Source organism: Syngnathus typhle, linkage group LG8 (genome assembly GCF_033458585.1).
Source record: "Syngnathus typhle isolate RoL2023-S1 ecotype Sweden linkage group LG8, RoL_Styp_1.0, whole genome shotgun sequence".
NCBI lineage: Eukaryota > Metazoa > Chordata > Actinopteri > Syngnathiformes > Syngnathidae > Syngnathus > Syngnathus typhle.
Window position 1 is genome coordinate 3,900,645 of NC_083745.1, and position 137,168 is coordinate 4,037,812.

Here is a 137,168-nt window from a genome sequence, read left to right on the forward strand (position 1 = left end):
TTTAAAAATATGGATCTAAAAATAGAATGCACATTTTCCTGTGAGCTGCTGTAATTCATCGTGTTTCACCCTGGCGTTTGACACTTGCCCCTACACACACACACACACACACACACACACACTCCCCGCCTTATCTTTTCTTTGGGCCTCTGCAAGACTGTTGAAGCAAAATTGTCGGGTGTCCAAATTTCTATTTATTTTTTTACTGAGTGTCGTTATCTGCACCCCTCCTCTTCTATTTGGATCGTTCCAAGTAATACATCAAACCGTTAACATTTCTTGTTTGGCAACTTTCCAACATTAACAAGCCAGTCCATCAATGGCTTATGCGCAGCGTTCATATTCCGAGCATCGCAAATATAGCCGAGACAGTCATCACGTAGTCCAAGTCTTACGCGTCTCCAGGTGACGAGTCAGAGCGGCGGAAAAAAAAACAAATAAGTAATCAATGAATTATGCATGTGTCAGTGCTCCTAATGAGGGTGGTAAATTATGAGGCAGTTTGCTTGACCCCTGAGTGTATCCATCACAGGGAGGGGGGGGTGATCGGAGGTGGGATAAGAAGGCCCCATCCTATTCAAGAAATGACCATCCATTAATGCTTGGGGACAAAAAGACGAGTTGTTCCTTGATGCGTTGTTACTGACCGTATCGACGTCCGTGAAGTGAGTCAATTTGCATGCGAGCGCGAGAAATGTCACCCCGCCGGTTTGAGTGGGACTCGGGTCACGTCGCAAACATAAAGGGAGTTGACCTCATTCGCTCCGGCTGCCCACGCGGGTGGCGCAGAGGTCGCGCCCGGAGCCGAGCGGGATCGTCTTACGGAAGGCCAGAGGGCAGACATGAAGTCATCGTTTTCCTGTAAAGATGCAAAGTGGGAGGGGCGAAGGGGGGAGTCGTGGGAATATCAAAAGCATTCATGAAAACGCTGCTGCATTTGTTGAGTCAATAAAAAGACATCAATGTTACTTGAATTTACTCTTCATATTCTCCAATGCGCACCGTTTGGAACCCCGTCCTATGTGGGGGACCCTTGTAAACCGAAGACCCCGTACGCAACGTGAAATGAGCCTTTCTTGCGTTTAATGCATCTCCGAGGAACAGTGGGCGAGGACTTTGGTCAATGACTCTAACAGACTTTTTTTGGAGGTGAAACCAGAGTAACTGGCCCCCACCCGGGATTGGACCTGTTGAGGCAACACTGGACCAGCGGTGGGAAGTAATAAAGTATAAATATGTCGTAAAGTCGATTTTTCAGTTATCCGTAATTTATGTGACCTTTATGTATTTTGACAATTACTTTTACTGTCTACATTTGTAATCATAATAGAGATGATTTTACACGCTGCTCCTTCGTTTATTCACAAATGAAGACAACATAAAAAAAAAGACTGTTTTGCCAAAAGCGTTTCGATTTTTTCTTGTCTTGTTTGTGCACAAGCTACAAAACGTCTGGGAGAATGCGATATGAGAAAAAATTAACTTCCTCTTGGCATGGCAAATCGACTCAATGTTCACAGACGCAAAAAAAAAAATGAAGCATACCAAGAACACTGTCCCTACTGTGAAACGTGGAGGAGGTTCTGCTAAGTTCAGTTAGGTCAAGTGACGCTAAAAAAAAAACCCTGAAAACTTCCCTTATTGTGACCTAGAACAAGGATTGTCAACCAATGGTCCGCGGCCCTCTAGCGGTCCGTGGCGGTATTGCAGGTGGTCCACGAAATTTTTGTAACGTTTTGAAAAATAAAACCGATTCATTATCTAAACTTGATTTACTTTCCAGCTAATTTTGTGAATCATTTCCAAATTATGTCCAATTTAGCTGAGATTCCCAAAATAGACATATTCTGCCAAAGTGGACCCTTGGACAGAACCAGTTGGAAAAACCCTGACCTAGAAAACACCTAAGCAAAATCTCATTTTTTCCCAACTTTGTTATTTTCCACCTCCATGTGTCCCGATACATATGATGCATCTTTTTTACTGTCCCCAGCTGGTCCCGCTGAGACCGCACCAGCTGGTTGCCTGTCTGGACCTGCCATCCCAGGAGAGGTGAGACTGAAATCTTTAGGGAGCCGTTGGGAACTTTCTCTTCCTTTCTCTTCAGATCTTAAGAGTTCGGGGAATTCGACACGAGCGGGTCTCGCGTCGTAACGTAATATCACATCGCCCGGCCTGCTGATTGATCGTCAGCGTGGCACCGGAGACGGATTGACGCCTAGCGCGGGAAATTGACTTAGCAAATGCAGTTTTGATACTTCCTTCCTGCATAGATGTGGCGGCCATTTTTTTTCCCCTCCGGATAATAATATTTTTTGGGTATTACATCGGCCCAAAGCATCTGTTGGTTTCGAAACCTGTTTTGACGAGATCAAGAAGTCTGAGGACAAGTGGGTGTGAACATCTGATATTGACATTCACCTCAGACAGCGTGGAAGAAAGCGGGCCGACTTTCTCCGCGCGATTCGCTTCGTAATATTTAACACCCCGACGACCCTGGCCGAGTCGTTGAAGTTTTAAACGATAAAAAAGCCGTCTGCCGAAATCATAAAACTATTCAAAACAACAACAAAAACATCGTCTGGCTCTGCGTGCGAAAACGAAGACAGATGAGTCTCGATAGTTGTTTTTCAAGAAAGAATCTGATGACGTATTTTTTGTTTGTTTTTTTTGGTTGGCCTTGTGTTGATGTTAAACCACATTGAGTCCCATGTTGGTCACTTTGTGAGGAGCCAAAATGGACATCAGATGTCCTTTTACTGATTGCGTACACACATCTGCGGCGCAGCTTTCTAGATAGGCGTCTCGTTAACTCATTCGCTTCCATTGACGACTTTAGACGTCAAACTTCTATTTTAATCCGTACAGTAGGTGCAAAAGTCAAATTGGATTTTTACCGCTTCATTTGGAGCAGCCTGTCTGCAGCCTTTGGGCTTCTACGAATGTTCTCGCCACCGCCGCCTCGCTCTCTCAAACATATGACGCACGCCACGCTGATCTTAACCTATATGTGAGAGTGAAAGTGCGTGCGTGTCTCCCTTCGACTGACATCCGTTGCAAAAACATGTCAAGTTCTGTCTGCACGTCACGCTAACACCACGTAAACACACCTGAGCACCCAGACAGGAAGCAGCCGGGCCACCGAGGGCATGTTTGCCTACACGGCAGACGTAAAGCGTACCATATGGAGGCCATACACAAAAATGTCAGTGCTTTCGTGGCAGGAAATGTGGGGTACACCGGCTAACTCCTCCGACGCCTTCCAAGAAGTGGAAGTTCAGCTTTTACAAGACACCATTCAGCTTGGGGGTGACTGTTATGAGAAGGGGAAAGTATGCAAAAGGTAAACAAAAGAGCCAAGGCCGCTGGAGTTAGCGGTCGACGACAAACGAGAACAATAAAGAACATTCCGGTTGATTCGATGCAGAATAATTGTGGAAAGAATTTGAATTTTGAGCCAACACGGGCTTAATGGGAAGCTCTCGATGATATGTGCACTTTGTGCTTGAAATTTGGACTTCATAATGGACTGGAAAAGAAATTCCAAATACATTATCTATAAATGGATGGGGGGAAAAAAATCCACCGATATAAAGTTAATTTCAATTAAACAAAATTAACACATTATTTGAAGTTGTAAATAGTTTTGAAATTAATTCTCGTGTTCATTAATCGTGATCTCAATATCAGTCAAACATTTTTTTTCCATTCTCAGCCTTTGAGCATGACTTGTGAGATGATAAATATATTTTTCGTGGGGGACATTTGAAATATTATGAATGTTTTCAAATGCGTTCTGGAAAACTTTCACTGCCACCCAACCAGTCGGCAAGAGAGAATCCAGCTTTTAATGCCGAGTCATCTAATGATTGCATCATGAGCTAACTGCATTGTTTGGGTTATCTGGCGCTCCAGCTGCTGCTGGCATAAAAATAAAAAGCCAGCCCTGAATTCCTTTGGCGCATACCTATCTCAGCAGGTGAGCACGCAATGAGCCGGCAGAGTGGAGTGGAAGGCCCGACTGTCAGCAGCCGGCTCTGATAACAGTGGCACAGCACGGGCCTCGGCTTCAAGCGCCACATAAAAAGGCGCCGCGGCTAAAGATAGACACGCGGCGAGAGGCACGGCCATAAATCGGCGAGACCAACCCCGGGGTTCCGACTAGAAAGCCCCGGCCCGCTGTCATGAAGCTGGCCCCTCTCATTATAAAAACGATTTGCTGCCAAACAATGACCGAACATTTTTGGGTTATCTTTACTAAAATTAGCAGCGCTCTGATCGCATTCCAGCCCGGGCTGGACGTTCAACAGGCCGCCACCTGTAGCATGTCAAAAAGCAACACCATAAACCCCCCCGCCCTCCTCCCTGTGAAACCAGTTCCCGTCACTCCTGCCCGAACGGGCTAGTAAAAGCCCCCTGGAAGAAGACTTTACTACTGGACAGATAAAACTAGAACACGTCACACGGGATAACACGTTCCGAGCTTAAGTACATCAGACAACAGAGGTCAGATAACATTGGCAGTTTTAAGGCTTACTGGTAATGGACAAAAATAAAAATAAAGATGTAAATCACATTGACAGGAAAATGTATGAAAAGTCCACACATCCCGATTTAAATTCTAATATAACTATTGATAGGTCCTATAACCTACACAGCATTATTGAAAGAGGGAAAGTGGAAATAAACTACTGATATAACGGAGTTGCACAAGTGTGCACACCCTCATAGCTGGGATTAATCAATCAATCAATTGTGTTTTAAAAGAGTGAGAAATGAAATGTCACAAGAGTTTCATATTAAACTGAATGGCGACATGATGGGCTGACAACTCCAGATGAGTGTTTTGTCACTTTGAAAAGACACAGGCTGCCATCTTTGATTGACGTCTGTCATAAGCGTGTGTGTTTTCTCTTGTGCCTCGCTTCAGCTGTCAAGTCTGAACCTGTCAGTATTGGGCCATCGGGGTCTATCCTGGCACTGACCTACATTTAGAAACCTAAAGTCTAATATTTGTTGAGTTAAGGTCCAATCGGGTTCAGCGGCTAAATTGCCATGTCAATCTAATCTGAATAGTCGGCCCAAGTAACTCAAACCACATTAGCAATGAAACATTTTTGTTACCCAAATCTCATATTGTATTTATCAAAAAAAAGAAGTGATTTTATTTTTTTTAATAATTAATCGGAATATTATTCTGCCAATTATGGGTCTAAAAATAATCCCCATCAGTAGGGCCTTAAAAAAAAGACCACACAACATTACTCAGCCTTACATTCACACCACCATTGTTGCTCTTATTTGTGTTTCTCGCCATTGAGTCTACCCCACTAAGAGTTTTTCCCTCTGATCGATTCATTCCTGTCCTTCAAGTGCCACTTCGGCTTTGATGGTTCATTCAAGAAAAGCGTCCTTCAGCCAAGGAGCTGCGGGACACGCAAATGCAATTTTCCACATTTGCATGACAAAGACGAGCCCGGCCGATATTGCGTATCATCATCATCGTCGGTTCCCTGTTTTGCATTCACGCCGCCGCTATATTATAACGGGATGCAGTTGCCTGGTAGCCGACGACGCGTTCTTGCCTTCTAATCCGCCGGAGGAGCTCGGCGGGAATAAGACTGTACTCCGGAGGGCAAGAGCTCACGAATGTAATAATCACAACCGTGTCTTTATGATGGAGCGTGAGAGACTTTAATATTACATCCACAATAAAGCCACCGTGCAGTTTATTGTTGCGCAATCCAGACTAGTTTACTAAATGTATACTGCTGTACTTTCTGGATATACCGGCCACACCGTACGTATGAAACTATCCAACTGGTGCATGAATCAGCCTCTGGGAGCACCTGAAGAGATTTGGAAGCAAAGTCCGCCAGGGCTGCTGGGAAACAGTCCAGAGAGCGTTGCGTGCCGGCGGCGTGATCGCTCTGCATTTAGCTTGTGGCGCACTAAATCAACCGTGCAAGCCTCCATTAGGAGAACACTCTGACCCTCTCCGACAACAAGCCATCACGTCGATTGTAAAATTAGATAGGAGGAATGAGTTTCTCTAGTTTGGAGTTGATGTTGTGTGTCCTTGGAGGAATATCATGTGATTCTCGGAGGTGTCGTTATGCACACTTGGTGGCCCACCTACACTCGCTATATAGATGAGCTCTGAAATGTCCCCTGGCCATTCCTTAACCATAAAGTCTTATTTACTGGAAGTAAAAAATGATACATGCACAGGCCAATAGCGTTGCGCACTTTCTTAACATACATCCTCACCTTATGAGTGTCACTCATCATGTTTTACTCAGCCGAGAAGAGGCCGCAGTGTTACAATGCCTATTGACAGGCGGTGAGTGAGTAGAGGTGCCAAATGGACCCAAACTGCATTCTAATTGCAAGTAGTCAGTCAGCGAGGCTGTATTGGAAAAGTGAGGAGAATGAAGTTGGTGTGCTCATTTCATGGCCTCTTGAGATACCCGGCCGGGAGTGAGTGTGGGTATATAGTGAGGGGATGACAAGATGTTTGGTTTTTTTTTTTTGCAATAATGGGGGTGCATGAGTGTCATCATTCTACCGCCGGCGTCTTTGGTAGAAGTTGACACTTTGATTGGATGCAAGGTCATCTCCAGACGCTTGGAATGGACATCACCCCATTACAACGCAATTACTTTTTATGTTGCAAAAATAATACATTTAAGAATTTGGTTGCACTACAATTGACAAATTCTTCGAAAATTAAACAAAATGCAATTACGGTTTGCCTATGTGAACAATTATGTGAGTGAGAAAGAATAAAAAAATGATATAAATCGTTGAAATTGAGTGGAAATCAGAAGTCATGGAAAAAAGAAATAATATACAATAATAAATGATCATATCTATTTAAAAATATATATAAAATGAAATTTTATTACATCATTTATGACTCATAAAACGTATATAACATGGAGTGTCAATGTAAGAATTATAATATGGAAAAAATAGTTGGAATTGATGATAAAGAGAAATATGTCATCCTTTTTTTTATTATTCTACACATATTACAGAGGTAAGTAATATATTGATGCTGTTTATTGTAGATCTCATTAGACAGAATAAAATGTATATTATATTCCCATCACTTGGAAAGTGATTTCTTTTTTACAACACATGCTCCGTTTAATAAAAGAGTGAGTGAGTGTGGAAAGAATTCAGCCAAAAAATCAAATAAAAATTATTTGATGACATTGGCACCACCTCAGATTTGGCCCAAGTGCCGACACATCTGTCGGGGCTGCTTTTCCACACTCGGCAGGTCATAACTCCTCACCCGTATGCTAACATCTGAAGTCAAATAAAATCTTTGATATGGTCCTGCCCGCTACAACAGCAATTCGCTGAGCGATGACAGAAAAAATCTGCTTTTTCTCTTTATCGCTTCTTATAAATCCAAGCAGATGGAAGAAGAGCGTTAATGTAAATGTGCAACTTGCATATGCGGGACTGCGTACGTTTGTATACAATATGGCTGTTTTATTGCCCAATCACCCACCCCGTCTTCTTTTCATGGGCTATCCATTAAAAGACAAGTCCATTGGCTGTACAACAACAATATTATCTCCACAGACTAAGTATGGTAGTAAAGCTCAGTGCCGTCGAGAATAGAAGTTGCTTGTGCAGCCATGAATCAAGACTGCTGTTTGTCTTGGCCCCGGCATCCTTGAGGAGTTGGGGTGGGGGCCGAGGAGCGAGGGCCACACTCTATTAGTGTTAACTCGTGGGTGTGAAAAAGAAAGTGTGTCATGTTCTTTGTAAACATACCTGACAGGGGCCGACAGACGGAGGAGACATGTCATGGAACATGGACGTAATTTGGGTTGGCACCTCAGAGGTTGTTGTAGTTGAGGTGCAGTACTTGACATAACCCACCAGACGGCGCTGTTGCAAGAAATAACTTTTAAATTATGGTTGAATGCGAAATATATTACGGATCTTATAACTCTATTTACTGGTGCGTTGTGCTTGAGTACACCTGCAGATCCACCTTTTTGCAGATTTGTTTATTTGTTTAAATAAAATAAGAAAACGATTGACTGATTTTGGTGTGAATCAAACTGGCATTGAGTTGTGTGTGTGTGTTGTGTACATTGATTGAAATTTAATCCCTAACCGTCTCATTTAATATGAGATATTTAAGCCTATCAAAGAAAGAATTTAATTGAGCGCTTTTCACCGTGCACATTACAATGAATGACACTGTTCTGAATGCCAAAGCGCCCCCCCCCCCCCCGCCCCCCTACAAAATTAAATCTGCCAAAGCTTCATAATAGAACCAGACAAGCTGGGAAATGAAAGCGGCCCTTAGCATTATGTGATGAAATAAGCTCCAAAAATCAAGGAAGAGGAGGAAAGAGGAAGAGTGCAGGACTAATGTGTGGGAGGTGCAGCACTCAAGGCTCTTTGGGGAGGGAGCTACAAATTCTCCAGCGGGGCAAAGGGAAAGAAGGAGGCCGCACTGCATAAATAACATCACAAAAAAGGAGAGAAAAAAAAAAAAAACGTCTTTCCATTCCTTTCAGCAGCCATCCGGGGAAAACGTCCATTTATCAAGAGCTGAGGTCATGAGCGGATTTCGTTTTGGTGGAATCAAACAGCCACTTTGTATACAAGCAAACACTCGAGAGGGCACTGTGGGAATAATCCACAGAAGATGATGACGGAGGAGATTTTACAACCTTTTGAACATTTCGTTTGATGAAAGGTTACTTTATAGTATAAAGTAACCTTGTATAAAGTTTATACATAAGGCCAACTGAGGTTCTCGTGTCAAATCCGAGTTTCCTGTGTGATTTGCATGTTCTCCCCCTGTGCTTGCTTGGCTTCTCTTCCACATTCCAAGAACATACGTACATGAGGCCGGTGAAGACTCATTTGTCCATTGGTGGGAATTGCAAATGCTTATTTTGTGCCTCGTGATTGGCTTGCAAATAGTCAAGGTTGCGGGATCTAATTCATAAAATACAGAAGAAAAATGTAATTTACCATTGTCTACAGTGGATGCAGTCAATCTGTATTTAGGTGGATTCCCCAGCCACTTCTTTAGGAACACGAGCACATCTGAACCAAAAAAAGGAAAACAAAATGAGTCAAATCACAAGAGTAGCTAAAAATGTCACCAAATTGCAAAAGTTGTTTGCTCCTGTTGCTAAGCCACAGTCTCTGGCCCACGCCCAGTATAAAGATGACAAACATGAAAAAACAAAAAAGATGGGGGGGGGGGGGGCTTCAGATGCAACCCCAGCGCAACATCTCGTGTTCAATTCAAATAACAATTCAGAAAACAAAAAATAAGTTTACCTGAACTGATGCAACTCAACGTGGCCACCTGCTGGCTATTTCCAGAACTGCAATGACGTCTTTCTTTCAGCTTCAAAGCCAGAAAGAGTCTATTGAGAATGCAACGATATATAGTAAAACCTTTTTATTCAAGGGCGTCCCCATGTAGATTTATCGTATCTTACAAATATATGGCATATGCACAAAACGGGACAAACAGCGTGTACAGATGAACACAAGGATCATTAAAAACAAAATGACAGGAAGAAAAAAAAAAAAAAAGCTGGATTGGCAAACCGAAGAGACTAATGTCTTCTCCGCCTTTCATCAAACATTATTACAGTCCAATTTGGACAATTACTTCAGCCTAATCACTAAATGACTGCACATGAGGAACATGTTGTGCTCTTGTGGAGAACAAAGTGATGATAGGACAACGTCTGTAAAAACACTGCCAGGCTTTTTGAACTATGTGCAAAGTCTCCAAAAAAAAGTCCCTTTGAAAAGCTCGATAGAAGAAGGAGCAAAAAAAAAAACATTTGTAGTTTAGCTGTAACGTATCACAAGGCGTTGAAACTTGAAATTAAATAATTAGGTTTTTAGCCTTTGACTGTCAAGGGATCATTAAATCAGGACGTTTTTCACATTTGCTGTTCCATTCACATTGCCATCTCGATGTCCCTTTCGCGCTGCCTCACACGTGGATTGTTTTGTCAGTATCGTTTCGAGGACCAGAGTAAAAAAAATTTCCAAATTTAAATGGGAAGAGCAGGAGAGGGGAACTTCTGATTTAAAAAGAGAATAAATAAAATACGCCACACACAAAAATATCCGTAATTTTTGCCGCGTAGCAGATGACCCAACAATGGAGATTTTTGTTTTGTTTTCTAACAGTTCCTCTGAGGTAGGTTCCCCAGCTCTACACTGTGTATGAAGCACATTCAGAAGCATTTCAGTCACCGCTGCTGTTCCACTCTGTAAACTACTTTAACCTTCTGCGAACATTCTCAAGTGATGCTTAAAAGGGGCACACGCAAACTGATATTTAGGGTAAATTTCAGCATGGCGAACGAACACTCATTCATTGATTGTACTCAAAACAGAGACTCTCCACACTTTGCTTTTCCATCTGACAAGAGCAGTAAAATACACTTTCCGTATTAAGCAGTAAGCATGTGCCCCTCGTTAGCGCTGGTGTTGTTTGCTTCGAGACTTAACTCAATAAATGAAATGAGACAGACATTATAAAAACAATAATAACAGTCATATTTTCTGTCATCAAAGCGTGAATGAAAATAAACACAAAGGCGGAACATAACAGGAATTTGGGGAAGCCCAATCTACGTAGCAGGAAGGCTGGCATTTGATATCTTTTGTTTTGTTGGTGTGGGGGGGGGGCGGGGTTACATTCATGGGAACGAAATGGGACCCCTTGCGACTCGAATGTAGCCCAAGGTAGGCAAGACACGCGGTACTTGAAGTTGTTACACAATCAAGCAAGTAAAGGCACTGTGTTATTTTGTTATAGATCCATAGGATATTTTGAAAAAAGTAAAAAAATTTAAGAAAACAAAAACAAGAATTTTTTTGGTGGATTTCTTTTCGAAAAATAAAATGCTTAGAAAAAATAGTTATTTGCACCTTTGACTCGTTTATATTACAAACACGGAAATTACTTTGGAAAAAAAAACAAACGCAGGTGACATTAATTTAAATATAGTCGCTGTCCAACAAAAAAATATACGCAAATTTCTTAATTTAAAACAAAATATTACTTTGTGATTTTTTTTTAAAAAAAATGAAAAGAAAAAGATGGACTTTTTTTAATTGGACAGCTATAATTGGGAATGAGAAAAAGCCTGAAGACATTTAATATGGTTTTGTGCAGAGTCCAAGAGGGGGCGAGCGACTCTTTAGATACGTTAATATTACAGAGATTATTTTTTTAAAAGGCTATCAATTCTAACGTGACACACAAAAAGAATGAAATATTGGAAGAAAGAAAAAGAAACGAGATACTACCTGCAGAGAACGACAACAGAAATAAAAATAAAGGAGGGGACAGGAGAACTAACAGAGGGATCACCTGCTTTTAGGGGGAGGAGGGGAAGGACTGCGCTACACAAAGCAGTACGTTCCTCCTTTCAAAAAAAACAAAACCAGCACTTTTGGAATTCACAGTCCTGCCTGTCGTGACGTCGCGGCGAGCGTCACTGGACGTCCAGCCGGGTGTACATGACGCCGCGGTTCCACTGCACGGTCCGTACCCACGGCGGCAGCTGGTAGGAGCGGGGGACGATGCCGCTGACGTTCTCCTCCAAGTACTGGAAGGGCCGGTACCACCACACCCGCGAGAAAAAGTTACTCTGCGACGTCTCTTTCAGCGACTGGCAACCACAAAACAGAGGACGGGTAAGATTTTTCTTCTTCTTTTTTCTCTTTTAAACATAAAAACGGTCAGGACAGAAATCCCGGCCCACCTGCTGGTTCGCCATGGTGTGGTACCACCAGAAGAGGCGTGTCGTGATAAAGTAGGCCACCACCACATCCACAGTGTAGTGGTCATGCGCCAGAAGAATGCAGAAGACTCCCACGGCGCTCAAGGTCCAGCAGAACCAGTGGTACCACCAGAACCGTCTGGGGGAATCTGCCCAACAAACATAGTGGTTAAAAAAAACTCCAGTTGTTATCTCCGCCACCAGAGGTCACTGTTGCATCAGTGAGGCAATCTCACTCAACCGGCCAGCGTGATAACTAAAATATCAGATGATAAAAACTTGCGCAAGTTGACTCCAAGCAAGTCTAAAGCAGCCAACGTGGTGAGCAACAGAAAGTAGTGTTACGCAATTATTATTTTTTTCTTTACATGAAGCTAACGTGGCACGTTAGCGGTTAGTCAAATATGTGCAGTCAGTTTCCTGTTTGACTCCATTTCATGACACATTTAGAGAAGTGTGACTTTCGGTCACGCACTTCATAACGAACATTTCTAGCTGGAGCATCTCCACTTACACTCCTTGATGAAGAGGTATGTTAGCGTTAGCATGACCGTGTGACCGCTGTACAGGTAATCTCCGCACATGGTGTGGGAGCCCGTGATGGAGAGGCCTCCGCCGGCAATCATCTTCATCACTCTCCTCATCTGTGCTTCCCAGTCTCCCATAAGCTGAAAGAGGCACAGTTAATCATCACAACCGATGTTTACGTTGATGATTTTGCAGACAGACTCACGGGCTTTGTTCCTCCCTTGAGGCAAATCAAGGATTGTTGTGTGTATCGTACCTTGGGCGAGCATTTGAAGTGCATCCCGGGGACAGGCAGAGTGGTGATGTACATGGTGATGCACCGATACAAATACAGTGTACCCACGATGAAAAAGAAGCGCCTGCCTATGATTGACCTGGGGAAACCAAAAAGTTATAAATATCATCTTTGCTCTGTTTAAGGATACGACAATTAACTGGTCGTTAGCTCGGTCCCCCCATCCCCAAAAGAGTCCAACTCCTACCTGTGCTTGAGGACAGCCCACTGGACGAGCCACAGCGCCACCAGCAGCATGCCGTTAATCTCGCAGATGGAGAAGGCCCATTCGACCCTGTTGAAGAGGTCGAAAAACTTGTCGGGCAGCGGCGGGGTGTGCTCTTTGGGCGGCACCCTCTCGTGGACCACCGAGATGACGATGGTGGTGGTGACGAAGCACACCACGGCGTAAACGAACGCCACGCCCGTCTTGCTCCACTCGGGCGGGAAGGACGTGCGCGAGGCCTCCATCGGCGGGATGGGGATGTGCACCATCTTCGCCGTCCGCAAGGCGCCGTTCCTCTGCGCTTCCGCCGTCCCGTTGGGCAGTCCGCCGGCGTGGCCGTTGGCGTGGCCGTTCCGGTGCGCTTCCATGTGGGTCTCGAAGCGCAGTGTCTCCAGGCGCTCCAGCAGACGCTGCCCGCCGTCCGACGACACCAGCAGGAGCGGCAGCGCGCGGAAGTCGGAATGCGTGAGCCGCAGGAGGGCGGCGCCGTCCGGCCGGCCGAGCGCGTCGATGTACTCCGGCATGCCTTCTTTGCTCAGCCAGTCTGCCACATCCTCGGCGGACCACGCCGCTACCTTGGTCATCTCGGCACGTGCTGGGACGGCAGGCGAAGGGACGGGAGAGGTTCGGCGCTCTTAAAGGGCAGTTTTAAGTCCACACCAGATCCGGTGCATGGTGTTTAAGGAGCATCGAATGTCGGGGGCACCCGGAGGGACCCCTCGTTGTCACGATCAACGGGAAGTCCTGGTTGCTTTTGCTGTCGCACCACCTGTCGAAGCAGATAAATGCTTTTATTTTGAATCTCTTCCTTTGATAACAAGACCACTTTTAATGTGCAACTTTGTTCACGAAAGGTGACTTGACCACAAATGGACAATCCTCGCAAAAAATAGCATACTTCAAAATTGTGTGTAACTCAGTGAACTCGACATAACCCGAGTTCTGCTATTTGACCTTTCTTTTTATTATTCATGTGTGACTGATCATAAAACTTCGGGGATTTTTTTTTTTTTTTTTTTTTTGCATCGCCACACAGTCATGTGGCTTGAACGATGAAGGAAAAAAACACATTCGAACAGCAAAGGCCATATTGTATTAAAAGTGGTAAACTGAGATTACCCACAGGCCTAAAAAAAATATTCATCTTTTCACTCCCATTGTAAATGATAAGATGATAAAATCTAACCTTGACATCTACCATTTGCATTATCATCGTATGGGGCGTTTTGTTTACAGAGCGCATTAACCGTGACAGACACGTGGTGGTTCGGCTAGAGGTCGAGGAGTTGGAGGTCGCTCAGACAGGAGGGAAATGAGAGGATGGGGAGGAGGAACCCATAAATCAAAGAGAAGGTCCACGCCCCTGGAAAGTCTCCGTTAGCTCATTTCACAGCCCAACAAAACCTCACTGGACAAGCAAAAGCTGGAAAGGGCCACCTGTCATCGCACTCATTCCGACCGAGATATGGAAAACAACTAAGGAGCGTGTGACTCGGACGTGTGGTTAACCCAAGGGAGGCGGGTCTAAAAAAAAAACTTCAGAATCATCCTGGCCGTGTGACAAGCCAGCTGCAACACTTTGCAGCGATAAACACAAAGAACACTTAGACCGATCCGAGATTAGCTGTCAATGACTCAGCGGTGTGCCGAGGACCTTTGGTCCGTGAATCGGCTTACGGCCGGAGAGCTGAGGAAATAAGCTCACCTCGACTGTACTGGAGACAGAAAATATACGATAATCCCAAAAGGAGGAGGGAGGGGTGGGGGTCACGAATTCTGGAACATGTTTGTGCGGACACATCAATCATCGGTGTGAAAGTAGAAGCCATTTTGTGTTGGTTGAAGAATCAAAAGGGAGAACACAAAGGTGAATAGTGTTTTTTTTTTTTTGTAATTTGTATTTTTTCGAGCCACATGACAGGTCATGGCGGTTTAAAACGCAACAGCAAAACCAAGGTGAACTTTGTTTGAGTCATATCGTAGCTCTCACGGAGCAGCACATTGTTATCGGCGACTGAAGATGATAAAAAGGAAAACGTGGCGCAAAAAGCAGATTTGACAAGGTTTACCTGCTCCTTATTTCATAATCCTACATTTCTTTAGAATGCATTTGCAGCCGTGATGTTTTTTTTTTGCCTGATTGACAGCAGCACAATAGTAGTTGAATTTGTCATCGTGACGATCTCAACAGTAGTTGTACTTTCACTTTTCCTTTAAGAGTTTAACTGAAAATCTCCTTTTCTGTTGCCAAAAGGTAAAAAAATATATATTCAAATTTCAAAGTATTGACTGATTTATTAGTCTAGATGAGGTGGTGTCAATTTTTCAAAAACAATGTCAAGAATGCAGCAAACACCAACTCGCCAGACATCTGCGAGTCAACCAAAAATGAAATCACCACTCCCTCGGCATGTGTTACATTTTTTTCTCCACAAAATTCAGTGGGGGCCGAGTTGAACGAGAGGCTGGCTGTGGGGGGGGGGGGGGGGGGGGGGGGGCACGTGACGCGACCAGAAACGATCCCACCCAGGGGGGACAATACGTCAAGCTGACACAAACATAAACACGCCTTCTGCAGCTCATCTTTATGAAGCTCCGAGTGGAAGCAAATGAGTCATTTTGCTTTGAAAAGATCTTGGCAGGGGAGAAGAGAATCGAGATTGCCTTTTGTGTCATGCAACTGAAATACGGCCGAGTATGAAGGCGCATTGAGCATCTTCGCTCCTCACAAATATTGTACCGAGGACACGCCGGCGAATTATGTATTTCCATGTTGGCGAGTCGAAATTGTTTTATGACGGAAGGCAACGTTTTTTTTTTTTTTTTTTTTTTAGGCGTAACGTTTTCATTTCCTGTGCGAGACCTGACCTGAAAACTGAACAAAACGTTCCAGTGCAGATCATGTCTGACATGACATTGTTTTGAAAACAACTTCTTCCATCTTCTCTGTTCTCGACTTGTCAACCCTTTCATTTTTGCTTCTATTTTTTCCCTAGCCCTTTCTTTCTGTGTCCTCCTCCTAGTTTGAGCCTGTGCCGCCAACTCCTGGAGCTCCTCCAACTCCCAATTTGGGGCTCAACAGTTGCTTCCTGGAATATGTCTGATTTGTTTTTCTTCCTGTCTTCAATGAAGAAACAAACAAAAGACTTGCATGTTGTGATCTGGTAGCCAGTCAAATAAAAACCCAAAACTGATTTTGACAGTGATGCTTTGGTGGCTAAAAGGTATCCAAATGTTAGCAGAACAAGATGTTTCTCAAATGTTCCTATATCAAATAAAAATCTTACAAATTACTTTTCTTTCCCTAAAAAAAAAAAAGAACTGAAATCTTTGTTTGGAGAAGTAATGACCGCAATCACTGTAAAAACCTCTTGTGAAAAAAAAAAAAAAAAAGTATTTACCCACATTTCTGGGAGTGTTTTGTTCGACATTGTCCAACGGGTGTGGAGCTTTGATTGGGGACATTCTTTTTCCTGCCAAAGAATGGTATCCCATTACAGGATATTTACCTTGTGGAATAAAAGCTAACTAAATACTCCCACCTGTATCCCTTTACACATGAAACACACACTCAACTAGCTCAATATCACACAAGTACACTTGGTCAAATAGAAATATATATATATGTGGAGATTTCACTTTGGATCTGTTAGGGAATTAAAAAACTAAATTAAAAAACAATCCAACGATAGGTGACAAAAGTCCAACCAAATTCCTGCTGTTTACCGAATAAACCACTGCGGAACTTTGTAACCCGATGTGCTAGCTCTGCAAATGATGCCTTAAATGAAAGATAAAGTGCTGTAGATTCAATCGGCACAAAGAAAAAAAGGGTGTGACAGAAATGTGAGTAGATACAGCAGATAATGTGATGTTCCTGACAACCCCACACCCACATGGTGTTAAAAAGGGGACAAGGTGCTCTCCAGCATGCTATATTTATCCACACAGGCCTTTTCTATTGATCCGTGTGGGCAAACGACTTCTCAAACCCAAGAAAATTGGCAATCATCGCCGCCTGATTAACGGTTACGGAAATCCCATTTGAAAACAACACGGCACATGTTGCCTCATGATGGACAGATCAATGTTCAGGTATGATTTTTGAGATGTTGGACGCAACACGTCAAGCATCATTTGTTAATAAAAGCAGCAAGCAAAGCACCACCTGCCACTCTGGAACAACTTCTGCGATTGGCTAGCAAGTAACCATATCGACCAGTGAGCCAGAAATTCTGGATTCATTGCAGATCATGCGCACGATGACTAGCGGCTAAAACCAGAAGGCCAATCAACCGTGACAAAGAAGCAAATACACGTCATCTTCTAGAGCTTAGCAACAACTTGAAGCGAAGTGGCCATAAAACTGGAACCATTGCTAACCGCTCATAAGAAAGGCTCCTGTGGTTTTAGAAGCTCCTAATTAGGATGTCAGGCCTGTTTGGCCTCGGGGAAGGGGAGCGACACAAGTTGCAGATTGTCTCGTTGCGCCCGGCACACTGTGGGACTTGTTGTCAACAGGAAGCCATTAAGCGTGCTTTTAGCCCATCTTTGTATTTCATCGCCAATGTCTGCGCGGTGGCTTTAAAGTGAGCAATTAGACTTATTATCAACGCTGATGAATTATTCATAGTGACGAAGGGGGGGGGGGGATAGAATGTTGATCGCATCTCGTACGATGAACCCTTTCATGACTGAAATCGAATCGCCATCGTGGAGTTGGACGATTTTGAGTTTATGCGGATGAATTATCACTTTCAAGCCATATGGAACATTTTCACAAACTTGCCGTTGGGTCGGCGATGCGTTACGTCGTTTTTCCGACATGGCAACACGAGATTCGCTTCCTTGGAGGAACCAGGCGTGTACTTTTGTCAAACTCTGTCTTTAAAAATAGCCCATGAAATGAAACTTAATGACATTTTATAGATGTGGCCAGCAAATGGCCCGATTGTGATTTTACAAAGTGCCGATGGTTTTGTGAGTGTGTGGAAAAAGTAGAAACTGGCATCGAGTTGTTTTTGGCCCAGTGCGTGACAGATCGGCACACTCAGTGATGTTACGCAATTGTAGGTGGGGAGGAAGAGGGAAAAGTAAAAACAGCATACCAATGTGATTTTCATCAACTCACATTTTGGAATGTGTTCAAATTTCAAAAGTAGGACGATGGCCAACAGTCACCGGAGACAAACTGATCCAATTTGAGATATGCTGGAATGCAGAGGTGGTAGAGGTGACAATATAGACTATAAACATACGACTTCAAGTCGCAACAGGATAGAAAGTCGTGTTGCTTGTTATTCTTTTCAACAAGTCCACTCAGCAGGCCATTTGTTATTCCTCTGCACACCCAAAAAAAATGCTGACCTTGTTGCAGCCTTTTTCCTCAAGTACACAAAATTAGGTTCAAGGCAGCTTTACTAACCTAGAATTCCAAAATGCAATTGGAGGCCACAGGAAACTGGGACGTCATGTGAGCGAGAGGAAAACTCCATGCGTTTCTAAATATGGCACAAATTACTAAGCCAGTTTGTGTTGTGGTTCTTTGGGGGGTGGGAAACAAAATGATCAATCTCTAAATAGTTCAATTTTGGGTGACTAGACTATTTTTGTTAACTGCCCGCGGTTTGGGTCTTCCGGTAACAACGTTCCAGAGGAGAGAATATTCTTTCGAGTCGAGGCTGGAATGTTTGCACAATTCTTTTCAATTGGGCAATCAAACAATCACTGCCTGAGGGGCAAAAAATTATAAAAATGTGTCATGGTTGAACTAGTCTCCTACGGGCATGCTTCCGGCATGAAAATTTGTGAACAGCAAAATTGTCAGCTTCTACTAATTGCAACATGCCTTTTACTCTCAAACAACTTTTTTTTTTTTTTTTTTAATCTGCATTTGCACACAATTTTTTTGTGAGCGTTTGTACAGTTGATGCCAACTTTGCCGCCGTTTGTTTTGCGTTTCAAGCCGTGAGTCAGATGATAAACAATAACACGCAAACGGAAGAGGAAACCTTAAGTACCAGAAAATTTTCTTCCATGCCAACGATTGTTGAGTGCTGATGACTGTTTGTCAAATGATGGAAATGAAGATTTGCCATTTCCCCACTGCTGAGTCATCATCAGACACCCCGACAGAAAAGTCATTGTTTCCACCAGAGTGGGGGGGGGGGGGAGGAAACGGTCGTGCCTTCCCTGCTTGCGGACAGCCGGGTAGTCATTGCTTTGGCGGTGACACATCCTGGCAACAATAAATCCCTTTGACTCAACATCTACATTGGCCCGCGGACTTAAACAACTGCAGGGCACTGTTGGTGTGCAGCCTGAGAAAAGTTACTTTGTGACCACATATGCAAACAAAAATACAGAAAAAAAGCACGATATTGTCAGCCAGGAACTGTCAGATGCTCAAGGCATTGTGAGCAAAGCTGCTACAAGTCTCATGCATGAAGCTCAGGATCTCTTTGTCGATGTTCTCGCTGATCATATGCACATATCGACTGAGACGCGAGTCCTGAAACTTTTACGACAAACATCAGGTGGATTACGATCTATTCAAGAGATACTTTTTCAAATCTATACAATATTTTTCAATGATTCTCTCACATGGTGTAAACTGATCGCTTCTCGCAACCTAGCCAGGTTTTTTTTTTTGTTCTATGTGTCAACATTTTTCAAAAAGACCTTTGAATTATTTGAGAAGTCAGCTAGAAAATCGGTGCATTTTCACTTCTTCTACAGAGTCACAACTTTTAATCAGAGCAAAATGACATATCGCTGGAAATGTCTTGTAGATCAATTCAATTTGGAATTTCTCCACACATGTTCGTCATCACGTTCGACTAATATCAAGTGGCCCCGTCGTGTTCCACCAAAACCAGACAAACGAGTCTCTGCCACTGTGTAAAACGGACTTGATGTTATTATAACAACTTGAAGTTAATATTTACCAAAAGGCGAGCCTCGGTGCGGATGTTTCGCTGTCCTCGTGAAACGTTAGCTGACACACCTGTGACATACTTTGGTGCTCACGGTAAGTTCATATAAACATACTAAAAAAGAATGTACGTTCATGTTTGGAGGCCGACGGTGAGGATGTGTTGTGGGGGCTTAAGAGCTAAGGAGGCTGGAAAAGCTAAAATAGACGAGTGGAGGGGGAGGCTTGGCTGGTTTAGCTAGCTCGCTGGGTTAGCCAACATCACACAAGACGCTCGGCTCGGAACCGTTAGCTGGTGCGATCCCGCTCCAGACTACGTTCGTAAAAGTGGAAAACACTACGCAGCGACGGTTTTCCACGCTCCAACAGCAAAAGGTGATAGGGCACATCGGTCACTCGAATTCGGCGTCATCGTCAGTGCACGGTGCTAAGTGACAATATAAATGTTAGGTTATAACACAAGGCCAGAGAGCAGCATAAATTAGTCGTAATTACATAGAGCAAACGTGTGTATGACATATTAACGACAGCGGGGCGGAATTTCTAAACTCATGCGGGGGACAGTTACACCGGAGCTACGGTGGGTCGTTGGTTGACTGCCGGACGAAATCATCACACATGGGTGAGGCGATTTCGCCCAAACTGCCTACGACGTTTGAAAACATCATTCGTAACAATCGTGACATTATTACCTTGCCTTTGATTCTTTGAAACGGTCCTTTTCAAAGTGGTGACGACAACTGGATGTCGTGTACTCGAGTCACCCTGTTAAATCCGACTGGCGTACTATTCCTGAGTAGGCGCTCATCAACAGTACTTAGAAGTAGGGAGTCCTTCGGTGTCGTCACGCCTGTTGCATTTGGGTGCTCTCGGAAAATGTGGTATTTTTTTTTTTAACTCATCCATCCGCCAAGGAATAACACTGTATTCCCTTGCTATTTCGAGGTGACAAAACACCCTCGACTTCTCAAATAGTAATTTCAGTATATCCTAGTGTTTGTTTCAATAAAATAAAAGAAATTGCAACGCGCTAACGCATTGGGTAAATGAGTCTTCAAATGTCGGATCCTATAAGACGTAAGTGAACACAGCAACTGTGCGAACCAAGCAGAGAATGCAGAGCGAGAGTTGGATCTGTTTTGAGGATTCTTGCAGCCATCTGTTGGCCAAAAATGTAGCTTACACTAGACTCTAAAAAAATGAAGCCATTTGGCTTGAAGAAAACAACAAAAATAGACATCGTTTATCAGAGGTTATTGATTTATGGAGATCCTTAATGTAATAGAGACCTGCGTCAATGACTATTCGAAACAATTCAAATTTACCTTCACTCCGTGTAATTGAAAAAAGAAATGCAAGTTTCGACTTTTCATGTGATTGTAGAATATAAAAAAAAAATGTAAAATATAAAATGCATCATTTGCAAAACTGATCATTTTACAGAGGAGAAAAAGCAGCATACGGGGTTTTTCTGAACAAAATGTAAATATTGGACGAGATCTCGCGAGATTAGGATTCCCCGTCCTTCCACAGCACCACGCTATTTATTCTATTTTCTTTTGGCTGCCTTTTGGAGCTTGCCATTCGCCTGATTTATGAGACTCACACCGGGGTGTATATAGCAGATGTCCTAAAGTGACCTGTCAACAATTTGGAACTTGCCAGGCCAATTTGTTTCGACCTGCAACATTTACAACATGGATGCGGCGGCACGAGTGCTCCACGCGTGGCTTACACAATATAGCTCGCGAGTCAAGATGGGCTCGCTATTTTAATTATTTGCGTTAACGCTGACTTAATGTTTAATTTAATAGATAAGTATTTACATTTTGTTCAACCATCCAGTAAGAGGAAAGAAGTGTATCTCCTGTTACATTTTCTTATAGGCTGCTCGTGCTCAACAACTACCCGATTCTTGCTGCACGGGGAATTGGAACCAGTCAGGTCAGTCCTATCTCGACTCAAACCTTGACAAAAAACACGTTTTACATTCTGAACTGCATATTTATGCCACCCAAAAATGTGTTGCGATATGGCACCCGCATCAACTTTAGACTAGTGCAGCGATTGTCGACGGCTGGTTCGCGGCCCTCTAGTGGTCCGCAGTGGTTTTGCAGTTGTTTGCCCATCCAAATGTAGTTTAGATTCCCAAAATAGATGCAGAATGGTGCAAAATGAAATATTATTCTGCCAAAGCAGTTGCTTCTTGATATTAATAGTGGACCCTTGGAAAACAACAGTTGTAAAACCCCTTGACTAGAAGTTACCATCCGGATTTGAAATGTAAACAAGGCCATGTGGTATTATATTTACTTCCAGTTGAATGGCATTGTTGTCCTTAAACTGATCTTGGTGACTAAGTTTTAAAACAATCTTGATGACTTGGAATACTATTTGTGTTCCAGATCCAATATTGGGCCCAGAAGCACGTAACACAACCAGTTAATGGAAATCCAGATCAAGTCTGTCACGTGGATGTGACAGCTATTGAGCAATCCAAAGTCCATGTCATAGCTTTGCACGAGTCTTCAACGCAACGTGTTATTTTTTATTATGTCTTTTAAACAAACTCTTGGACAGGACAGGACTCTTTTTGGACGAGGCCGAATCATGCAGATCAGCCTTTGGAGTATCCTCATTGTTTACTCGCTTGGTCTTCTTGGCTATTACAGCTGTTTGTTCAACAAATCCCGTCCAAGTATACCAAAGATTGCCAAATACTTTGGCACAAAAGGACGCTATGAAGAAGTGAACCCCTATCTTTTGGACGATATCCTGGCTGTCAACACATCCATCCTGCAGCCTCCCTTTCCAAAATGCCGTCCCGTTCATCTGACCGCTATTATAAGACACGGCACGAGAAACCCGACAAGCCCAATCTTCAAGGAAATGCAAAGGTTTTACAAGGCGGTCAAAAGTGCCGCGCCCGCCAAAGAGAGCTGGGCGTGTGATATCCAGACCCGATGGAAGATGTGGTATCCCGAGAACACGGACGGTCGGTTAACCCAGAAAGGCGTGGATGATCACAAACATCTGGCAGTCAGGCTGTCCAAGCTGTTCCCCACAGTGCTCTCGGAGGAGAACCTTCGCGGGGGATTTGTGAAGTTCATAAGCAGTTCTAAGCACAGGTGCATCAACAGCACTTTGGCCTTCATGGCCGGACTGACAGAGCTGTGGGATATTCCAGGTACTCAACTCTCATGAAGAACAAGTAATACATAAATGTTTTGTTTTTTTATCTTAAACTATACAAAAGTTATTTTACATCAATATTTAGCAGTCACATGGTCCACATGCTTGTGTTAGGTAAATAGGAGGAGCACGATTGAGATATCTCCCCTGCCGGTATGCTGCAATTGTAATCTCGTGGTCGCAGAATGCCGTACGTGACATTTTGTCGTGTTTTTACACCATTTTTTTTTTATGGAAATGTACAAATTAGGAAAGCTGTCAAGTCGCGTTATTCATTTTTCAATTACTTGTGTATGCGCTAGAAGGGTTTGTCATTTAAATATTTACTCCACTGTATTAGCATGGGTGCTGCTATATTTATGAGTCCACATGGCTTCCTGAGTTGTGCGTGAATTCAGGTTATATTATCGTAGATCTGTTGCATATGCATGGGCAAAAATGTAGTTCAAAGAAACAAGATCGTGAGACACAATATTTATAACCTTTGCTTTCTCTTTGGATATAACAGAAATCGATTATTCTAAGCAAGCATAAATAAGCTTAAGTAAATGTTGAGATGTAACGACAGAAGGAAAAGAAACTTGTCACATTTTCTACTGTGTAATAAAAGCTAAGCGGAACATTGCTTAGTAATAAATGACAAGTCCCAAAAAATCAAAACAGCCACGGTTAGCCTTTTGATTCGAACTATTGCGCAACTTTTTTTCTCCCCCTAAAGAAACGTTGCTCATGCTTACGGCTAACTGCTCGCTTCCCTGTAATCATCCCAGATCAGACGTTTGACTACGAGGTGAACGACGCACTCATGAAGTACTTCAATCTCTGCCCCAAGTTTCTGAACGAGGTTGTCAACAACCCTTTAGCCCTATCGGAGGTGGACGAGTTCAAAAAGGGGCCGGAGATGAGGAGGGTCCGGGAGAAGATAGCGAAGCAACTCAGAGTCCCCGCCAAGAACATCACAGCCGGTCAGTGGTTTGATTTCAGGTTAAAGATGTTGTGAGTTTTCATGGCGGGCTCATCTCATCTCTTCACAGACATGGCCGACGCCGCAATGAACCTTTGTGCTTATGAGTTGGCCATCAAGAGCATCAACTCTCCCTGGTGTCAGAGCTTGGATGAGGATGACGCAATGGTATGGCGCTATAATATTCCGTTGCTGCACCATATTGGAGATGGGATGACGGTGGACTCCTACTTTTGGAAGTTGAGCACCATTTTTCTGTAGGAACTAATGTAAATGAAGTAAGGTTTTACATTGCTAGCAGTGCAGTTAGCTAGCTAGATAAAATAGCTTTCAATTTTCAGCAGGGGCAAGGCGGACTGAGGGTCTCATCAGCTTGAGCTCCAGTGAAATTATTGGCCCACTCAAACGACAATTTCATCACAAAAGATGTTTTTGCGGTGAAGCTTAAGTTCAAGCTCGGGTAGCTTCGTAGACTTAACGTAAATGACTTGACATAATGTTTTGCCTCAACAGATTGTGGAGTATGCGAATGACTTGAGGCAATTCTGGAAGAGAGGCTACGGTCATGAAATTAACAGAAAGTCCAGCTGTATTCTTTTCCACGATGTCTTCAGTCGTCTGGACAAAGCAGTCAGCGAAATGAAGTAAGTCAAATCTCAGTCGACAGACACGGGTACCTTTCAAAGTGGTGCCTTGACTTGGAAATTTAAATGTACGATTCAAAACAATTTAGGTCCGGCCAGCAGGTGACCGAAGTCGTGACCATCCAAATAGGCCACGGGGAGACACTTCTTCCACTGTACACCCTCCTGGGCTTTTTCAAGAACGATGAACCCCTGCTGGCGTCAAACTACGACTCACAGCGCCAACGCTCTTTCCGGACTGGCCTCGTGCTACCGTACGCGGCTAACCTGGTGCTAGCGCTGTACGACTGCGGAGGAGGAGACTTTAGATTGCAGCCGCTAATCAATGAGCATCCGGCGAGGTTCCCTGGTTTGAGTGAGAATCAGCAGGCGTCCATGCCGCTCTATAAAGACGTCAAAGAACACTACAAGGAACTGATCCAAGGCTGCGACTTTGAGACGGAGTGTGAACTTTTTGGTAGACCGAATCGATATTTAATTAAGGAGGGCTTGTAGTTGCTACAAACGCCTAAAAAATACAAGCTTGCAACACGTGTAAATTAAACAAGACACGGACCAAAATGTTTCAATTTTAATGTATAAAGTGTCAACAGCTTTTTTTTTTTTTTTACTTAGTGTAGTTACAAAAGGATCAAATAAATGAATAAGAATGAACTGTAATAAGAATCACATACCTCAACCAATACAACTGTGCCTTGAGATTAATTTAATTTGTTACATAGAAAATATTCTGATGTACTGTAGTTTGTACTAATGCTGCAAACCAATTCATGGTGCTGTTCCTTTTGATGTGCCTGCCTTTGCCACTAGGAGGCAGTAAGTACTCTTCACCACGGTGATTACATTATGTCAAAGAACTCTTTATTTGAACCAAGGAATATACCACAAGCTTCATGTTCCTAAATTGAAAGCCACCCTTCTGTAAAATATGACACTTTGCTCGAATGAGGCGTATACATTTGTCTGAGGCGTCAATAATGAAATAGTTCACTCTTTAATTGCTTAAAACTGCTGGTATCTATATATTTCTGTCATGGCAAAATGAAAAGATCATCACGGTCACTTTCACTGTTTGGGATGTGTAAAGGAATTTCTGCAATGACAGTTCATGACGTCATCGTGTGAAAACTCAAGTGTCTTGAGGGGATGACAACACCGACTTGTCGACTCTCTCTCTTTTAAATGCTTGCTTTTATGGGGGTTTCGTGTCCTCCGTGACCTTAGCTAATGTTTTGCGACCACCGTGAACTTTAAGTAGAAACATTTTGTTATTTTAACGCACGAGAGTCCATCGTTAGCTAGTCGTGGATGCTAATAGTCGAGCTAGCTGGAGGGTAAATGTTATCGCCTGCGGCGGTCGACCACGTAAAATTGTTCTTTTTAAAATACTCTGTTGGGAGAGAGTCCAAATGAGTCCCGTAACGAAATGTTACACCCAGCTTCCGTTGTGAAACAGGCGTAAATTAAGTGGCGTGTACCCCGACTTTATTGTGGACGCCGTATTGCTATGATGTTGCCGGGTTTGAGGGGGTTCCGCCGGCCCAGTCGTGTCGTTTCACTCTGGCATTGGCTCACTAACTTGGGCTAAATTATGTGTGGAGGAGGGAGGAGAAAGGCAAGCTGGAGGCTGGGCCAGCCAGCGGAATGCTACGTGTCTTGGAGGCCCTTTTTAAAGCCCCCCCTCGTCGCCTTTGGTGACCGGAGACCCCCCTAAAAAAAAAGTTAACAACGACCGACTTGCAGCATCATTCCAGGCCCCGTGAGCCAAGCCCAGCGAGCCCGGTGTCCAGCAGCCCATCGGCGACGTCGCCCTCGTCTGAAATGTCCGGAGTGAAGAAGCTTCGTACGGTAAGAGCCAGAACGAATCACCCGCAAGTTGTCATGAATTCTCCGAAGATATTTGTCAAAACGATTTCCTTTTTAAGCGGGTATAACTTGTTCAAAGTTTGTATTCTGAGACATACACCGGCCGGACACTTCATTAGGTACACCACAAGCGAACGAAATCCAATGCAAAAGCTGTCTGCTTTTGGATCATATTGACTCCATTTATGATGTATCGATATAACAGCATTTTATTGGGGTCATAGTTGGTGATTTGTTGAGTTGGTGACAAAACACAACCCCTATAATAAGCATCTTATTCATTTAAAGTTCCAGTATCGACTCTCATCAGCTAGTGTACCTCATCTCAAACGTAGACTTTCTTAGATCTCGGTTCAGATTTTATCGAACACTGTCATCCTCTGTACGATCAGGTGTAATGTTGAGCACTCTGAATGGGCTCCTTGTTGTTGTTCTGATGAATTCATGTCAATATGCCCCATTCATAAGGTGGGGTGAGAAAGAGGCCACTGTTGGCCACGCTCGTGCATCAGATGCTGCTCATGACATTTTCGGAGAACACGGTGGGAGATATCACCAGCGGCGAATAAAAATGGAAAACAATATTTACATGGTTCAGTACAAGGAGAGTGACTGAAACAGAAGTCAATCTAGTTTGACAAGTCAAACATTTTGGAAAAATAACAAAAATCGAAAAGAATTATTAACCCTAACTATACAAGCCTTTTTTATTACATCAATATAGTCGATTCCCGTTTTTTTTTTAAATTCCTAAATTTTTTGATGATTTTTATTTGAGGGGAAAAGAAAATAACTGAAACTTGCTTTTCACTCAACTGTGGCATAATGCATTCTTGACAACGCGGGTAGATCAAGTGGTCGTCCGAGTTGCTGGCTAACACTAACCAGTCACTAACTTATGCTGACGCAGCAGAAAAGTCGTAAATACACTCATCATATTAACGACCCGTAACTAACATTCTGAGCTGTTTTTTTTCCCCCAAACATTGGCTGTGAGTACTCCTTGTCACAAAAAATGTGTTTATTTTGTGAGACACCGCAAGCAAGACTTCACTTGTGTGACTGGACACGAAAATGAAATCCGTGCACAGTAACACGGACATTCTGCCGAGTGCTTTCACAAAGAGCAGCACGGTCGAGGGTTTAATACAGTAGTGCGCGTTTACAGGATCTAGAGAGGTGGATACAAGAAGGCCACACGTGGACCCGATTGCTGCCACATCATCTCTGCTGGCCTTGGAGGCAGCACACTGGACACATTGTACAGTCAGTCGGTCCACCCTCCACCACCACCACCACCACCTCCTCCATTCCTTCCATGCCGCTCACTCTCACCACCTCCAAGTCACACCAAGTCAATACAGCCCCTTTCATAAAACATCCTGGTCCATGGAGGGACTCGGGACCTCGAGCCCGCTACTTTGACCCACTCTGTCATCTCAACTCGGGAGGAAGGAAAAAAAAGTGTGTTTTCAAAGCCGCTGGAAAAGGGTTAGAATATCAAAGTCAAAAGTCAAAGTCAGCTTTATTGTCAATCTCTCCACATGTCACAACACACAAAGAGAGTGGAAAAGTGAACCGGTTTAAATATGCAGGTTTTTTTTTTTCTTCTTCAAGTATAGGAGACGAACAAACTATTTGCAACATGTCGTGGGAATGACATGTTCGAGTCACAACGCTTCACTTAAAAAAACAAAAACAAAAAAAAAGAAATGATGCAACAGCCAAAGGCAACCTAATCCAGGGCCAAACATTAGGGAATGCCTGATGTTAAATCAAAAGGTCTATAAACAATTTTTTAAAAATGTCCCCGAAACATTCCAACTCCGCAAACGCTCAACATTTTTACAATTGTTGCCTCATGTTTCATTTCACAAATTTATAATGTGCTTTGGCGGCGTAAGAAAATAAAAAAGGCTCCCCACCCATGTTATGAAAGTCAAGCTACACGGACATCGTTTTATTTGACGAGATCTGCTCTCCGCTATTGTTTTTTAACGGTTTGTATGCACTGTGTACCCTGAACAAACCAAAGACACCTAAAGGGGACAATGCCAACCACGAATCGATGTAAATCCACCTGTTATGTCAACAGAATTATGACAATGTAAAGAGGATGGAGCAGGACGTCATAGTTTGCATAGGCATCGTAGGTGTCAATGTCATTTCAGGGCGTAACTGAGCGTTTCCAACCCAAGGTTAGATGTTATCAAATTACCCAGATACGTGAAATGCCTAAGTCAAACGACGCGATTCTATCTCAAACAAGATGGAAACAACTCTGGTGTGTTTTCACGTCTTCTCTTACAGGACCTCAACAGGTCCACCAATGTGATCTACCAGGCCCACCATGTCAGTCGCAGCAAGAGGGGACAGGTTGTAGGTTCCAGGGGAGGCTTCAGAGGGTGTACCATCTGGCTCACCGGTAAATCATATGTATATATTTTTTAAACAATACATGCTTGTTGGTGACAAATGATAGCTTGTTGTGTTTGAGTAGCACTTTCAATCATTTAGCAAAAGCATAATGGCCCATGAGGTATTGTCAGCTCTCGAGGGCGCTATCCATTTCCCAGTCCCTCAATAATCGTCAAATATGTCTGAATTTCCCTCATATCAATTTTTATTTGACCTACTTACATCAGCTGTGAGTTACAGTCAACGTTTAACTTGAATTTAATTTCCCTTGTGTGACGGAGAAGCAAGCGGGGAGGAAAAAGGGAAGCGGCAGTAAAACAGGCTAAAAATTCAGACGATGACCTGTCTACTAGTTGTGATTCAAGCAAATGGAAAAGTCTAGAAATAAGTCTTAAGTCTAGATTGAAATGTCTCTCCAGAGGCAGCCACTATAATTCCCATGAGTGGTGCATTGACAAGGGAACGCTCGAGAACCTTCTTTGCAGGTCTCCAAGGAGAATTTGACATGCTTTGCTCCTCCAACCAGGTTTGTCTGGAGCAGGAAAAACTACCATCAGTTTTGCCTTGGAAGAATTCCTGGTTTCCAATGCCATCCCTTGCTACTCGTTGGACGGCGACAACATTCGTCACGGGCTGAACAAGAATTTGGGCTTCACCGCCGTGGACCGCGAAGAAAACATCCGTCGCGTCGCCGAGGTGGCCCGACTGTTTGCGGATGCCGGGCTCGTTTGCATCACCAGTTTCATCTCCCCCTATACCAAGGTCAGAAAATGTGTGAAATCATCTTGAATAAAAGAAACGCCTCACCTCAAGTATTTATTTGCCCAGTCCGGTTAAAAAAAAAAAAACACCCGTAATTTTATTTAATGTTATTTTAAAAATGCATTTGTCCAAAAGAAGTTAGCCTGCTGCTTGGTAGATAAATGTTCCTACCAATTGGTGACATCAAATACCATTTCCCCAAATATTTTTTCTTGTGTTGTAATCGTGGCCTACTTGACTAAATAAACGCCACTCCTTAAGTACACCACCTTTCGATTTATTTTGCAAATGATCGTTTTTTCATTTTCCTAAGTAATCCACAGCGTAGTTATGTATTCCTCAGCTGCTCAAATTGAATTAGAATGTCTTTGAGCAAATCTCATAACAATAACCGCAATTCCTTTTTCAAAAAGTAAAAAGATATGAAGCACATTAGTTTCCAAACATTCTGCATGTTGCAAAAAAATGACAATAATAATTTATAATACAATAAATAATGATAACAAATAATACTTGTTTGCCGTTATTGTTTGTTCACTAATATTTTTTTATCTTTGAAAAAAATTCTGTTACCACAGGACCGTAATGAGGCCAGGAAAATCCACGCGAGCGCCGGGCTACCGTTTTTCGAGGTGTTTATCCACGCACCCTTGGAAGTGTGTGAGCGCAGAGATGTCAAAGGCCTCTACAAGAAGGCTCGAGCCGGCGAGATTAAAGGTTCAGTTTTGACATTTTTAATGTTTCAACCCTGTCCTCGAGAATTATTCAAGACAAATAATGGAGCGCCTCCAGTGTGACAACAGTTGTTTCCCTTTTTTTTTTTTTATTGGCAGGCTTCACAGGGATCGACTCGGAGTACGAGCGCCCTGAGGAGCCGGAGTTGTTGCTGAAAACTGAAGAGCTCTCAGTGAACGAGTGCCTCCAACAAGTGCTGGAGATGCTCCGCGAGCAGGTGAGTGTGACAACTTACTAGGAGACATCTTTTTTAACCCGCTTGACTCGTAATGGAACAGCAGGACTTTGACAAATATGCTCAAGGTTGAATTTGAGTCCTGTAAAATTGCGTGTGCAAATATCCTGCATCTGACCGTAATCCACGCATGACGTATGGCGCATTGCTAAATAAACCCGAGCGACAACATCAGCTGGTGTGCGTCACGATTTCCAAGAAGACGTTGCCACATATGTGATGTGGTTTTGTGGTGAACTCTGAAATGACACAGCAGGACCATAACTCATGCGCTCACATGTAAATGAATCAGTGTGAAGATTCTGAAAGTTAGCTTATGAAAAAGAAAAGTTGCCTTTCTATGTTGGTCGTTGTTATTTGAGAATTTTAACACATTACTTACTCAGCAATTTCATATCAACATCTAAATGTAGTTTGAATGCAGGCAAAAATATATATAAATCTGATATTGTTTATTGTAATACAGATGAATTGGTCGTTTGCAAGTTGGTGAACTTGTTAATGTGACGTTAAATGTTTAGTGCGACACCTGCTGGTCATGTGTGGAATTTTGTTTTACGCAGCCACAGCAACCAATTCTGCTCCAAGGAGAGCTCTCTAAATGTTTTTGTTTGTGTGTGTGTGTTTTGAAAAGAAGCCACAAAATGCCATTCAATATCTCACTAAGGTGCTCTAACACGTATTTTCGTGTAGAACATTGTGCCAAGTGAGATCATGGAAGAGGTCAACGAACTATTTGTTCCGGAGAACCGACTCAATCTCGCTGTGGCTGATGCAAGCACGCTACCAATCATAAGCATCACCAAGGTAACCTGTCTCTCAATTGCCCAACATTGGCCTTATTTAACACGCCGCACTGGACGCAATCCTGTCATTTGGTATAATTGATGATCTAATTTCTCATTTTTTATCTCTGATGACAGTTGGACTTGCAGTGGGTGCAGGTTTTGGCCGAGGGCTGGGCCAGTCCTCTGAAGGGCTTCATGAGAGAGCGAGAGTTCCTTCAGGTCTTGCACTTTGGCAGTCTCTTGGACGGTGAGCATCTTACACTGTCTTGTCCGCTCTACTCGCACCAATTCTCACCTTTGTCCGCTTCCGTATCAGGTGGTGCCATCAACATGTCCGTCCCCATCGTCCTGCCAGTCAACACCGACACCAAGCAGGAGCTGGACGGCTGCGCGGCAATCGCGCTGGAGTACGGCGGCTCCCGGGTGGCCATTTTGCGGAACCCGGAGTTCTACGAGCACCGCAAGGAGGAACGCTGCGCGCGGCAGTGGGGGACCACGTGTCCACAACATCCTTACATCAAGGTGACATAGTTGACATTTACTCAACATACATACACGGTAAGATGATCTTAACATCTCCAACTCGTGTGTAGATGGTTATGGAGGGCGGCGACTGGCTCGTCGGCGGCGACCTGGAGCTACTGGAGCCCATCAAATGGAACGACGGACTGGACCAATACCGCTTTACTCCGCGGCAGCTCAAGCAGAAGTTCAAAGATATGAAAGCAGGTCAAAACACATTTTATGTTGTCACACTTGATCATTTATTTGATATTCATATGAACTAACCCGTGTGGTGTTTATCTTCCCCCAGATGCGGTGTTTGCATTTCAGCTGCGCAACCCGGTGCACAACGGCCACGCTCTGCTGATGCAGGACACCAAGCGGCGTCTCCTGGAGCGCGGCTACAAAAACCCCGTCCTCCTGCTGCACCCGCTCGGCGGCTGGACCAAAGACGACGACGTGCCCCTGCCCTGGCGCATGAAGCAGCACGCCGCCGTCTTGGAGGAGGGCGTCCTGGACCCGGCCAGCACCGTCGTGGCCATCTTCCCCTCGCCCATGATGTACGCCGGACCCACAGAGGTAAACTGGTGATGGATGCCTTGATAGCTTTGACAGTACTATTACAAATGTAACGATTTGATTGCTATAGTTAGCGACTTTTCTGAGCGCTCTAGTGATTGTTTATCAAAAGAGAAACTTTGCATTGTGAGGCCATATTGCTCAGTGATGTGGCTGAATATCAACGTCTCCATCAGGTGCAGTGGCACTGCAGGGCCCGCATGATCGCAGGAGCCAACTTCTTCATCGTCGGTCGGGACCCCGCGGGCATGCCCCACCCGGTGACCCGGAAGGACCTTTATGAACCCACGCACGGCGGCAAGGTGCTCACCATGGCGCCGGGCCTCACCTCGGTGGAGATTATCCCCTTCAGGGTGGCTGCCTACAACAAGTCCAAGAAGGCCATGGACTTTTTCGACCCAGAGCGGTGAGCCAATAAATGTCGAATCCTCTGATTGGTTGGCCAGAGCAAAAACTTGCTACAGCTAACAACAACTAGCAAAGAACACTTATAGCGATCTAATACAATCAGCATTTCTGGTGAGTGGATTTTGTTAAAGTTTATTATGTAATTAGACTCATTTTGATTATGAACTGCTTCAGTTTTATTTATTTTTAATTGTACTGTCTGTATGGGCAACCCTGTGGCTATGTTGTCTATACTTTTATATCCCGTTAAATTTAGCTCATGTTTTTTTTTTTTCCTGTGGACCGAATTGTATGTGCGTCCTCAATTTCAGCCATTGTTTTTCTTAGGCGGGCAGCGGACACCCGACCCGTGTATGGATCGACTTTGCTTATGTCCCACGTGTTATTTTTGCAGATGTACCCCTACTTATAGCCGTCATATCTCCCCCTCCAATCTGGCCGTAACCTGACCTTGCCCTCCCTCTCACTCTGCGTGTTTCTCTTCCTGTTAGTCACGGCGACTTTGAGTTCATCTCCGGAACCAAGATGAGAAACCTTGCACGCAGCGGCGAGAACCCACCCGACGGCTTCATGGCCCCCAAGGCCTGGAAGGTGTTGGTGGACTACTACACCTCGCTGCAAAAGGACCAGTAAGCCAGCACTAAGCTGTCCTACTACTGCAAGACAATGACAAGGTTATTCTCAGATGGTGTGCTGAAGTTTTAGGACCAATTTAAGAAGTAAAGAGGTACTGTAACTCACATGGGCCGAATCAAAGTACTTTTTAAGTAAGTGGAGCACATTCCTTTTAAGCTTGTCCGATTTATCATTCCATTATGCAGTTGCACTCCCTTGCCAATTTTATTATGTTTGAGCCCGACTTTTAAGATAAAATATTTGGAACTGTCTTAGTACTCACAGAAGATTATTTAGTCTACCAAATAAAATGGCAAGTGACGCTATGATATATATTTTTTTTTTATCCATAAGTAACACAAGTATCTAATCTCTTTTTAACTTTGAAAACTGATATTTCCTATAGTATCTGAAGGATACATGGGGAAACTTAATCATTCCATATTTTAATATATTTTAAGACTCATTTTATTCAGTGAATGAAATGCCATCATTACCTAAAGTGCCTCAAGTTTATATTACACAAGCGCTAATGTCTCCTGTCTCAGTACAATAAAGCTTGCAAGTGCTTTTTCCACCCTCCTCTTATAACTTTTCACACATACATACAGCTAAGAGAAGCTCAAACATTCTCATGAAGAAATTGGCTAAAATGATGATTTTTACCACGGGATATGTCAGTAAACTAGCTGTTACGTCATTATCACTGACTGTAATTTACATTTCAATAGGTATGTTGATTCAAAATTGTTTACCAACAAGGTCTTATTGAGTAGGAGGAATGTCTTGCATTGCTGTAAAAGTGGGCATTCAAACGCTAGCATTAAGAGGTGGAAGGAGATGTGAATGTAAAATGCAGTAATAAATAAACCTATTTGTTAATATCAATCATTCTGTAGTCTATTGTGTTTTATAACATTTCAACGTGTGAGTTTGCTTTCAATATAAAAGAAAAAAGTAGAAACGCAATGGCGCCCTCTGTTGGCTCAAACGTATACAGGCACAATTCCAAGTTGTCGATGTTTCGCAGTTTACGATGCGATTTCGGAAATTAAGAAATGTACTTAGTTAAGAAAATGTTGTCATCGTGCAAATAACGTACTGTTATGGATATAAGGTGTGACTAGTGATGGACCATCCCTCATTGACCCATATATTGAATGTTGTTAGTCACCTAAATGTTGAACAGAGGGTGTGTTTCTACCGAAGTCAAATTCCTTGTTTGGCACGCTCAAACATGGCGAATAAAAAACTCTTGAATCTCTTGAATCTTGAATCTTGAATATTTAGTCGTCATTTTTATTCCATTTGAGGATTTTCTTCAGTTTAAAAAGTTTGGACATCTCTGTTCTACAACCGATGATGCTTCCTCAGCCACCCTAATAGGTTAAAGATACTTAGGAGGTGTTTGGATTCATTTGTTTGCCTAACGGTTAATTCAGCCAGTCATTAAGCTCCGTGCCGGGCTCAAAGCGGATTGAGCCTTCTGCTGAGAACAACCATCTTCTCCTGCAAGAAGCAGATTCCTAATTAGCCTTACATGGGATCAGATCATTTAATCTGTGATGTTCCAGGTAACCCAATTTTCAAATCTGCTGAGCTGCACTGCCTGGGTCTTAATAAAATCTCCCAACTACGGCGCGGCCGACATGTCGTGTTACAAAGGAACGACAAGGACAGCTGTTGAAGTAAATCTCTCAGAATGTGGCGCACACTTCCTGGGGGTGGAATTCTGGAGTGTAACCTAATTCAATCCACATTCACGTTGTTTGACATGAATGTTGATGATCACTGTGACTCTTAAATAAGACATAATGACAGTTATTTAAAAATAGAAAAATTCTGTGTGTATTGTGTTACTTTCTTTGTTTCAAATGCAGGCTGTGTCCAGATGTGATTGTGCATTGGACCACATAGTCATTATGGATTCTACATGCGTTTCTGATTGAACATGAAAAGCTTGAAGATGCGAAATTTGAACCCCTCGTGAAAGTCTTTGAAACTCGCAGAAATATAAATTCCGCACATCTGTATATTACAACTCTTTATGAGATATATATGTGAACGCAAACGATGCAGCAACATGGGGAAAACAATATAAAAATGCTCTAGAGGCGGTTTCAGGATCTTCAGTTTCATAGGCTGGATCTCTGGTTTACTGCAAAGCCAACATTCATCGAATACAGTATATTAATATTAAGATAATAACGTTCTAATAGCAAATATTTGATGCACTGATTTAATGTCAATCCTGGCTGATTATGGTTGAGAATTGAGGACGAAATGAAATATAGGTAGCTGAAACTGGATTCACAATACACATGAATGGGGGGGAAAGTGACGTCATTGTTCTAAAGTGGAAGTGACGTTGCAGCTCTGTCCTTTTGACGTCATAGACACGTTTCAAACTGCTCAAAGTGTAAATACGAATGAAAGACGTTGTTGGTATCAAAAATGATCAATCCAGATTGTAGCGTTTTTATGGTGAATCTGCTTGCCATAACTCCGCTGTGTCCACCCATGTCAGGTGATTGTTCATAATAAAATATAATTCAATCAGAAACAATTTACTGTCATTTAAAGTGAGAATGAAATATTGCCTCGTCATTAAAATAAATATTTTCCCTTATTTTAATGTATAAAGCGACTCAGTTGTGAGCAGGGGGGAAAAGCGCGAAAAAAAGTGACATTTTATGTGAGAAACTTCCCTAATTATAGTCACACGTGATCACTTTGACAGAAGGGAGCCGTCGTGTGCGTACCTCTCGTATCCTTCCGCCGCGATCATATAATAACAGACTGCATTCCTCCTTTCTTTTCAAATATTGTTCTATATCACAATTAAGACTATATCATTAATTGTAAAATGAACTCTGGTCAAATAATCTTGTAATAGTCCGAATGAATTAAACCGAGGGACTACACGGCGAAGGCGGCAGGATACGTGTACTAAAAGCCCAGCCTGCTCTACCTTCTTTTTTCCTCTGTGGAGGCCATGATGGGAGCCTGAGTTCAGCTGGAGCGAGTAAAAAAGAAAGATGATTCCCCGGGACGGAGCTGTCAACGCAATCTGTGCATATTGCTGATTTTTGTATAGTCTGTATACATCTGAGGTGGAGCCTGTCACTTTTTTCCCTTCCCCGCGATGTTCTCGACGAGCGCTCGGTGACAATGTTGAATCGCTAAGGAGGTCTTTTTTGGATCGTAGCGAGCTAGCCTAGCTCCAACCTCCCCCCCGTCCGAGTGACTGGATACGGACTCCCCCCTCCCCTCCCCTACCCCCCCTTTCCTCCCGGGGTTACCAGTGAGTTTTCTTCTGGCTTCGGACCGAACCCGGGGCTTATTTTGTGGACAGCTGCATGCATTTCACTGGGGAGTATTTGGAAGAGCGACCGCGGGATTGGAAAAGTCGGGCCTTCGCCGAGGAGAAGCCGAGCAAGGCCCGTCTTTATGTTCCAGAGGAAGCCTGTCTAATCCCAACGAGCTCGGCTGGCTAGCCCCGAGGAGGACCCCCCTCCCCTCCCCTATCGAGTGGACCCGCCGTGTACCACCGAACCACCAAAAAGTCTGCTTTCATCATTTCCCCATAATAGACTCCTGTCAGCCGCTGCAATGACTGCCATTATTAAAGAAATTGTCAGCCGGAACAAAAGGAGATACCAGGAGGACGGCTTCGACCTGGATTTAACATGTATCCTTTCCTGCACTGGGTTATTTGACTCATTCATAACGCCGCATTGATGATGATTATTCATCTTACAATGAGAAATGTGAGAGGGAGCTAGCGCGGGGCTAACGGGGGTAGGGGGGGGGCGGGGGGCTAGCTCGGGCTGTCATCAAGCGTGTTTGAAAGATGGTGGATCTGTCAAAGCGGCGTGCACTAATGTCACTGTCGTATCGCAGCAGAAATATTTCCTACTGGACACCGTGCGTGTAACAAAATGCAAGGTAACCGGCTGGTGCTACTTTTAGCATTTTGGAGGCTCCTGTAAAAAAAAACCACACATCTGGTTTATACTTGCATGTGATCTCTAATAGCCTTGATAAAATGGAGTGAATTTTTTTTTTTTTACCAATCGTCAAGTGATTTTCATCGATTTATGTTAAGGCCGTATGATGATAGCTTAATTGAAAATCATGAGGACCGTTTTTTTTCATTGCTTTTTTAGTCTGATTTTCAACCAATTCTGGGAACACTTTTTAAGGCAACATGAAACTTTAAAACTATTGCAAGATTCGAGACTCACACCAATATGGGCACCCAAGCAGCACATTTGTGTGTGTGTGGGGGGGGGGGGTCTGACTAGTCTAAAGGTATACTAGAGTTATGGTTATTTCTACATACATGTATAGAGAGGATCGTATTTTTGCATTCTTAGAAATTATATATATATATATTCCCCCCACAAGCAGTTACAGCTTTGGTTATTCTGGCCACTCCAGTGACCTTTGGTCCTTATATCTGTCATTCAAAGACCTCGGTGGTGGTGAAAATTCTATCATTGCCAGTGTTTTTGTAACATGACAGTTATTGTTTACATTTGATCAAAATCGCCAAAAAGCATCTGCGATCATTTTTGGTTGGCGATATCCACTAGATGTGTATTGTGGTTGCATAATTGCAAAAACTCATTAATCCTTCAATGTAACCTCAAAATTGTCTTGAAAGTATTTTTCAAACGTTGGCTTCTTTTGGCCATCTATTAATATTTGTATTTATTTCTTAAAATCCCTAAAAAGTCAGAAGTTTGACTCCCTGAAGCTAGTCAGTTTTAACCCTTTTGTTTAGCACACTAAGTAAATCAAATTTTAATTGCAATTACAAGAGTACGGCCATTAGATATTTTTTAATCTTATTTAAAAAAAAATTCCCATGATAAGGGACTTTGTACCTTATGGACCACAGCACACACATAGCATGTGAAAAAAAATGAATGGGTGCTTTTTGAAGGTTGCCTGGACGAGATATTGGCGTGTCAATCGATTTAATTGATATATCTGATTGTTGATGAATAGTGTCTCTTGGCATTCGGATTGGATTACTGGGCTGCACTCGTTTGCTGTCTGGGAAACTTCAACTAGACACGAGCTTTGGACAATATCGGAAAGCAATGATATTAAAGCAGGAGTTCAGAAAATTGTCCCGTGCGTAACCAATTAACAAATGGCTTTTGGGTGGAAGGAAGGGGGGGGGCCTCTAATTTCTCTTACTGAGTTTCCTTTTTTTGGGGGGGGATTGTAAAGCCTTCAGTGGTGCGCACGCATGGTTGTAAGAACAACTATTGTCGATCTGATGTGTCGGCTGTGGTTTTTGTTGCGGAACTGTGTACCTTGCAGACTTCAGTCAGATGTTATCTGATGAAATGTGTCATGACTCCATGATTATTGCCTGCAAAGAGCTTGTGGTGAAGGGAAGGACAGGGGGGGGGGGGGGGCATGTCCCTCCTAATGTGCAGGGGGAGGTCTCCATTTTAGTTTTTTTACAATACGGGCCCTGTTATCACTTTTTTTTGGGGCGCTGCGTCTGAAACAATATGCAAGTTATGTAATACACCGTTAAAGTGGAGTTAAGCAGTGATCTCGTGTCGGCCCCCTTTGCTCTTTTTCTTGACTACTCCCACTCTAATTCTCCCTCCCCGCTTGCCCCCTTTCCTCTCCCTCTTTCCTGTACCCCCCCCCCCCCCCCCCCCCTTGCTCAGTTGTATTTTGGCGTATGCTTAGAACCCAGTCGAGGGCTGGCTTTAAAAAGAAGGCGTTCCTAAAAAGAAAAAAAAAATCCCTCCTACTTGGAGCTTCCGTCAGGGGGTCTTGCATATGCATTTCCTCCCAGCTGCAGAATCCAACCCCCTCTACCAGTCCACCATGCCCTGGGCTGAGGCTCTCATGGGAGTTGTGGCGCTTTAAAAAAAATAAATAAAAATACAACCTTGAAATAGTCAGACTGGGATCACTTTGTCAGTTAGGGTTAGAGAAGGCGATGAAACGCCGTGTTTGACTTTTAATAAAGGCTTTGATGCACGGCTGGGGATTATTGCCGCCGTATTCGCGCACGCAGGTGGGCGGGCGACCGTTAAGGGAAAAAAGAAGCCAGAGCAGTTTATTGACAGTGAGCAGTTTTCACCTAAATATATACCCATAAGAAAAAAAAAAAAAAACTAAAAATACAATCAACCTGTCACCATCTTTTTGAAATGCATTGTTGCAAGTACCACTTATTTAACTTTTACCGGCTGGTAAATTCATTCCCTCCTGTAGTTGAAATGGCGGAAAAATGACCACCTGGAAAAATTCGTCTTTTTTTTTTCTGCCTCCCTAATTTCCGGTTCTGGCCCAGGGATCTGATGTGTAAGCGTTCCCGGCACTCTTGTGTCTAAAAATGGGTTTTAACATTCAAAGGAATATAAAACAAATCATGGTAGCCAACCGGTTAGCGTCTAGCCAGCTGTTGGCTAACGCTAGCACTAACTAACAGCACTGCCTGGACTTCAAACTCAACTCCGTTTGGCAACTGACTCCAGCTTATCTCCCAGAAACCAAATTCTATTTTAAACTAAAGCTACTAATTCTATTTTTCCCCCCTCATCTTAACACTTCTTGATGCCGCTTGTCCTTTTTTTTTCAAAGTGTCTCGCAGTTCCGCTCCAACCTGTTGTGTTTGCACGCACCATTTGCCAAAGATGAAAGCGTGTGTTTCCAGCTTTACTTTTCTCAGCAAAGGTCTTGACATTCACTAACACGGCTCAACAGCGATACGGGGAGAAAATCAAAAGCTGCTCAACATCAAAACGAAACGTATCCAATTAGAAACACTGAGCTTCCCCTATTTTGGACTCGGGAAGTGTGAGAAAAGGTTGGCCTTTAGTCACTGGTTAAAAGTGTGAAATCCCTCTGCTTTGCAGCGGCGAGCAGACTTCACTTTCAGGTAGGCGGCGGCGCTTGCTCGCGCCAACTCCATTATTCTGTCTTCACGGCAACCTGACACTGATGCGCTCCTCTTTTAAGAGCGTATGTGTGTCACTGTATAATTGGCCCTGACGCTTCCCGCTACCCCCCACCCCCCCCCACCTCAGACTACACCCCCGCCCCTCCTGTGCTGCAGCCCCGTTGGATGACATCATGCCATTCGGAAAAAAGGCAGTCGAGCTGCGCACAAGGCGGTGCAGTGCCCCTTTCTTCCGTTTACTGGCCGTTCCATTAGGTACGCCTCACTAACAAGATGGTTCGAAGATTTTTACGGATATGAAAATGGATGGATGGATGATAATGTCGATGATTGATAAATATTTATTGGAAGTCCGTCCCTTCAGGCTTTTGCTGTTTAGAGATGCTCATTTATTAAGACTGGTTGTTTCCATCTAACTCAGGAAATTCTTTCACCTCTGCCACCAACGAGCTATTTTCTCTTAAGCCTCGCGTTATTTTTTTTTTTTTTGTCAGAGCTCAAAGATGGTCTTGCCTCAAAAATCCCACTAGAGCAGCTCTGAGAAACCGTAACAAACGTCATGACCTCGGAATCAATATTCAATCGATCATTTCATCTGAACCTGAACTGTTTTTGTTTTTTTTCATTCTCAAGAAAGCACCCTCAAATTCACCTTTTCTTTCCTTCACTCTTGTACCTAGTGTGAACTTGAAGAACTAAGCGGATCATCTCCACCATACCTTAACTGTTTCAACTCTCTACTGTGCAATATTTCCCCCAGGGGACCCGGTGAACCTAGCAAAAGCGGTCCCCGACGCGTGCAAACCGAACTCCACCGAGAGACTCTCGTGTTGCAGGCCTTGCTGATATAACGTTTACGCTCTAAAAATACACACAGGTCATGGAGCCTCTCCTCTCGTGCGCCCACATGCGGTCCAGGCTCGGGCAGGAGCGCAGTTCTTCATGTCCTTCCTCCTCACCGTCAAGGCCATCTGTCACAACACGCCAATACACACATGCGGATCAGCGTCGCTCCTGCGCTCTCATCTCGCCGCCACTGTAATGACACGGACGCTATTGACGCCGCCCTCGAAACTTTGTCACGGTCCGCTGCCCGGCCCGTGCCTGCGCTCGCTCGCGTACTTGCTCATTTCTAGCGATGGCCGTGTCTCGTTAAACAGCCCAACAAATAATTCATTGTGCTACATCGCCGGCCGTTAAAAAAAAAAACTGTTCCTTGACCCCTGAGCAGATATCTACCCAAACATCATCGCCATGGGCTTTCCAGCAGAGCGACTCGAAGGCGTGTACAGGAACAATATCGACGACGTAGTACGGTGAGTCGCCGCGCTCCCGCCGACGACGCTTTGCTCGTCCTCGTTTCCTAACTTTGTTCCTCTGCCGTCAACAGGTTTTTGGATTCAAAGCATAAAAACCATTACAAAATCTACAACCTGTAAGTATCCCTCACAGTTGATCTCCTCCACTTGACTCGTTCCTGATTTCTGACTGGATGTTCACATTTCAGCTGTGCAGAAAGACACTACGACGCTGCCAAATTTAACTGCAGAGGTACGCCGGCCGCTCGGTCGACTATTGCCAAAACTTTGCATCTGTGCATGGAAAAAATTGACCAAAAATTGTTCCACACTGTGACTCACGGTTTGGTAAAAAAAAAAAAAATCAAAACACCACAAAGTGTGTCTCGCCTCTTCCAGTTGCACAGTACCCCTTCGAAGACCACAACCCCCCTCAGCTGGAGCTGATCAAGCCCTTCTGCGAAGACTTGGACCAGTGGCTCAGCGAGGACGACAATCACGTGGCGGCCATCCACTGTAAGGCCGGCAAGGGCCGCACCGGCGTGATGATCTGCGCCTATCTCCTCCACCGCGGCAAGTTCCAGGAGGCCCAGGAGGCGCTCGACTTTTACGGTGAAGTCAGGACAAGGGACAAGAAGGTGAGGAGGCTCGGGCTGCTTTTTTTTTTTTTTTTTTCTTCCCAAATCTGCTTTGGGCGGCAGGAAAAATTGTTAATAAAATGGCCGCTTTAAAAAAAGAGCTAATGTCATCCAATTAATTTGTTCGGGCATTTAATCGGTTTGGCCCGAGGCTTGTAGGTTGAGGTCGAGAATGCTGGACATGCAAAATTCAGTCATACACTCCAATTGTTTTACAAAGTCACAATTTACCTTCAGTAAAAAAAAAAAGAAAAAAGATGCAGTTACTCTCAGCCTTGGGAATGCGAGTGTGGGAGAACTCTGCTACACTTAGCTGGTTTGTGTTTGAGGGGGAGAGGCTCGGCACTCGGGCGGAGAGAGCAACACAAACTCTGCACAGCAAAGAAAAAAATAAAACATTGGTAACATTGTAACTGATGTCAATTTGATAATAGTCATTCGCTTGTTGCCAAAGCGAGAGAGCAGCAAAACACAGCGAGCGAGCGCACACACACACATAACCTGCTGCTCCCCCAGTATGTGTATTTGGCTTTATGTCATGACTTTATTTTCTCAATTTTACAGCAGTACGATATATATATATATATATATATATATATATATATAATTGCCCGGCTTGTTTGTCCTCTCTGAACCCGTGGTGCTTTTTTTTGCCAGGGAGTGACCATCCCCAGCCAGCGCCGCTATGTCTACTACTACAGCTACCTACTGAAGAACCAGCTGGAGTACAAGCCGGTGGCACTGCTCTTCCACAAAATGGTCTTCGAGACGCTGCCCATGTTCAGCGGGGGCACCTGCAGTGAGTCATCCGCGCACATATGCTCGCGTTCCGACCTTTCCGAGCCGCAAATCGGCCGCGCGCATATCGTCCCACCCACGCTGCGTTTTGGTATCGCTGGACGCTCATCGTCCTTTCCGGAAGCAAATTGGAGCGCGACATACTCGCGGCCTGCTTCTTATTGATGAGGCCCTCCGCTTTTACTCCACTTCAAGGTCGACTTGACCTTTAGCTAATGAAGCTTTTTAGATATTATTAGCGCTCGGCTACCTCGTGGGGCTTCCGAATCGCAGACCTGCCTTTACTGTTAATTTGTTACCATTTCTTTAAATCACCAGACAGGAGTTGAATTCCTTTTGTTGTTTTTTTAATTGGCGGTATTCCTGCTGTGCGGGTTACATACAGTTAAGCTCAAATTTGAGTTCAAGTGAATAGTTGTGTCCTGGCTTAGAATAACGCGAGAATGACTAAAATAAAAAATGTAGCAGGTAGTTGTATTAATAAAATACATTTGACATTTCCTGATTATATTTAACACAATTGTGACATTGCACTGACCTGTTTTGGGCTGAACTGTCTGTCCGTTTCCATGTCTGCTCTGTTTATGGTGGCATAGCAAACAATAACCCTTTGGTGTTAACTCGTCGTCGTACATGTCCAACTCACACAAGTCTGTCTTGTATGTAAACGCTGTGGTCCAAAAACTCATCTGTAAAAGATGTCTGTGGCTTCCTTTTTCTTAACTGGGTGGATTGTGGCTTTTGATTCCTAATCCTCCTTTTTCATGCTTTATAAAAAAAAAAAAAAAAAAAAGACGGACCTATTCTGAGTGATGAGCCCAAAGTCGACACATCATACAAATTATATCATTTTTCCGTCAATGTTTTGTAACCGTTCCTTTTGAAGTTTTATTTTTGTGCTACAAGTTTCCCCACCCCTGCCTTAAGTGTTTTGGTCCAGAGCGATCTCCCACCCCCCCTTGTAAATATATCTGTAAATATTTGTGTCCACTTCTTCTTGTGTTTGTGCCTGCTGTGCTCTCCCTCGAGAACACTATCCCCCCCCCCCCCCCCCCCCTTGCAGTCGGGCGCCGATTGTGACCACCGTCTCCCTTTTTTCCCCTCTCTTAAGGAGACAGTACCGTTAAAAACAGGAGCGAGCCGACCCCTCAGGGCTTCAAGAAAGGGAATTGGCATTGGGGTAAATGAGCCTTTTATCCATTTTATTTTTTTGTATTCCATTCATTTTCTTTTGCCAGGCCCCAGAGATCCAGCATCCGCAGGCAGGACCAATCTTTAGGTAGCAGATGTATTTGCCTGGCAGGAAAAGCACCAAGCTATCAGAATAGGGTCCTGCATCTCTGGTTTTGGGTCTCTTCATGTGTAGCATGTTGCTCTTGTCTTTTTTTTTTTAATGTCGGTGCATTTGCATGCATCCACTCACGTAATAACACATTGGCGCCCTCGCTGGTCTTTGGCCGCTAAAAGCCTCCTCGCTCACCATCACGCCTCGTATGTGTGGCGTCCTCTCCGCCGCCTCTTGCAGATCCCCAGTTCGTCGTGTACCAGCTCAAAGTGAAGATCCACACATCCAACCCCACCCACACCCGGCGCGAGGACAAGCACATGTTCTTTGAGTTCCCGCAGCCCCTGCCCGTGTGCGGCGACATCAAGGTGGAGTTCTTCCACAAACAGAACAAGATGATGAAGAAGGTCAGTGCATACTCTGGTGCTGGCATTATTTTTTTCTTGAAGGCAAATAAACGGCTCCCTCAAATAGATTTTTTTTTTTTCTTCCCCCGTCAAGTAGTAACGGTCTTGTTTTATAGATGCTATTATTCAAACATGGACGTAAAGGAGACATTTTATGGAAAATTGACTTTTTAATTGCTTGTATACAACGAGGTGGGTCTCTCAAGCGCCTGCCCGCACTTTAAGTGTAAAATTACACAACCTAGTTAATTTGATCTAAAAATGGCTGTCTCTAATATGTAAAGCGTCAATCAGAAATTGCATTGCTAATAGTCCATTTTTTATATACAGCGCAAGTCTTAAAATATCATCTTTGCTTGAACCTGCTTCTTTTCTATTCCAGGACAAAATGTTTCACTTCTGGGTAAACACCTTCTTCATCCCCGGGCCGGAGGAAGGCGTGGAGAAGTTGGAGAATGGCGCGGTGAACAACGCTGATAGTCAGCAAGGCGGCGGGAGCGGCAGCCAGGTCCAACAACAGCTTCAGCCGCCGAGCAACGCCGAGTGCAGGGACGGAAGCGGGGGCGGCGGCAGCAGGGACGGCAGCGACAGGGACTACCTCATCCTGACGCTGACCAAAAATGACCTGGACAAGGCCAATAAGGACAAAGCCAACCGCTACTTCTCGCCAAACTTCAAGGTAATCTGCCACGGGAAAATTTGAACACCTCCCAGTTACTGATGTCTGTTTTTTTGTTGTTTTGTTTTTTTTTCCCTACCCCATCTCAGGTGAAGTTGTATTTCACTAAAACCGCAGAGGAGCCTTCGAATTCCGAGGCGAGCACTTCGACATCCGTCACGCCGGACGTCAGCGACAATGAGCCAGACCATTATCGATACTCTGACACCACTGACTCTGATCCGGAAAACGAACCTTTTGACGAAGAGCAGCACACGCAAATCACAAAAGTGTGAACTCTTTTTAAATAAGAAAATTTAAAAACAACAAACAGCAAGAGAAGAAATTATACAACAGAGAAAAAAAAAAAGGAGTAAACTTGAATATAAACTTAAAAGAACCTTTTTGTCCCTTAAAGATGGCAATAGGATATCATCACGTCAAATGCCAATTTTAGGGGGAAAAAAAAGAGGAATTATCCTGACCAATATATTGTTTTTTTTTTCTTTTTATTCCCCCTCCCCCCTTTTTGCGTGGACATCTACCACGCGCAAGGTATTGACACTGTTGCCCAATGGGGAAAAGGTGCTGTAGCTATAAAAAAATAAACAAAAAAACCCCAAATGTGTTTATATCTATATACATACGTATATGTATATACATATATATACATTCATATATAAAGGATTTGTGTGTGTGCGTGCGTGTGTGTCAAAGACAATGGAAAGAAAGAGAGTACCACAATCAGGAGAGACGGGAGTTGAAGTCAAGGACGATCTACTTGGGACATTGCTGCTCCTTCTCCTGTCCAAAAACCAAGGCCAGTGCTGCAGTCACTTTGCTTCACCCTTCTCCTCCTCCTCCTCCTCCTCCTCCTCCTCATCTTTTACTCCTCCTCCTCCCTCGCCTCCTTTACTGTGAATGCTTCTTGTGCTCTTTGCAGGCTGTCTCACGTGACTTTTTTTGGCCTTTGTGCAGTGCAAACTGCATGCGGGCCGTGGGTTTCGGGGGGGGGGGGGGGGGGGCGGTTAAGGGTGGGTTTGATGGGTGGGCTGGGCCTGGGGGGGTCGAAGAGGCTGTGATGATGTCTAAAAGCATTGCCATTCCTGTTCCCACTGTGTATACGTTTAAATTATGCAGAACAAGGCATCCCATGTAATTGTTAATGTTTTTTTTTATCCTAAGATAATAAAAATATAATACATAAAAAAAAAGCAGTGGGAGATGCGTGCTTGGGATATTTGATATGCAAATATGAATTCTTGGCTTAAAAGTTCCCGTGTATGGATTCTTGTAAGGGTCAATCATGTATTAATATAAACAAGTCTAACGAAAAGAAACTTTAAATGTTTAAACCTTGAGGAGGAAATCGCAAATTGAATTTATTGTTACATGAAACAATTTGCTTAGTGTTGTTTTACTATTTTATATTAGTTGTATGTATAGGAGGTACCTGAACTCCATTTTTAAAAAGAACACCATAGCAGGTAGTTGTGGCTTCCTGCGTTTAAAGGTCAAAGCAACAAACAGTGGGTGGGGAGGAAACGGAAATTTTATTTGTCAAATTTCAAATACAAACTTGAATTAAAACACCGCAGCAGATCATGGAAATATTAGATATTTTTTATATATTCATATATACATATTTATTATATATATTTACAGCATACGCATAAAAATAAATAGCAAAATCATTTGCATGCAGTGGCACCATTTTACTTCACTTCTTCCTTTTCCAACTAGCATAGCAAACTTGACCTCCTGGTGAGGACAACGAGTGAACTAGCACATTGCCCTTAAGCTGGAGATCAAGGATGTTGAGGCGATGCGTTCTGTGGTCCACATGAAATGAGAAAAGAGGAGGAAGAGGCCCGCTCCACTTTGGAGTCTCTCCCCCCAACGAAAGAGTAACAGGATTAGCGGGCATGTCTCTTGTGATAGTAGAGAGCGGCGAGACCCCGACTAAAGCTGCCCTCCTCCTCCTCCTCGACAGACTCCTGATAATAACCTATGAATGTCTGATTATATGAACATATACATCCACATAATCCCCCCCTTCTGCTTTATTAAGATGTTCCCCCAATGCGCTTGATGGTGACATCAAAGCTCAGTCTTGTTACATTTAGAGTGGAAAAATGAATGTGCTGCAGTGGACCAGGCTGAGGTACAACTTTTTTTTTTTTTTAAATTATTTCTTTGTTGTAAATCAGATCATGAGATAAAAATTTGTTCCACACACTCTTGATTTAACATTGATGCTAGTTGGGGTTGTCATGGTGATGATTCTACAAAGAACACTTATTTATGATATATTTGAGGAGATTCTGGTCCAAGGATTGGCTTCTGATTTGCACTTGTGCTGTGAAAGTTTGGGGGAACCCTGTTTTACATAATCTGGCAGATTGCCACGGGTCCCAACTGGTAGAAAAAAAAAAAAAAGGGGGTCGTGTCACTACATGCTGAGTGAGGCCTTTTATTTGGGTCACATTGAGGTTGGATTACACAGTTTCCACCTTTCTCAAACTTGGGTCTGCAATATTTCGATCAAATTGTCAATCTGTGTCAGCACAAAACTAGAAAGCCATAAAATGTCAAGAAAGCCTCCTAGACCACCCAAACTTTATTCACTTTTGTGGTCTGTAAATTCTTAGTGTCACAATTGATGTTACGACTCCAAGTGGGGGTGATAGTAAAAATGGTTCTGTTGGACTCGAGAGTCTTGTGGGTAAAGGAGGGGTGGGGGGTGACCACCAAATATGCAGATTTACACGTCGTATTATGACCAAAATGAGAGGGTGGGCGGTGTCTGTTGTAGTCTGGCCTACAAAGAAGATAAATCCAAGCTGGTAACCCCATTTCCCTTCCATCTGTTGGTAGCACGGCCGCACTCACCAGGACCCGGCAACCCCCGTCCTTTCCCTCTGCCTTCATCTCCCCATCCCTCGCGTTCTCTCCACGCGCAGCTGTGTTGCGTTTGGATTAGGCCGAGAATAAAACAGGAAGTAGAAATTAAACAAAAAAGCTTAAACACACATGGAGCACCGCGCGCACACACTCACGCTGGCCCTCCGTGTAGCAAAGGGGGTCTGTGGAAAGTACACACCCACCCACACGCACACACATAATAAATATGCTTGAGAATGTACAAAGTCCTAGCCAGCCTCCCACCGTCTCCCCATAAAGACAGCGAGGACCACAGGCGTAATATTGGATCAGTGCACTGTGCCCACACTGGTGCTCACACATATGGCATATGTGTGTGTGTGTGTGTGTACATGCATTCCTCCTCCTCTTCTTCACGGTGGTCTGCGGAGGAGGAGGGAAAGGGAGGAGTCAATAATAAGCATGCAAAGCAAAAAATCCTAACGTATATTCATGCTCATTATATTAATGCTGAGAATGTATGCTAATTTCCATTAGCCTGACTTTGGTGTTTTGCATTATATGTTAGCATTAAGCTAATGCACTTTGGCTGGCGTTAAACTATCGGACTACTTTTAAATACGGTTTGGTTCAATATTTTGTTATCTTATACGCTCTGCTTGAACATGTGTTTGGAAATTTTTCAAGTTAGCGGTACATCAATGCTAATTTCCATTAGCTCGACTATGGCGTTTTACATGATGTGAGCAAAGCGCATTCAGGCATCAACTGCTCGTTTGCGGTTGTACAAGCTGAACTGCTTGTCGATGGATAAACAAAGTATTTTGAGTTGATTGTCAAAACCTCATGCACCTTATGACTCACTGCGTGTGTGCTAGTGTGTGTGTGTATCTTCCCATCAATGTTTATGCGTGAGCGTAGGAAACACATGGAAATACTTTTTGCTGTCAATGCCCTTGACCCCTCCTCTTCCTCGACACATACATGTAGTGTATGATCAATGTGGTGCATGTATAGCATCTATTGTGCAGGACACTCTGCAGCATAGCCGGAAGCAAAAGAGCACAGCATTATTATAACACACACTCACACACCCACGCACGCACGCACACACAGTCCGCAAGAGGAACTTGCATTATGTTTAGCTTGGCTTTGAGTAGTTGGAACCTAAAGCAATGGAAAGTCCTTCTCCTGCAGGCTTTGTAATACATTGTTCTGTACTATGCCATGTGTCCCTTGTACATAGATCTAAGTACGTGCACATACACACGTCCAAGAGGACAGATGGCCCACATGTAGCAAGCACAGTGTGCACAATGGAGCACAGCTTCGTTTCCTAACCCAAGCGCACTGACGTTGCACAGATACGGGACATGTTTTGTTATTTAGCATATGAATAGTGATATTTTTCTCATATTTTTTAAACCAAGTCTGAAAGATGTACAATAAATGTGTTTGCATATAGGAAATATTCAATGTTTCCTTTACATTTTATGGATAATGTGAATATCGGCAAAATATCGAGATGTTCCAATCACGTCATTCTGAATATCTTAATATTTAATACATTTTTCAGACTTTTTTTTTAAATATATAGCTCCAATACCTGATTCTTTGACAGGGGTGTGTAGACTTTTTTTTCCTCCCTTCTATCGTGGGTGAAGTGTTGCTTTGTTGTCTACCTGACTCCCATCCAGAAGTGAGGGAGCGTGGGTAATCCTCCCCCCCCCCTTCCTCCTCCTTCATCTCGTGTCATCGGGAGGCTAATGCGAATCAGTCCCATGATGACGACGACACTCCCTAATCCCGACGGCGCTAACTGATACCCGTGCCCTACGCCTTGCCCCCACCACAAACGTGACCCCTGTGACCCCGCCCCCCTTCCACCAGCTGGCAGTTATTTATCACATGACTGGCGTGAGAGCAGATAATTGACATGTTGACATTTGGCCAAAGCCAGTTTGAAATGCAGCATTGTCACTTTTTTGCCATTTTGCAGATTGATTCGATATTCATATCTTGCCGGAGGTCTTGGCTTTTTGGGGGTGGGTACTGTGGCTTCATCAGTGTTTAGCAAGAGGAAGGTTGTTTGCATAATTTCTTCTTTCACAAGACAATGATGTCAGTTGTTAGCCAGGTCCCCCGCCGTCAAAATGAATAACTACACGCTGACAAAATGGAATCCTACTGCACCAAAGAAGCATTTATTGTGTGGTGAAGTACTTCTAGTGTCTAATTAATGACTAGGGTGTTTAATTACAAACTGGGTGGCCATAAATCACAAATTGGACCTTATATGAAACAATGACTTTGATTTTATAAAATGCTTGTGTTCTGAAAACATTTATTCCCTCTTACACATTTAAGATAAATTTGAAAAAATATTTTTTGTTCAAATGTATTCTCATGTGAGCAAGCGGGGGTCATCTAAACCGGATCTGCGCTTGAGAGGCAGTGGGCGTAATCTGGAGCTGGCTTTGTACTGGCCAGATTAAAGTCATCATGTTTTAAACCGTTCTCACGGCCACAATATGCCTCCCATTGCCACTCTGCTACTTCTCAACTTAGTGTGTGTCTGTGTGTGTGTGGAGATCTCCTGTCACACACGCACACCGTGGCGGGTTCACGAAAAGGACACCTTCCTCGCTATTTCTGAAAGCGGGAGCTTGAGCACATTATCTGAGACGACTGGTGTATGTTCTATTCATCTATTAATTTGCCATCAGCGCCAGCGTATCGTTGCCGCCGTTTGAGGGGAAACAGCTGCTAATCCTAATCCCAATGCCCCCCGCGCCCCCAATCCCCCTGCTATATAATGTCAAATCAGAGCAAAAAAAAAAAGATCCATGAGGGCTGCTTTGAGTGGCGGGCTCCAAATAAGCAACTCTTCATGGCGTCATGTGCTGCATTCCAGGACAGTAGTTTTAATGTATTATTATTATTTATATTATTATATGTGCTGCATTCGAGTACAGTAGTTTCAATTAATTACTTTTTGAAGTATTTTATTTTTTTGATTTATTATTATAATTTATTTGCCTCAAGTAAAAAAAAAAAAAATACTATACTTTATTCTAAAAGTACAAACATCACGACCAAAATTTGACCATAACCAAAACCAAATTTGTCCAATTTTTGCAAATTCCTTTCTCTGTTGTAATTAAATAATTGAAGGACAAAGTGTAAGGCAGAACATGTGACTGTTTACTTTTTTTTTTTTTAAACAGCTGATTAATCGTATCCTGCCAAATATCGGAATCGACATCTGCCTCAAAAAGTCCCTAATAGTGTCAATTTTTTTATGTTCACTGAAAATATAAACTAAAGAAAGCCGAGCAGTTGCCACCGGTCCAGTACAAGTGCCCGCCGCCTCCATTCTCAACGTTGCCGCCTGCATTAGATCTCCTTGAGCAGAGCTCCAAAACAAGCAGGTACGCTTTGTTTGTGTCGGCGTGTGCGTATCAAGCGAGGCCTTCCGCTAGATTTATCGTGTTGCCGCCGAGTGCGAGTGAGGGCCTCGAAGCAGCTCGACCTCTGGTGCCATCTGTCCGTGACGGGGCAGAAATGCAAATGGGAACCGAGTCGCACAATAATACGCCGGGCTCTCCATTAAAAGCGGCCTACAGATATAAACTAGGTCAGACGGACCAGCAGCCAGCTGTGTGTGCGTGCGCGTGTGTGTACATGTGTGTAATAAGGCACACGCGCCTCTTTGTGTGTGGAAACGGCGGCTATACATGTGTGCATGGAGAAGCGGGGGGGGGGATGGGCTTCCCGTTCCACCCTCATAATATGCATAGTGAACACACTCCTTCATCCATTAGATGATCAGTCCCATCATTTCTTGTCCTCTACACGTTCTTTACGGTGCCATGTTTTGGCAAGCCAAGCTCAGGAAACGGCCTAAAAAAAGAGGGCGGTGTGACAAATAAAGGCTCTTATCCGAGGGCCGAAATTAGACCGCAGCCGGAGCGACGCTGATAGGCGGCGCATTAAAACTCTCGAAAAGAGAGGGGGGGGGGGGGGGAAATGGAACGAGCCGACTGGGTGATGCAACGGCGAGGCAACGCTGGCATAATGCAGACAGATGCGTCCTGCTCTCTCGCATGGCTGCGACGACGCCTCTGAATTATGAATGAGGCCTCCTGCACCTCCCTGAATGTAAAAAAAAATCTCCATCTCCTACTCGTAGGAAGGAGCGATGGCGTCTGTAGTCTCGCACCTCGCTCCCGAAATATCTTTGAGGGCTTATTGGAGGGCCCTGCTTAAATCCCTTTTGTGTCTGTGGACATGCTCAAACAAAGCAGATGGCTTCTTGAGTGTGCGTGGAAGACAATTACCGTTGCCGCATCTCCAGACCACCAAGGCGGCTTTTAAGTGCTTTGTGGTCATTTAATGCAACGCTACCTCCAAGGTCGAACACTGACCCGGAAATTTCTCAACTCCACCAATTTGGCAGTACATCTTTCCCGGGCTGCTAAATCGCATAAACAATTTTATTTTTTAGTATGCGGTATTTCACAGCACTGTAGCAGATTTATAAGTTTATAATTGCTGTAACAAGGATGCTAATTTACGTTAGCTTAGCATTTTGCATCATTTGTTAGCTAATGGATTTAATGGTAGCTAATAGTTGCTTCTTTCTTCTCTAATGTGCTGAGTTCTTCCCAGTTGAGCTCGTTGCTGCCTGGCATGTTGTGGCAATACGTGGTACTACATCAAAAGCATGAAATTAAAAATAATAATTTGCTCGTATACTGTACTTTAAAAGGTACAAATAACAATAGCTCAAACCGTCAACAGACAAATGTCGCAATTTTGACAAAGAGGCCACTGAGGTGGCGTCGTGACATGATTTTTTTATTTTTTATATATATATATATTGCAGCTGGCAAAACGAGGCTGAATAATGAATGCTCGCATGCCTCTCGCAATCATCGGCGACATGAGTCGTCTATTTATAGGCCGCTCAAACATTTCCTCCTCCTCCTAGCTGCTAACTTTCTCTGTTTTTTCCTTTAATCCTCCGACTGATCTGGGCCTCCGATTGCACATGCGGTCCAGTCACGGGGGAGCGTTCTCATTTCCTGCCGTTTGGTCTTCTCCAACCAAACGGCCCCCCTCGTCCTCCTCCTCCACTCCTTGAATTCTCTGGCATTCTTCGGACGGAGATGTCCCTAGTGACTTTCTTGAGGAGCTTTTTTTCTGTTTGAGCCAGGAGGACGGACCAGTACCAAAACAACAAAATAAAGTGCATGGGGGATGGATGGATGGGACTTGGCACATGTGGCGTGCGTGCGGAGCCCTGCTAGCAGGGTGATGCATGAAGTTAGATGAAAAGGTGACATGAGGTTAATATTTTCCAGGCGGGTGGGTGGGAGGTGATAGCTCTTTGTGTGTGTGTGCATGTATTGTGTGTTTTAGTTGCATTCAAAAAAGACAAACACGCGTGGGCGAATAGGGATTTGATCACAGAAGGCGGATTAATATATTTGCTTGGCTTATATCTTAAAGAATATTTTGAAAGAAGAAGAGATTTAGATCTTTTATTTTTCGCATTGTGGGAAAATTCACCCAGTTCAACTGATGGACTAGTTTTTGTAGCATTCATCATAATGTAAATATCTTAGGTGGGCATTCAATCCCAAGGACGGAATTGTCCGTCTGTCCTATTTTGTGGACGAGGGACATAGAAAGTTTCTAAAAAGAACGGATAGACGGAGGGACGAGGGTGTGCCTTCCTTTAGACCATCCAAAGAATTCAAACCTCTTCTCCTTATGATTTAGCCATCCTACCCAGCATCCGTGTGTACCTAATAAAGTGAACCGCTCAGAGGAGAGGTAAAGGACGGGACAAGCGGGGTTTAAGACAGAGTGGCCCAGCCTACAAGCTCGGCTTAGCCTCTTAAGTCCCGCTCGGGATTTTCCCTCCCAATATCAATAGTCTCGACAGATCCATCACGACGTGGTATTCCAGCCGGCCTTTTTGTCTTTCCATAAGCCGATGGGCGCTCCTCTCCATTGTTTTGCCAAACGGATGCCCCCTCAGCCATCCACAAATCTCATTTGCGTGTCGATAGACTAAGCTCTAATTAAGCAAACCGCTGGACGTGTTTCTCCATGGATGGAATGCCGTTGAAGCATGTATTCCATATGCTTAATTTCTCTTGTCCAAATTTGACACTATAAAAATTACAAACAAGACCCAGTTCTATTTTTTCCACTAGTTGCCTTACTAGTGAGGACAAAGGGCAAACTAGTGCATGGACTGACCTTAAGCTGGATATCAAAAAAAATTTGCTCAAACGGCTTACCATACACATGGCAGCTTTACAGATTTACTGCATGTGTAGAAGCATGGACTTAGAGTGCCTTTGACCGCAGCGAACACAAAACCACGTTGGATCAGTGGAAGTTGCTGAGCTTTTTCCCCCAGAGACCCGCGTCATGAGCACTGAGGTTATTTCCTGTAGCGCAGGAGCGGCCCGACTCCTGACTTCCTGTTCTGCTGGTGCCACAGTCTCAGTTTGGCCTTCGTGGGACCAGCACCGCAGCAGAAATTGAGCTCGTAATGTTCCGAATGTGCTCAACGGAAATGTTGGAATGCAAAAAGGGCCATTTTAGTTTGTGTCAATGTGTTTATGGAGGATTTGAAAATGCTTCATTTTAGTTTAGCATTTATTAGTTTTCATATTAGTTTTAGTTTTTCAGGAAGTTGGGTCAATTTGACCTTCCTGGGTTATTGGGTGGAAACAACCCAATTTTTTTTTTCAATTTGTACCAACTTCCTGGGTTAGTCCAATTTTTAAACCAGTATTTTTAAGGGTGTAGCTTTTAATGTAATAAAACAAACTACATCACTCAAACTCAAGGACAAGCTCTATAGAAAATAAAAGTAAATCTTCTCGATCATCCAGAAATAAAATGGCAATTTTTACAATGGTGCGGGAAACCGAAGTCAGTTCTTTCCAACTAGGAATTCAACTCATGACGACTTAAAACCTTAAAAGGACTGGATACATCGTGTAGGTTAAAAATTGATGATTTTTTTAAAAAAAAAGTGTATGTCCATGTAACTTTTTTACTGTTTTTGTAAACTACACACGAAACACCTTTTCCCACCCCTTTTTGTCATTTGCTGCATGTACATGGGTGCCTTTTTTCTTACGCTCCTTACAATGTATAATACCGCCCTCTAGTGTTTAAACGCGGAATAGCAGTACATAGTCGTCATTGTGCGCATGCGCAGTAAACTGTCACTACAAGTCTAACATGAAGACGTCTTATTCTTCCTTCTCTCCGTTTCTGAGGTGTTTTTTTATCTATATCTTGTTCGGAAACTATTTGTCGGTGTAAGTAAGAGTTTAATATGCTTGAAACGTGCTATTTTAGTAAGTGCACGCTACTTTAGCTTACGCGTGCTAATGTTACTTTCACTTTTGAATTCTCCCAAATGACAGCGGCTTCGACGCCTCACTGGGGCCGCAAAAAAGGAGCAACGATCGGTGTGCTGATGGACTCTACCAGCATGAGTCAACAACCTGTTGCCTATGTGGTATAGGTGAGGAAACCATATAAAATTGTATATTAAATACAATTAGAAATGAGTACGATACAGTGTATGAAAATACAAACTACAACCACAGTAATCAATTGTTACATCAGATGGAGTGAAACATCCGATGACTCGGCTTCAGCTTTACATATTATAAAAGATCACTTTGATGGCTTTTATTAGTACCACAACTGTTTTCTCCCTGCAGGTCAGCGTCTCAAGGCGCACTGCACTGCTGCCAATCCACAAGACACACAATGTGAGCTGTGTGAGCAAGGCACATACAACAACCACCCGAACCGTGACAGCACCTGCCAACGTTGCACGTCTTGCTCACACATCAATGGTACACTTTGAATATATTTCTATTAAAAAAAAATTCAAAACGTTACTTCAATTCATGTCAACACACTCCTTCATAGCCAATCTGGAGGTGGAGACGGCCTGTACCCAAGGCCAAGACACCAAGTGCCGGTGCAAAATGCATCATTATTGCATTAGCGCCAATGCTCAAGAATGTAAACTGTGCAGTTCTTGTACCGAGTAAGTTGATCACCCCAAGAGTACATCAGATGTTTGTATCACCCCTCCAACTTTTATTTTGTTTTGGACAGGTGCGGTAGAGAAGGTGTCAAAGTAGCTTGCACAGCCACCAATGACACAGTGTGCAATGTCAAATTAAAAGGTATGATTGAAACATTTGCATTGGCATATGTCAGGTGTGATAAAATTGTATATTTTTAATTATTTTTGCTTTAGAGAGAACTTATGTCTGGACAGGAGTCGCCGTAGCTTGTGCAGTTGTGGCAATGATTATACTTGGTCTACGCTTCCGAAGGAACAGGAATCAGCGTGAGTAATCCTAGTCGTGTATAAGTAAAGTGTTTGCTCATTTTAATAATGGTAAATCTCGTCTTTGGGTGGTATGACTGATCAGTTGGGAGCAACCGGCAGGGATCGAACAATCCAACGACATTTGAAATGGTGAGTAGTCAGTTTTGTATGCATATTTGTGATATGTGTGTCAGAACTTTAGTAGTGGCCCTGAAACAGATCCCTGAGGAACACCAACGTATTCCATTTGTATTTTAATAAGCTTAGAGGTAATTTATTGACAAAAAATAATGATCTCTCCGACTTGTGTTTGTCAGCGTGATTGTCGCCATTTTGATATTTCATTCCGGGAATATGAAGCAATTGAATTGATTCTTTGTATTTTTCTATCCTAGGAGGAGAGGCATCCTGACAGTAAGTAACATTATATGCGCTCCAATTTAACCATGACTTTCCCTCGTACCTCCACCATTGTGATTTTCTCATCTTTGTCTTTAGTACCGAATACGGACCCTTCGCGGCACCTGCCCGCTATCGCAGAAGTGCTCGGGTGGAAGACTATGACGAATGTGGCAACGCGGAGCGGGATGAGCTCTGTCAAGATTGAGAGCTGCCGATTAGACAACCCGAATGATCATCAGGAGTGCACGTTGCAGCTTCTGAGGATGTGGGTACAGGAACAAGGCATGGACGCAATGAGCATTTTGGTACGAAATCTGTATCATATCAGGCATAATTTGGAAGCAGAAAAGGTGACTATTTTATTGCAAAATTGAATTTGGGTTCACTTTTTTTTAAAAGCAAACATGACAGATGATGAACTTCTCGGGAACTTTTTATGCCTATGTTGTCGTGTACACAGTACGTCTCTTTTGGAGTTAAGGAAATGGTTGAGGTAAAAATGTTAAGCAATGGTGGGAGCCATGTGTGCAATCCGTATGAATTAATTAGAACAATATGAGTTGAATTGTTTACATGTTTTTTGTGTTTGTGCCAAAGTATTTATTTTGCTTTCAGCACTTCAGCTTTGAACAAACTCCAAAGATATCCTTAAAATGCACTGTCACAGATTTTGTAAATCTTTGCTAAACTGTACTGCAGGAAAGTGGCAATTTTAAAGAAACATCATTTATTCCAACAATGTGTTTCCAATCATTTGTCATTTCTAAGAACGTGAACACGGAAGTCAAATGCAACACGAACTAAAATTAGATGGAAATGCCAGGATTGTCCTGTTTTGAGGCCCTTTTATTCAATGTAGGTAATATTTAGCCAAAATAATCACAAAATGACAAGTTTTTTTGACATACGCATGCGCAGTGTCTTGTTAGCCAAATGTGGTGATCCTTAAACTTGGGCGTGACTTCCGCGTCTGGGTGGAGCGCCTAAACAGGAAATGTCAGCAATCGTTCCCAAATCGCCTCAGCAAGCCTGAACGACGACCACGTAAAGAATACCACCATGATAGCAAGAATATATCACGTCAAAGGTAAGTTCTGATTTGATTGTTCTGACATGTCTCGGCCACCGTAGTGACTATTTCTATACGGCAGCGTATCCGCTAAACTTTGTTTAAGGCGCAAAGCTGCCATGATGCTCACGTCGATGCGATGTACTACTTTTGTTTTTCTTAAGCGTATATTTTTTAAATAATACCACACATCAAGAATACTCCCCACAACTCATTTCTTGTTGCAACGTGACTCATGTGTTTGGAATCACGTTGTACTACAGTACTGTGCCCACGTGTTCCTATTTTGTTGCCATGACAACCGTCCCTTTTTCCCCCCTCCCAGAAAACTTGAGCTCATGATTATACTTAAAGACATTTAGTAACAGAAAAAGGTCAGAGGCTCTAAAATTTCCCATTACTCAAGCCTGTGGTTGTAAAACTTTTTACACCACGCAACACCTCAAAGAATTCATCTCTTTCATTCTAAAACCATCAAGACGTCATGTAGCCCCCATTTATCATAAACAAGACCGTTTTTAATTCCCAAAAATATTTTCAACGTCATTGTCCCACCAGTTCTGTTATAAATTCAACACAGAATACATTTTGTCTCATTGACGCGCACACCCAATGGCCATACGACTATTTTAGTGAGAGGCGGTTTCCATCATATTAATAATTCCGTTATCGTAGAACGTCCTGTGTTGCTTTGCCGAAGTTGAGCAAAGTTCAGCCAAGCTATGCAAGCATCTTATGTAACTTCCTCTTGCAATATTAAACATTCTTTCCCGAGCGTCATTAATTTCTCACGGTTCACGATGGATAAACTTAATATGGACATCCCCCCTACATTTTTCTGAGGGAGAAAAATCTTAGAAGGTCTGCTAAGAGGTTATCAACAACAACAACAAAAATGATGTGCAGGCTTCCTTCCTCCTGTGTGTTAGTGCGTCACATGGCCTGCCACTGCTGTATTTAGTCTGCTTCCCTTCGATGGGTGGAGTCCTTTAAACAAGCAGCTGCTTTGTCTTCCTGTTAAAACGCAATTCACTGGTCACTTGGTTAAGCACAAATTCGACCTTTACAAATATAACAATGTTATGTAAGTATCGAGTACTCGCGGAGGCTGCCGATACCAGCCACCGATACTTAAGGCATAGAATAATAAGTCTGTTGTTGTCTATTCCAGGAAATGAGCTTCAAGGTTCTTTTGAAGACCCTTAGATGCGTTTACCAAAAGCAAGCCGAAGATGCAGGGAGCCATCGCGAGGGTGTGTATGGTCGTCGCCGCCGCCATTCTGAACCACCCCTCGCTGTTTCCGCAAGAAAACGAAACCATCGTAGAGCAGGATGAAGAGTTGATGGTACGCATGCGGGAGCATGCGGAGAGGTTGGAAAGGGAACGAGCCAAGTTGGAGGCGGAGCTCTCGCAGGTGGATGAGAAGGAAGCCGATGATGGCTCGGAAGAAGGTTACAGCTGGTACTTCTGGGGCACCGTGTCCTTCGTGGTGTTCTTGGCCATTGAGATGAGCAGGGTGGATATGGTCGAGTCGGACTCGAGGTCGCTGGACGAGGATGAGGAGCTTTCTACCGGCGCGGTGGTACTAGACAAGGACATCCTGAGCCACTTCTGCGACCGGTGGACTTACAACTCGTCCCACGACGCCGGAAGGATGAGAGAGTTCGTGGAGGGTTTTGCCGACGACCTCCTGGAATCCCTCAGGAGCGTTTCCGATCAGGAGGCGGACATGGAGGTGGGGGACTTTGTTGGAATCGGAAGTATGTTCGAGTCTTGGCAAGTGCGCAAGCCTCCGACGTGCGACCTCGTGGTGCCGTTATCGCCTCCGGATCCGCTGGACTTCCAGCTCAACGTCTGGTGCCAACCGTCGAGCGACGTGCCTCCCGACAGGCAAGGCTGTGGAACCGTCCAGGTGAGCCGCTTCGGGGACCATGAGGGTGGATGCCTGTGTGGTTCCGCCAACCTGGGAGAGGACATGTTGTGCTTACTACACAGTAAAAGCGAAACGGGGCAGGTCGTGGAGCGCAATCTCGAGGAGCTGCTCTGCTCCAAACAAAGGCCGCTCTTGGCCAAGGATGGAGTCATGAAGTGGTTTCAGGTGTCCCTCACCAAAGCGTGGGGGCGCATCTCCCACAAGTATGACTTTGAGGTCACGTTTCGCAGACTGGACGCACCAGGCGCCCTCAAGGTCCGATTCCCTTCGGGCAAAGCCGTCATGGTGAACATCATACCGGCCATCCAGTTGGTGGACACCGATGCTTATCTGGTCTCACACTTCCCCTCGGAAAACGACGCACCCCCAGACCCGTTCTGGCCTCTCTCGCTTGCCGTCTACGAGAGGAATCTGCTGAAACACGTCGCCAAATTGCTACCTCGACATTCCTGCCATCTGCACTGCCTTCAGGTGGTCACCTTCCTCCACAGGAAGCAGACGACCCTCACGGGGGGAACCGCTTTGACCAACTACCACTGGAAAACCGTCCTGTTGCACCTGTTGCTGCTCAACAAACCGTCCGAGTGGACCGCCGACAAAACCGAGAGTAGACTGCGAGACGTGCTCGGCTTCATGCGCGGGAGCCTCCGGGAGAAGAGACTCCATCACGTCTTGATCGGGAACGGCAGAGTGCCACCAGAGATCCGGCTTCCGGAGACGTTCCGCAAAGCGGCTCCACTCAATCTGTTTCGAGGGTTGGTGTTGAAAAGGGACCTTTACGCGGGGTCAGTGCGCCACCTGGAGGAGATGTTGAGCAACGCAGCCATGCTTTTACAAGAGTACGCTCCTCTCTCCTCATCAGGCCTGGATTATTAGAATGAATTAAAATGGTAGACTTAAAGCACTTATTTTTATTTATGGTGCATATATTGACGTGTATTGCTGTAGCTGCGCTGTACGATCAAAAGTATTTGGACACTCTGAATGAATTCCAAGTTTCTCCTGGTTGTCTACAAATTCATTTATAACATCAAGTGTCCCAATACTTTTGTCCATATAGTGGACTATTCAGCAAACGATTTTCATTTGAAGGAGAGGATCTTGTGAATATCTGAGCGATGTGTGGGGTGTTTTGTTGACCCCTAATATAGGAATGCAAAATACCTCATTTTGATGGCAGCTATATAGATTATTGTCAAAATTATATTCAACCTCAACCAATAAAATCTCTTGTTTCTTAGACTGTGAACTGAATTTTATTTTTTTATAATATTGTCGGACACCTCTTCAACCTGCATTTTGTCGAGTAATTGCAGACAGACAACAAGGTGACTTTGCAAAATTCAGTCCTGGCAACATGCAGAGTACCAGAACCGGTTTTATTCATCAGTGGAGTGTGACTCAGCACTTGTACAAAAAAAAAAAAAAAAAGGCGTCGGTCAAGATCGTCTCACGTCTACAAGCCGTAGTCAAAGTTGGGTTTGCCCTCCAAGTAGGTCTTGTAGTAGGCCTTGTAGATGTCCACGCTGTGCCCGCTAACTTTGACAAAAGGATCCTCGGACATGAACTTCACCCACTTCTTCAGCTCAGGTGCATCATCCAAGCAGCTGGGAGGTCAAAGGGGATTTTAATTCATACTCCAAATCATTTTTATCTTTGGAAAGACGACTCACTCGTTCAGTTCGAAGGCCTCCAACCTCTCAAACCAAGGCCACATCATGTAATCAGTCATGTTGACTGAATCGCCGCCGAAGAACTTTGTTTTCTTCTTTGCCAGGTCCTGGAATATATGTGGTACGTAACAAAAGCCAACAAGCATTTTTTGATACTCTAAAGTACGAAAAAAAAACTGTAAACAAACCTTGTTGAGTTCGCGGAACTTCTGCTTCAGTTCAGCATGAAGTCCAGAGACGTCCTCGCCTTTCAGTCTGCCCATTGGAATCTTGTAGGTTAGTGGTGTTACCTGTCGCACAAATTGAAAGTCCATTCTTAATACTCCGCAAATTGACTTGTGCGTTTAATTTTTTTCCATGACCGAATTTTGTGACCTTGGAAAACTTCTCCAGCAACATCTTATGCTGGGCTTTTCCAAAGGGCGTGTCGGGAAGTAGCTTCTTCTCAGGATACACCTCGTCCAGGAACTCACAGGTGATGGGAGACTCGTAAATCACTTCCCCCGCTGGCGTCTCCAAGGTAGGGACTTGGCCCAAAGGGTTTTTCTCCAGGAACCAATCAGGTTTGTCTCTCAGGTTGATGTTGACGATGTCGTGCCTAATGTACGAAACAAACAAAATGTCACGATCGGTTTTAAATCGCACTGTGTTTTACTTACTTGATGTTTTTAGCATTCAGCACCAGTCGGGTCCGCTGAGCAAATGGGCAAAATCTCATGCTGTACAGTCTGATGGACCCGGCTGGCACCGGTCCGGGCGCAGCACACCCTAAGAGAATATTTATAATGTTAATAACACTGTATTATATTTGATTTCATACTTGGGGACTTGTATCATAGGCAGATTTTTTTCTTCTCAAACTAGATTTGTAAGCAAAAGAAAAGAAAAAAAATATGCAACTGGACATTTCAAAAGATCTTGTCATGGGGAAATCGCCCAATTGTTGTGCAAGACACATGAAAAAAATGCTGAGTCACGCGCCGATGATGTGGAACTTTTTAGAGTTGCAATTTTGCCATGTTAATAGCATTTTTGCCACTGACCTAATTATAATCTCATTTCATTAGCATGTTTGTTTATTACAACGAGACGATCACTAGTATGAAAATGAAGGAAATTTAACGGCGCACTCCCACTCTACCTTAACGTCTCCATAAATGTGCCACAGAGGTCAGATACATTTGTCAAGAAAAACACTGATTTTCACATAGAAGGAAATTTGGAAGCACAATGGGAGTATTTCTTTAGTTGCGCAGTATTGTCGCCGAGCCTCGGTTTCATAAATGACATTTCACTAAATGGTAAAAACACATATTAAACGTCTTACCTTTGCATACACACTGCACACTTGCCATTTTTGCGGTCAGACGATTTGACGTACAGGAGGATTTGCTGCAGGTCTTGCAGGTATTGAAAACCTCAAACGGTGAAAATGTGTTTATATTTTGCGCTCACTTCCGGGAAAACGCATTAGCCAATGACAGTTGAAGGAGAAAATGGGCGTGGTAAGGGCTCTTATTTCTGGTTGCCAAGGATACACAAGAACTGGTCGTTGGTTTGAACGTAAGAATCTTACTAAGTAGTTTGTCTCGTTAAGGTTACAATTAATGTATTAGGTTTCTTAGAAATTGGAGTGTAAATTGTAGTCATGCTTGGTTTCATCGGGTAAGTCAGGCAGTAACAAGCAATATTATTATTGATCTCGACACGTGTTCAAGTTGTATTGAACTTAATTGTGTTCATCTTCCACATTTTACAGGTTAAAATGAGTTTTAGGGTTTGCTTATTTGATCATTTGGGGGCAGGAAATGACTTCTGACATATTATGCCAACTCGTATTGTTAGCTAGAAATATTTATTGAACAAAATCACTTTCAATTATCATCATGACGTCGCGTTTTAGCGAATGACTTTGGTTGTCATAGTGATACTGTCAAAACAGACTACACCGCGACACAAACGTCTATTTTTTTACCAATCTGCCGGGAGTTTCTCTTATTTGTGCAAATTGACCCCCATTTTCAGTGTAGCAGAAATAAAACGTTAAATAAAAGTTTTTTTTCCTTTCAGCGGACAAAGGAAAGAAGCTGTGAGTTTTATTCGCCTCGCACAATCAATGATACGACTCGATAAAACGTCATCGCCTTCTAACTAATTTATCCAATTTCTACATGTAGATGTTTACTAAAATGCTGCGTCCTATTCCTTCTGCGTGCACACTTTTTGTTTTCATTTTAATAGGCAAGGAACTAATGTCTTAATTTAACCGAAAATAGACTCACTCATTCAAAGCTTCGTTTTAGTGCCCTCTTGTGGCGAAACAGGAGACAGCAATAAATCAATAAAAATCCGGTGACTACATTAATCAGTGAATACTGATGCATTGACTGTACTATGTTTTGTAATGTTTTCCCCAAGGCACAATAGAACTAAAGTCTTGAATGCCTGATGTGATAAACTCAGTCCACCATGGATGTTAATACTGAGTCTCCTAAAATTGACCCCGACGCGGCAAAAGAGAGTGAGGTAAACCAGACTCCATTTTGTATCTTCTGTACACTGTATTGCAAATTACAAGTGTTATGTATTTATTCATTTGTACTATTTATGCAGCAGCATCTAAGCGAAGATGATCCGATTTATTCAGACAAAAAGAAGCAACTGCGGGCCAGGATGGAGTCGATCCGCAGCACTGTGAGTGCGGCATCAATTATGATCTATGAACGTACAGTGATTGACGGAATGGATCCATGTTGTCAGATCCAAGAGATGATCAGGAAAAACGAGCAGGTCCCCGAAATGGAGCGACTGGAGCTGAAGGAGTTCAACGTGGACGACGACAGGCAGAGGATGTACGATGCAGCCTTGGATGAAGAAGTGTCTCGGGTAACACGGCCTTGAAATGTTTCTTCTTCTCAGATGCCGTTTCTGATGTGATTCTTGACCGCAGGTGAGGGATAAAATTCGGATGGAGATTTTAGAAAGATGCTACAAGCGTGATGTCATCAAGAGAGACTGCTGGGATTCTCTGAAAGTTAAAGACAGAGCTCTAAAGGTATGGAAGGTGTTCTGAAGCCGACTCGATTGACACGGTAACTAAAATGTACTTGTTAACAGGCTTTTCATACGGAGCACGAGGTGACAAACTACCCGCTCAAAGAGCGACCGCAGGCCGAGTTGGCTGCCCTGCGAAGAGTTGAAAATTGCAGGAGGGAGGAACTGGCGGTAACATCGTAGTTCATGTTTAAAAAAAAAAAAATCACAGACACTAAAGGCATTGCAAATTTCCATTCTTGGTCACCTCAAAACAAAATCTGTGCTAAACCTTTCCAGGCAGCCCAAGAAAAACGTGCGGAGGAAGAAGCCGACGATTTCTCGGAGGGCAGTGGAGTAGCGAGCAGCTACTCGGCCGAGCTGGGACTGTCACATTCTTACCTCTACGACCAGTTCAGCTTGCACACCACCCAGCAGAAGCTAAACCAGATCGTTCTGCTTCAGGTGAGAAGAGCGTCAAGATCAGCTTGTACTGCACTGTATATACAGTAGAGGGAGCCCGTGAGCAATAAAAATAAAAACATGACTGGCTTCACTAGTGGGCAACTTTCATATATGCTCTCATAATATTCTCAATTATGGAATAAAAACTAATATAAGCAGGAAAGAAACAACAACAGGAGGACATTCCTCTTTTTTTTTTTTTTCCACCTAATTTCCCCAACCTCCCAATATCCAGGATGTGATCTACCAAATCAAGGTAGCTCTCAACACCCAGTTTGACAAGGTGTATACGCAAAAAGTGCAGGAGATCAGCCGCGTCAAAGAGAGGAACAAGCAAGTGAAGGAGGTCTTGGATGAACTGGAGCTCCAAGAGGAGCTGTGGGTGCCCGTCCTGAATGACCGGGAGGTGCCCGAGAGGGTGTTTGTTGTGGACGACTCTGAGGTGACCCCATCTGCAATCTCACCTGTCACATTTGTTATGGCTAAAACGGGAATCTTCTTATTAGATCAAGGCAGAAAAGTACCTCACCCCTGAAGAGGAGCAGGAAGAGGAACGGAAGAGGCAGGAGGAACAAAAGCGTTTGGCGGCCAAGGTACGCTGCCAAAACAAACGTGGCTTTGTTTTTGAAGCTCCTGTTTTGTGATTTGCTCCAAATTCTTCCTGGCTTGGAGACCGGACCAACCAGCAGTAAAGTAGTAAATTACACTTGGAAAGAAAAAGGAAGAGTCAAGCTGAGGAGTGTTAATAAATTTTACTCGCTACTTTTGTTTTGATCTATCTTAATGCTGCCCTTTATTTATTTGTTTTGGTTTGTCAAAGAAACATCTGCCTCGGGCGCTCTCACATGACCGTCTGACTAAAGCAACGTCGGCAATAGTGACGACGATCAAACGGAAACGGGCAGTCACATGGCGGCAGCCCCACACAGTGACTCATTGACTAAAAATGTGGCAGAAACACGAGTAGAAATTTTATTTATTATTTTAGGTCACGTATAGTGATGTTTTGGAGCAATATCTACATTTGAGAGGTTAGGTCACATCACTGCAATTGAACTCGTTCGCTCCCATTGACGACTATAGACGTCAAATATCCATTTGAACTCGAGTGGCACTGAATGAGTTGATGGAGAAAAATATTGCGCAACGTGTTGTCTATTTCAGAGCGACGATGTTCGGGAAAGGGCTCTCGATGACATGATGGAGGGCGTTCTGGAAGTGAAAAAAGACAGTTTGCTGAAAGCGGTGGGTCTGCTTGCGCTCATGACATGACATCCCACCCAAGCGTTTTCTGTTGAATAAAACAACCGGGCCAAAACGAGAAGTGCCTACTGAATGTACTCCACAGGAAGTACCCCAGCCCGAGTTTGTTCTGGCCAAACCTAACAACGAGTGGAGCGAAGAAGAGAAAAAGCAATTTAAAGAATATGAAAAGAAAGTCAAAGAGTTGGACACAGAGAAGGACAAATACAGAAAGGTATTCCAAATTTCCACCGCACCTGCTTTGACGTAATACTTTCTTAGTGACCACTTTGATTCTCAGTCCCTGGAAAATGAAATCAAAAGCCTTCAGAAAGCTACCAAAGACGCCACTGACCGCTTTGATGAAGGTTTGAAAAGGCTCTTTGAGATGAAAATTAAATCCGACATGGCCATATGTCAGGTGAACAGCCAATGCATGCACACATTTTTTTTTTTTTGCATACCAAACAAAGTTTTAATTATTCATTTCCATACCGATGTTGAACTTTTTGAAAATTTGGGCATGTGTAAAAAGTGTGCCCCCCCCCCCCCCTCCTCCCAAAAATATTTCACAGGAAGAACTGAAGATTAAAACTCTCAATTACTCGGTGCTCATGGAAGAGATTATGAAGAATGAAGAAATGGAGCTGGCGCAAAAACTTAAAGAAATGTCCGCACAGAGGGTAAAATGACAAATTTATCCAATTTGCATCATGCTGGAGTTCCATGTAATTCCTCCATAATCTTCTTTCTCCTATTCAAGATAAAAATGGGCAAAGAGCTTGAGGAGTTTGAAAAAGAAGTGGAATCGTTCCAGGAAAGTTATGAGAACATTGTGGCAGATGACAAAGTAAGGCTTCTGATAGCGCCCAAACATCCTCTTTGCCAGTAAACGCCGATTCACCCCATTTAATGTCTCTCAAGGCTCAGGACAAAGACTTTAGGAAGGAGTTTGCAAACCTGCATAAAGCTCATGTTGATCAGCTGTATAAACTCTTCAAGCGAAGACCAAGGTTGGTCATTAGTACCACTTTTTTTTTGAGGGAGTGTCATAAAAGCTTTTTATTTTCTTTCTGCTCAGAGGTCACAGGAAAAATGCCATGGATGAGTTGGACTCTCATCGAAACATGCCGGAGGGACTGAACCAGCCAGTGTGGGAGAAGTTTTGTCAAATCCGCCGAACAAAAATAGACACGGAGCATAAGGTGACGATTTAAGAACTAACAGAAGCTCACACCGTAAAGATTTTTACACAATTAATTCAAATTATTTTACACAATTGTCTAATTATCACCATCATTTAAATGAAAAAGCAACAAAACGGCAGGGGCCCCAAAATTGAACCATGTGGAACGCCAAACATAGTTGGGCAGACAACCATTCATTTCTGACTTTGTGCTCTTCTGATTTAATCAAGCAGGAACATTTGTCATCACCTTCCCATTGTTAAATTGCATACGTTGTTTAAAAAACATAATGGCATTTTTCCTGCAGATCAAATCCACAGCGGCCACTCTAGCTGAAATGCAAGCGAGTCTGCTCAAGAAGCGAGAAGATGACGAGACCGCCGAGCGGGAAATCGAGTTTCTCACAACGGAACTTGAAAAGTCTGTGACCCTCCATTTATTTTATTTGACGAAAAAGTGACTTTTAGATGGCTTGTAAACAAATGATTGGGTCTCATACCTTCAAGCCTGCGTGAGAAGAAGCAGAACTTCCTGACAGACATCACGGTCCAGTTCCTGCTCAAACAAGGCCAGGTCGAGGTGACCAACATGGACCTCATCCCCGACTACAGCGACTCCATTCTTATCCACAGGAGCAAAGTGGAAGAACTCAACCAAATGATCAGGGTCAGTTGAACGCACTCACCAGTTCAACCAACATCTCACTAAAGACCGATTTGTCCAATCAGACCCTCGGCGAGCAGAAGATAACCACCATGGTGCAGACCAAAGACTTCCGTAAGGGTATCATCCAGGTGGAGTGGGACAACACCATAAGGAGGATGCAGATAGAGGATCTCAAGAACAAAGAATGGGACATCCAGAAGCTGCGTCTCACAGAGGACCACAAAGAGGTCTTGGATTGTGTACCTTTTGATCCATTGGATTTATTGACCTTTTATCAATCTTTCATAAATGCCAGCGAGTCATAAAGCAATTTTCGGCTCCCATCAAAAGATTTATGATCAGATTGATTAGGTTTTTATCAGCACAATGTCTTCAGGTGAAAGCCGCTGCTTCTTTATGGCCATTTAAACACGTGCAAGAGCATCAATCTTAAGTAAACACCCGACCTAACAGGGAGATACTCCCACACGTTGTCCAGGCCACAGCGAGCGAGTAGCTTGGAGAATCAACAGGCTCCATAAAGATCTGATGAGTCACGCGTCTTATTTTTAACATGGCGTTGACTGTGCATGAGAATGCGCTCGCTCCGGGCCCAGATGCCCGTTTATTTTGGCAAAACGTTCAGGTGGTTCTCCTGTGGCCAACAGCGCTGCTTCCTGCCATTGTTCAAGCCTCTGGAACAGTGACAATTCAACCTTTTGAATACAAACAAAACCATAAAGTGCGGTCGTAACGTTTATAGCGCAGTTGTTTTTACGCCAACATGGCAACGGGAAGTCTAACAGCGTGCGCTCTGTACCTCTTTTTTTTTTTTTTCGCAGTATCTCAAGACAGACACCGACAGTCGCGTGTGCAAGCAGGCGATATCGCTGAAGGAGGCTCAGTCCCTGCAAACGAAGGTAACACAAGGCCTGCTCACATCAAAAATATGGCAGACTAGGAACAAAATGTTTTTTTTTTTTCTGAAACATTCAAAGGCTTATCAGAAGGACGTAAAGACTCGCAAACAAAAAATCAGACACCTCCGAGCTCAGACGACCATGAAGGAACAAAAGAACGGCGTTTTGGACAAGCAGGTCCAGGACATGCACGTGACTGTGTCGCAGATGAGACACGTCTACGAAGCCTCGGGTAACCAAATCACACATTCCAGACTTGTTTGAAATTTCGCAAACTTTTTTTTTTTTTTTAATAGCTTCGGAAGAAAACGAAGCGCTGAACGCGGAGCAGCGCTACCAGGAAGTCCTGCTGGTGCAGCGGCTGAAGGACACGGCCAGGTTCCAGATGGAGAAGCTGGCCTTCCTCAGCACCGAGGTGCAGCATTTGAAGATGAGGAACGTCCCTTCGCTGATGCAGATCAAATACGACTAAGCCTCACGCAGGCAACCAGGTTTTATTTACACTTCTCTTGAATAGACCCTAACTATATCAAGCGACAAATAAAGAATGCCATAATATTGAACATTTCTATTATTTAGAAGAGTTTGGTGAACAAAAGATATTAGATATTCAGATACACATTCATGAAGCAAAGTCTTCCTCCGTGCGGTCAAAGTGCAGAATTTTCTCATCCAGACCAAAGAGGTCGATGAGTTCAGACAGGCTGGCTTTGCGTCCTTCCACAGGAACGTCCGACTGGAGCTCGTACAACGCGTTCTGAACGCAACTCCGCCACTTGTCGATCAAGCTTTGAAGCTGCGCCAGTTCGTTCTGGAGAAGGAGAAAAGTTGAAAAATAATCGGGATGTCTTCCTCCACCGCCCACATCAAGTGACCCACCTTGCTCCTATACATCTTAACCATCCTCAATCGGCGTAACGTCTCCGTCTTGTCCTTCACCTCCCTGCCAAGCCGCTGCCGTCGTTGCGCAAAGTCTTCAGGGTGGGAGTGCGCCGGTCCAGGAATTCTCCAAGAACATTTTTCACTCCCAGGTCTGTGTTCCTGGCAGTTGGCAGACTGTGGAGGAATTTTATGAACGTCGTCATCCGTTGTCTGGGAACATGACGGAATTCGTTGGTCATCCTCATCGTCCACGCAAAGGCGCTTGGCCACGGAGAAGGGCGAGGTGAAGGAGCGGCGTGTTCTTTTCAGATGTTCCTTCAGGGAGGTGCTCAACTTCTGCTGAGGCTGTGGAGACCAGATGGCAGAGTGTGCTGTCAACAAGACTTGCCTAAGCCAGTATTCCATGTCAACATCACACGTCAAATAAGATCCAATGCAAGAGCTGTATACAAAATAAATACTTTAGACTAGCGACATCATTAATGCAGTACACTTACTTTAGCTTCCCCCAAATCTGAGAAATTGTCAGTATAATGCAATGTTATTAACAGATTTAAGCTTAATGTTATTTGATATGGACATCACAAAAACATTGCACGTACCAGATGAACTGTTTTAATTGATTTAGTTAGACTGCTAATTTTATTTTTTTAGAAAGTAAATAGTCTGAAATGACAGTGACGACTTGAAATAGTTTAGTGAAAAAGCACACAAATTACCGTCTCAGCGATCCCACATGGGCTCGTCGGTGAGCAATTATATACCGATTTAGTTGACACATTCTTCGGCGTGACCTCCATGGCGAAAGCAGCTCGCAGTCAAAATGATTGAAAATCTTCCCAAAAAATACAAACTGCGAGCAGTTATTCTATTTTTCTTTTAAACCAAGTTCTTCCGCAGTGCACTTCCTTGTTTTGTATTTCATAAACCCTCCAAAGTCTGTGATTGGTGGAAAGCTGATGACGCAAAGCCGTGGAGGGTTATGGGAAATGTAGTATTTAGTACATCGCACTCAACCCCCGCTAAAACTCCGTTAATTTTCCTCCAGGTAGTGTTTCGCTCTAATTAAATTGCATCTGTAATAAATTTCTAACAATATTACCTTTCATGCTACAGTATTAAGTAAAAATACAATTTAGTTTTAGCTTTAGGCCCTGTGTTAAGACTATTTCTTGGTTACACTCTCGTATCTATGGCAGGGTCATGAAGTGATTCAACACTTCCCACCAGTTGATTCACCTCCAGTCTCAGTTCTTTTACCAGTCTCCTACATTTCCTTCAGTAACATCATCCTGCCTGGACACACTTGTGCAATTTCACATATTCAACGATTAAGCTTTGTAGTGTATTCCCATGAGTGAGTCAACATTTCAACTTTTATTTTCAGGCACTGGTTGGGAGTTTTTCCAGCCAAAGCGAGGCAAAGGTGGCTATCAAGAATCTCGAATCCATGTGAGATGTGAGTGAGGTTGCCAACTTTTCATCCGACACAGGTGTGTCTGTCATGAGCACCCATAAATTTCTATCAGGTCTGCATGGGCATCCCAAGCTGCACTTTTTCTATTCTTTCTCTGTTAGGGTTGAACCATTTATCATTTATAATATTTTCAAAGTTCTCTCATGTGATTGAGCATGACGCTGAGATTCAGTTAATTAAAATCCAGCAAGGTCACAGGCTTGGCCAGACACAGAGAAGCTTTTGTTTCCATCTTGCTGGGTGATGTATCACTTCTTCTCCCCTCCTACAAAGTGTGAAACAAGCTGCCCCAGAACAACAACAACCAAACAGACTCAAGCGTTATTTGGCGTAGCTTCCAAAGTGTGGCAGGGAAATGACATAGCGAGCGTTTTTCAGCAGACTCTTGTTACAAGAGTGCATACGTGTGAAAATAAACCACAGTTAGGATGAGGGATGGGATCGCTTCTAATTATAAATCGTGGTGGTGAGAGAGTGATTATGTCTGCCAATTTTTTAGAGGGCGGGGAGTAGTGGGACTGTGTGTGGGTTAGTTGCTGGATCGGAGTAGTTGCTGGAGAGATTCCCGTTCCTAATTAACATAATGTTGTCGTGCACAAACTGGAGCACGGACAACTTTGCTTGCTTGACCTTTCATTTGGATCTCATCAAAACACAGTATTTGGAAATCGGCACACTTAGGGCCCATTTAGGATCCAAAGAACCTTGGTGGTACTTTTAAGAAACTCCCATCACTGTCCAAATACTTCTGGATTTTACTGTAGCTGATAAATGCGGCCTGTTGATGCATTAAAATGGATTCCCACGGTGCATAAGCACATTCTCATTCTACTAGTGTGAGATTTGCAGTAATGAAGTAATCATTGCCTCGTGTGAAACCTTTGGACCTCGATATGTTTATGCAAAGCTAATCCGCGCGGTGTGTTTTATCAGCTACGCTGAGCATAAACATGGTGGATCCAAACTGTCAGCTGAAAAAAACCATAACACTTTCACTATTTTCAACTTTTTTTCTTACACACTCACGGAATGCTTTTTTTAATTTCCTTTCCCATCAGGCTTTTTATTCAAAGTTGCACATAGATTTGAGTGGAGTACATCAAACCCCCCCCCCCCCCCCCCAACTCCCCCCTCCCACTCACTGTCCTCAAGTCCATTTGTTTTCCATCAGTGGAGCAGAACCGAGTCACGCTCGCCGTGAGTCATGTGGGTGGGTGGAGGTCAGTGCCGCATGGGCGTGGCGGCTCAGGGATCCCGTCGGCTCTAATGGCTCCTCGCTGGAGAGATAAAGAATGCTTCTTCGCTCCAAGTTGCACAAATGTAAATGGTCGGAAGCCTTTCAAAAAGTCAAAGAATAAACCCATTGTTAAGTAAGCAAAGACTTTCTTTGTGGAAGTAGGAACTTTTTGCAAATGCGTGGCTCCGTATCTTTCAAGGGAAAGTGGAATTCAAGTGCCAGATTTTTGGACAAAATTTCAGGAAAAGCCCTCGACAACAACTGAACTTGATTTTTCTTGATCTTGATTATTTTTAGGGCACAAAAACCTTCAATTTAAACGTGGTGAGGTCTATACTGTACATCGTTTCATTTTCTACAATGCATACTATAAGGGTCTTTTTTCTTTTAAACAGTGCGTTGGCTAAGCATGGGGTGTCGCTTGTAATTATACTGTTAAACTGTCATAAGTAAGCCTTTATGCAAAAAAACGGTTTCACATAAATACTAAATGTGTACTCTATGATAAAGTACAGTAGAGCAATACAGTAGTGTCTGCAAAACCACAAAGTGCATGCCAATTATTGTCCATGCAATATAAAGCAGCAGATGTGATCCAGTTGCAACAGGATGAGCTTTCTCGCTGCACACAATCGCCCTCAACTCTAATAAAAAAGAAAAAAAAGGTTCCCACCCCCTCCTCCAAGAAAAAAAAAAACATTTGGGCAGCAGTTGTGTCTTCAGAGCCGCAGTAGGAGTTTTCGCTCATTGTTTTCAAGTTTACAGACAGACGCGTTCACGTGTCAGCTCCGGCTGTGGGACTTTGGAACTGCGGACAGCTCCACCTGCCTGCCAAGCGACGTCGAGGGGCGCGGCCGGGACCGCTGCCCGCAAATCTCCGTTGCAACTTTACTCGGGCTACACAAAGTCATAACAAGAAGCGAAGAGGACTTTTATTTTATTTTAGGAACATCCCGGGGCTTCTTCGCGCACGCTGCCCCCCTCCCTGAAGGAGCTCCACGCGGACGGGGGCACTTGATTGACTCCTTTGGCTGGAGGTATGAACACAAATAGTGAAAATACTTTTTAAAAGTACTTTTTTTGCTTTTTTACCTCCCATGCTGAATGTTAATAGCTATCACTTCACCCTGTGAGTTTTCAATGACTTTCTCTGCATGTGCTTTGAGCTGGAAATGCAAAAAATATTTTTTTGTCCCTTTTAATCAAGTTAAAATTAGTCTGTTACTATGATCCCCGGATAGTTTTTCATGCTCTTTATGGGGCTATTTACATCTCTCCTAAATATATTTCTCAACTTGACCTCTGCCTACTTTGACAGCAATCCTTCTATATGTTATTTATATTTCCAGGTTAGGAGGTGAAGTTAAACAGGCTACTAGGTGGCTTAAAGGAATTTAGGATGTGGATTCTTTAAAAGCAAAAAGTGTCTGGTCAGCATTTGGGGGGGTGGGGGGTGGTGGAGAAAAAAAACACAGTAACAGCACATTTGTGGGAAATTGAGGAAATAAGAAAAGTGTTGGATGTATTAAATATCCCCGGGGTGTGGTGAGTGGCTTGTATGGTGTGCATCTGGCCTTTTGAGCCTTTGTCGGACTCAATAATGGTGCTTCAGAGCCTGTCTCACCATGTTTTGTATCTTCTATCAGCTATTCATAAGGGCTTGGGGAGTTCAAATGTTTTCAAGGACAAAAAATATACATGATTCGTGTCTGTATGGAACTAATGGTGTCACTATGGAAGGACACTGAAAGATGTCGCTTTTATACCCTTGACATTTGGCTTTTACAGCTTGGCATGTGACTTTTTTTTTTTTCTGGCCCTGAAATGTATATGATGGTCCAACATTTTGGAGTAAGTGTCACAAAAAGCCAAATTAAAAACTAAAGATGCTTAGAGTTGATCCTTGTGGTACACCACTGTCCATCATCCAGACAAGCCGTTTGGCTTTTGGAGCAATAAAAAGTGCCTTTTTTTACTCTAAAAACATACATGTACTAATCTTGGAGGCTGGTCGTTCACTTTATCGTATTTATATATATAGAAATGAACTCCGCCGCATTTTTGAAACAAGCCAAACTTACACCGGGATGAAATAACCAATAAAAGCGTCAATTCCATACTCTCCTCGTGACCTTTGTCACCCTTGAATCTCAAGTGAATCTTGTGACATTCTTGTGCTTTCCCATCCTTCTCATTGGATTCTCGTTTTTATAGCCCAATTGCCGTTTAACCGTTTTTGAAGCAAAACAAGCGTTGGCACGCACGCACGCACGGTAGCGTGAGAGCGGTCATAGTTGTGCTGTCATCTTGTCTGCAGATAAAATGGCATGGGCGAGCTAACGCCACTGGCGGACTTCTCGAGAGACTTGGCGGACGAACGGGGTGAGGTTTCTAAAGTCTTCAGGGTGTAATAAGATACAGTGGAACCTCGGAGGACCGACCCAACTGGTCAACCGCAGATTTGTTTGTGTTTGAAAAAATACTTTTTTTTTCCCTTCGGAAATAATGGAAATAGAAATAATTTGTTCCAAATTATAGCCAGGCAATGTTTTAAATATTCCTTTACTGTTGTACATTTAGAAAGGCTCGTTGGGTTGTTTACGCATAAGTAAGTTTGATCTTTTGGATGCTCGCTGAGTTGCTGCTCGGCATAGCCATTTTTAAAATGCCATTTTGTAATTTCAAAAGAAGTATCACAATAAAAAGGCAAAAAAAAAAAACATGCTTAGATGTAATGCAAACTAAATTGGACTCCCGGAAGCTTATTCTGACATTTTATGATGTCATAGAACTTTGTTTAATCATTTAAATAATCTATTGTGCCCCTCGGTTTAAAACTTTTATGAAACTTTCAAGTCCCCTTTAAGTCTTCTGTAACTTCGGACGTTCAAAGGCTCCACAGCAGCCACTTGAACCTCTCAACTGATGTTGCGTTCAAAGACCCCAGCTAACACTCCCCAGCTGCTACTGCCAAGTTAGAGTTAACTTTCCACCCCGCTGGCACCCTCTCTTTTGCTTTTGTCCCACGCCGACTGTCACATTCGCATGCTTTCTAAAGTCTCACCTTTCAAATTTCCCCCCCGTTTCATCTCACATTTAAACCCTCCCGTCCGTCTTTACTCAGTTGCTTTAATAATCAACATACGATGAGGTCAAGTCCCGTCTGGCGATAAAACACAAGTGGACGCAGAATGTCAGACCATATTTTTCTTGATGTGTCACCTCTAAATATAATCACCTCTCGTCGGTTAAGCTCAGTAAAACGCAAAGTGCTTAAAAGGTAAACGTTAGAGACGCATTCTAAAAGTGTGAGGAAGCCAAATACTGAGCGGAGTTAACAAATGGACACCGAGGTTGGCGTCTGGAAGCCTTGTTGGCAGCCGTGCCAAAGTGGTTAACAGATAAAGAATGTTTGACGTTAGTTAGAGAAGTCCATAAAAGCCTGTGAGAGGAGGAATGGGGGGGGGCGGGATGATGTTACTCACGGGCCGAGCTTTTCCTTGGTATTATCGTTATGATTATTAATGGTGATGTCCAGGAACTTAATTTGCGCTGGACACCGAACATAGCTATGCAAAAAAAAAAAAAAACGCAGTTTGTAGACGTAGCAAAAGTGTGCATGGCTTAAACTTAAGAGCAGGCTTGCATTCTTCTGCTGATATTTTGGCGGAATGTATTCATGATTTATTGGACAGAAGCAGTTAAGTTTGTCAAAATTCTGTACAATTTTCTCTCCGCTGCAGTAAACCCCCAAAAATCTGACCCTGGCAACCGCACTATCGAATAAGATCCAATACAAGAGCTGTATCAAAAATGCAGCTTTGTAAAGATAACTGACGCCGATTTTATTTTAGGCCGCTGCCAACTTCAACCATCAAAATCGAATTTGCAAAACTGCACTCCAGTTTGTCAACCATACGCTTACCCTTGGAAATAATCATTAGGCACCTTTTCAGGATTTGGAAATAATCATCAGGCACATCTTCAGTCAACTATTTTTTTTTAGAAAATGTAAATGTACAAAACCGTTTTTAATCTGAGATGGTTCTGTTTGCCAGATAAATTAATAAAAACTATTATTTGTGTTTTTTTTTTTTTTATTGACCAGAAAATCATAATGTCAACATTTCTGTCCAATCTGGTTGCTTAATGTTACAATTCCATTTAAAGGGACCACTTGAGAAGTGCACAGTATGTTCTCTTGACCTGGAAACTCAAACATTGAGTCAAAGCAAAACAAAAAAAGTCACCTTTAATGACTTGTACCTAATTAAAAGAATAAAAGTACATCCCAGCACTCACGCTAATGGAAACCGAAATAATCATCAGGCACTCGCTCGGTGGACAGTTGCTCACGCGGGGATTAGCGTTAAAGTAAACACGCCGCGACTCCCCGGATTCTTCCCAAACTAATCATTTTTCTTTTTGTGCTATCAGTCGTGACGGAGTCCCTAACGTCCACGGGCAGACTGACATCCCTCCCGCCAAGTGAGTGTCTCCGTCGCTTTAATTGTTGACGTTGAGGCCAAGGCATAACGCGGTAATTACAAGCGTGCAGCTCGGAGGGAAGTGCCCGATGAGTAATAGCAGCTCTCGTGTTTTGCTGTTTGTCTTCTGGTTGCTAGAGGGAACCGGCGGATCGAGTCACAGGAACATGGCCAGCACCAGCGGAGGAGGAGGAGGAGGAGGAGCTTTGGAGAAGAACATCTTAACGCAGAAGAGCAGCACTTCTTACTTTACTTCTTGTGAGTTACCAACACACCGATGAGTCGAACGACTGACTCGGAGTCGAATCGAATCGACGTGAAACTTCTCACTTTTGCAAATTGCCCCAGAGTAAAAATAAAATGATGAACACAAATGTCCTTAAGATCATACGTGTGATGGCGTGTCCCTCATCCTTCTCACCAATACTTCATGTTCTGCAGCCTCGGTAGGCGTGGGCAGCAGTAACTACAGCTCCTCGGGTGTTTACCTGGGAGGAGACGCCATCGGAATAGGCGACGGTGCAACCGTCTACCTGGACAATGAAGGCTACAGCAGCGGAGGAGGAGGAGGAGGAGGAAGAGGCGGAAGCAGTTACATTGTCAGCTCGGTGACCAAAGTCAGCTCGTCGGGCGGCGGCAAGAGAACACAGGGCGCCGTCGCCTCCTCGGACAGGAAGCAGGCGGGGTCCAGCCGCTCGGGGGGTTACGAAGGTGAGTGGCTCGTGGTGGAGGTGAGGGACGGCCACTAGGGGCGCTCTTGATGCACTATTGCGTCTCTTCCAGGGAGTTCCAGCGCGAATTCCTCGCCGGAATTTTCCCGCAAAGACTATGGAATCTATTGTAAGTGACTCTGAAAAAGTTCAAAGCTTGATAGGAAACTTCATTTTTTTCCCCCCCATAGAAAATATATTAAAAAAAAAAAAGGCTGGGTATGGTACATGGTTGCACCAAAGCACCACTTTTACTTTTTAGGGATAATTTGTAAAACTATTTTGAGTTATTTTGCTGTCAATGTAGTGGTTTGAAAAAAAATATTATTTTTATTATTATTCAAATTTAAATGTAATTTGGGAAAAGTAGTCTGTCTAATAATTTGGATTTTCCTTTGGGGATTTTTTTCCAGGCAACACCAGAGGGAGAAGCGAGAGCAGAGGTACGCCCTCGTTTTCCGCAACACCTGCAAATTCTGAAAATTCTCCCTTTTTGATTGTAATCTTTGTTCCATCGTTGGCGGCCAGAAAGCGAAATCCGGGCCCGGCTGCAAAGCGCCTCTCCCACAGCAGGCAGATGTGAGTCGACTCTACTTTTTTTTTTTGTTATATAACGTATCATAAAGTAACAAAAGCATCTTTATTTGGCTGAAGGGATCTCGTGGATCGTTTAACGTACTTTAGAATCGTGCTTTCTGACTTGGGGCCCTGTCAGGGTTGCCTTTTTTTTTTTTTTAGTCCCTCAAATTCCTGCATCTCTCCCGTGCGTGTTTATGTGGAGATGGCAAACACGTGGCGGTAACCTACAGCACAATATCCAATCTGGTGCTCAGATGGACTCCATTGTGGGTTTTCTTTCCAATGTGCTGCTGCTGCCTCTGGTCCAGATTTGGCGGCAGCGCTGGTAGAAGTGACTCACGGCTTACCGCATGCTTACCGCTCACTCACTACGCCCCCTGCTGTACTTGTGAATAACTGCAGCCGTTTCATCCAAATGTTTTTTTTAAAGGCAAGGCTAATTTATGCAGCACGATTTTTCTTCATGATTGTGTAGCCCTATGGACATACCTCTGTCTTGCTTGAAAGTAGCTCTGGATCTTCACCCAGCCTAGCTTAACTGTACCTCGGTGCAGAACGGCTCATTTTGCAAGCTGGAAGTATCACCCAGAACACGACATGAACATTCAGCTCAGGGTCTGAGATATAATTTCATAACTCGGAATCAGGGTAAAGCGCCGTAACCGAAATTTACCGTAAAACCTCAAACGTGGCCTATTCCTGGCCGAGGCAGACTCCCAGAAGGCAGTCCGTGCCGTTTTAGAAGACTGAACCCCACATGGGCCGGGTGTCCAATTACCCAGCTGCTTCCTATTTGTTAGGGGAGGAGTGTTCTGTTCTTTAATGTTCGTTTTGCGTGCTCTCAAACAGGCCCGCTCTGTAATTGAACACGACACAACTGCAAGGAGATGCTTGAATGTTAAAAAAAAACAAAAAACTTGTGAGTGAGCTTCAGTCACTTTGCCGAAGGTGGCGATTAGATGGATTGAACACAAATGGAGGAGCAAAACATGCAGACAGACACTATGACTATACTCATTTATTCTATATCCTCTGCCAAGAATGACTAACATTGAATACATAGCAAAAACGTTTTTTTTTTGTTTGTTTTTTTACATTCAAATCATTACTCTATGATTTTATAAACAATTTTAGGAGAACCCGGAAGTGACGAATGATTGTCTAGAACCTGAGTGTTTACAGCGCAATCATACTTGCAGGGGCGGAGCTGGATGACGTGAAGAAGCTGCTGAAGGTTCGCTCCAGCAGCTCCAGTCCCATGCGTGCATCCAGCACTTCGGCCATCATGGGCGGCCCCAAGCAGGCCAGCGTGGAGACCCAGACCATCTCGGTGACCTCTCGGGCCTCGCAGTCGGGTACTTGACCCCGCCCCCTACCCACTCCCACGCACAGACACTTTGTCTCCCTCCCACTTTGGGTTTTGTATTACAGCACGTTAGTCACACACGACATCTGTTTTTCTGAGAAAGTGAATCCACGGGGCAGACTGACATGTCATACAGCTGAGACTTTCTTGTCTCTCGTTGTCTCTGATTCATTTTCCCTTGAATAGAGAAATCAAATCAAATATGTCTTCTGCCTCTTCCACAGTGTTAACATTTGGTTCCGGTGCCAGATCGGATGGCTTCCACACCGTGGACTCATCCGGCTTGCTCCAAACGGGTCTGCCAGCCGGCCGCTTCGACACAGTCGGCAAAGCCAGCCATTATGAAGGCAGTCTCAAATCGGGCCACTATAGTGACGCGGGAAGGTCGGACATCGGCGTGAGGTCCGTCACGTATGACGCAGGCGTGAGATCGGGCCAGTACGGTGGGGGTGCGAGATCAATGTCGTATGATACCGGAGTGTGGACAGGACAGTATAACGGCGGCGTCAAAGCAGGGCAGTACGATACCGGCATCAGGTCTTTGAATACCGGTGTCGTATCCGCCCAGTATAATGGCAGTTTGAGATCAGGCCAGTACGATGCCGGCGCCGTATCCTCTCAGTATGGCGGCAGTTTGAGGTCCGGCCATTATGACACCGGTGTGAGATCATCCCAGTACAGTATCAGTCAGAAATCTGGCATCCACGACTCTGGGATGAGATCCACCCAGTACGACTCGGACGCGGCGCTTCCGGCCTTCCCGTGGTCCACCGCCACCTTGCCCGCTGCCGCAGGCACCGCCGCGGTGGTGGCGGCGGGCGCCGGTAGTAGTTACTCGTACCAGGCTGGCGCCAACAACATGTCAGGCGGAGCGACCCCCATCGCCCTGGGTGCACCGTCCCTGTCAGGTGAGCGTGTTACAAAGTCAAGTTGCATGTCTTCATGATATACAGAATTTTTTTTTCTATGATAAGAATAAATCAGTAGAACTCAACATTAAATCAACCAAGAAATATTTATTTTGAATATAAAACCAAAACAAAAATACAGAATAGAAACACTGTAATCAGACTTATGATATTTCCCCACAGTGTATGGCTTTCAGAATAATTTGGCGCCCTCTTCTGGCAGTGCAATCACTACAAGCGGCACAAATGCCAACATGACAAGTACGCACGTTTGAAATGTCCAGAACAAAAAAAAAAAAAAGATGAAACATGATAGTTTACCTTTATCTGATTTTTTTTTTTTTTTTGACAGCTTACGGAGTTCAGAAAAACGTATCTGGCGTTGGCGTTGGCGGTGGTGTCGTTGGCGCTGGAGTTTCTACAAGTAAGCTGCTATGTCTCCCCCTAGTGGTTGAAAATGTTTTCTCACTCATTCATCTTACTGTAAAGCTGCTTTATGCTGAATAGTACAGAATTATTGTGTATTTATATGGTAAAAAATGTTTATCTCATGCTGATTTAGAATTGAAATCTCATAATCTACTATAGAAAAACAAATTATCATTATGTGAAAATGAGAATTCTGATCCGAGGCCTCCCATTGGAGGAAATGACACATTGCTTCCCATCTGTCCTCCCAAGCCACTCGATCCCAAAACGGGGACGCATACAAGGACTATATGTTCGTTAATTCGGAGAAGGACAACGCCAGGGAGACGGAAGCGCTTCTTTTGGCCAAAGACAGCGGCAAGCAGTTCACTCGGGCTGCAGGAGGAGGTCAGGCGCACTTTTGTCCAGGTCAGAAATAAAGTGGACAAAATTGTCAACAACCGCCGCTTGTTGATGTTTCAGGTTCCCTCTCGGGCGACTCCATCCAGAAGGAGAAGTTAATCACAAGCTACGGCGAAGGAACTCAACTTAAGGCAGGGATGGGAAATGCTTATTGTGAGTCTGAAACCACAACAGCACTTTTGCATTTATTCCTGAAGCTAAAGATGTGTGACTCCATCAGATGGATCATCGGGAGTTTTAATGAAAGACAAAGGCACACACGCACGTATGTATCTCTCTTCTATTTCGTGGTACTCGGACTTTTATGGAGATTTATTTGAATTGACGGCGAGCTTTGTCCGCAGAGCTTCGCAAGAAAGGTGGTGCATGCGGAGGCGGCTGGTGCTGCTGCTTTGACGCCTGTTGCTCCTGGTGGAAGTGGTTGCTGGGCTTCCTGCTCCTCTTCTTGCTCCTCCTCGGACTGCTCTTCGGCCTCATTGCGTTGGGTAAGGAAGGTCTTCGGCAAAATAGCACAAATTGTTGTTGGGGGCGCATTTTCGTGGGGAATGCCAAATTGTATTTCATTCTATAGAAAAAAAAAACTTCTATTGGCTTTTTAAATGTCACTCAACTAAATTATTATTTTTTTATTTTTAGCCGAGGACGTGAGAAAACTGAAGAACCGGGTGGCCACTCTGGAAAGCGAGTCGGCCATCATCTCTGCTCGAACCAGTCGTCTCGTGGGTCTCGGCGGGAATACCTTCGTGGATGGCGGAGGCCAATCCAAGACGGACATATTCGTGTTTGGAGCAGGCGGAGGAGGAGGCTCGGACTCTAGTTCTGGAACGCAAATCGGAGTTGCTGCTGGTGCTGGTGCTGGGGGTGGTACTTCCGCTGGGGGTGGTGGTGTCATTGCTGGAGCTGGTGCTGGAGCCGCTGGTGCTGGTGGCGCTGGTGGTGGAGGCACTGGTGCTGGAGGCGCTGTAGGTGCTGGAGCCGCTGGTGCTGGAGCTGCTGGTGCTGGAGGTGCTGGTGACAGCAGCGGTACCAGTGCGGGTGGCGCCGGAGCTAGTGGTTCCAGTGTTGGAGGTGCTGGAGCGAGTGGAACCAGCATGGGTGGCGCTGGAGCTGGAGCTAGTGGAAGCAGTGTAGCTGGGGGCGGAGCTACTGGAACTGGCTCAAGTGGTAGCGCAGGCACTAGCTCTAGTTCTGGACGTACTACCATCATTACTGGCGGTACCCACATTGGTGGTGGTGCTGGTGGAACCGGATCCAGTGGAACCGGCTCCAGCGGAACCGGCTCCAGTGGCGGCGCAGGCACCGGTGTCACCGGTTTTGGCGGAACCGGCAGCATTGGCGGCGGTGGCAGCGACTCCTCGTCTAGCCACACCTCCAGTAGCCACACGACCAGCCACACCTCCAGCGTGAGCCACCACGAAGGTCAAGTGACCGCCAACGGCTTCTGGACCAGCGGCAATGGCGGTTATGTGGACGCCGCCGCTCTTCACATGGCCATCCAGCGCATGGTCAGAGGAGAAATGCAGTCGCAGGCCTTCCAAGGTAATCTTTTTAATCGATTTGTTACTCCATTTATATGAATAATTGACTATTAAATATTTAATGAAACGTATTTTCCAGCGTTCATAACGGCCACAATGCAAGGAGAACGAGGACTGCCTGGACCTAAAGGTAGATTTATTTGGCGCAAAATCGCTACTTTTAAACAAACTAACTGTGTGTTTTACTTGTCGCAGGTGACACGGGTCAACCCGGATTTCCAGGTAAGTTCTTTTTTTTTTTTTGCACCCACCTTCACACATTGTTTGTTGGTTAATATCAAACCTTTTTTAACCTCAGGCGCGCCCGGTCCGATTGGTCACGAAGGTCCTCAAGGTCCAAAAGGCCAAAAAGGAAGCCATGGTATTACAATATATACGTCCACGCTTTGGACTGTGTAGAACTGGGTTAATAAATGTCAGCATGTGTTTACAGGTGAACAGGGATTGGAGGGGCCTCCTGGTTTGAGGGGGCGAGAAGGCCCTGCTGGACCAAGAGGTGAACCAGGATTTGGCTCCAAAGGAGACAAAGGTACATCTAAATAATTCTAGTAGCAAGTAGCAAACAGGACCGGACAAGGGAAAAGATTCTAGAGTTGTAGGACAGTAGTGTCTTCTCAATCTTCAGCATTTCATTGTTTTCGTTCCGGAAGGTAATGCTGGGGAACCCGGAGTCCCCGGTCCAAAAGGTGAGGCCATCCCTCGAGCACTTTTCAAAATTATCCATCGAGTCTAGTATTCAGTTTAACTCGACATTGATGATTCACTGCAGGTGCTTCTGGGCTCATTGGAGCACCAGGTGAGAGTCTTAGGTCTTGCTCTCTTCTTGTTCTTCTTCTTCCTTCTCTCTGGACTTTACCTCAATGGAGGAGTTAGAGTGAATCTTTCTCTACTGCATCTTCCGCTCTCGCTCCTCAAGTCTTCCCTCACCTTCTTTCATTTTAGTAGGAGCCGTTCTTCACCTCTCTTGCAATTCCCCCTTTTCTTTGAAAAGTTGACCCTAATTTTTACTCCTCATCACTTTTTGGCTGTTCCTTGTCATTCACTTGCTATCTCCACTCAGGCAGATCAAAAAAATCACCTACCTGTCCATTTCTCAGCTAAAATTATTTCGCTCTGGCGCCCTCTGCTGGCAGTAGTGCTAAGAAGCTGTGACATAGTCTCACGCTCATGATTTGTTTGTTCAAACCAGGTCCTCAGGGTTTCCGTGGAGAAGCAGGCTCACCTGGTCTTAAAGGTAGAGTTTGTAGAATAAAACATAACAAGATGGATTCAAGCAAAATAAACCTAACATTTGTATGGTCAGGTGATCGCGGTTTACCTGGTTTGGTTGGACCGGCTGGAGAGAAAGGAGCTAAAGGATTAGCAGGTGAGTGGCAGGCCTTATCATTCTTTTTTTCTGACAACAGTAGATTTATGTGTTTGTCTCTTACTCTTTCCCATCATCAGGACAAGATGGTTCAAAAGGCTCAAGAGGTAAAAACAAATGAGCATCTCTTGTTAGCCACATAGCTAATTGTTTTATTTTGAATTTTAAACAAAGTTTCAGGAGACTTATCAGAATTTTTTTTAAATGTCTCCCCACAGGTGATCTTGGCAGTCCTGGCCACCCTGGACTTCGAGGGCCGGCTGGTCCGCCAGGAGATGCTGGACCTCCAGGTGAGCTTTAAGGAATTATTTTGAAAATATTACCAAACAGATTTGGACATTTCACAATTGTTACTTCCAAATATTTAAAAATCTGTGGAGTGAAGGCGTGTTCTTTTCTTCTTCTTGAAGGACTACCAGGCAATCCAGGTCAACCAGGCCCTAAAGGTACAAAACCAGCACAAAACCCGAAACACAAAACTCGTGCGATAATTATTGTTTGTTTTCAGGTGACACCGGTGAAGCAGGAAGAATTATTAACGCAGGTAATGAAGCTAACTTCAAATTTGTAGCATTCATGGTGAGGGTGTTTACCTGTCAATCATTTTGCAGCCGGCGTTGCTACCGTGCACATCCCTGGACCACCCGGGCCTCGCGGACCTCAGGGAGTATCAGGTCCGACGACCTCTTTCAATAACGTGATAATAACGTCCACTTTCGTAACATTCGATTATGTTCTTAGGTCCAGCTGGCCCTGCCGGTCCTGCAGGTAAGTCCTCACATGTCTTCACAAGTATTTTTAGATTCAATGTGACCGTGTTGTTGGTCCTGGCAGGTCCTAAAGGTGACCGTGGAGAATCCGGATCAACAGTGAGGACATCTGAGACTTTCAGCTCAAGTGTAGCTGAGAGTGAGTCCAAAATTCTCCTGTTTGGATTGAGAAAGGAGGGAAAAAAAGTGTTATCTTGGATGTAATATTATCTTCTGCGTATTAACTTTAGCAATGGAGTATGGGAGTTTTAATTAAGCAGGATGTACGAGAGACCGACAGGAAATGAAGGTTGAGGAAATGTGGGGTCAGGCCTGGAGTTCGAAAATACCAACATTTCTTTTTGGGGACGTTTTAGGTCAGTATGCTTCCGGTGGTTCGTCGTCTCTACGCGGCCCACCGGGTCCACCTGGGCCACCTGGACCTCCTGGTCAGCCAGGTACGTACCACCTGATGCTTCTGATGAAGTCCATAGACTTGTAACCATCTCCAACATGTCCGCAGGTTACGGAAGACCAGGGCCTAAAGGCGACAAAGGAGATTCTGTTGTTACAGGCAGCTCTGGTACGAAATGGAAATATGAGATTGAACACATGAGCAGCGCTTTAAGATTTCATAAAAGATAAAGCTCTGATTTCCAAATCTCAGGAACTTACTATACTGGGCCACCGGGACCACCTGGGCCTGCAGGACAGAAAGGAGCCACAGGTCGGACCAACACCGAGTGATCTTTCTTCTTGGATCTTGTTTGCGTCAATAACTTTGCATCCTTCTTTAGGTTCTCCTGGACCGAGAGGCTTCCAAGGTGAGTTCAATGTAGCCCCGCCTCCTCAACATCGTTCCTTGGCGCCAAGATGCCACAAGACGGCGCCAAAGCAGCACTTTTATATCAAGCAATTGGTGATGACGATTAATTAATGAACTGCGGTGCTGCAGGTCAACCCGGACAACCCGGCTTGCCAGGAAGACCAGGAAGCTTGGAGAGAGGTCAGCTCGGGAATATTACAAACAGATCATGCGCTGAAAATTTAGTTAGTCTGGTGGACTAAGCTTTTGTTCTCCCTTACAGAGTCCACCTATACTGGAGAACACAGTGTGCAAGGATCTCCAGGACCACCAGGGCCTCCTGGACTGCCAGGACCACAGGGAGTCAAAGGTAAAGATAGTAAGGAGCTAAAAGATCTGCTTCCAACAATGCATCCAATGAAGGTTTGTTGTCTCTGCTTTTAAGGTGACACCGGAACTCCTGGAATTCCTGGATCTTCTCGAGGTAGATCGAGTCATTCTGAAAGCTACTTGAGAACAATGCATAGAACAATTCTGGCATGGCAACCCAAGTGACGGCACAGTTTCTCATACCAACATACGCCTTGTCTCAGTCATCTCAGGGCCTCCTGGTCCTCAAGGACCTCAAGGACCCGCTGGGCAGCCCGGCTCCTTCAGTTCATCTGTGGAGATGCGCCAGTACTTGACCGACTACCTAAGTAATGTCCTGAAGCGCAAAGGCCGCCTATGAAGACCTTTTGGGTGACTACTAAAAATATGACTTTGCAGGTAGAAGCAGACAATCTGGCGTTCCCGGGCCTCCAGGTCCACCCGGACCTCCTGGACAACCCGGAACCTTCTCAGGTTCCATGCAGGAGATCTCCGCTCGTCTTGTTGCCTACTTGCAGCGTGAGTGTTTGTTTTTAAGACTGATATTTTTTTTTTCCCTAACTATGTTGTCCGTTTGCAGGTTCTGGCTCCAGCTCGGGCATCAGCATTGGTGTTCAGGGTCTCCCAGGACCACCTGGACCTGCTGGACCTGGAGGAGCCTTGACTGTCAGTGGTCTCATTGCTATGCTGCAGAGTCAGTAAAACACACTGTCATTTTTTTTTCTTGGAGCAGAGTGGTGGAGTAGTGGCTAGAACATCTCTCTATAATCTCTAGGAGAAGAAGTGAGGAGATACGTGATAGGCCCACCGGGTCCTCAAGGACCGCCCGGACCACCGGGTGGATCAGGGGGCATTTCTAGCGTTTATAATATCGAGGAGGTAGCGACATATGTCTTCAACATCATGAACGGTAAGTCCAGAGTCAAAACCATTGGTGCTGCCACGTGTGTTGACCTAATTTTGGTCATCAGAGAGAGGAATCGCCAGAGGACCACCTGGACCACCAGGACCTCCAGGAGCGGGCGGATCAGGCGGCGCCGGCTACGCGACAGTTTCAATCGATTACGCGGCTCTCGTTAGAAGTAAAACTGATTCCAGAATCCACTTGGTCCACCATCTCAGTCAAATTTGTGACTCATTTTCTCTTGGCACACAGATCCAGACTTCCGTTCATGGATCGGATCCGCCGTGCACCAAGGTCCTCCCGGTCCTCCCGGTACTCCTGGCCAACCTGGCGCCCCTGGTCCTCAGGGACCGCCAGGGGTCGTGTTGGGGGGTGGTCGCGGGTACAGCTTGGAGGAGCTTCAGCGTTACCTGCAGGGTAAATAACGACCTGGGACTTAAAGTCTCATGCGCCAGAAAGTTTCAAGTACCGTTAAAAAAAAATCAACCTTGAATGTTTGACAGGCTCTAGCTTCAGAGGTCTTCCAGGCCCTCCCGGACCTCCAGGCCCACAAGGACCAGCCGGTGGTTCGGGTGGCACCGTCACTTACAGCGGAACCTTCCCCCGGGAGACCATCCGTTCTGAAGTTCACAGCTACCTGACCAGTAAGCCTCTACTTGACAGTTTACATGTTTGTAACATCACAACGTCACAAACGTCACTGTCGTCCATCAGCCGACAACGTCCGACGCGCCCTCACCGGACCTCCGGGTCCTCCGGGCCCGAGAGGCCAAAAGGGAGATCGCGGAGAGACTGGTTACGTTCAAACACACAGCAGCCACAGTCAGAGCTCCTCCCAGAGCGACTCCCGCTACGCCTCCCAGCAGCACGAGGTCGACGTCAGCAAGCTGAGCGAGACCTTGGACTACAGCAGCGTGGCCGTGAAGGTCTCGGACTATATTAAAAGTGAGTGGATAACTCGGCACTTAATAGGAACGTCACGACTCAGCGGAATTTCGAACAAGTCAGATCGGAGGATTAATTTTAGTTTCGAAGGTGACCAGGTAGTCCATAAAACAAGACCATGTGTCTTTATCCTCACACAGACCAAGGCCTGCTGCAGGAGTACCTTGTGGAGGGTCCTTGGAGGACTCAAGTAAGAGCTGTACAAGGTCCGCCCGGCCCACCGGGCCCCCCCGGAGCACCTGGTTACAGCCGTGTGCTTGCATCTTACGGCAACGTTACGGCTGACCTCATGGATTTCTTCCGAAGTGAGAACTCGGATCATGGGAGGGTTCACGCTAACCTGAGCTTTTTATTGATTCTTCTTGTCTCGGCACAGCTCACGGCACCATCCCTGGTCCTCCGGGAATCGCCGGACAGAGAGGAGAAAGAGGCTACCCAGGACCTAAGGGAGATAAGGGTATCGATCGCAAGTCGTTTGAATTGGAAACATGAAATTTGGTTGGCGGGCAGAGGGGTGTCCGAGGAGGGGCATGCCCCCCCAGGCGTCCACTGAATTCTCAATTATATTTGTTTCTAGGTGATGCCGGACGTCCGGGTTTACCAGGAATTCCAGGGACGTACACGATCCAAATTCCACATCGCGTACAGAGGAGTGAAGCAGGTCGTCACAAATTTCCCATTCATCCCTTTTTTTTAGGCTGCATCCAGATTCTGAGCTTTTAACAAATCTGATGAGCGTTTATGTTTTGTTGTTACAGGAGGTCAAGAAATCAAGCGGGAGAAGCAAGAAGTTGCGGCAGACGGCGGCTGAAGTGCGGCTACTACTTTCTTCTCTGTTCTCTACCGAAGCAATGCAAGTAGAAGGAAAAAAAAAAAACAAGCTTTAGTAATGATTAGCTCTTTAGCTTTGCTGCTGGCCGGTGTTTTTTTGGACACGCTTTTTCCATCGCTCACATGTGGATGTTTAATATTTGCTTTATTTAGATGAAAATATTATCTTAGTAGAATTAAGCTCAAGTGACTGAAGTTGTTTAAATGTTTCATTTTTGAGTATTCTACTGTATTGAGGTCAATGCCTTAATTGCTGTTTTATGGAAATTTCCATTTTATTGTTCTTAGCCATTATTTACCATATAAGGATCCGTACAAAAATTCCCTTATGGAACATATTTATGTTAGCATAAGCATTCACCCAAGTTACAATTGCTGTATTTAGACCTGATTTTTGCTGTACTTGAAGATTTATAGATTAATACGCAAAGCAATATTCCACTTGAGGGCTGCAAATGAAGCTGAAGGAATGACTGATTAGATTGTTTATTTTTGTATATGAGAACACTGACTATGATGTTTTGACTTTATACCGTCACATTTTTGGGGGAAAACATTAAATTATAAATTGCTGCCATACTTGCTTTTATTTAAAAACACCAGAAAAACATGAATCTTTTTTTATTTACAACAAATATGTCGGTTGACATTCCCAAATACATTTGATCTGACAATAGAACTGCATATATACTATTTTTCATTGAGGTGGAGAGACAATTAAAATTCAGCACGTTACAATTCTTAAAAAATATATCAATATCTATGATTGGTGTAAAACTCAAATAAAAATCCAGCATTTTTCTCCAGCTTGAGAACTTGAGCAGTGCGAAAATCATGCGGTGCAAATGAATCAAGTTAGGCCACGATGAAAACAGCGATGATTGTTAATACAGCAATTCCATTCAGCAAAAAAAAAAAAATCAATTGCAGATTCATTCTTTGGAACATTTATCAAATAAAAATAAGCTCCCAAAATGATAGTAAAATATTAAAGCAGTGTGAGTTTAATGTTTTTTGGGCAGGAGTAGCTTCCCCACCCCTGAAATACAGCATCAATATAGCAGAAAAATAATTAACAGTGGTCTTAAAATAATAAAAGCAGGCGATAAAATTCCAATGATTTGTACTGCATATTGATTCTAATATTGCAAACAAAAACAGTGCAAAAGTTTACATTCCTTTGATACGCATTTGATAGCATTCACTCGATAGCAGGGATCCAGGAAGTAGTCAGCACCCACGTGTTGAAATGAATGGAGGAGAATCATCACAAGGGGGCAACCACTTATTTGTTCAGTGACAGTGAGCAAGACATTCATCTGTGGGAGGAGGTGAGCGGCTGCAACTGAAAAAGAAATTAGGAGGCACTCGTATACAAAGTGTATGAACATTTCAAATTAAAACATGCTTTAAAAAAAAAAAAAAAAAAAAGCAAAATAAATCTCCCAAATAAGCGCAGTTTTCGTAGCGGTTTTCAGCAGGCGGCTACGATCCGGAGCTGTGCATGTGCGGGATGGGGTAAAACTTGGACACACGACTCTGGGCGGTGGGGTTAAGGCATTCCGACTCGCCGCTCATCTTGAAGAAGACCTCCTGCTCCTGGAGCTTCCGCATGAACTCCTCCTCCAGCGCCTGCAGGGGGCAGCGCAAGACAAAAGATGTTGAAAAAGAACGACACAAGCAAGAGAGTCAGCCATTGAAAAGAAGAAACAAATACAGGCAAGTGCCATGCTAATTTTTAGTAGCTCATTGTTAGCACTAAGCTAAACTCTCTTAATTTTCCCAAATGTAAAACGTTACCTTCTTCCTGGGTCTGAGGTTCTCTCTCCACTCCTTGATTTCCTGACTGTGCTCCTCATCCAGCTCTTTCAGTTTTTGAGTCTCGTGCTCAATTAAGAGGTGACATTTCTCATTCTGAAAACAAAATGGAGGCCACCGCGTGGGATAATGACCAGGTAAGTTACCTGTGTGAGTTACTCCACTTCCAGAATTAAAACATGTGCTTTGAGCTCACCTGTAGCTGCTGCAGCTCTCTGATGTTGGAGTCACAATGCAGCTGTAGATCTCTCATCTGGTTCTCGTGTTTTTGGTGCTGGTGGAGACGCTCGTTCTTCTGACGCTTCTCTTCCTGAAAAGCAAACTGCACAGCACACATGGTGGATTACTTCTCTGGTTAGCGGTGGCTAGCCACTCGACAGTGCCCCATAGAACAGGTTTGCTATTTTGTACCACTTTAATGCACATTATTGCTCGCTCTCTGGTTTGTGCGCCTTGGCCACCAGGGGGCAGTATGCATACATTCATATAACGGACATGTAACACAAAAGCAAATTTCATAGGCATGACTAGCCCAATTTTAGGCGTGTTTCAGATTTTATAATCCAAAAATCAAATCTACCTGCTTAATGCGGTCTCGCTCCTGCTCCGGCGTGGTGACGGCCGAGGCGGTGATGCGGAGGCTCTTTTTGAACATGGCCATGCGGGTCTTTCCGTCGCTGCGCTGGATCTTGGGCAGGCGGACCCTCTCTTGGTTCTGCTTGTTCTTCATCTCCTCCACCAGGCGCTGGTTGTAGCGCTGCATTTGCTCCATCTCCTGCGGCAAGGAAAACAAACCGGGGAACCAAATGTCACATTCTGCTCGACCAAGCAGTCCAAGAAAATAATTGCAGCCCGATCTGGTTGGCCGCTCAGGGTTCTCCTTACTTTCTCGTGCCTCTTGAGCAACTGGTGCCTTTGTAGGAAGTACTGGTCCTTGAGCTGCTGCTTGAGCTGCTGGTGTTTCTCCTGCAGGTGGCGCTCCTCCAGCTCCCACATGGCCGCCTCCCGTGCTGCAGACGCGCAAGTCTTATTTTAGATCTGGACTTATGTGGGGCGACGACGCGTGACGTCCGTCACAAACCCACCTCTCATCATCTGCTGCTTGTGGTTGAGGCAATCCTTCTCAATGGTGGCGATCTCCACTTTATGCTGCTGGATGATCTTCTTCAGCTCCCCGTCCAGCTCCTGCTGCTGTTTCTGGAGGAACTCCTGCTCCTGAGGAGATGGCAAAATGGAAGCCACGATGAACAACAACAAAAAGACAAAGGAGCTGAACTACGCAAGGAGAGACAGGTGAGAGTTGAAAGAGAAAAGACACGTCTGTTGTCAAGTGAATGTTTTAATCGGGTTCATCCACAGCACGAGATGTGACATCACCGAGTGGCAGGAGACAGTCAAGAGACCACGCATGAGCCACGATGGAGGAGAGAAAAGTCCAGTTCATGTAAGATGACACCTACAAGGACATGTTTGCGCTCACATGACTTCGACAGTTTACTAAGAAGCAAAAGTGACATTTTAAAACAAAACTATTTTAAAAAAAATAAAAAAAAAGCATTGTTTGATGACAACTGTCAGGATAGTTGTAGTAGGCCTGTGACATCCATTTTGTCTTCGATTCAAGCTCCAAAAAGTTGGGGAAAAAAGTAATTTCTTTAAAAATAAATAAAAAGAAATCCAGGGTCTCCAAGAATGCCCTTTTAAAAGTGACATTATTTTCTCAACTCGTGTCTACATTCTAATTTACTCCGTTTCCAAGTGTCCTAGGAAGGCACCTATACTAGAAAAAATAATCCAGATTATTTGGATATCCAAATTATGATTAATATAACAATTATCCATTGCTTCACCATTTGCCATACGATCCCAACGTAAATAAAACAGATAACACTGGCGGAGGAGAGGAGGGAATCAATGCACACCAAAAAAACACACACACAGCGATGACTCCACACACACACAGCAGAGCCCATGCTTACACATTGCTTGACTTGAGAAAAAGCCGCGCTGTCACTTCACACACATCTAAGTATGGGCTGGAAAGGGAAAGAGAGAGTGGAGAGAGTGGGGGGAGTGGGGGGGGGGGCACTTACATCCTGCATCTGAGCATTGAAGAGTGCGCATGAGGACAACTGAAAAGACTGTATCATAACCTGGGCGACCGCCTGCGGAGGAGAGCACACAGCGCACACTCGCCCTCATCAGGGACAACGAGCAGGCTGACCTTACACACACACACACACACACACAACACGGCACACACACTCATCGTGGAACAGGCTTCTTGCCACTTTGGGATTAGCGTTGAATTTGCAGCACAGTGAATAATTGTTAGTCTATATTATTTATGAATGCTCTGCTTGTCTTGTCATGCCATTATAGCAGCTCGCACGTCTTGCAAAAAAAAAAAAAAGAGGTTTTGTTAACAAGATCCATGCTTTTAGTCCACTGAGGATTATTTATTCCTTTGCTTCAAAAAGCGCACTCGTTTTATCAACTGTCTGAAATAAGTGGCTTAATTTCTTTCCAATGACTAACAATACTGGATTATGCTCATAATGGGATCAATTCAATTTGATTAAAATCATTTTTGGATTATGTTCCTGTAATGAGCCAAGTCGCTGCTGATGTGCAGTCTGGTACATTTGTAATTATAACAAATTGTTTAAAATAAATTTAAAAAAAAAACATTCAAATTAAGTGTGGTGGGAATGGATGTCGAATTTTAATACAAGTCAGGAGGTGAAGCAGGAAAGGTTGAGATGAAAAGATATACGTTTTTTTTTTTTTTTTTACCTCAGCCATCTTAAGAAGCGTTTGGTCCTCCTTTAAGCGCTTCATGAGCTCTTTTCGCACGTGTTTAGGTGACTGCCCAACTTCCTGTTTGGCCTAGAAAGTATTGTACTTGCAGAAACTGCTTGTTGATTTGAAAAAAAAAAAATCTAAAATTGTCCCTCAAGACATGCAGAAGATATAGAGAGCATTCCACCACCGCATTTCCCCCTCACCCGTGCTTTCAGATTAATTAGTTGTAAAGATGTCTAAGTCAGCCAAAAGTGTTTTTGCATCTTATCAGCTAAAACCAAAACAGCCAAAAGACTTAAGCTGGAATCATCAGATTCAAAGAATCGTTTCAAGATGAGCCCATTGTCAGTTGCTCCTTATTCCCGCAAAATCCCGACAGCACCAAAGAAGGAAAAAGTGGCACCAGATCACCCGTCCGATGACGCAAGCCACCTCACACACTCACCCCAAACATTTGGTTAGGTCGATATACACAGTTCAAGATTGCAAAATAGACAACACGAGGCAGAATAGCCTCCATAAAATCATTGAAGCAAACAGCAGAAGCAAGAACACGGCAAAAAAATCACCACCATGGCGACGCAAAGCACAATGCCAAGTGGACAGCAGAGCGATAATAAGAAAACAGCCGAGAACGATGATGAGGATGAAGATGTGCCGCATGCCTCACCTGGATTGAACCTGCGTGTTCACCTGTTCTGGAGGCGGATGAATAACAAATCGAAAAACGTGCAGCGGCTAAGAGCAGGACAGCAATGTGCCACCACGTGACTCAGCCCAGAGAAGCAGCCGCCATGCCCCACATGCAAGCACGGCGGCGGCACGTACCTCTTTCTTCTTGTTCTTCAGCATGTTCTGGAACTTGGAGAGTTCTTTGTCCTGATCCCCTTTAATGCGTTTGGCTTCGTCTCGCAGCCGGCTGGTGTGGTCCTGCTCCAACCGCTCGATGGTCTGCTTCTGCTTCTTCTCCAGGCCCTCCACCTCCTGGTCATACTGCCGTTTCTTCGCCTGAATTGAATACCAAGACAAAAGGCCTTTCATATTCCAATGCGTGAACATTTTTGAAAAAAATATAACTTCAACTGTCACTATCAAATATTTTTTGAATCGATTATTCCATCGATTAATTGAATTATTATTTCATTTGTCTTTTTTTTGTAATCCTCACCAATAGTTGATAACAATTCAGAAAGATGAAATGTAAAGTTTTCTTTTGCAGTGATGGCAAAGACAAATATGGTGACTACAGAACCGGATATGGAATTTATTGCAAGTTCGCTGCAAGTGCATTTCCCGACATGGTCTGTCTCCTGACGGCTCCGCCCACTAAGTTAACAGTGAGTTGAAAGCAATACAATGCGTGTTTTACATTTGTACAATAGTAAAGTCAGTCAAAATGATCATTATAACATCCTTTTCAATGCAAGTCTGACTATGAAAGAAATCCCACGACACCAAATTAGATTTGCAATACAAGCTCGACTATAAAAGAAAGCAGCTCACTAGGCAGTAGTTGGCCGGGTGTTTTAGAAGAAAACAAAACAGACTTATGGCGGAAGTGACTCACTGTGGTTTCCTGTTCAAAACGCCGCAAGATCTGCTCTCTCTGCTGCTGCAGCTTGTTGCTGAGCTCCTGCTGAGCTCGCTGCTCCTCCTTCTGCAGCAGGCGCAGCTCCCGCAGCTCCTGCCTCCTGAGGACAGAAAGCACATCATGCGGACATGTCGTCAGCAAGCTGCAAAATCAAATCGCTACGTGTGGTGTCCTCATCATGATGTGCGTCGTAAAAAAAATAGCAAATTGGGTTGCGTGAACTATTTCGAGGCCTGCATGCTAAATAGCTCACGTTCCTTATTTAGGACGGGCAGTGTGGCTCACCTCAGGAACCGCATCTCCTCATTCTTGGCGTCGTCGTCGGTCACGATCTTGGACGTGGTCACGCTGACCTCCACGCCGTCCACCATGAACTTGCGCGTCTTTTTCAGTGTCTTCTTCTGCCGTTTGGACTCCTAGAAAGGCAAACATTTTTATTTCCGCTCAAGGCTTTCTGATATTTGGATCTTGGGTGGAACGTACCTGTACAGACACTGAGCCGCTCTCTTTGCTTTTGGATAAGAAGCTGGAGATGGACAAATTGAGGTCCATGCTGCTGCTGTCGGCGGCCGAGCTGCTTCCGGAGTCCGAGTCCTTCTCGGCATCCTGCCGGCTCACGGCGGGGCTTCCCTGCTCCGTTTTGGTCTCGGAGTCTGTTTCGCTGTGCATGGTGCTCTCCTCTGCCGGCGTTGCCTCTTTGTCATCCTTGATCGGGAGCTCTGCATCCTCAGATGTGTTGATGGCGTCGTCACACACTCCGTTTGAAGGTCTGATCTCGTTAGTTGTCTCCGGGTCCCGATCGGGCAACTCGGAAATGTCCTCCTCGGGTTTTGTTAGAATCGAATCATTCTTACTCCAATTGGTTTCTGCGTCTCCCACTATGTGCGCTGAGACGTCACCTCGGCCTTCCAAAATAACATCAGTGCCATTGGCGGTATGGCTCAGTTCATGCTGAAGCATGTCGTCTGGCTTGCTCACTTGCTCGACCTCCACCTCTGAGACAGACTCCAGGTTGGCATGCGCATCCTCCAGCGTCTCGTCCGATTCCGCCGATCCGATCAACTGCTGATTTGACTCGTCTTCTTTGGTCACCTCTTCGTGATCCTTTTCAAGTTCTACTTCTTGTGGAGATTCCTTTCTGTTTTCTTCCCGCGTCTGAACTTTATCTATGATTTGTTCCTCCGAGGCGGTCGGCTCGGCGGGAATCTCATCGGCGTGGCCCTCAAGCCCCGGTGAGACAGGCTCCTCCGTTAGCCCAGAGGCGGCGTCCTCATGACCGGCCTCGGGCACCTCGTCGTGTTTCTCCTCTGTCTTGTCAGGCTCACTTTCATCGAGCTTATCACTGGACCCGTCTCCAGTCTGCTCGACCTCGGTCTTTTCTGTGACGGACTGCAGAATGGATGACGGCGTTGACGGAACTTTGTCTTCCTCCGAGCTCGCCATACTCGTGTCGGACGGTGCTCGTTTGTGTCCGGGAGCGCACTGAAGCAAGTCACAAAAGGTTAAAATCAAATCACGGATGCGAGTGAAGTCGACTGATAGTTTGTACCACGGGCGTATCGGGCTCTTCCTCCTCTTCCTCTTCTTTGCTGTCTTCGATCTCCTCTGTGACTTCAGCCTTGGCTTCTGCAATGAGCTCTCGGAGAGGTTTGCAGTCCACGACGCTGGCGACAAATGGATGCTGCCAGGATGGAGGAAGAGACACAAGGAATGCAATTATAAAGTCATTCAGCTGACTCGTGAGCAGATCCGCCCATCGCTATTAGCTCAATAGAAGCGCGGGTTTAACAGCCGCCCACCTGTAGAAGCTGCAACGGACCCCACCGGTTGTCCACATTCTTGTCGAGAGCTCTGCGGAGGAAGTCGTTGAATTCTGGTGTCCTATATAACAGTTTGGAGGACAGAAGGCAGACAGGCTTTGAGATCCACGCTAATTTCAGTTAGCCCATCTATGACATTCTTCATTCTATGTTAGCATTATGCTAATAGACGTTTGCTTGACAAAATGACATTCTTGAAATGGAGCTGGCTCATACATTGAACAGACACGCTATCTGTCAACACTGGCACATCATCTCACCAGCGGGAGGGTTGCATGAGGGTGGGCGGCTCGGCCTTGGCTATTTTCAGCAGCACTCTCATGGGATTCATCTCGTGATTGGGCGGCTCGATCTGCGCCAGCTCAATCAGGGTCACCCCGAGGGACCAGATGTCCGCCTTGTAGTCGTACGGGCGGTCCTTGGACGTCTCGCACATCACCACTTCTGGCGCCATCCTGCACAGCGTCAAATTAGTGGCAATTAGAATGACTGTATTCAATAATATTAAACCAGGTTACTGCTATATTAATGGACAAATCTGGAGTTTATACCAAAATAAAAAACAAAGACAAAAGTCTAAGATCATTTTGAATACTTTTCAGTAGCCACACAACGCAGCTAAGACTTTACATGCTATGGTGCTACTGTTTTGGTTAGCAATAGAGTTTTCCCTCAGCCTTTATTTTCAACTTTAGCAATAGCGCGTTGAAAATGGATGCTGTCAAATTGCTTGAACAATGATCAGGAAGAAAGGGTTGAATGCCCTTTTGTGTTCGGACCGAGCGACTCACCAGTACGGCGTTCCGATGAAAGAATCTCTTCTCTGTAACGTCTTTGTGTTTTTAGCAGAAACCCCAAAATCCGCTGAAAAGGAGGAAATGAATTTTCAAATCCTTTCTCCATTCACTCAGCCAAGACGCAATGCAGAATCTTTTTTTTTTTCTTTTACAGTGCTAAACACAGCTGTGGCTAATAATCCAGAAGGGATGCTCAAAGCTTTATTAGTTTCTCTCGCCTCACGTGCTACGTAAACATTGCGAGGAAGCCAACATATATCATTAAGTCCCTTCAATCTGCTTGATAATTATTGCTTGCCAGACGCCACCATTTGCCATAGCGTGACTCATGCAGGAAGGGTGCAACAGGAAAACCATGAATACATTTGGAATATTACGCAATCCATCTGACGCACCGTAGAAGTTGCACGGAAACAGACATTAGGAATGTAAATGTCACTCACTGCCACGTGACCAAAACAACAAAGCACGGCGCGAACGTGTCGGTGTCCCGCGTAAACTCGGCGTTCTGCGGCTTGTCGAAATCACAAAGCGCAGCCGGGTGCTGCGGCGCTGACGGCCGCCCCAAAATTGACTCAACTAATCATCCCCTTAAGCCTTTAAGTGGCTCAGTCGGAGGCTTCTAAGTAGCCACCCGAGACAAAAGACAACAATTAATCGGCTTTTGTTCTACGCCGTCTTCTACTGTGCATCTGCGACTTGAGCTTTGCGGAAAGAGGAGCCGTCCTCTCTGGAATGAATAATCCTTCTTCCCATTTGTTGACACACATTGGCCCAATGTTGATTTATGTCTTTCTCTTCTGAAGGCTCGGAAATGTCCATAGATGTGAATGAGCATATGGAAATGAATTCATGTTTTGACCTTTAGAAATATATTTCAGATTACCAAGTTTGACTTCCCCTTCTAGGGAAAGAAGAATGTTGCCAGCCTTCAGGTCTCTGTGGATGATCTTGTTCTCGTGCAGGTAGACCAAAGCCTCCAGGGTCTGCCTGCACACCACTCGGATCTGCGGCTCCGTCAGGGGCCGCTCCAGTTCTGCCAAAGAACGCGGACGGCCGTCGGTGAGTCACATTTTCTTTCACATTACGCTCTGTTGTTATGTCACGGCGGTGAGTAAACATCGGCTGAGATGGTAACCCACGGCAACGGGAGAACAAAACCCGCTTGTATGAAGGGAAAAGTTTAGTGTTCAAGTGGAGTCTGAGTGGCTGACTGGATTCTGGATAGACCAGAAAGTGTCGAATAGAACTTTAGGATGAATGAGCGACTTACCCAGCATGATGGCGTCCACGGCACCACCCGCGCAGAACTCGATTAGGATCTGCACGGACAAGAACAATCAAACGTCTTGTGGGGCACATTTAAAAATGAGTCGTTATTATACGATGGACAGAACGAGCATTAAAAGGAAAGACATCATCCATTAGACCTTGTTCCATGAGGTTAATCAATGGGAGGGAATTATCAAGGGACATTTTACAAGCGTCGTGACGTCATCCTTGACGCCGAATTGTTTCTATGCTTCCAATAATATAAATGCTTCTAAAATGTCATCCCGTACACAAGATGAAATGCACCCGACAGCCAGTTATGGAAGCCCGTGCTCGGTATCAGGTGATGGCGACCAAATCAATACAAGCGCGTAGCAAACAGCGCTCTCACACTAAGACAGACCAGGTGTTTGTTCTCATTCAATTTGGCTTGCTTATAATCTACTTCCGTTTAAATCTCACGAGTTTTCACTCTTCTCTTGACACGTTCTAAATGTATAGCTTAACCGTGACAACCGTCTTGTATATTAATAACTTGTCAACACCACGCGCAAACGCACACGCGGTTACACATTCACCACGCTAGTTAAAGTCGAAGGCAGTCGGGACAACCGGCAGTGTAGCTCTGAATTATTTACGGGCACTTTCTCCGACGTCCATTATCTCGGCGGTGGGATGTGGCCCGTGCGCAGAGGACGGGTCACATGACACCAAGCGCCGCGACGTAATTGCCGAGGGGCCTCTTGGTTTGTCTCTGCACGGTGGGAGATTTCCTGAGCGGGTACTACAACGGGAACGATTTCTTTTCTAGCAAAAGTAGGTGAAAGTGGAAAAAAAAAAGAAAAAGTGCTGAATTGGCACATCTGCTTCCTACGTTCGCTCGGCTTGAAAGCAACACAGCGTTACCTACCCAGAGTTTGCCCTCGAAATAGAAGGCGTCCAGCAATTTGACGATGTGTTGGTGGTCGCAAGAGGCCAGGATCTCAATTTCCACCATGTAGTCCTCCAGTTCATCCTCCGTCTTTGTGTCGATGACTTTGGCGGCGGCGAGGGTCCCGTTCAACTTGTTCTGAGCCTGAAGGCAACATAGCAGCGTAATCAAGACAACAATAAAAAAAAAAATCCACAGAAGAAGCCCGATTCTGAGCTAAAGATAGCCGATCCCACACGTTTGGTTCTATTTAGGCTGCCTTGACCTATATCTGAATTGTGCCAGTTGAGAGCAAAAAAAAAGAAATCCTAATTTGCACCACTTGAACTAGGCAGTGGGAGTCCAGCCATGGGTGTGGCACAAATGACCCCCTGAGTTCACAACACATATTGTCAGCAAAGACTTCCTTGCACTGGTTTTCCCTCTTGTTTGAAGGCCCACTTTGAATGCTGATGGGGAAAAAAAGGAGGGAGGGATGGTTAGGATTGGAACAAGTGATCCTACGTTTACATAACGCTATCCCAACACACGCCCCGGCCCGTCACTTTCCCTCTGCACGGCCTGACGTCAGTGTCAATTTCTGTCTCTCATATTTCACGCAATCTGAATCGCACCAACGTGTTTGACGTGAGCTGTCCGGGGCGTGTATGTCAATTCGATCCCCTTCAGCCTCGCCACGTGAGGTCGGTTATGTTCTCGCTGCCAATCTAAATGTAGAACAAACCTTAACAAAATGGCAGCATTTTTCTTTTTCTTTTTAAATATATCAATTACTACTCCACTCTAATGCTCCTGTTATCCTGCGTTATTCTGCGATTTCTATCCCAACAATACATCAAAACATCGATATTCTGTCCCAAGTGTCTTCAGTTGCAGATATATAACTTTGACTTGAGTGAGTTCGTGACAGACTCCTGGCTTCCATCACAACAACTTACTCAGCTAATAAGGAACTGCAAACTGGCTAATGGACATTTCTGGACAATTAAAAGTATTATTTAATCAACAGAGTTCCAGGAAGGATCTTCCGTGTTGGCGCCGAAAAAGGCCACAAGGGAGAAAGTCGTCCAGGATAAACTACAAGAGTGCGTTAAATAATAAGAGAGGAATAATAAATTGCCTTTTCTAGAATAACGAGAATAATTTGATTAGACAAATATGGATGCAAAATCATATTCTTTCCACAAAAGCCAGATTAATTAATTAATCTCTTAACCTGATTTGACAACTGTCACTCACCGGGCCAGACATCGCCTATTAAAGCCACACACACTCAAAGTCACAAATGTGGAAGGTGAGAATGGTGACCCCAAGTGGACAACAATATCTCACATTTTGTTGTTTACAAATTTCAATTGATGAATCTCCAGACTAATCGGTAGAGCAATTGATTGTAAAAATATTCGATAGTTGCAGCCGAAGTTCAGTTTGGAATCGGAGAAAACGCGAGTGAATAACTTCCTGTCTCAATATGTGTCTTGCAATACGTGATGCTGTTTTTCCTGGTGAGGCAGATAAATGTTTCTGTAGTAATATGATCCAGTGAGCGTGAGATCAACTATATACAAAACATCTATGACACATCACACGGGTGTTACGTTATATTACTTGAGTAGAAATCTTGGCAACTCTGCTTGGGTGTCATATTTATGTCTGCTCTGCTAGTGTGTCTGTCATCATGGCTGCTGTCATTTTCACGTGTTCTTACTTGACAAGCGTTTCAGAGCAGAACAGAATCACAATGGACTCTCCGTGGAGGACGGTTACCTAATCTCGGGTCGTAAAGGTGTAATAACAAATACCTTGTAGACTTTGCCGAAGGCTCCATCGCCGAGTTCCCCTATGATGTCCCAAATGTCCTCGGGGTTGAGATCTCGGTGGACGTGCTGGTACTGCTTCTTCTTCCTGTCGGGCCCTAGCTTGAAGATCTTGCGGAAATTGAAAAAGGACATTTTGGTAGGAAGGGAGGCACTGTTATTACGGTGTTATTGATGCCTCGGTGATTTCCGCTCGTGTCGCGGAGCTGCAGGAGCTAGAAAGCGGGCGAATGTCATTTAAGATGCAGCGGTGCTGTCAAATGCAACTTCCATTCCCGGGCATCTCAAGTCGTTTCGGTCATGGGGAGGAGGAGAAGCCTCGAGCGAGAGGAACTGAAGCGGCGGAGAAGGAAGAGTTGACCGTTACGCGAAGGTTTGCCTCCTCTTTGGTGCTGTTTGTTGGAAATTGTTTGAAAGAGAGCAGCACGCCGGTGACGAGCATAGTCATGAAAGTGTCGACGCGCCTTCATTGAACGTCACCGCGGAAATGGCACACGAAGGCGAGGCGCCCTCCTCTCTTCTTTTCTTCTTTCCGCTTCTCCTTCTGCTAGCTGACCACACAAACGCAACTTGGCGAGCTGTAGTGTCAAGTTAGCCGAAGTTGGATTTCGCCATTTCCGTCGCAAGCATTCAAAATAAAGGCACAGCTATTGCATTTTTTTTTGTATGTTTAGCGCTTGTCCCTCAAACATGATAATATTTGAAACAGAAGTATTATAGAATAGCACCAGAATGTTCAGCAACCAATTTTTTCCCCACCGAGTGTATTTGCTGAGGAAGATGATACGTTAAGCTTAATACGTAAAAGTTTTTATTTTTAATGGTTAAATAATAAATGCATCCTTGATGTTAATACTTTGTACAACTCTTTTTGGATGAAAAATAGCCACAAACAAGACAAAAATAGAATACATTGCAGTCAGATTAAATAATTTTCCTATATTTCTCAATTTTTCCTTGAATCTACTTAAATGTAAAAATTTGTAATTATTTTTGAATGGTTTTATTTTAAGTCTACGTGAGTCCACTCACAAAGTGAGGAATGTGCAATACGAATAAAGCAAACTTGCTATTTTCTCTTAATAACGTTGCAATTTTAGCTTTGTTGCACCCATCACTGTTTGTGGGCAAAATATTCAAAACAGCTTTCAGTGTGATGCGATTCAGTGTCACCAGTTTGTGTTGTGTTGCTTCAAAATATAAAAAAGTAATAGCCCCCCACACACACACGCACTTAAATGTGCTTTGTTGTGTTATGGCGCCCCCATGCGACAAGCCATCTAATTTTTAACCCATTCGTTGTTTAATTTCAAATTCTCTGTGAAAACTATTTGAATGTACTTTTTCCTCTATAAAATCATCGCACTGATTGATTTTCCTGTACTTTGTGATGTAGATTCAACATGCATTGTACTCGGGCCAGCTGGAGCAAAAAAGGTTGTTGCATGGGACCGCCCTGCACACTCACCCTTCCTTCTTTGACTCCCCTTTTTTGTGGTCTTCCAACCCCTCCTCCTCTCGGGGGTGGAGAACTTGATTATACACTTTTACTGTGCTGTCATGTATCAGAAGCTCGCAGAAAGACAAACCTCTTCTCATGGATGCACGGACTTTATTCCCTATACCTAACTTAGGAAAAAAAAAAACATTTGACAGTTAAACTTCTGGCTTTCATAGGCGGACGTGTAGTTTTGATGTCGTGGTGAAACTTGAGTTCTGTCGAGATGCAACTCAGGACAGTGCTTGACGTCATTGTTGTGGATGTGCAGAAGAGGAGAAATCCCTCCAAACATTATGTAAGTTCAAGTTGATGAAAGATGTGCTTAGTTTTGCTGTCTCTTGAAAACAAACTTGGCAATCACAAGGGAAAAAAAGATGGGAATCATGGGATGCTCTATTTTTTTTAAGTCGTTATCAGGTTGCATCTGAATTTGTAATAACAAATACTTGCATAGCGTGTTGGTTACTCATTTCCAATGTAAGAAATGTAAGTGTATATATATATATATATCTTTATGTTTCAGATCCTCAGATATGACCTCATCGAACTGCATGTTATGGTCTTGGTATCATTTTGCCGACTTAAGTAGCAACACATGTCTCTGTGGGACCCCAAAAGTCAATTAGTCCAAAGGATGAAATTGGATTAATTAACCTGAGAGTCAGGATCAATTACTTCATCCATCTCCTGCTGAGTGGGGATCTCCCCAAGGCCCTTAAAAGCAGAATGCACAGACTGACAGTCCCCAGGGAAAAAAGCTGGAGGTGAGGGAAGTCCCCTTTAGGGAAGTAGAAGAAGGGGGAGAAAAAAAATGTCATTATCAATGAGCTAAGCAACTGAAAATGCTTATCCGGTTGGAGGGAGGAAAGAAGCAACCCTTTGTCTTTTGTCCTTCCTCACTGTTCGAGGGTAGCTTCCTCCCAGCGAATGGAGACCATGGCAACTCATCCTTATTTACAACTGCTTGAGTATGATCCTGCTGGATGGCTCCCTTTTGTAAGATATAAATTTGTACATGCGTAAAAACAAAATGTTGGCATCCCTTTTTGTGAATGACATTTCACGACAATAAACACATCCACCCATGCTGACTATATAATCAGCAAACCGCCGGAGAGACGCTTCCTCCTCGTTGCTCAGCCTGCGCAATAAACCTAAGCGAAGATTTCCACATTGCCTCCATATGTCTGTTTCGTTCCCACAGCCATCTGTTTCTGAAAGCTCAAGGTGCTGTGAAAAGTCTTTAGGCCCCTAATTGTTCATGCAAATATTGTCAGGAATTATTATGAGAGGATTTTTGGCATCTGTGTTGTGACTGTCTGCTACACAAATGCTACTCCCAGCGCAGCTTCTGGATGTCTTAACACTTTGACACAATTGGAGCATGTTTTTTTCTTTCCTTCAGAATTTGACTTTCCGATTGACAAGAGTCATGCTCGTGCATCTTAATGGGGGAAAAAAGATTTACAGGCATCACCTGAACCGGGCATTATCCCCGATGGCTTTCCTATGTGTCAGTGAAGCACGTCGACTTTAATGAGTTTACTTGACCTTTGTCGAACTTCTCGAGTTAAGACTGGAGGGAAAGCGCTTTTTTTTTTTTTTTTTTGCACGTCACTCAAGCGGTGGCGTTTCCGCCAAAGGGATTTAATACGTGTTTTGTTCGTCCTTCTCTCGCTAGGTGTACCTTATCAATGTGACCTACTCGGACTCCGCGTCTCATGTCATCTACAGGAGATACAGCAAATTCTTCGATCTACAGGTATGTCATGAAATACGTCTCGCCAGCTTTGGTTGTCTTCAGCTTGACCTTTAGATCATTACTTTATGTTCAGATGATGGATGGTCTCCAAAGACTGATGCCCCCCCCCCATTTTGGAAATAAGCATAGATGAAATCCAGTCAACAGCTGCATCACATTCATTCGCGTAAAAGGGAGGGCAGGGAGGACCAAAACATGTCAGATGGAATGTCGGGTGATAGGTGGGGGCTTATAGGTCGATGGGGGCCAAACAGCCTGAAGAAAACTAAACTCGGGTGTCTGAAACCTCGTGGTGCGGTTCAGTTCCTCACACAGCTCAAATCAGGCAAATCCTAATCAGGTCGGTATTTTCATCACTGGCTTAGAATTCCTGTAAACAAGAAACAATGAAACAAAATCCCCCCCCCCCAATCAAGTCATTGTAAAATGAAAGAGGGGTATTGAGAAAATGTTCATTAAGATTTACAATGGAAACAAAATAAAAGGCGCAGCCTACCTGACTGAGCTGAAACGTTCTGCTTGGGGGATTAAGGAAGCATTAAGCAGCCCAACCAAACACTAGAGTCACGTTTCCAGGGAAGAATTGAGTTAAGAGCAGTTTCTTTGTTATAGATGCCCCCCCTCCAACTAGCCGTAATTTTCCACTAGACTGGTACAAACGTACTTTTTCGGGTTGACAGAGTTTGATTATCAAAGAGCGTCAAACCTGAAAATTGTTATTATTACTCAAATACAGTCAAATCTCATGTCTTAAAGTTTCAAGTCCCAAGCGAGCCTACTGTAGCAAAACAAGCTAGCCAAGTCAAGCGTTAGCTAGCCGTGTTAACAAATTCACAATCATATATTTTAATGTGTTATACTGCTGGCTCAATGTGGACCAAACCTTTTTGGATCTACAGCAGAGGAAACCCTTTGTTCTATGCTCCCGTGCTAATAGACAGGAAACGTGTCTCTGTGTTTGATGGAAACAAGATTTTCTCTCACGTTTCTGTCAACATTTGTGTGAGCGTTCAAAGATGGCTGCTGTTGAAGCACATTCGGAAGGGGGGTGATGACAATATTTTGATTGAAATTGAGCAGGTGCACCTTAAGAAACCGGAAAACTAATTGAGAGAGGATTAGTAAACTAAAACCAAGAGAAAAGAGGAATGTAGTTCGTAATAACACCGACAAATTCTTTCTAAAACTGATGTCGAAAACTTGGCAGGAAGAAACTGTTCAACTGTTTTAACTCGATCATGTTGCACTGATGTATCTGAATATTTCTCTTCCCTCAAACCCGAAACTGAGCTTTTGTTTGCGCGTGGGCCAACTAACACCTACCATCCAACTCCAGATGCCGTCTCAGTTTTTGGAGCACAATTGCTTGTTTTATGCTCTAGAAGCTGACAGTGGCAAAATAAAGAGCCATTTGACACACAGGCCTGCCTGACAAATGTGTTCATGATCTCATCAGATATCAATTCAGTGGAAAACAACGAAAAGGTCTCACAGTGGACAATGATCAGCAGGCAGTGCTGTAGACGCTCGGTCTCTAAAACCTGTCATAACAGCCCGCAAGACGATAAATTACTTTTGTGTTTCAATGTTTTAAACCTCTCCGCTAATGCACTTAGCATAGCTCATACAGTCCCTCTGGGTAACAATCATCATATATTATCCGCCTCTTTGCTTATTTTCTTCCTTGCCGCTTAGCTTAAAAGTACTTTGCCTTCCCTAATCTATCTTCCGACTCAAGCACATTAACCGATTTTCATGTCAGAATAGTGCTGAGTACAGATCTATTTTTTTTTTTAAAAGTGTTTTCTTCAAGCGGTCAGTGTGTCAAGCCAGCAGAAGGGAGTTTTGAGACTCCACACCCTGCAGCCTCAGTGGATTGAGCACATGGGTTTTTGCTGCATTCCACACGAGGATTTGGGAGTGTGCGACCTGGCTTGCCTTTGCCTTTTGGCCCAAAACCTCCCCAAAGTCTCATTAGCCGCCATTATGATCGGATTGCGCAATCGAAGCGAGTCGGTCTTACCCTGGCCTGCATTGTGTGATTGAGTGCGAGCTTATATCACAAAGTCGACTTATACTAAACAGCTAATCGCGTCCAAGAAAGAAAAGGTCAGCTCAGTCTAATCTCTCTGTGGTAAACAAGTGCCTAGTCGATGTCAAGTTCTTGCCCCCACCAACATTCCTCCCAACTCCCTCTGCTCAAGATTCCTTCCCAAAAAGTTCCATTGTCTCTCGTTCCATGCGGTGTTGTTTATTTGCCTGATTTGGTCTAGCCATCGCTGTGCATTAAGTCAAATGCTTTTCTCCTGTACCAGATGAGCTTGAACTCATAAACACTAGCAATTGGCGTTTAACTTTAATAGACGAGTTCAACTACTATTCAGATGTCCATTTTAACACAAACAGGAGTTCAAAACCTTTTGAGAATTCTTCACCCATCCCGAAGTTTACCCTCAAACGAAACAAAAACAAAACTGTGAATTACGCATTGTGTATTTCAAACTTAGCTTTGCCTTAAAGTCTGCTTGCGTAATGCTAGCACAACAATAAATGACAGAATTGAACTAAACAAAAACAAAAACGAATTACACAGTGTATTTAAAACAACTACGACTTAGCTTTGCCTTAAAGTCTGCGAGCTTAATGCTAGCTCAACAGTAAATGACGGAATTCAGAATAATGGCTGACAAACATTTTACTGATGATAATATTTTATGTTCTCAAAAGTACAGTAGTGAAAACAGAACCTATTTGGCTGAGGTCATCATTTTACAGACGTAGTATCCCAAAGTGAAAAACAGTGTGGTAGAAGAACCAGATTTTTTTGGGGTTTACTTGTAAGGACTTTGCAATGGATTTCTGCCCGTTCAAACAAGGATGTTTTTCTGACACAGCGTTTCACTCCGCACTTTTGAACACAAGGACAATAGTCATCGTCTACAAAGGAAACCACATCTCCTAACTGTCCAAATTTTAGTGGAGGCTAAAAAGTCACGGGGATTTTCTAAAGGCAGAAGCGTAGAAACCAAAACCATATCGAACCACACAACCATGTCCATACTTTTTCTGTTTGTCCACCTGTTTTTTTTTTTTTTTTTATCTTAACACTCCATCCCTCGCTATTGAATTTGCTTGACAAAGCTTTTCTACTTAACAAAGCACATCTGGAATGAGGCAAAACCCAACGCACAAATGTGGAAACTGTTTTTATATCACCTGGATATATTTAAAAGAGGAAACTAAAGAAACAATGGCGCTCGTTTTACAAAATGCCGATGCACTGTCTGGCTGGCTAGATTTGGTCTGCTGGCCTCTCTGGTCTTTATCTGATGGCTTTTTAAGCTTCTTAAGTGGAACGTGCTTAAGAGGGTAATTATTTTTTTTTCCTCCCCCAGTTAAAAAGTGTGTGATGTAACCTTGTCTCCTGCCCCAGTGATCAGAATGGCTCGTATACTATGAAGGATGACACAGTAGCTCTTTGCACGCCAACTATCGACTTCATGTACCATAACGGAGCTCATCTGCAAAAAATTACCCCGATTGACTGACTATGGCTCGCTCGCTTTGCCATTGATGTTTTTCTTCGGCCCGTCGAAGCGTGACAGATTTGGAGTCAATTGTGATTTTCCTTCATCACTTTTGCAGATGCGGATTCTTGACAAATTTCCCATTGAAGGAGGACAGAAGGACCCCAAAAAGAGGATTATTCCTTTTTTGCCAGGTGACCAAGCGACACAAATCTGACTCTGTCTATGGTTGGGTTCTGGTTCACATCTCAGTCAATCCAATTCTTCATTCAGCATTTCTGAACTGGACGTAATTTTCTATGAATAGAAGAAGGATGTAGCGGCCATATTTTTTACGACCACATCTTATTGTACACTAATACGACCAGTCATGTCGCATTGTTTGACTTTTACGATCATTCACTCCACCCGAGCGACGCGTTGTCGGCCGTGTAGGAAGGTGATTTGCCAGCAGAAAGTGGTTTAATCTGATCAACGTAATTTGAGTCAAAGCAGAAGAGAGCAATGAAGAGATCCTTTGTAAGACAAACCGGACTGCTCGAGTCCGGCTGATGCTATTTTGGGCTTGTCAGCCCACCAATCTGTTTTTGAAAAATCTTCCGAGAACCCCCTTTAGAATTTTTAATTCTTGTTGTTTACTAACAAAACCGTGTTGGGTCTGTTTGTAGGTAAGGTCCTGTTTCGCCGAAGCCACATCCGAGATGTAGCCGTCAAAAGACTGAAGCACTTGGACAACTACTGCAAAGTAAGACCGAGATTGCACATCTCGTCCTCGGAGCTGTGATTGTCTTCAAACACATGTCCATAAATGTCATTTTATAGCCTGTAAATGCTATAAACTTTTATGTTCTAAGGTCAGACAATGACTGGCTCTTTAGTGTCAGTGTTGGTGAGGGTGACAGGGACAAGTTATCTCATTGAGTGCTTTATTTGCAGTGCGTAAAGTGCTGTGACTCTTTCGGCCTTGCGGCATTTATCTTCCCGTCCCAGGCCTGGACAGGAAAGCGAGCGCTCTATCTGCTTCGCTGGTTTCCTGTGGCCAGTGTAAATAGGCAGCCTTTAAAGGAAACCAAGGAAGTGGGGGCACACTTGCTTGGACCAGAATACACAAAGAAAGCACGAGTGAATCAGCCGAGTCAACGCAACAGGCGTGTACGTGACCCTCTCGTCATTGTTAAGTTGAGGGAGGAAGCGTGTCACTGCTTTTCATTAAGAAATCTACAGTGACCGGAATATTACACACGCCAGGCGCAATCTGATGAGCAAACTGTTAAGTGCTGTCACACTCCAGTCCTGTAAGGGGCAGTAATGCACATTCCCAAATGGGCCTGAAATGAAAGCAGGTCACAAAAAATTCGTATAATTACCTATTGAGACCTCAAGATGGCTGCAAAGCACTACTTTTATCGAAATGAAGATCCTCACCTTAGCTCAACATAGTTCCCTGTCATCAAGATGCCACAAGATGGTCGTACAGTACTCCTTTAGTAATTAAATTCTACACTCGACACTTTCTGTCCTCATCTGCACACAAATTGTCAGATTCCTCTATTGTGTGGGAAAGTTTGTGAGATTTGGTTATGTAGTTCGAAAGGTACTAAAGAAACAGCAAGGAAAATGAAGTCATTGTTAATGCTCGACTGAGGGAAAAGAAAAAAGGGTTTAGGAGTCCCACAAAGGGGTAATTCAGGATACTATAAAAAAAAAGAAAAAAAAATGCTCAGATTTGTGCTCTCCATTCATGCTGTCACTGTGTGACTCAATTTATACATTGATGTCTCTGTGGTTTTGGCATAGAAATGCCATTTCGGGCAATGTAATTATTGGCACCCAAACAAGATCCCTCTGTGAAAATAAAATAGTTAAATGAAAAAAATATATAATGCGGTTTTAGTGTCAGTCATTGGATTTCCCCTTCATGACCAACTTAAACAATGACACCGCTTCTTATTTTTTCCAGTCATCATTTTTCCAATGTCAACTTCCTGGTTTTCATATTCAATTTTCTTTTTTCTTTTTTTTGACCTAATGCCAGTGTTCTGACTCCATAATGAGATTTAGTCAAGATGCCCCTTTTGTTTAAGTTTTGTTTATGGCTCCAGAGCAGCTGGCTGAGACAGACGATTGTTATCCTATATCATCCCTGTGGGCTTGACTCGAGGTTACGAAACCTTGTTTCTTCCCCTCCACAACCTCCACCTGGTCTTCTCATCCGACTTACTCACTGCTAGTCAAAGCTACGTCAGAACACATGCAACCTTTGATTGTTAAATATGTGACAAACAGAAGCTCTCTGCCTCCCTCCCGCAGGCTCTTTTGAAGCTCCCCACCCACATTTCCCAAAGCGAGGAGGTTCTGAAGTTCTTTGAGACCAAGTCAGAGGACCTCAACCCTCCCACTGAGTGAGTAACTATCACTGAGCGCTCTCCATCTTCTGACTCATGAGGTCTCATCATATGTGTGTGTTGGATCCAGATGAGGGAGATGGTTTTTAATGAAACGGAACGTCTGGCAAGGGGGACATCTGATCCTAGAACAAACGCAATTAGGATCAGCGGTGTCGTTAAAATGTGGCAAAGTTCACGTCTTGGAGCGGTGTCATCATTTGTCATGCTTACTTTGATGTGAACAGTGTGGATTTAGTGTTATAGATCCAAATCGTTCATTTTAGCGTCCTACAGTGAACCCCCGAAAACCCAAATTTCAGTTTTAGTTTTTTGTTTTCGTTAACTATGATTTTATTTAGCAGTTAAATGATCCAATACAAAGCAACAACCTTACTCGAAGCTAATCAATCGTATTAGCTCGCATGCGAGCCTAAATAGAAACATGCTAGCTCTTTGAGAGCATTTCTAGATATGTGAAGGCACAATTTAACTATTAACAATTAAAGTAACAAAATGTCAAAATGTGAATAATGAGAATTCCAAACTGATTTACTCTGTTTCCTACAAATTGCTCTTCTGCTCGACTTGACCTCATCACCTTTTTGGCCATATTTAAAAAACTGTTACTATAAGATATAAAAACAACAACAAAAAAACAATGCTTTACTTTAGCGAGCTGCAAAATGTCAAATAATTTCAACCTGAATTGAAGTCATATTCACCTCCTTCTATTTATGAATAGCTTTGTTTTAGGTAGTGCGCAGAGGCGTGAATTCAAACCCCTTAGAGCATGAATGTTGATGTTACAGTGTCCTGGCCCACTCAAGGGGAAAAACCACTTGAGTCATTATTCCGAGTCCAGCGGTACTGCGGTCTCATCCCACTTCAAAGCAAGAGCGGGTCGACGGTCCAGCAGAGTTTAAACATGGGGGGTCTCAAACACCATGCCACCCAAATTCTGAGCACTGAGAAAAAAAGTCAAAGAACAATTTTATAAAGCCTCATTTTGGCGTACTATTGCTTTAACAATACAATATATACAGTACAGAATTATTGTGCTGTGTAGGTCGTTCTTTGAAAACCCATCGTCTTCTGCCATCTAGCGGGAAGCAATGGTAAAAGAAAATAAGAACTGCTGTGTCGCCAAATCGCCAATAGAGGGAGCCAAATAGCCAGCCTTAGCTGTGTTTGGGCATTTCCAGAATCTGCTTTAAAACAGAAATACTACTCTCACTATTTTTGATACTATTATGACTGCTACCACACTACTAATAATGAAAAAAAAAGATAGTAATAAGGATACATAATGGCAGCGTTATTTATCCTGTCTTGAAATTTGCTCTGTGATGAGCCATGTTATCTTATAATACCATTCACATTATTTTATGCTCGTCATAATTCCTTGGCCAACCTGTAGTCCAACTACTTTGCACAGCATTTAATGACTGCTAGTAAATTACACTCCACCAGTCCCCACAGAGATGATTCTTTCCCCTCTGCATTTAAACTTTTTGAATAATTTCAGGAACCATGCGCACATCCATCCAGACACTCCGGGACTCACTCCAGCTCGGATGGAAGTATGCATAATTCCACTAAACACGTGCATGCCGTATCTCCATTTCAAACAGCGTTCGCCTACTCAGCAGTGCTAATAATCCGCTCATCACAGTTGGAGTTTTCAATAACTTTCAGCGTCTCTGTGAGGTGCTGTCTGGCTATACTCAAAATCTAGACCCGCCGATATGAACATATGAGAGCCCAGCGTGGATTCTGAATACTCAGCATGCAAATATGAGACCACCGCCCACTGTGGAAACGTCGTTTCAATATTAGCGGTTCCTTTATTGAGCTTTCTGCGTCCATTTAAATCAACCCAAGCACGCTGTGTTGGCTTTGTTCATGGTCCACTGTATTTTTTTTCCCCTCCCTCACACACCGGTAAAAAATGAGATAAACCTCGCGCAATATAATCCTATTACAATCCGCCCTCCATAACGACGCTAGCTTGACGGACGTGTCGGTTTACAACAGTTGATTGACTGAAACTCCAAACAACCTCAACCTGATATTAATCAGCAGCGCTTTGAGATAAAACTTTTTTTTATAGTGTAATCTCCACGCGGCTAATGATTTGGCACGCTTTAGGGATCCAAGTGTTGATTGCAACAGCGTGCGGCGAGCCAGCGTTTGCATTCTTTGTCCTCCTCTCGGGAAGGATGTCCTCCCAGCTCCGTGCTTGAGGTCACATGCTCAATTCACAGGTCATCTCCTTCACGTCCGTCATTTTATGTTTACGCCTCTCACGCGTCATTTCCACTTCACATCTTCCCGACAAGCCAGTGGAAACGTTGTTGTGTCAGAAGCCAAATCAATATTTTGCTATGGCCCCGAGTTCTCGTATTCAAAAATGTCTTTTTAATGAAGCCAGACTGGGCCGTTATCTAATGTTCGTCATTTGGAATGTCTCCTCGGGGATTAGTTTGTGTGTCCAGAACCAGAGTGGGAGTCGGCCAAGTGTGACTTTATCTTAACTAACACATGAATCCAGTTCATGTTTGGATGTCACTCAAGCAATAAGTGTTGCTCAGCTTGAACCAAAATAAAAATCTGGTCATTATTTATTTGCCAAATACACTTTTGGTATTTTGAAAACATCTGTAATTTGTAATTACATTGACGATTATTTTGAGGGTCTTCTTAGCCTGGTTCCGAAATGACCCAGAAAATACGAGGTGTGGATGGAAAATGAATCGAATGTAAGGGTCAAGCAAATATTTTCCAGCATAAATGAAACCGTTGAATGTTGTTCCAAGCATGCTAATGCTGGAGAAGCTCTCAAACATGCCCTCATATCCATAACTGGCCACAGCGTCGGTGCCGCTGCAGAGCGCCAGGTGTCAGCTCACATTAGCATCGGTCCGCAGTGTCTTTGCATTCCAGCATGCTAACCCGTCGCGCGGCACGCTGCGATCCATATTTACACGCACTCGTTCAAAATATATACGTGTACTTTAATAAAATACATTTTGGCTCAAAATTTGGACTACCCAAATATTGTACAATTTGAGAAAACTTAAGGGGAAAAAAAATGTCACAAAAACACACTTCAACAGCGATGGCTAATATTAGCTGCTAGTGCTAGCCTAGCTAGCTAGCGCCTATACTTATGGCTTCCCTTCAAAGGTAGTGTGTTTTTGATTCAACATGTAACATCTTTAATGGCTGAACTCATTTCTTTTATTATTAACAGCATGTTTTCCAAAAAAAATGCAGTTTAATACAATAAGGACTTTGAAACACTTACGATAGGAACATTAAACGGTTTCAAAAGTTTTGTGATGGCAACAGTTTGACACTGGAAATATTGACCTCATTTCAAACGGAGTAATTATTTTTATAGCATCCTGAAATATATCATGCGGTCAACTTTTAATCTCCCAAATTGCTTAGCCTTTTATCGTATGATTTTAATGACATCTTGTTGACTGTTGAGACCCTTCACACACTTTGTGGTCTCCCCACCCCCTTTAATATCGCGACAAGTTCCACATGCATTCTCAATGAGGGTTTGGTCAGCTGTGCTTGTGCCAACCGCATTGGGACCATCCCACAAATAGATTGAGACATATTCTCATACTGGATTAATCAAGCTGCATCAATGGTCTTGGTCTTGCTTTGAGAGCCTCAAGCCTGAAAATGACCATGCCTCTCTTGTGTTGTTTTTTTTCCAGAGACTGCGGGGGCTCTGGCAGACGCAAATCGGGTAAGGATCTGTTTTTAGAAATTCAGCCATTGTATTCAATCTCAAACTTTATTTGACTTTTAAACGTTATTGTATTCGCGGGTGACCATCGACCGAGCATTTTTGCAAATACTGAACTTGACTCCACCCCCATGAGATCATACTGTACCACTTCAACATACTTCCTTGACACCAATTAACACCAAAACTTCCCGTTGTATTTTTCCACACGATGACACTTCTGATTGTAATCTAGTAAAAAAAAAAATGACAACACTAAACACATGTAAATAAAGTTACAAACAGCAACGATAAAACAAAACTACAAAACAGATTACTACTTTCCTATGAGACAGAGCTCTTGCACCATTTTGTGACATTTCAATCAGAGCATGAATATTGATTTTTCTCTATTGGAAAAATTATTTGAACTGACTGACCCATGATAAGAAAACGATGGGTAGGCGCTGGATGAACCACCTGTTTGGGCCTCTATTCTCTGCCAAGGCTGGCACTTGGAGAGAGTGTGTGTGTCTGTGTGTGTGTGTGTGTATGTGGGTGAGTGAGAGGAGAGTGCAAGGAAAGAAGAACGTGTGAGTGACTCAGCTGACCATAGGGATACAAGCGTAGGAGGCGGCAATAAAAGTATGCTAAAGGATTTGGCTAGCAGCTGCGCGAGTGTGTTTGTGTCTGTTAGTTGTCACTTGAATGTGTGCGTGTGTTTGTGTGCAGTCTAGCACTCCCCTCACTCTTTTCACAAATTTCTTTTTGCAATCCTGCACATTTGCTCCACTTGACCAAATTTGTCACCCCTCTTCTAAGCTAAATTTATAATATGTTCCATGGCAGTATGCAACAAGGAATTCCACTGGTGTTACAAAATGGAAACATTTCTGCACTGTGTGTGTATGTGTCAAGTAACCTACATTCCCTCTAAGCATCAAGGCGACCCTGGAAAGTTCATCATTTCATCCTAATTAGCGTTTAATGAGCTTTGCACTTCTAAGCTCCCCGTGTGTTTATGCGTTTACTGATCTGTAAATCTCCGCTGGACATTAGCGCTTAGCGCAGATGAAACGCTTGACCTCGCTCCGCTACCAGACTGCGGTGAAACTTTGTGCTGGAGCTTGCATCTTTTACGGTTTCTATAATTACACGTTGCCAGTATCCCGCCGGTCTTTGCTGAGAATGCGAGCGGTTGCGGACGAGGATGTGTGTATTTACCTGGCAAATGCGAGACACTCAAACATTTGCGGTTAACACAAAATCGATCGGAGATGAGCTTTAAAATGGCACTTTGGAACTTGTCTGGTGTAATTCTGTTATTTCCCAAACAAGAGTTTGACAATTACCACAGCTAGCAAGTAGCAACAAAGAATGACAACGAAGCTTCGGAATGTTTCCCGCCGTGTTTGATTTTGATTTGTGGCCAGTAAAAAAGAAATATTTAGATTTTTTTTGTGTAATTAAAAGCCATTGATTTATAATCCAATTATAGTCCACTTGATACAAAATAACAAAGAAAGTTATCCTGTTACTTTTGTAAACTCTATCGAGGATCAGCGGCTTTTGATCTTTTTGGGATATTTGACACATTTTGTGTGTATGAAACCGAGAAGTCGCTCGACACCACGGAACGAGAAGAAAAAAACGGCGCAGCGGAGCGCTCGGGGGTGTAGTGCATGCGAAAAGCAGATGGAGAGGACGTTTACGTGGCAAGTGGAAACCATTTCAGTGTTGCGCCTGAACCCAAGCGAGCGCGTTTGTGTGTGTAGCCTTGCTGTCTTTATTTGAAATGCAGGCCTCCGGGGGCCTCTGGGGTGTGTGTGTGTGTTTGTGCGTGTGTGTGGTTGCTCCTCTGTCAGTGTTTACATGGGTGTGTGCGGTACGATTGGAGCAAGGGCAGGAGGGTTAGCCGATGCACGGGTGAAATGTTGGGTGGGTCAAGAGGTGTTTTGTCTTTGCAGATGGATAAAACTTCAAATTGGCTCAGGAAATCGTTAAGGGGCAAATCTGGCAGGACAACCGTGCACTGTTTGACCAGCTCAATGAAAAGCCTTTGAGTAGTGTGCATTTAAACAGATCGCCCCTCCCCACCCTCTTTGCTTTCTCATACACAATGATGAGATTCACAGAACAAGAACGACTTATTGTAGGGGTCAAAGCAGGTTCAACTTTTAGCGCGTGCAACCTGAGTCATAAATGATTTGAATCATTTGAATTTACTGTACTCTGTTGCATTAAAAAAAAAAAGATGGACAGTCATTATAGTGTAATGCAAGCGACCGGCGATATAAAATATTTATATTTAATATTATTATTTTTTTCTTTATATTTAGACCCCCACCACCCACCCCTTCACGATAACTGCATAAAAAAAAAAATAAGGTGGTTATATTAAAATTCAATGTTAGGAGACACTCAGAAAAGGCAGGAAATGTTTTCGGGCTTTTACAATAGGGGGTATTGACAAACTGGTGTTCATGTATTGTCCCCTCCCCATTACCACTAAGTACTATAAGTGGCTCCATAGAGACTCCTACTAGTACTAGTTTTATTGAGAAACAATAAATGTGACATTTCTTTCCCCCTAAATCAAAAGCTGCTCTACCGAATTACCGATTAATCGAACCCAACAAATTTCTTTTTATAACCTCGCCTAACAAGCTCGTAAAGGTTGTCTTAACCAAAGAATTGTTTCTTGGAAATGTCAGGACCGGGTCTGACCTTTCCCCCGCCGAGATCCACATAGTGATGTAGTGACATGACTACATCTGCACTACATTGAACAGCAGTCCCGCGAACTTTGCTAATCTCACTGCACATCTGCTGCTGATGAGCCAAACAAAGGCGCTGCCAAATTTGCCTCCTCGCAAGAAATCGTGAGTAATTAGCACCGATTTTAGCGCTCATTTTATTTTGACATGCGGCGCTGATGAGCACACACGGGTGTTTTTTTGGGAGTGGGGGTGTTGGATGATGTTTGATCGTCTGGAGAGCAGGAAGCGAGCGGATGAATCTGAGTGAGGCACAAACACAGTGAGAAGTTAATAGAGCCATCTGATGTGAGCCAAGAAGTAAATACTTTTCTTTTCCAGGCCCATTAAGTGAATATTTAATATATTGCATGAATATTTAACACGCGGCAACGAGGTTGACGCATTTGAAACAAAACCATTTAGGAGCAAAGTTGTTTTGCCTCAATTCCATTTCCTCGACTTTGAGATATTAACTCTTTTCGTTTCGGCATACTCATTCAAAGTCTCTTAATGGCCCCATTTTAAAACCATAAACACTCAAAGTCACAGAAACTACAGTGTAGAATGTGAGAATAGTGACCCCTAGTGGACACTAATAGGACACTAATAACATCACCTCACATTTTGCGGGTTGATAAAAAATACAAAACACATTTTTACCTGATTACTTGCCGAGTCAAGAAGAATGTAATAATGAATAGATTGGTAAAATAATGGATTCTAAAAATATCCCCAAGCTGCAACTTTATTGTACATAAAACATGCGCACGGCCACATTTGTGAACCCCTTTGCAATTTAAATGAGTGATTACACCGGAAAGCCAACACACGCATGAAAACATTCAGAGTTTTACGAGCCGTGAAAAGCAGCGTGGCACTCGCGTCCTCATTTAGCCGTTGCAATAAGTCATCGGCGAATGCAAAAACGCTTACGAACATCTAGGAAAATGGATGCTTTTTTTGCCTGCGTCGACTGAATCATAACCGACCGTCGTATTATACTTGGAAAACCCGGAGACAATAGCTCAAGTAGAAGTCGTCTTTCTCTCTCCAGCGGTGCGGTTTTCGGCAAAGGGCCGACACAATGCGACATGACGTTTGTGATACCGCAGTAATCCCGTGTCAGGCTCTCCGCTAGGATTTGAAAGATGGATGGAGCTGCTGAGTTGACCTTCACGAATGATTAGGTTAGATGTCTTTTTTTTTTTATCTGGAAGACTTAAAAAAAAAAAACATCCAGTGTAAAGTATTACTCTCTAGTGTGTTTCAGCTATGTTGTTGCCAGAGGATTTTGTTGGAGAAATGGAAGTTAAATCCTCATTTGGATTGATGCGTTCATATTTCTTCATCCTCATGTTAAGACACACTTCTTCTTTCTACGAAAATAAATGCTTCGTGAAGCCCGGCATATTCATGCTTAAGCGTTTGAAAGTTCACCTATTTGCGTATGTTTCGGGGGAACTGATGTTCCGTTATTTGCCGAAAAATAGACTTAAAAAATGCTGTTTTGGCGCTGGGGCCAGAAAAGACTAAAAGTATTCCTTTGGCGTCTCTTTAGTGCTAAGAAACTATGTTGAAATCAGTTGAAGAGCGTCATTTGTGGTTTTTTTTCGTGTCTTTAAGAAGACATTTTATTTCATTATTATTATTTTCAAACTAAAACTACCGCTGAGAGAATGACATTGTGTAATTAAAACAACCACATAGTTTGCCTGAAGAAGGTCCACTTAGCTTACTGCTAACAAAACACGCAAAGGCCCATAGACATGCTAGCAATTATGCTAGTTTATAGTATTACGATATTTGAACACAAACGGTGGAGAAACACATGTAGTCAGACAACTTTTACTTCCAGGCATGTTGTCTTTATCCTCTGAACAATGACATCCAAAGTGTTCAAATATTTACAGCCCACTCTACCTAGCACATTCCAGTGCGGCTAGCAGAAACATTTATTGAAAGGCTAACTGATTACGGTAGTTGACTCTTGTTAGCCCTGCTTTATTTCAGTCAACTGCACCTATTTGTGAGACTTTTCGTGATTAAGCCTTAGTTTCCGAGTCGCTGCGCAGGCCGCAATCGGCAGCGGTCTCACATTTCCGTGCATCCTCGCAAATAAAATCCATCTGCTGTTGCCTTACGTGTGGGGATGAGTGAACCTGGCGCCGGCTAACAGATGAATCCGAGCGAGTTATGAAAACAAGCAGCGACTCAGTCGACGCTGGCGTCGACACGGTTAACCCAGCGAGGTAGAGAAAGGAACATTTCCATTGGCTGCGCCGCACGCCGTAGGCCGAGGTCTAGAGTTTCACGGAGACAGCGGGCCATCCCTCTGAGTGCTGTTCCAGCCCCTTCATCTGGTTCTATTTAAGGCTTCTGGTGCCGAGTCTTATGATTGGCGTACGCAACCCCCCTACTCTTCCTCCGAGTTCCAGCCCCGACTGAGGAGAAGGAGGCTTTTTAGCAGATGGTTTATTTTCCAAGGGAAGCCATTTCTTTCTCCTTCTCTCAACTGTCCTGTCCTCAACACTTTGATGACTCTCACGGCATCTGATCGGGGCTCTCGTTCCAACTATGTTAATGTTTTCGCCGGCTTCTCCTGACCCGGTTTCGGCATCGTCGGGCGCTGCGGACGAGGTGGTTTCTGTGACGTGCGCAATGGATTCTCGACTTTTTTCTGCCTGAGCATCCCCCTTTTTTTTTGGGATGATGATCGCTTTGTAGAATTCCAGCATCTCCGCTGCCCCTCATGTTGGGCTGGAGGGAGATGCACCTCTATGGCTAGACTCTCAGAAAGATGCACTGAGCCCTGCGAATATTGTGATTGGCTGAGCTCAAGTGACAAAGCGGCCTATGGCGCAACGGGCGCCCGGCGGTCGTTCCAGGGGACCTATGGCTGGCAGCTGGCTGACAGCCTGTTTCTTCCCGTCAACTCCAGGTCTGGACGCCTCGGAGCCCATGGTCCTGGAACAATACGTGGTGGTGGCCAGTTACGAGAAGCAGGAGCCGGCGGAAATCAGCCTCCAAGCGGGTGAGGTGGTCGACGTCATCGAGAAGAGCGAGAGCGGTGAGTGAGCAAAACAAACTCGCAACCTTAGCTTTGCTCAGACATCATCAAACACCTCCGACATTCCACTCTTCCGCGATCCCAACAACCTTGTCCCCTTTGTCCCGAATCCACCCTGTTTTACTTCCATCTGGAGGCTCTTTCTGGCCTGCAGTCAGCCCTGTTTTTGTCCCACTGTTGGTTCAGGCGAGAGGCCAGCATTCCGCCTCTGGCAAGAGGAATCGCTCCCAGACTTGTATTAATTACTCCGCCGCACTTTAATGGAAAGCCAGCCCGAAATGCAAAAAGTCCTGAGTCAGCTGTTTAACCGTCGGAAAACGTTAGCCGACGGGACCGAGAGGTTTTTCCGATCCCATCGCAAATGTTGTCGAGAAAATGACATCTTGAGAGGATGTGAAAATTGCACAAAATGGTTCACAGCAAATTAAAATCAGTCAAGACGATAAGACTTTAAAGACCAGGAGAATAAAAAACGTCATCAAGTGGTGGTTATTTGTAATGAACACCAGGAGAGTATCGACCCATATGTTTTGGGTAAAAAAAACTCTCAGTTACACTTTAAAGCGTGAATGGCAAGATGAGCCAAGGAGGTTTAGGCCCACAAGGGTTTGCCGCTGAGCTTTAATGGTGTGCTGAGACAGTAAAAGCGTAATGGGACTCATGTGTTCTTCAGAGCCAGAGAGATGGAGGGAGGAAATCAGTGACCAGGAAGGGACTTGTGTTTCACGATGAGAGTGAGTGAAACGCCGCTCCACACCGGCCTCAAGCGAGGAGAACGTGGCATGGGATCGCTTTGAAGTGTCACGTGTGGGGAGCCTCAGGTTCGCGTATTTGTTTTCACTCGCTGCTCCGGTAGGATCTAAGCCCAATGGGGAGCCACAGTGAGACGCCGACACCTACGAGTTCTTTCATCCGTGCCTTTGGAGGAAGTCAAATTCTGTGGTCCAATGAGCCATGGAGAATGGGATGGACTACTTACCCTCGTTATGATTTCGCAACCTTTGAGATTTCTTTGTCCATTTTGTGGCACTGTTTGGGTTCAGGATGCAGATGGAGGCTATTACAGCTGACATTGGGTGAGAGGCGGGGTACTTCCTGGAACGGTCCCCAGTCCATTGCAGGGGCACATCGAAAACCGTTCACACCTCTCGGCAATTCAGTCTGTAATTACATTTATTGGAAAGTGGTCAGAAAATGGAAAAAAAAAAACCTTGCGAGCTTGCCCAACCTGATATGCTAACAAAACATGCTAACCTCGCATTTCCATATCTCATCGATCGAACATGTTGCCCAAGTTTCATTTTGTTTCCAGCGAGTGACATCTCATCAGCTCCCGGAATGGATGGAGGCTAACGCCGCTCCTATCGAGCTAGCTGACGTCACTCCGTACGGCGCCGCCAAAACTAACACCAGCACGTGGCTGAGAGGAATTCAGAGCTCATTTAATTTCGCATCAATTCCCAAAAGCAGGATAAGTCAAGCGAGAAAGACAAAGAAATGTTAACGTGTTCTGACATATTGAGCTCTTAATTGCAGATGCAGGTCAAGAATCTGCTGCTCTCGACATTCGCAGGCTTTTTGGATCCAATTTTGGTGTTGTTTGTTGAGCAGCTGTTTATTATTCTTTTGCTGACTGGGTGTTCACATGTCACTCACCTTGGATTAAATAATACATGTCATCGGAGAGAGGCAAGGGAATCTAGGTCAGAGCTGTAAGGGAGCCCAATTTTCCCCACTTCTCCAGCCAAAGCGGTATTTTCCGCTGAAACGGCTTGATGCTTCAGTTTGCGCCGTAGAACTTGTTGAAATGAAGATGAATTGTGTTTTGGTCCGTATTTTCGAGTGGTGGGTATTTCTTTGTGGGAGTGGGTTGCCGCAGTCAAAATAAAAGTTTCCACCCCAGATGGGACTCGAACCCTGGCTTAGGAGGCCAGTGCCTTATCCATTAGGCCACTGGGGCTGTACATATATTTGATAAAGTGTCATACAAAATTGTAACTCCTGTAAATCAGCTGATAACCTTTTTAAAAACGCTGCCTGTTTGCAAAGAAAAAATACGACCATGCTAGGAAACTCATAGTTTGACTTTGTCCAAACGTAAGCTTTAAATCCTCACTAAAAATGTGCCGTAGAATAATTCTGTCCTCACTCCCTTTGCATGATTACGCATACCCTATTTTATTTGTCTTCTTGGTGGGAGTTTGCAGGAGGTGGGGGTTGCTTGTTGAGAGAAGCACAGAAGAAACTTGTAGAGAAATGGAAAAAGTCATTTCCTGCCAAAGTGAGTGGTTCAGAGAGGTTGCTTCATTACTATGGCTTAATGGATCCTCCAGGATGCCGCTCCTCCGTTTACACTATGTGAGAGATGTTCATCAAAGCTAGCAACCGTGTTGATAAGTTCAAAAGTTCTCCATTGAGTGCATCAAGTCCTGGAACTGTTGTACTTTCTCCCTCCGACCAGTTTGCCAATGCCTCCAAGGCACCCCGAGGCACTTTGTGCCCGGTCCGGTTTAGCAAATCTCTCTCTAAGGACCAGTCAGTGTTTAACTTGTCTCCATTCCAAGAGTAGATCAGCCTTTATGAATGACAAATGAAACTCCAGGAATGCCCCAAGACCCCCCCCCCTCTCCCTGGCACGACTGTAAGCACAGTGCCTGCCCCACCCTCTTTAATAAATCAGGGTGGAGTAACTAAAGACATATGAGGGACCCCAAAGGTCACTAAGGACACAAGTACTTAATGTTCTCCCCTATCCCACTCAAGTATTTGGCAGATCAGAACTGCAGAAAACCTGGAAGGTAAAACAGTTTCTTCACCTGCTTTTGATGTTCAGCTGTCTGGCTAAGTGCCGACTGAACCTGCAGGAAATTCTGGAAGATTAAGCCGCACCGGCCCTTGGAAGGACATGATGGATGTGCTGGATGTCTCTTCTAGTCTCACATGGTAAAAATATATCCGTGCTGTTGTCTCCGGCGTCTGTCTGCTGGCTGAGGGCAAGATGAGGTTTAGTGCGCATGTTTGGGAAGCCTTCCGAGTTATCCTTTGCAATCCCGTACCATTTGTATGTACGGATGGGTGAGGAAGCGTTGGGTCACTTGAACGGCTCTCAGATGAAGCGTGGCCTAGATTCTCTGGAACTCCACGGAGAGGCGATGTTGATTCCTTATTTGGTATCGCGACAATGGTGGCGGCAGCATCACTTCGAAGGCCACACAGTGGAAGCCACACAAGTTCAAGCCCCGCCCCCTGAGGCATCATTCCGGCGGCCCCTTGAATTAGTGTGTGTTTAGCTTCAGAGTCAGAGGTTTACCTGTCCGTTAGAGGAACTGGAAATATAATCGTCCACTTATCTGGGGAGACTTTCTCCAGTATGTTTGAGTGTCTGTGCATGGGAATTTTTGTCCATTCTTCCAGAAGAGCATTCCTAAGGGGTCACTGGATAAAGAAGACCTGGCTTGCAAGCTAGTCTAGTTCAGCCTCAAATTTGTCTAAAGGGGTTTAGGGTCTGTCAGGGTTCTCCGGTTTTTCCCCATCAAACTCATCCAGGGCCTTGTTTCAATTGTTCCCACAAGGATGGAACTGTCCAGAATGACTCGTTCAATCCTTCTCACCACTGACACAAAGAAGAACATGCAGCTGGATAGTTTGCCACTCGATCTCAGGGATTGATTAATTCCAAGATTCCCCGACATGACTGATGAATTGCTATTGATATTTGCATGAATGTCCATCGTCCTCAGAGGAGTTGTCGAGATCGTTGTTCGATTGAGACACAGTTTGATGACGATAAGAATTTGCAGGCGTTCGTTTTATGTCACACCAACTCTTCATTTATCTGGCACAAATTCCAACCGGTCAAAAAGACACGCACATGCTTTGCACATGTTCTCAGTTGATAATCAAGCCTTTGCATGCTTTCAATCTGCGTTTCTGCAGACTCAGCATGTTTTCTCCAACTTGCTTAACAATCGACACTGTCTTTTATTTTATTTTTTTCAAAGCTGAACTCGCAGCAACATATGGAAGACACATCAGCCTCGCGTCGTCGTGCGTTTCCTGCGCATTCTTCGAGATTTCCATTAGAAGTCTTCAGGGACCAATTGAAGACATTAACCCTCATTTTGTGTTTTCCAACCCTTATGTATTATCGCTTTTAAGCTTTTCTCGAGAGGCTGTCAGAGCGGTTCCCGAGTCGTCTTAATTATCACCGATTGGGAAGCGAGACAGCGTGTCCGCAAGGAAGGTTAAACCAACATTTCCAAGGGGTGGCCATTTACACGTTGAAGGCTCGCTGTGTCTCAACATCGACCCCCTCCACCCCACCCCACCCCACTACAAGTGGCGCTTCGTTTACGGCCCATGAGGAGATCCTTTCACAGTTCTTCAGGGAGAGAACGCAGCTCCTTAGGTCAACATAAATTCTTGAAAGTCGTGTTGTGTCGTTTTCCCACAACTCCCCCTTTTCGCTACGCCAGAGGCGCCCAGGTAATTGAAACCCGGTCTTTTATGAAAACTGGAAGTGTGTGTGTGTGAAGCTGATAGCCTCCCCCTACTCGTGTGTTGATAGTGGATCTACTGTTAATAAATACAGAAGCTGGAAATGAACGAGGTTCTCCGCCGCTCCATTCGACAGTGGTGTCGAATGTCTGCTGCGCCGATGCATTCCTCATCATTCCACATCCAGAAAAACAAAACAAAAAAAAAGCTTTGGTTTGCTGCTGAATCAGTGAGATGTGTAGAGCTTTTGTTTTCGTTCCTAGCTTGTGGACGTTTTTTGGGTCTAATCACATCAAATCGCGCCTTTAACGCCCTTGATGAATCGTGTTTGGAAACACAGTCTCCTTTTACATATCATCCAGTTCTTTACGGCGAAGAAACAATTTGTGTATATTTGGTTTCCTGTTGCGGCAGTCTGCTGTGGATTACAGTGAAAAAAGAAGCATGTGTGGATTTTCCAGATGTCAAGAAAAGAATGAAACACAAATAGAGTTGCGTTCGCAGCACCCTGCTCTAGTTTTCTTTCGAAATATCGTTTTCGTAACCTCTTTCCAACTGCGACGATGCACTTAAAGCCAATGCAGAAAAAGCATTCAACGACCCAGATAAAGCAACGAGTATTTTTTTTTGATCGATTCAACATGCTGACTTAGGCGCTGTCACGCTGGACAGAGATGTTTGCCTCCAGTCAGCAATTGGCTGCATTCTGAATATTTGTTCTTTCCAAAACTTGTGGTCTGAAGTTGTTGTTTGCGACACAGGGGAGAAGCCGGTTGTGATAAACCTAGAAATATGCATCGGTGATTGACTTGTGATCCGACACAGAACAGCTCACGCATATCGCCCGAGATGACGTGCGTCATCCCACATCTGCGGTGTAATTTTACGCCATATGGATCTGCTTCGTCGCTACTGCACCGCTCAACAGCTTGTTGCCATTTATTTGCGTGTACATTGAACTCCTTTAAGAATGACTCGCGCCCTTGAAATGACCGTTTGGGATGTACTCCAAAAAATCACCTCGACTGTTAATGGAAGGGTTTTATGATGGTGACAAATTGAGCCTGCAACCAATTTGTTCACCTGCCATTATATGTGATTAGGAAAACTAATTTTGAAATTGGGAAGTCAACCAGCCTCATGGAATGTTCCATTCGACAAGCATTTTAGTAATGGAAATGGACTATGGGAGTTTTTTTTAGGTGTGCGAGGGTCAATGCAACTTTGCAACTTTGTGATTCCGTCGAGCATTGCTCTGCGTGCGACTGGCCTTTGGGAGTTGTTCATCTTAGACCTGCACAGACAACATGTTGTTTTTCTGAGGTTAGGTTGTTCGGACTCTTGACTGATTTATGGATGCCGCTTTTTGTTTGAGCCGTGGCTTTTATGGCAAGTCTCAGCACATTACATGCCTTGTTATATCCTTGAGTCCGAGCCAGCGGGTGGTGATCCAAGGCAGTCGCCCAACAGCAGAACCCTTCTTTAAGTTACGGAACCACCCAAACTCCATGCGAAAAAGTTTTAATATACGGAAGCCGTTTGTGCTAATTTGATATCCTTCGTATCCACCTTAAGCTCCAGGTACTCGTATGGTCGTTTTTATAAACTGGGCTTAAAACAGCAGGGGCCCCGAGAAAGAACCCTGTGGAACTCCATAAGACAGAGTGGCAGCTAACACTAAAAATATGTCTTTGTAATATGTTCTGGTAGGCCAAAGTTATCCTAATGCAGTAGTGGAAAAAAAATAATTTTATTATAGTCACAAATGTCTTTACTTACTCCAAGTTTGCACTTAGTATTACGTAGACCGTAAGATGGATAGCAACAATATGGAATAAATGCTCAAACAGCTTTCCATACTACTGTCTTGCTAACGTAGCATGCATTGACCACATCCACATGAATCACAGAGATGGCACTAATAAGCTGCTGCGATCCCAAAACAGTCCCATGGTAACAACCCATTACAGCGGGATTTTTCCAATTCTTCTTCCCATGGTAGAAATAAAGGCCCTCTAAACACAACATTTTGTCAGTAACACGTGCGCTGGAAGTTTGGGCCAGCTGGGATGGAACGCTCCTATCCTCTTTATGGTTCTCCAAGCAGCTGTCAGGTGCGTTGTGTCTCTGTTACCACAACAAAAAACAGAACAGGGCGTCAAAGCGCCTACGTATAGGAGGCTTTTGGTGCCATCGCTGAGGACTCACGCAGGGAAATGTTTTCAGTCCATGGGAATCATTTTGGAAACTCAGCAATAGTAATTTATCGCGGGAAATTTGTAAATGTCAGTCCACGTCGGTCAACTGCTGTGTTTTCTTCCCGCAGGCTGGTGGTTTGTCAGCACTTCAGAGGAGCAAGGTTGGGTCCCCGCCACCTATCTCAACTCCCACAGCGGCACACGAGACGATTTAGAGCTGGGCGCCTCCAAAAGCGGCGAAGGTAAGTCATCGCCACCGCACACCCACCTGAACACGTAAACACACGGCGTTTTGTAGCCACCCTCCCGCCTTTGATCGGTGACAAGACGTCGCCTAACGGCTGATGTCGGCCCGCCGTGAACCGCTTTCCCTGTCCTCTTGCCATCGCGGGCACGCTTGAACAGAGCGCGGATTCAAGTCTGGGTCAGTGGTGAGGAGGGGGTCTGGGAGGGAGCTGACCACAACCTGGTGATGAGTTGTACAGTAGCGCCTTGTACACACCAGGATGTTCCTCAGGCTTTACCTGATAGGTGGCGTTTCCATTTTCAGCTCGCGCCGAATCACTACTTTAATCATCCCCATGAGTCGGATGATTGCGAGCAAGGTTCAACAATGACACGTGCTTCATGTGTCCCTCTACTTTTGCTCATGTAGCGTAGCCAGTCCAGCCTGAAAGCACCTTTGGATGGCCTCGCTCAAATCTCTGACTGGCTTGGCCGTCGAACCACATAATAAGTGGAAAAATTCTCCTTTTTGGACTCTTTTGAAATAAAAGTGAAGCAGTTGCAGCGTATTTACAAAAAAGTCTTACGCAGCGTTTTGTTGGAGAAAACAACAAACGGAGTATGGAAATGATTATTAGGCTTCAAAACAAACATGGAGTTTTTCTAACAGTGCTGCCAAAAGACTTTTCTTGCCACACAATTGCCTTACTATGCAAAAATGTGACATTAGATCGGAACATTGGGCAATTGTTCGGTAAATGTAAAGTGGCCGGCCATTACATTAGGTACACCTACACATTGAGTATCAGCTGTTCCAGTCATGTGACGCATTTCCCGAGGGCAACAATGTGTGGCCCAGATGCTCCACCATGACAAGATGGGGAAACCATGCTAACAACATCCTAATTAAAAGCCGCAGAGGAGATGGCTTTGTTTAACACGTCCCTCATAACCCTCCCATCATTCCACTATTAACTGTCCACCCACTGTCTTCCATGTGCAGCTAATAGCGTCTTGTGTTGTGAGTGTTTTAACATGTGCCGCTTCGCACTCGCTTTCCATGTCCATGTCTGTGTCCGTCAGTCACTAAGCGCCACAAGTCCCACCTGAAGAGGCTGGACCGGAGATGGACGCTGGGGGGTGTCATCAGCCGGCAGCAGAGCCGAGGTGAAGTGAGACAGATGTTGCCACTGTTTTTGTTTGTGTGCGTGCCCTCGTGACGTCTCTCTTTGTCTCATCCCGCATCCTGTTGACGTAAATCCACCATGACTAACCACTAACTGACATGCGAATCAGCACTTTATAAGCCGCTCGTTGAAAACAAGTGGGAGCGCCAAATCCATTGTCCCGCATTCAAATGCCATTTATCCGCCCCCCCCCCCTAAAAAAAACACCAGAAAGAATCCTAATTTTTATTATGAAATGTTGATCCTGATATAAAGTACAGGTTTATTCTTGCAATTATATTTCCAGGAAAGCTGAGTTGAACTCTAGCTTTCCGGCTAACAAACAATTAACTGAAATTATGTTACAAAATATGTTTTGTGATTTTGTTATTTTCCAACCCTGCCAAATTCTCCCAAACCGCTCTCCTGCCAAGCACCAATAAGCTGTTGGGCAATACATAGCGGCATTGGCCTGACGCCGCATTTAAGAGCCGTGTTAGAGCCGGTTACTGACTCGGCTCCGACGCAAATTGCGACTAATCTCGACACATCAAGAACAACGTTTATGACGTTCGCGGGCAGGCCAAGATGGTCAGGAGCAGCGTGGGTCGGCGTTTGGGTTCATACCAAATTTGCGCTTGGCACCGCGCTCTGGAGTCGAGAGAGGGGGAGAGTTGTTTCCACCCGAGGACTCGAAAGATTGTGCTGACTCCGCTCGAATCAAGTCAAACAGTGATGGAGGCGATGCACGTTGTGGTTAACAAAACATCTGATTCAGAGTTTCCCCTTTTTGCTCAGCTGGATATTGTTTGAGGGGTGTGGGGTGGGGGGGCACACCAAAAAAAAAGAGTCCCCAAGGTCTAAAAAAATCTTCTTTCGTTGGATCTTAGTCTTGAACGTGAAAAGGAAGGGAATTTTTATACTGCTTCTGGACTGGAAAAGGGGAAGCAAAGGTGGAAACGTATATGTGTGTTGATGTATACTGTATAGGCCCTGAACAGCGCTAATATCTACTAGCGAAAGTCTGCTGGCTTAATGCTATCAAGCAAATCGCCATAGACATGCTAATGAAAATAAGCATTTCCCTCTTCCTGTACACTTTGAGACAACCTTGGGAAAGGGCAAGCAAATGGGAGAAAAAATTGACTTTTTGGTAAGCAGGATCCCAAACACTGCTTCAACATCTTCTTTGTCTAACTTTCGTCGTCTTGCTCTCTTGAGACTCAGTCGGGCAGGGTTAGGTCAGGAATTGCCATAATGACGGGAAATGGTGTCTGTAGGACACTTCATAGGACGAAGGTGCACTTTATGTAAACAAACGTAAATGAATGACAGCCTGTGCATGACGTTTGTATCTTCAGGATTGCTTCGGTGTGCGACATAATAGTCGACTTTCAAGATGTGTTGCTCAGAGTGGATAGCCATTCTGTTTACGCTGACTTTAAAATGCACTTTGTAGACGTATACATTAACCACCCCACACATATTTATGGTTTGCTATTGCTGGTTAATCTCTTTTCCTTTGGACTTTATTCCAAGACGTTTGTGTAAAAAAATCGGTTTGCGGTATTTTTTCTGACATGATGCCACAAGATGGCGCTACGGCCCGATTTGAATAGGAAAGTAGCACAAAAATAAAAACAATATTTTTGGATTAAATTTGAATTCTTGTTTCCATACAAAAATCTGTAAAATCATGAATATATTATAAATTATTAAATTTGTTATGTTTTGCTGTCTTACAAAGAAGAGAAGTACATCACAGTCCAGCCGTACACCAGCCAAGGCAAAGATGAAATAGCGTTTGAGAAAGGCGAGGTCGTGGAAGTGATCCAGAAGAACTTGGAAGGTTGGTGGTTCATCAGGTGAGCTTCACTTCACACACCTGGAATGACAAGTTCACAGAAACTTGTAGCGTGCAATTATTAATGTTATTTACTCACAGGTACCAAGATAAGGAGGGCTGGGCTCCAGCTTCTTATCTCAAGAAGATGGAGGACCTCTCCTCCCCCCAAAAAAAGACTGTGACTGGCCCGGTGGAGATCATCGGAAATATCATGGAGATTAGTAACCTCCTCAATAAGACGTCCCCGAGCGAGAAGGACGTCGGCAGCGCCAAAGTCTCGGAGAGCCCGCAAGTGGCCCGCAAGGAGATCAGCTTACCGGTCCTGTGTGACCCAGGCCCTGTTGGCACGCCGCAGGACGGCAAAGGCAAAACGGAGCCGGCCTCGCCGGCCGTGGCCCGCATTGCACCTCACCGGGTGGAAATCGGTCAGTCATGTCATTTTACACTAAAATAATTCCAGAATTTTGAGTTTACTGTAAATTGTTCTTGAGGTGCATTGTGCTTATGTATTCATTATTTTTACAGTATATTTTCTTCCTGTCTCTGATTCATAGGTTCTCCAGTTCTCAGGCAAAAACCTCCTCCCCGAAGAGATGCAACCCTGGTGGGGAAGCTTTTTGTTATATATTAATGTATTTCATAAAGTGATTTGACGAATATTATTTGGTCTGATCATGAAATCCATGGTTGTTTGTCAGTCGGTGTCCTCCCACTGCACAAGCGTGTCATAAAATTAAATGAAATTAAAAATATATTTTTTTGCTACATGAGAGAGCTACGAGAAGCTTTTCAGTATATATTTTTTTAACGGTCATGTGCTCTGGGTTAAAACAAAATGCCCTTTCTTCCCAGGGATTTCCTTTGCCCTCCCCACCAGAGCCACCTACAGTTGAAGCTGAGTATTACACTATTGCCGAATTCCAGTCTTGCATATCTGATGGGATCAGTTTCAACGGAGGCCAAAAAGCAGAGGTAAAAATCACACAATAGACGACTTCCTCATTGGTTCTTTCGGATAATGTAATGTTTGTCACATGGGACGTTTTAGGTGATTGAGAAGAATTCCGGTGGTTGGTGGTATGTCCAGATCGGAGAGCGGGAGGGCTGGGCTCCGTGTTCCTACATTGACAAACGCAAAAAGCCCAACCTCAATCGTAGAACGAGTACGCTATGTCGCCCCAAAGTACCTCCACCGGCGCCGCCTGTCAAGAAGCAGGACTCCGTGGGGACGGCGCCACCCAGCAGCCCCGGTCGTGAGGCTCCGGATTCTCCCGTGTCTCCCGGGAGGCCCGTGTACGAGGAGCCGGAATACGACGTCCCGGCCATTGGCGACCTGGATCTGGAGTCTGAGTTTGAGTTCCTGAGAGGTGAAGCTTCCTTGGTGGATGCGAAGAACGAGGACACGTCTTCCGAGAAGGGATCCCAGCGGTCCTCCAAACCGTCTCCGGCCTCGTCGCTCCACAGCGCCTCCTTTAGGATGTGCGAGTCATTCGAAGACAGCCAAGAGGCGGAGGGTGAGGAGGAGTGTATCTATGAGAACGAGGGCTTCCGGCCCTTCAAGGAGACCCCGGAGAGGCAGTGCAGCCGTGACTCCAGTTCCTCCAAGGCCAGCGCTTCGTCCGAAACTGGCAAGAGCGCCAACCCCAAATCTGGAGGATGGAGATCTGCGGCCAACAAACTCAAGATTAACTTGAACGGAAACCAAATGTCAGCCAAAAACAAAGAAGGGTCCGGATCTAAATCAGCCTCCAACGAGTCCACCCCGGATATGTCCAGACCCAAGAAAGACCAGGAGGAAAGTAAAACATCCCCCAACGCCAAGTCTTCCTCCAAACCCAAGCCGGTGGTGAGGCCTAAACCGCAGCTGGCCAAAGCATCCAGCGGGGACAAGATGGACATCAGCACGCTGAGAAGACAGCTGCGACCCACGGGGCAGCTCAAGAACGGCAGCAAAAACAAAGGCGAGGACTCCGAGACCGCCTCTGTCGTCTCTTCCGAGGACTCCTTTTCATCTCAGAGCACGTCCTCGGAGTTCTCCTCCAGCTACTCCAAAGGCAGCCGCGGGGACTCGGACGCGGAAGGCTGCGTCCTCTATCGGACTACCGACGCTTACGAGAAAGTCCAAGAGTCGGAGCTGAGCTTTCCTGCCGGCGTGGAGGTGCTGGTGCTGGAGAAGCAGGAGAGCGGCTGGTGGTACATCCGCTGGGACGACTCCGAGGGGTGGGCCCCAACGTACTTCTTGGAGCCCGTGCGGCAGCAGGATGACGCGGCTGGCTCGGAATCCGACGGAACGCCTTCCAAACCCGGGAGCCTCAGCAAGTCCAACAGCCTGGAGAAGAACGAGCAAAGGGTTCAGGCCATGAACAACCTCAATCAGAACCTAAAGAAAGTCACTCCACCGATTCCCTCCAAACCACCTGGCGGTTTTTCCAAACCCACCGGCTTGTTCGGGTCGCGCAAGCAGAACGGCGGCAAGCAGCAACAGGTGGTCAGACCGCAGTCGGTCTTCATCTCAGCCCCCATCAGGGATAACCCGAGCCCCGTCGGCTCCCTCAGGAGAAACGAGTCCCTCAACTCCGGCAACCACCCTCGCGGAAGCCCCGTGGTACGTCGCAACGCCTCATTCGGCACCGTGCCCCGCAACCTGGGGTCCAACAATATCGCCCTACCCAGCCGAAACCCACCCAACACCGGGAGTTCGGAGTTCCTGGGCGGTACCTCCCAGAGGAATGCCCTCCCTGTGTCCACCGTAAGACCCAAGCCCCACATCATCCACAACAACCTCAGGGAAATCTACGTCTCCATTGCCGACTACCACGGTGACGAGGAGACCATGGGCTTCCCAGAGGGGACCAGTCTGGAGGTTCTGGAGAGGAACCCCAACGGCTGGTGGTACTGCAAAGTACTGGACAGTGGCAAGCCCAGAAAAGGGTGGGTTCCTTCCAATTACCTTGAGAGGAAGCCTTAGTGCGCTCGGAGCTGGCAGAACTCGCTCGTTGGAAAGACTACTCACACGGACACTTTGATTTTGTACGAGAACTCCAGGAGGTTCACAATGAAACAAGAGGAACAAAGCCAAAGCGCTAACCTAAAAGAGGAACTCGATGCTTCGTCGGTCCGCCCTAAACCGAAAGTACAGTAATCCCTCGCTATAAGGACCGATTCCCAGAATAAAAATAAAATCCGCTAACCGATACCAATGCTAATGTTCACTCTTTGTGTCCTCACCAATGCCAAATACTGATACCTCTCATACTTTTGATCTAAAATGTTATGTTCCGAAGCAGATACAGCTGAGGAAGACCTCCTAGATTTTTCCTTCCGTAACTTCTGCTAACGACCCAGGCTCAACATATAAAACTTGAGACGCATCACTTCAACATAGTTCCTCGAACCCAAATGTAAAACTTTCCTATTAGATAGAGCTTTGGTGCCATCTTTTCTTAAGAGAATAGTGTGAATAGCTCGAAGTAGAGTCACCCCCCTCCCACACACACACACAAAGCGTGGATTAGTGAACCGCGAATATGCAGGGGATTACTGTAATCATTTTTGTAGAATTTTCTAAGCATTTAAAGCTTACTGCATGTTTGATTTTATTATACTGACAAAGCCTTGAGCTGTTCAAACGTAACTTTTTTTTGCTGCTATGTGTTAGTCACATCTTGGTGCTGTCTTCATTGCATGTTTTCATACCTTTATTTTGTTGTACTGTACGTTAAAATGATGTAAAATGTTCAACGCATTTAATTGTTCTTTTGTGAGCATCTTTAATTGTAACGATGGCTTGTAATAATAATAATAATAGAATCCCTTGATGGTTTACCAGGAAAACAAAAGCCCTTTGCTATCTTCCACCCAAATTGTATTTATTCATTCTTTTTGTACCGTTACGGTTGACACAATTGTTCACAACCACTTCACGCTCCAAATCTATCCTGACATTGAAAAAAAATTTCTGCTGGGCAGTAAATTTGACATTTTTACTTGTAGTCTTAACTCAGATGCTCACTTTTAGTTTTACTGTTTACTGTGTGACAAGCAGCAATAACTCAAGTGCCTGAAAATGAGAATAAATGCACTTTTTAAACGGTTCTTCCTTTATTTTTTCACTCATGTTTACTTTGCGTGTATGACGTCACGTTGGCTCGTAATTGTGTCCAGGTGCGCAGAGCGGATTTCGAAAGCTGCGCGCGCATCACTGAAGGAAAAACGACGGCAGACTGTTTGGATGGGAACGTTTGTTTGTTTTTTTTGTAAAGTGTTGTTTATTGTTATTAAATCGTTTCAGGGTTCAATATTTGCGTTCGCCTTGCTCCTTTCACATCTGGTAAGTATCGTGCCCTTTTGGTTTAACTTGAAATGTTGAATACGTGCTCAAGAATTGTGGAATAATGTCAAATGTTTGCTCCAATTCGACACGATTGTCAGTTGAATTTAATGTCATTTAACAAAAAAAAGGAACTAGACAAACTGGCTACGTTACTCACTCTGCCGTTAAAGAAGAGTTTATACAGTGAGGACGTATTTCTACTTTGTTTTGACTGACGTTACAGTTGGTCACTGTTCCGCCATTTCACATTGTGTCCACTGGAGGGCAGCAGAGCGCGGCATTTCAGCACAACGCGTCACTGAATCAACCGCCCCCACCTCAAACACTGACTGACAGTGATTAAAAAGCTTTACAATGACAACAGGCAATTGCCATCTTGCACTCAAAGTTGAACTTTGATTCTCATTACCTTTCAGGCTGTCTGAAATTACTGAGGTGAAAGCTCAAAATCTTCAACAAATAGCATCTTCAATCCCATGCGGTAAGTCAATTTTGGATTCCAAATCAATACACTGTGTGTGCAGGAATGGGAAAATAAATTGTGTGTCAAGAAGCGATTGTGACACTTAACCAAACACTCAGAAGCTATGAGGAGGCCAATTTATGTCCGTCTGTGGAGGTTTTTGTGTGTTCTTGCTCATCCTCTAAATCTATGTTGACACATATGTGCGGCTTTTAAAATTTTTGCAAATTTCAAATAGCTATAGCAAATTACATTGATAATTCAAACATTATAAACAGTTTTCAAAAATAGCATTTGGAGAAATGTTAAAAGAAAAAAAAAAAGTGCATTTTAGAACCATCAACTGCATGTGCAGCCCCTTCAGATATTTATTTTTATTTTTTTCCAAACACGTATTGAGCCTATGCATCACCCTTGCGTCACCCCTACATGTCGCTTCATTGTGGCCTGTGAGCTAGTAAATAAAGCAGGGCCTGCTCTACATAGCGCAAGTCTATAAACAGTCAGTGTGATTTACAGCTGTTTATTCTGACCCGCTGCCTCCCCCTCCTCCTTTATCATATTGTACGTATGTATTGTACGTAAATGGGCGTTTCGAAAGTACTCAGTGAAGCATTGGGTTTGATGCACTGCAGATACAGCGTGCAGCTCGCCAATGTTCTGCCTTAACTGCTTTATTGCCTTCAACATCTTTTTCATTGGAATTTGTACAAGGGAACTTTTGAAATCTAATAAGTTTTGTAAATTTTTTCAACAGGGAATAAAACTAATTTACAAGACAAATTATCACTGAGATGTTTATATTAAAATATTTAATTTTAAGAGACTAGGGTAGAAAACAAGAATAATGTCATCAAATAAACAGTGAGGCATTTTCTTTTTAATGTAAACTTTATTGAACAGAGCGAGACGTCATGGCTAATTTGAAAAACACTTCCCTCACATAAATAGCAAAAACACAGCCCCCAACATTAAAATAATAATAATAATATTTATAATGATAATGGCCTTTCAATTATTTTTACAAGTTGAACTATGGCTGTTAAAATTTGGTCTCAGAAATTAACCTGCTTCACTGATTTTCAATAAAACTAACTAAGCAGCTAAGCTAAATCATGTTTTCATTTTAATTCAATTGCTTAACTTAAAGTACAACACGGTATGAACAATATTTTTTGGGATGGTTGTGTCCATAATTCATCATTATTGAAACTCTTCATAGAAACATTGACAAAAATAAAAAACCTCAGACTAATATACATCTTACGATTCATAATTATTTATTTCTCGGCTAAAACTAAACGTAAAATCTGCTCATCATTCCAGTTTAGCAGTGCACTTTTTAAGCCGAAATGCTTGAATTCATGATTGGACATGGCTTTGTATTATTTTTAAAAAAGGCACAATAGGTGACAGTAATGATACTCTAATAAACAAATGATGTTTTGTTTTAATCGCATGCCATTAAAGAAATGGACTTGGCCCCCTGCAGTTGTCAGTGGCTCAAAT

General features: G+C 44.2%; 13 protein-coding genes and 1 long non-coding RNA gene across 32 annotated transcripts in view; 8 read left to right on the forward strand and 6 right to left on the reverse strand.

Annotated features, from left to right (window-relative positions):
- Nucleotides 1-9,439: 9,439 nt before the first annotated feature.
- On the reverse strand, nucleotides 9,440-20,617 carry sgms1a (sphingomyelin synthase 1a). 2 transcript variants are annotated; one of them, XM_061284635.1, is made up of 6 exons: nucleotides 20,462-20,617; nucleotides 12,818-13,604; nucleotides 12,592-12,709; nucleotides 12,322-12,475; nucleotides 11,790-11,956; nucleotides 9,440-11,696 (listed from the first exon to the last, which is right to left on the reverse strand). In XM_061284635.1, the coding sequence occupies exons 2-6, from the start codon at nucleotides 13,417-13,419 to the stop codon at nucleotides 11,520-11,522; spliced, it is 1,218 nt and encodes a 405-aa protein (XP_061140619.1). In that variant the 5' UTR covers nucleotides 13,420-13,604; nucleotides 20,462-20,617; the 3' UTR covers nucleotides 9,440-11,519. The 2 variants fall into 2 exon arrangements, with proteins under 2 accessions (XP_061140619.1, XP_061140620.1); XM_061284636.1 differs by lacking the exon at nucleotides 20,462-20,617 and adding an exon at nucleotides 19,783-19,989.
- On the forward strand, nucleotides 19,706-25,642 carry LOC133157945 (multiple inositol polyphosphate phosphatase 1-like). Of its 4 annotated transcripts, XM_061284633.1 has the most exons (7): nucleotides 19,737-19,865; nucleotides 21,656-21,713; nucleotides 22,175-22,956; nucleotides 23,732-23,926; nucleotides 23,996-24,093; nucleotides 24,439-24,569; nucleotides 24,659-25,642. In XM_061284633.1, exons 3-7 carry the CDS (start codon nucleotides 22,323-22,325, stop codon nucleotides 25,062-25,064), a joined length of 1,464 nt encoding a protein of 487 aa, XP_061140617.1. In that variant the 5' UTR covers nucleotides 19,737-19,865; nucleotides 21,656-21,713; nucleotides 22,175-22,322; the 3' UTR covers nucleotides 25,065-25,642. The 4 variants fall into 4 exon arrangements, with proteins under 4 accessions (XP_061140616.1, XP_061140617.1, XP_061140618.1 ...); XM_061284632.1 differs by lacking the exon at nucleotides 21,656-21,713 and having other exon boundaries at nucleotides 19,706-19,865; XM_061284634.1 differs by lacking the exons at nucleotides 19,737-19,865; nucleotides 21,656-21,713 and adding an exon at nucleotides 19,997-20,144.
- A 229-nt stretch (nucleotides 25,643-25,871) lies between these two features.
- On the forward strand, nucleotides 25,872-34,367 carry LOC133157944 (bifunctional 3'-phosphoadenosine 5'-phosphosulfate synthase 2-like). The gene is made up of 12 exons (XM_061284629.1): nucleotides 25,872-26,417; nucleotides 28,746-28,860; nucleotides 29,380-29,615; nucleotides 30,194-30,332; nucleotides 30,449-30,567; nucleotides 31,279-31,392; nucleotides 31,509-31,620; nucleotides 31,690-31,895; nucleotides 31,967-32,102; nucleotides 32,188-32,456; nucleotides 32,633-32,862; nucleotides 33,356-34,367. Exons 1-12 carry the CDS (start codon nucleotides 26,391-26,393, stop codon nucleotides 33,495-33,497), a joined length of 1,845 nt encoding a protein of 614 aa, XP_061140613.1. The 5' UTR covers nucleotides 25,872-26,390; the 3' UTR covers nucleotides 33,498-34,367.
- A 2,074-nt stretch (nucleotides 34,368-36,441) lies between these two features.
- Nucleotides 36,442-46,193, forward strand: LOC133158171 (phosphatidylinositol 3,4,5-trisphosphate 3-phosphatase and dual-specificity protein phosphatase PTEN). Of its 2 annotated transcripts, XM_061285153.1 has the most exons (10): nucleotides 36,442-37,170; nucleotides 41,654-41,738; nucleotides 41,813-41,857; nucleotides 41,930-41,973; nucleotides 42,120-42,358; nucleotides 43,016-43,157; nucleotides 44,268-44,336; nucleotides 44,682-44,848; nucleotides 45,231-45,527; nucleotides 45,617-46,193. In XM_061285153.1, exons 1-10 carry the CDS (start codon nucleotides 37,092-37,094, stop codon nucleotides 45,800-45,802), a joined length of 1,353 nt encoding a protein of 450 aa, XP_061141137.1. In that variant the 5' UTR covers nucleotides 36,442-37,091; the 3' UTR covers nucleotides 45,803-46,193. The 2 variants fall into 2 exon arrangements, with proteins under 2 accessions (XP_061141137.1, XP_061141138.1); XM_061285154.1 differs by lacking the exon at nucleotides 44,268-44,336.
- A 1,770-nt stretch (nucleotides 46,194-47,963) lies between these two features.
- Nucleotides 47,964-50,228, reverse strand: LOC133158172 (uncharacterized). The gene is made up of 2 exons (XR_009715154.1): nucleotides 49,996-50,228; nucleotides 47,964-48,812 (listed from the first exon to the last, which is right to left on the reverse strand). It is a non-coding gene; the product is annotated as an uncharacterized LOC133158172 (long non-coding RNA).
- Nucleotides 50,229-55,596: 5,368 nt separating this feature from the next.
- Nucleotides 55,597-57,919, forward strand: fas (Fas cell surface death receptor). Of its 2 annotated transcripts, none has more exons than XM_061285457.1 (9): nucleotides 55,597-55,741; nucleotides 55,850-55,950; nucleotides 56,153-56,290; nucleotides 56,367-56,487; nucleotides 56,559-56,629; nucleotides 56,704-56,796; nucleotides 56,882-56,928; nucleotides 57,174-57,192; nucleotides 57,277-57,919. In XM_061285457.1, the coding sequence occupies exons 1-9, from the start codon at nucleotides 55,662-55,664 to the stop codon at nucleotides 57,552-57,554; spliced, it is 948 nt and encodes a 315-aa protein (XP_061141441.1). In that variant the 5' UTR covers nucleotides 55,597-55,661; the 3' UTR covers nucleotides 57,555-57,919. The 2 variants fall into 2 exon arrangements, with proteins under 2 accessions (XP_061141441.1, XP_061141442.1); XM_061285458.1 differs by having other exon boundaries at nucleotides 55,634-55,699.
- A 203-nt stretch (nucleotides 57,920-58,122) lies between these two features.
- Nucleotides 58,123-61,423, forward strand: itprip (inositol 1,4,5-trisphosphate receptor interacting protein). The gene is made up of 2 exons (XM_061285456.1): nucleotides 58,123-58,267; nucleotides 59,421-61,423. The coding sequence occupies exon 2, from the start codon at nucleotides 59,482-59,484 to the stop codon at nucleotides 61,057-61,059; it is 1,578 nt and encodes a 525-aa protein (XP_061141440.1). The 5' UTR covers nucleotides 58,123-58,267; nucleotides 59,421-59,481; the 3' UTR covers nucleotides 61,060-61,423.
- Nucleotides 61,424-61,512: 89 nt separating this feature from the next.
- Nucleotides 61,513-63,343, reverse strand: LOC133158321 (glutathione S-transferase omega-1-like). Its single transcript, XM_061285459.1, has 6 exons — nucleotides 63,184-63,343; nucleotides 62,516-62,624; nucleotides 62,232-62,454; nucleotides 62,045-62,146; nucleotides 61,857-61,963; nucleotides 61,513-61,790 (listed from the first exon to the last, which is right to left on the reverse strand). Exons 1-6 carry the CDS (start codon nucleotides 63,209-63,211, stop codon nucleotides 61,640-61,642), a joined length of 720 nt encoding a protein of 239 aa, XP_061141443.1. The 5' UTR covers nucleotides 63,212-63,343; the 3' UTR covers nucleotides 61,513-61,639.
- cfap43 (cilia and flagella associated protein 43) lies at nucleotides 63,319-69,911 on the forward strand. The gene is made up of 22 exons (XM_061285454.1): nucleotides 63,319-63,521; nucleotides 64,275-64,382; nucleotides 64,470-64,550; nucleotides 64,617-64,742; nucleotides 64,807-64,911; nucleotides 64,974-65,081; nucleotides 65,190-65,354; nucleotides 65,590-65,796; nucleotides 65,861-65,947; nucleotides 66,519-66,599; nucleotides 66,703-66,831; nucleotides 66,898-67,017; nucleotides 67,172-67,279; nucleotides 67,360-67,446; nucleotides 67,521-67,609; nucleotides 67,678-67,801; nucleotides 68,091-68,203; nucleotides 68,290-68,449; nucleotides 68,512-68,676; nucleotides 69,271-69,348; nucleotides 69,427-69,580; nucleotides 69,645-69,911. Exons 2-22 carry the CDS (start codon nucleotides 64,326-64,328, stop codon nucleotides 69,818-69,820), a joined length of 2,520 nt encoding a protein of 839 aa, XP_061141438.1. The 5' UTR covers nucleotides 63,319-63,521; nucleotides 64,275-64,325; the 3' UTR covers nucleotides 69,821-69,911.
- On the reverse strand, nucleotides 69,827-71,167 carry sfr1 (SWI5-dependent homologous recombination repair protein 1). The gene is made up of 3 exons (XM_061285460.1): nucleotides 70,950-71,167; nucleotides 70,228-70,575; nucleotides 69,827-70,159 (listed from the first exon to the last, which is right to left on the reverse strand). Exons 1-3 carry the CDS (start codon nucleotides 71,028-71,030, stop codon nucleotides 69,971-69,973), a joined length of 618 nt encoding a protein of 205 aa, XP_061141444.1. The 5' UTR covers nucleotides 71,031-71,167; the 3' UTR covers nucleotides 69,827-69,970.
- A 2,495-nt stretch (nucleotides 71,168-73,662) lies between these two features.
- col17a1b (collagen, type XVII, alpha 1b) lies at nucleotides 73,663-89,909 on the forward strand. The gene is made up of 51 exons (XM_061285447.1): nucleotides 73,663-73,981; nucleotides 75,262-75,326; nucleotides 77,382-77,432; nucleotides 77,570-77,689; nucleotides 77,873-78,142; nucleotides 78,215-78,271; nucleotides 78,555-78,584; nucleotides 78,670-78,720; nucleotides 79,920-80,075; nucleotides 80,311-80,994; nucleotides 81,178-81,255; nucleotides 81,347-81,418; nucleotides 81,676-81,810; nucleotides 81,886-81,978; nucleotides 82,046-82,090; nucleotides 82,170-82,310; nucleotides 82,462-83,364; nucleotides 83,443-83,493; nucleotides 83,559-83,585; nucleotides 83,662-83,724; nucleotides 83,797-83,892; nucleotides 84,014-84,049; nucleotides 84,133-84,159; nucleotides 84,553-84,597; nucleotides 84,667-84,729; nucleotides 84,810-84,836; nucleotides 84,948-85,019; nucleotides 85,140-85,175; nucleotides 85,238-85,273; nucleotides 85,341-85,403; nucleotides 85,471-85,497; nucleotides 85,564-85,638; nucleotides 85,856-85,936; nucleotides 86,002-86,061; nucleotides 86,146-86,205; nucleotides 86,276-86,302; nucleotides 86,434-86,484; nucleotides 86,567-86,653; nucleotides 86,729-86,767; nucleotides 86,877-86,981; nucleotides 87,052-87,171; nucleotides 87,233-87,346; nucleotides 87,428-87,562; nucleotides 87,624-87,734; nucleotides 87,809-87,973; nucleotides 88,060-88,200; nucleotides 88,271-88,501; nucleotides 88,642-88,806; nucleotides 88,878-88,958; nucleotides 89,079-89,162; nucleotides 89,260-89,909. The coding sequence occupies exons 2-51, from the start codon at nucleotides 75,272-75,274 to the stop codon at nucleotides 89,310-89,312; spliced, it is 5,595 nt and encodes a 1,864-aa protein (XP_061141431.1). The 5' UTR covers nucleotides 73,663-73,981; nucleotides 75,262-75,271; the 3' UTR covers nucleotides 89,313-89,909.
- On the reverse strand, nucleotides 89,440-102,767 carry slka (STE20-like kinase a). Of its 6 annotated transcripts, none has more exons than XM_061285449.1 (20): nucleotides 102,169-102,767; nucleotides 100,346-100,510; nucleotides 99,437-99,485; nucleotides 99,050-99,199; nucleotides 98,158-98,230; nucleotides 97,627-97,821; nucleotides 97,346-97,427; nucleotides 97,099-97,227; nucleotides 96,030-97,028; nucleotides 95,832-95,962; nucleotides 95,523-95,646; nucleotides 94,784-94,963; nucleotides 93,947-94,039; nucleotides 93,244-93,315; nucleotides 92,236-92,365; nucleotides 92,036-92,160; nucleotides 91,731-91,925; nucleotides 91,347-91,472; nucleotides 91,133-91,246; nucleotides 89,440-90,964 (listed from the first exon to the last, which is right to left on the reverse strand). In XM_061285449.1, exons 1-20 carry the CDS (start codon nucleotides 102,316-102,318, stop codon nucleotides 90,818-90,820), a joined length of 3,429 nt encoding a protein of 1,142 aa, XP_061141433.1. In that variant the 5' UTR covers nucleotides 102,319-102,767; the 3' UTR covers nucleotides 89,440-90,817. The 6 variants fall into 6 exon arrangements, with proteins under 6 accessions (XP_061141433.1, XP_061141432.1, XP_061141435.1 ...); XM_061285448.1 differs by having other exon boundaries at nucleotides 97,096-97,227; nucleotides 102,169-102,766; XM_061285451.1 differs by lacking the exon at nucleotides 93,947-94,039 and having other exon boundaries at nucleotides 97,096-97,227; nucleotides 102,169-102,766.
- A 963-nt stretch (nucleotides 102,768-103,730) lies between these two features.
- Nucleotides 103,731-134,958, forward strand: sh3pxd2ab (SH3 and PX domains 2Ab). 8 transcript variants are annotated; one of them, XM_061284752.1, is made up of 14 exons: nucleotides 103,731-103,979; nucleotides 105,366-105,446; nucleotides 109,092-109,167; nucleotides 109,642-109,718; nucleotides 111,284-111,375; nucleotides 115,095-115,126; nucleotides 120,803-120,931; nucleotides 127,755-127,868; nucleotides 128,935-129,018; nucleotides 130,765-130,882; nucleotides 130,963-131,288; nucleotides 131,418-131,467; nucleotides 131,716-131,835; nucleotides 131,912-134,958. In XM_061284752.1, the coding sequence occupies exons 1-14, from the start codon at nucleotides 103,908-103,910 to the stop codon at nucleotides 133,829-133,831; spliced, it is 3,291 nt and encodes a 1,096-aa protein (XP_061140736.1). In that variant the 5' UTR covers nucleotides 103,731-103,907; the 3' UTR covers nucleotides 133,832-134,958. The 8 variants fall into 8 exon arrangements, with proteins under 8 accessions (XP_061140736.1, XP_061140738.1, XP_061140739.1 ...); XM_061284754.1 differs by having other exon boundaries at nucleotides 130,768-130,882; XM_061284755.1 differs by lacking the exon at nucleotides 128,935-129,018.
- Nucleotides 134,959-136,531: 1,573 nt separating this feature from the next.
- The window catches only part of neurl1ab (neuralized E3 ubiquitin protein ligase 1Ab), a 13,488-nt gene continuing 12,851 nt past the window's right edge, over nucleotides 136,532-137,168 (reverse strand). The window contains exon 7 of the mRNA XM_061284765.1: nucleotides 136,532-137,168. This exon is cut by the window's right edge and continues 810 nt beyond it. The gene's annotated coding sequence lies outside the window, so the exon portion shown is untranslated.

Coding starts and splice junctions, on each gene's coding strand:
- sgms1a (XM_061284635.1), bottom strand. CDS start 13,419: ATGACCAAGGTAGCGGCGTGGTCCGCCGAGGATGTGGCAGACTGGCTG. Junction 12,476..12,591: donor ACTTCAAATGCTCGCCCAAG/GTACGATACACA, acceptor TGCCTCTTTCAG/CTTATGGGAGACTGGGAAGC. Junction 11,697..11,789: donor ACACCATGGCGAACCAGCAG/GTGGGCCGGGAT, acceptor TGTGGTTGCCAG/TCGCTGAAAGAGACGTCGCA.
- LOC133157945 (XM_061284632.1), top strand. CDS start 22,323: ATGTCTTTTAAACAAACTCTTGGACAGGACAGGACTCTTTTTGGACGA. Junction 24,094..24,438: donor TGGATGAGGATGACGCAATG/GTATGGCGCTAT, acceptor TTGCCTCAACAG/ATTGTGGAGTATGCGAATGA. Junction 24,570..24,658: donor AAAGCAGTCAGCGAAATGAA/GTAAGTCAAATC, acceptor AAAACAATTTAG/GTCCGGCCAGCAGGTGACCG.
- LOC133157944 (XM_061284629.1), top strand. CDS start 26,391: ATGTCCGGAGTGAAGAAGCTTCGTACG. Junction 30,568..31,278: donor TGGAGATGCTCCGCGAGCAG/GTGAGTGTGACA, acceptor ATTTTCGTGTAG/AACATTGTGCCAAGTGAGAT. Junction 32,103..32,187: donor GTTCAAAGATATGAAAGCAG/GTCAAAACACAT, acceptor ATCTTCCCCCAG/ATGCGGTGTTTGCATTTCAG.
- LOC133158171 (XM_061285153.1), top strand. CDS start 37,092: ATGACTGCCATTATTAAAGAAATTGTCAGCCGGAACAAAAGGAGATAC. Junction 42,359..43,015: donor TCAGGACAAGGGACAAGAAG/GTGAGGAGGCTC, acceptor TTTTTTTGCCAG/GGAGTGACCATCCCCAGCCA. Junction 43,158..44,267: donor GTTCAGCGGGGGCACCTGCA/GTGAGTCATCCG, acceptor CCCTCTCTTAAG/GAGACAGTACCGTTAAAAAC.
- fas (XM_061285457.1), top strand. CDS start 55,662: ATGAAGACGTCTTATTCTTCCTTCTCTCCGTTTCTGAGGTGTTTTTTT. Junction 55,951..56,152: donor CTGTTGCCTATGTGGTATAG/GTGAGGAAACCA, acceptor TTCTCCCTGCAG/GTCAGCGTCTCAAGGCGCAC. Junction 56,291..56,366: donor GTCTTGCTCACACATCAATG/GTACACTTTGAA, acceptor ACTCCTTCATAG/CCAATCTGGAGGTGGAGACG.
- itprip (XM_061285456.1), top strand. CDS start 59,482: ATGCAGGGAGCCATCGCGAGGGTGTGTATGGTCGTCGCCGCCGCCATT.
- LOC133158321 (XM_061285459.1), bottom strand. CDS start 63,211: ATGGCAAGTGTGCAGTGTGTATGCAAAG. Junction 62,455..62,515: donor CTGAATGCTAAAAACATCAA/GTAAGTAAAACA, acceptor TTCGTACATTAG/GCACGACATCGTCAACATCA. Junction 62,147..62,231: donor TGCTGGAGAAGTTTTCCAAG/GTCACAAAATTC, acceptor TTTGTGCGACAG/GTAACACCACTAACCTACAA.
- cfap43 (XM_061285454.1), top strand. CDS start 64,326: ATGGATGTTAATACTGAGTCTCCTAAAATTGACCCCGACGCGGCAAAA. Junction 64,551..64,616: donor TGGAGTCGATCCGCAGCACT/GTGAGTGCGGCA, acceptor CCATGTTGTCAG/ATCCAAGAGATGATCAGGAA. Junction 68,450..68,511: donor AACTCAACCAAATGATCAGG/GTCAGTTGAACG, acceptor TTGTCCAATCAG/ACCCTCGGCGAGCAGAAGAT.
- sfr1 (XM_061285460.1), bottom strand. CDS start 71,030: ATGGAGGTCACGCCGAAGAATGTGTCAACTAAATCGGTATATAATTGC. Junction 70,576..70,949: donor CATGTGGGATCGCTGAGACG/GTAATTTGTGTG, acceptor TGGTCTCCACAG/CCTCAGCAGAAGTTGAGCAC. Junction 70,160..70,227: donor TTAAGATGTATAGGAGCAAG/GTGGGTCACTTG, acceptor CTCCTTCTCCAG/AACGAACTGGCGCAGCTTCA.
- col17a1b (XM_061285447.1), top strand. CDS start 75,272: ATGGGCGAGCTAACGCCACTGGCGGACTTCTCGAGAGACTTGGCGGAC. Junction 85,639..85,855: donor CAGCTCAAGTGTAGCTGAGA/GTGAGTCCAAAA, acceptor GGGACGTTTTAG/GTCAGTATGCTTCCGGTGGT. Junction 86,303..86,433: donor TGGACCGAGAGGCTTCCAAG/GTGAGTTCAATG, acceptor GCGGTGCTGCAG/GTCAACCCGGACAACCCGGC.
- slka (XM_061285448.1), bottom strand. CDS start 102,318: ATGTCCTTTTTCAATTTCCGCAAGATCTTCAAGCTAGGGCCCGACAGG. Junction 97,822..98,157: donor TTCATCGGAACGCCGTACTG/GTGAGTCGCTCG, acceptor GACGCTGTGCAG/GATGGCGCCAGAAGTGGTGA. Junction 91,926..92,035: donor TGCTCAAGAGGCACGAGAAA/GTAAGGAGAACC, acceptor TCCTTGCCGCAG/GAGATGGAGCAAATGCAGCG.
- sh3pxd2ab (XM_061284752.1), top strand. CDS start 103,908: ATGCAACTCAGGACAGTGCTTGACGTCATTGTTGTGGATGTGCAGAAG. Junction 105,447..109,091: donor GCAAATTCTTCGATCTACAG/GTATGTCATGAA, acceptor TCACTTTTGCAG/ATGCGGATTCTTGACAAATT. Junction 127,869..128,934: donor CGCCTCCAAAAGCGGCGAAG/GTAAGTCATCGC, acceptor TGTGTCCGTCAG/TCACTAAGCGCCACAAGTCC.